Source organism: Mirounga angustirostris, unplaced genomic scaffold, assembly GCF_029215605.1.
Source record: "Mirounga angustirostris isolate CCGP_5_RB_7025 unplaced genomic scaffold, mMirAng1.0.hap1 SCAF_6, whole genome shotgun sequence".
NCBI lineage: Eukaryota > Metazoa > Chordata > Mammalia > Carnivora > Phocidae > Mirounga > Mirounga angustirostris.
Window position 1 is genome coordinate 38,962,345 of NW_026991714.1, and position 144,179 is coordinate 39,106,523.

Here is a 144,179-nt window from a genome sequence, read left to right on the forward strand (position 1 = left end):
GGTTCATCTCAGAGATGGAACAAAGAACCCTTTTCACTCTGGAGAGCTCCTGATTTATGTGGTCCAGGCAAAGATGGAAGAAATCCACCAGAGGCATGGGCAGCCACAGTGACTAGAATGAGACTTCCCCCTCTGAAGGTTTCACTTTGAATCTCCTCCCTAAGGCCAGTCCTGGAGAGAGAATTTGGACACAGCAAAGCACTGGCTTCAAAGTCACAGCAACTTTCCACATGCCTGGGAGGAGATGGAGAATGTCATCTTCCTTTTTTCTGAAACTCCCATCGTCACTTTGTACAGGTCGCAAGACCACAGAGCAAAGAGGCCTGGTCCCGGAGTCAGGAGACCGGGGTTGTCATCCTGCCCCTGTCAGTGACGAGCTAGGGAACAATCTCCCTTTTCTTTGGCCACATCCTTTTCCAAAGAGAAAAAAATCAGGATCCTGACACCTACGTGAGCTACTTCACAGGGCGAACGTGGGGGCTAGATGAAAAACTTCTTTGAAAAGGAAAAGTGCCACTGAACTGTAAGACATTAATATTCAAGCCCCCAAGGGAAATTGTCTGAATTACCCAATTTGGTTATGAATGTCGTCCCCCCAGTTCACTCAAGTTTTCTCTGTTGTCCTGCTTTGAACGTCTGATAAGTCGCCACCAGTGATTGCTTTGCAGATACAGACTTGCAAGACTCGCTTGCAGGTGCCACTGAATGCCCTCCGACTCTCACAGGTGCGCTCCCCCCTCTCTCCAGGCCTCCAGAAGCTAGAAATGCTCCTGCTCGGCACAGTGCTCGCCCATCCCACTACACAGACCCGGAGGTACCCAAGAACATTTGACCCCTGTTGCATTCATGTGACACCTTTGTTCAGTGCTACATTCACTTGAGAGGGGAAAAAAATACCTCAACCAGGAAATAAATCTTTTACAGCTATTTCATCCTCCCCTCACGTGGCGCTGGAATATCACTTTAAAGAACATTCTTGTGGCCTTTCCAGTTCTTTTCCTTTAGGTCTGCAAACAGGAGTAACCAACGCGTCCAAGGGGAAACTACTCCCCAGCAGAGCAGTTCTTCAAAGGGGACTTCTTCGGGCAGGAAAAGGGAATGTCTGATACCATAGCTGAATAAACAGACTCATCAAGCCCAGTGCCAGATTGGAAAACCAGGCCCTCTGAGCATGCAGCCCGCCAGCCGTGCACCTCAGACGCGCTCAGGCTCGGGCTTTCTCATCCCTGTCCTTCTCAGTCCTTCTGGCTCTCTCTTCTTTTTCCCTCTTCCATTCGGTCATCTTCTTCAACAAATGCCATAATATTCTTGGGTTTCTAAGTATTGTTTGTATTATTATTCATTGACCGATCTAATGGGCTCTGCAGGTTCCAAAGCCCATTTTTGAATCACAAACCTTTCCAGCATCTCTACTCCTGTAGCTCACATTACCTCAGTGTACCTCTATTCCCACAGTCACCAACGCGCCTCAGAAAGTAGCTCCTCTTAAAGACAGAGCAGACAATTCACACGCAATGTTGTAAGCCCCGGATGGATGGCTGACAAAATCCTAGAGCTTGATGGACCCTCCGAAGGTCATTATTTTCAGGGGGGCGGGGGGAAAACCGACAGATTTACAGACTCAGAAAGAGAATTGTCTACTCTGGGCTTTGAAAGAGTCCAGAAACTACCAACCCATTTACAACTCAGCTCAGTGTCTCAGTCTACAGAAGTACTTCCAAATGTCTAAGCTAAATTTATACCATAATTAGTTTTTCCATGTGAATAGCTGGTCATGAGTGAAATTCCAAACCATAGGTCATACAGGGCTTAGGTTTAGAAATTGGAATTTGTCTTTTCCATACTGGAAAATTATGGGGTTTTTCTTTTTAAACAATAATAGCCATAAACTTATGGTTATTCAGATAATCTGGACACTAACTAGTTTTAACTACCTGTATATTCATACATACTCACGTGGACAGAGACAATTCTGGGTGAATTTCATGCAACACATTATCAAATCAATTAGGACTTCTTCAGCCATCCAAAAATTAGGCAGTCTCTCACACTGATTGGTTTGTTCTTCATGTTTAAACTCTTCCTTAAACATTTCCTTGAGATAGTAATTCTTGGATGATAAACATACTTGGGGAAAGTTTATAAAATTGTCCAGTCCCTAAGCTTAAAATCAGAGGTCAACTCTTTAATTTACTTAGGTTCTATCCATAACTGGCTTCTGGCTCATTCCTTATCACAACTTGTGACTGTCCCATATAAAATGCCTCTCTAATTGGCTTTATAAACTTCAGGTTTGCACAAAAGCAACAACAAAAAAGAGTCAAAATAAAGAGAAATGGCTCAGTCAATACCTGGTCAATAAGGACCTCTGAGACCCAAAGCATTATTCTTTTTTTTTTCCCTGATAGTAAGCTCCTAACCTCAACCATTCAGTTACTTCCCACTGTCCCATCAACATTTATGCATTGGAAGTTATCTTCTAAAGGACTAGCTGAGCCCCACACTATATGTTTGACCAGTCTGAATACTTGTAATTACTTTGGAGTCATCACAAAACAATCCAATGGTCCTTGATGTCATTACTCACCACCAACAGAAAAGTCCAGAGTAGCCATGAATTGGCAAACTTATTTTAGTATTTGCCAAGAGCTATGTGGTGTCTACTTGAGGAGAAGGAGAAAAAAATTCTAATTACTCTGATGCTATCTGAGAAGCAACACCTGGGTATTCAGAAATAATCTCATCCACAGATATTTCATATGCTTTTTGCATAGACACCACATTCAACGTCCTATCAAACTAAGAGCAATAAAAGTCAGTGACTATTTTTAACCAGTAGGAGTCTAAAATGCACCTTCTGTCCATTTGACACACAGATTATGTTCTCGGTTGCGCAATCATTGGCGCAAACATCCCCTTAGACAGGCTGAAGGGACAAGGTGGGAGACATTCATTTCAGTTACCTTTGCCCGGGCTTTATTTGTTCTGCAGATAATAAACTTTGGACTTCTTTACCCAACCAGTCATCTTGCACAAATAGTAAACTCTCTCAAAACTTTCTGTTCCCATGAGACCCTTGAGAAAACAAAATAGGGGAAAAAAAAAAAAAAAGCATGATGAAAATCTACTTTCTTTGGTCAACATCCTAAAATTGAGCAATTTCTTGACATCTTAAAAGGGACTGTCTGGCGTCAGGTTGAGAGTTAGTAAACTCCCTATTGATCAAATAACTGAAATCAGTAATAAGTGCAGTCAGGATTCTGAGGTTGCAAACTTGTTCTGTAACTATTTCCTGTTCTTCCATGCAGCATCATGAAAGCCTTACCCACATTTACCCTGTGTAAGGAGTACTTGCTAAACTTCTAGATCACACAGTTCTAGCAGCAAAAATATTTGAGGTATATACAATCTGTGTGTTTTCCCTTATAAATTACATGTGTATTACTGTACATCAAAAATACATACACCCTGGGGCACCTGGCAGGCTCAGCTGATAGGACATGCAACTCTCGATCTTAGGGTCATGAGTTCAAGCTCCACGTTGGGCCTTGAGCTTACTTAAAGATATATGTATATCTCCAAAAAAAATCTTTACCTAAGATGAAATTTTAAAATAAAATAAACAGAAGATTTAATATCTTCTTTCTGCACCTCAAAAGATCATTTGGGATTCTCCATGAGGTATCAATATTCTACTTCTGAACACACTGCTTTAAGAATGCAGTGACCTACCACTGTCCCAAATTCAATCACCACCTTGCCCTTATCAAAACCTGTTCTTAAAAAAAGGATCTGCCATCAGTCATTACCATCTTATGGGAATGAGGACCCATCATTATATTAATGCTTCCAGCAGGATTTGCATTTTAAGCATATGCTTAATTAGGAGAAGAAAGCTTTATTTCATGTTAATGTAATATCAGGAATGTCAAAATAATTTATGATATTTGAAGTATAGAAAACATTTCCTGGTGGCCCCCAAATCAAACAAGTTGGGATGCCCCTTACCTAGCAGATAGGCCGTGGCAGCACCAGACTTTATATATAAAAAGGGTTTAGGGACCACAAATTAGTTAGAAAAGGCAAGAGTGAGGATGACACATGCTAGGAGATTTTTCCTGAGGCCAAGCCCAAGTTTCTACTTAAATTGTATGTCATTTAGGGAGTCAGAGCAGGGAGCTAGCTAGACATTATAGAGGAAGAGTATAAGTCCTCCAAGTCATGCTCATGGCCCCCTCAGGACCAATTTAAAAAAACCTTGATAAACTCCCACTTAAGCTGACATGGAACGTCAAAGGCTTGGTAGCCTCACGTTGAAGAGGAAAAAAAATCCCTTTGCCACAAACAATCAATCACGGGTACTGACGTAGCTGAAGTACTTATGTTTACATGAATTCATGAAAAGAATTTTCCCAGAGAAAAGATGAGCAATCGTTTAGGTTATGTTCATCTTTGTGAATATGTAGTTGGAGTGCTTTAAAAATCAGAGTAATCCATTAGACATGTGTATTGATCCAATTCATCAGGTAATTACAAAATAGGCTGCTTGATTTTAACAAAAGGAAAGTGGAGCATGGAGCATGTGGATTAGCATGCCGGGAGATGTCTCTTGTGTGTGTATGGAGACACACACAACACATATGTGTGTGCATACAGACGTATGTATTTGCGTGGATAGGGAAGCTCCTGCCATTCAGTTTAACAACTGATAAAAAGGTGGGCAAATCAGGAGCCCGTGAAAAGTTATGAAGTGGTATATCTATCAGCAGCCACAAACAGCAACATAACCCAAAACACTTCAAATAAGTATGCACTGGCCAAATGAAGAGAAGGGTATAATTAAAATTTATTATGAATTTCCAGAGAAGGAGGGACAGGCATTTCATAGAGATAAATAAATTGGCATGAGAAATGGAAAGAAGTTTAACTTAGCAAATGATACCCAGGGGACACAAGATTCACCAGTGTGAGAAAAGTATCCATACTCATGAAGTATGAATTACAAAGTTAAAGTTAATGGAGGAGTCTTGTCATATGACAACTAAGCCAAAATTCAGTTTTGCTCGAAACACCTATGTAATTAAGGCAAAGTATGTGTTATTTTTATTGTTGCTGTTTTACTTAAAATATCCCCTATAATGTCTTTCATGCTACGTGAGAAAACATAGATGCACAGACATAAGAAAGCACAATATGATACCAGCTTCATGGCAGGGAACTTGACAAGCGCGTGCAGGAATTCTGCCTGCTCTGGGACCTATTCAGGCTTTGACCTTTGTTTCTGAAATGTCAAGGGATCTCTTGTGTCATCACGAGCCCCCTCCCCCAGCCCCTCGGAGCTGTTACCACGAAATGGACGTGAACTATGCCAAAAACGATAAGACCTGAGGATTGCTGAACACCACCAATTCTTCTGTCAACATTCCTGTCCTGAAATCTCCTTTTACTTAACAAACCTAGATCACCTTCCTTTAATGACATGAGAGAGAAGAAAACTGAGGCAAATAGTCACTTATCTCTCTCCAAAAGGTAATTTTCAAGAGGGAAATGGAAAGATACCACGTGGCTAGTTCCTCCTGCGTTTTCTGGGTTCCACATGTTGCATTGTAATTGTCCCAAGTCGCTCCGCCTGTTCATGATCAAACTGCCAAAAGGAATGGAAGCTCACCGGGAGCAAAATCTGGCTTTTCAGTGTCTTCTATATTCCCTATCACAAGTTTAAAAAGTTAGTTTCAGCCTCCATGCACAGCAGAAACTCAACGTGTTAAGCAACAGACGATATCTTAGTTTTGCTCAGATGTTTCAAAGAATGCATGAATCGATCAGCTCATCAAAGGGATCACCAAGCTCTGGATCAGATAATCACAAATTTCATTCACTTTGATTATTGAGGAAGTCAAAATGACAGACCCCAAATTATCCTACTACTGCTTACCAGTTTAATAGCCACCTACACTGGGTATTGAGATTTACCGCTCAGCAGTGGATTGTGGAAACTGTCAAGTCAAACTAAAGTTAAGATGGATTTTAATCTCCACAGGGCAGAGACTGTGTCTGTTTAGTCCAACACATTTCCCCAGTACCTATCACAGTGCCTGCCACATGGTAGGTACTTCCGGTAGCTTGTCATTAAGATGACCACCATCATTTCTTTTCTTCCTCAAATGCACAAACCATTCCCCTCCTGTGAGATGGACTCTATTTCTCCAACTCCTGGAATCTGGGTTGGCTGGTGACTGCTTTGACAAACAAAACACAGAAGAAGTGACCTGCATGACTTCTAAGGCTAGGTCTTAAGAGGCTTTGCCACTTGTATGTGGGTTTTAGAGCACTTGTGCTGGAGGAAGCTGGTCACAAGGTAAGAAGACTGATTACCAACAGACCAGCAGGCTCTGAGGAAGCCCAAGGTAACTATGTGGAGAGAAAAAGATTCCTGACTAGCCCCATGTCAGACCTATGAATCAGGAAACCTTTAGCTGGCTCCAGCATCAACTACCATTAGACTGCAACCATATGAGGGACACCAAGTAAGAACTGTGCAGCAGAACCCATTGACCTTAAGAACCAAGAGTGATAATAATAAATCGTTGCATTAAGTCACTAGGTTTTGGAGTAGATTATTACACAGCAACAGATGACTGGAATAGTGTTCAATGCTTATTGAATAATTTATAAAAGCAGCCACTTAGAATAAAGGGTTCCCAAATGAACCCAATGAAATCCATTAAATAAATTATTAAGGTGATGTCAACAATGGTAAAGACTATCAGAAAATTGGACAACTCTGTGGATAATTAAGGCCAAGAGGAAATCTGCTACAGAGTAGAGAAAGTAATTTTTTTCTGAGAGTGGAATTTTCCAGATTCACTAACCATCTTGACTGCATTCATTAGATGATTGCTCAATGCTCTACTTCCCTTTACACAAAATAAACTCATGATTGTGTTCCATCCATGAGTCTAGGTGCAAAGTAGGAGAAAATATATTTACCAAGAAGGAACATGGATAACCAAGGGAAATAGATTTTGTGGAGCCTGGTTTTTCTATGAAGACTCTAACTCTTCTCTCTATTCTTTTAATTTTGTAAAATAGACTTTGGTCTAGGTACACTGTGTAAAACAACTAAATATAGCCAGAGATCAGGGTGGGTGGGAATGGAAAAGAGAGGCTAAATACTGGGCACTAGCAGCTGATACATCATCACATCCCCCATAATTGTGTTATTATGCACACAATACTGCAGCTGGATATGGTTACCACTTTATAATGATAAAAAGATTAATTAGTGACATGATCCATATCTTTCATTTCTTTGATGGTTGTAAATAAGTCTGAGTCATTCTACTATTATTTTTACCATAGGCACAATAGTCTTACCCTTTTTTGATGAGGAAAATAAATATCAAGAGGATGTCTTTAATCTTCTACAGGGTTTTAACTTTGTGCCTTTCTAGATGAGACCACACCAGGGTCTGGCCCTCCCTTTCCTGCGTGTCCCTTTCTTATTGCTGAACAGGTCCTTTCTAACACCCAAGTCTACCCGCCCCTCATCACTTACACAATACTCCCCACCCTGCCCTAATGTGAACTCATAAACCCCACATTCCCAAAGATAGCCCAGCTCTGCCAAAGCACAAAAGCCATGTTCAGAGCCAAATGAATAAAATATAGAAATACTTTGACTAACTCTACACAACCAACTTGATAATGTGTATATATATATATATATATATACACACACACACACACATACACACACACACACGTTTGTTTTAAACTGCATTAAGATATGCATTATTGGCAGTCTCTATGGATTCAATAACCCGGATCATTATCAAATTCTCCTCTTTTTGGCTGTGTGGACAATCCAGAGCTCAAGCTTAAGGTCACTTATTGAGCAAACAGCTCTATACATGGTCACTCTGAGCAGACTGGGAAGGAAAATTGCTTAAGCTGGGGAAGAAACTAGGGCAGCCATTAGAGAGAATCATCAGATTCCATGAACAGGACCCTTGAAATCTAACTTAAATACATGGGGACAGCTTTCTTATTTGCTATATTGATTCCTTTGTCATTCCATCCAAATCAATTCACAACAGTTTTTTGTCTGGTATAGTCTGGCATTGGGGAATAAAGAATTGATTAAGATCTGCCCTCAAGAATCAAGAGAAACTGGGGTATGGAAGGATGACCACTTGGATTTCCTCTGGGAAGGACAAGGAGCATTTGTACCTGACATTTTTTTGTTGAAACTCAATAAGCACCATCTTTGTCCTTCTAAGCTCCTCTCTGTCCCATAAGGGCCGAAAACCTGACAACTATATTCCCAGGCTCCTTTGGCAGTAGGGTTCTTCATCCTACTTGCCACTGAGAGACGCTCTTGCAATCATTAGAAGGTGAATGGAAAAAAGCCCTTTTTCTCTATCAGTAGCTACAAGCAGGTGTGTGGACACTGGCAGAAAGCAGACATGGGGCTACATGTCATCCTCCTAGGCCTCACCCCCATTGGTGCTGTAGGCAGCTGAGACCATCGGTGGCAACCTGACGTCCTGCTGATGCTTTCACTTCAGATCTCCTGAAAGTTAGCAACAACATCCTTGACCTTCATTCCTGGCTCCCAGTGATTCTGGTTTTGTATTCCTCCACCTCCTTATACTGAATTCCTCCCTGATGAAATACTTTGAGTACAGTCAGAATGTGATAGGTATGTTTCAGTAATAAACACCCCCAAACCCTGATAGTATAACAAAACACAGGTCATTTCTTGTTCCGGTTGTAAGCGGAGTAGTTTCTATCTTGTAACTATATCATCTGGAACACACACCCTTCAAGAGCCAGTGGAAGTGGATGAGAAAGAAACAGGAAACATACAAGCACTCTTAGCTCCCTGGACAAAGGTGGCACAGTGCTTTTGTTTATGCTCCGTTACAAAGAATTGGTCCTATGGCCTCAATTAAATTGCAAGGGAGAGGACATTATGATCTTCCCAAGGGCCCAGGGAAGAGAAATCATTTGGTGAACACATTCCACTGCACTTGCCACAAGAGGCTTCTATTTTTCTGACTAAACTCGCCTGTAATAGTTTGTACCAGATACGGTGTCCCGTAACAAAACCCTAAAATGTGTGGCATTGACTCTGTGGTCAAGTTGTTAGAAGCAGATATGTTAGTCTGCATGGCTGGAGATCCATATCATGCAGTGGAAAAATACTTGGCAAAACTGCTGCTTTTAGTAACTTGAAAGTCAGACCACATGACTCTTGAGCTTGTAGGTGAAAAATAGCATGTGTTGGTTGTTATTGGCTGCTTTGGACAACATAATAGAAGAATAAGAGGATATCAGGAAATAATGAACTGTTTTTTTGTGGTTTCTTTTTTTTAGCAAAGGTAAAAAGAAAAAGTAACTGCTTCTAGAGCTCCCTTCTGGTATCAATTTCTAGATTAGTCAAGGTAAGTAATGTTTGCTGGTAAAACAAACAATCCCCAAAAGCTCAGGAGCTAAACATACAAACATTTATTTCTCACTCACAGAAAACCTAACGTGGATATTCCTGGTTGGGCAGCTGATCTGGGCTGCTCTTCTCCAAGCAGTGATTCAGGAATCCACATTCTTTCCACGTAATGGCTCTACGTCTTCTATATGGATGACATCAAGGCATTATCTAACCAGAAGATGGGCAGACAGAGAGAGAATAGAGAAGCTACCTGCAGTCTTAACTGAGCCCCAAAGTGACACACATTTCTTAACTTCAGCTCATATTCCGCTGATAGGAACCAGTCCCATGGTCCCGTATCACTTCAAGAGAGACTGGGAAATGTCATCTCCTGCTGAACATTTGCATTCCAGAAACAACTCCATAGGGCAGAAGGGGAGGATGCATCTTCATTGGCCAGCTAGCCACCTCTGTCAGCGCACTGTGAAGTTCCTTTCTGTTTTTGCTGTTGTATCCTTTCTTTCCCCCACCTTCATAATACAGCTCTGTGCTCTCTCCAACTCCTCTTCCCTTTCCCTTTTGACAAGTACTTTCTCTCTTTTGTCTTTTGTTTGCTCTTCCTTTCCCCTCTTACTTTACTGTTAAAGATAATGAATCTGTAGCATTCTACTCTCTGAGAAATTTCTAAGCATGAGGCAAGAGAAAGAGATGGGACTGTCATCTGGTCTGAATTGAGAAAGGATGTCATTGCTGGGCCTTTTCTCCCGACTCAAGTCCCAACTTATTCCCACTGTGGGAAGTGACAGGGAGGCAGAAAGGGGCGGTCAGAAAGATCTAACAGCAAACAGAATTATCTGCGAGGTTGGTGATGCTTTTCCTACTTCTTTGTTCCATGTTCCTTGGGGTTTTTTTTTTTCAGGGTCCGTGCTAGCTTTGGGGCAAAAGTTTCAGGTGCTCATTTTTTTCTCTTTATTCAGTTATTAATAGAGACTACTCTTCATTGCTGGGTGAAAACGACGAACGTGATCCACACAGTTTTCAACTGTTCGATAACATGATTAGAGAGGGGCTTCTTTCACTCACGGATGCAGCTTTTATCCATTTTTGGTTTGAAGAAAAAAATAAGCGTTTTTGAAAATGTGAAATTTAAATATTTATGATGTACAAATGCCAGATTCCTCCATGAGAGGTGACCAGCCCTGGTCACTCGTGCTCCCTCACAGCCTACCTGACTCTACACTTGACTTTGGGGGTACTTAGGACAGAAAACTAAGGCCGAAGTTCCTTAGTGCTTTGGAATCATCTCCAATGTAATGAGTGGGGATTGGCCTGCTGAGAAATTTGAGTTTTCTAACGTTAATTGGAATCCATGTTGAGCAAGACCTGACTCTCTCAATTCTGTGTTTGGCAGAGTCCCTGTAAAGCCATAGCCTCACAGCATCTTTCTATTTCTGTGTGTGCTCTCTTTTCTGGTGAGGAAGCTGACATGAAGCTAAAGCCCTGGAGCCCTGACAAGCTCCTTGAGGCACTTCTGAGTCTAAGAGCGCTATATTTGGGGGAGCAACAATAATAACAATACCAGCATGCTTTACATCCTTGCCAGATATTGTGCAAGCACTCTGACATTTAATCTTCTCAAAAATGTTACAGAGCAGGTAAGATTATTATCATCCCTATTTTATAGATGAAGAAACTGAGGGTTGGAGAAATGAAGTCACTCTTGAGGAGCTAAAGCTATTGATTGTTACTTCAGGAACTTCAACTTGATTCTGTTTGACTGCAAAGCCGACAGCTGAGCCACTCTATTACCAGTCTATTTCCACATAAAGAACCCAAAGAGTTGGCATAATGACATTGGGAGGAGAGCAGGTCTATCCTCAGAAAATAAGGGGAAAAAATGCAAATTTCCACAGAAATGAATCATAACAATAATAACTACCAACATTTCTTGAACACTTCCTGGATGCCAAGCACTGTTGTAAATCCTTTACGTGGATTAACTAACTCATGGAATCTTCACACAATCCTAAGAGAGGAGTATTACTTATTCCTATCATCCTAATTTTATTTTATTACTATTCTCTTTTTTTTGGCTGGAACTTAAGTACAGAGGAATTAAGTTTCAGGATCACACAACCAGCAATTAGCAAGATGTAGAGGACTTGAATTAAGAGCGTCACAAACCTATTTGTCTACCATGGAGATAAGAATGGGCAAACTGGAAAGATAGCTTTGGAAAGTTTTTCAGCATAGCTCACCTTCTGTGACTCGTTCACACAGTCTGAATCATCCCTTAGGCAACATGGATCCGAAGCTCTGGTGCAACCTCTTTCCTCCATCCGAATGTAGGAAGTTTGGGATGATGGCTGTGTGTCCTCAGAGCATCCCTCATCCCTCCCTCCCCAGACCAGGAGGGTTCCAGTGCCAAGGAGCTCTTCTGTCCTATTGAAAGCAAAGAATGGTTGCCTCTGAAATAAGTACAAAGAGCAAGCAAATTTAGTCAGTTTATGCAAAACACAAAATGGCATCTGCCATCTGGAAAAATACACCAAAGCCGTGAGCCGTCAAGCTCCTTTCAAGACTTTGGCATGTAAAATCAACAATTTTTTTTTTTTTTTTTTTTACGTCTGAAAGGTCCACGTGAATTTCCAGTTTCATTTAATATAAGTCTCTCTTCCCCATTCCTGCCACTGGCCGGCCGCTCTCCCAGCACACACACTCCCCCCAGTTAACATATACATACATATGTACATATTTTCCCCCTTCTCAGAGGTACAGAGATGATTGGGAGTGTGGCCTTGACAACAGAGGGCTTTCAAAGAGAAGATTTTTAAAAGATCATTCATAACTACCTTCATCTTTTACATGTAAAGTGATTTAAACAAATACACTTGCTTCGGTATTGCATACATCTATATATCTGGAAGCTAGTTCTTCATTCCAGAAGCCCCCAAACTGTGGGCTGATGCTGCTGCTGTCTTTACGATCACAAACTCAGGCTATTGCTTCCACCTGCACTCCCTCCAAGGCCTTCCAGCCGGCTAAGAACAAGGAGGGCTACGCTCAGGCTTTGCCTTGGTTTCAGGCAGGGCGAGCAACGCATCCAGGCAGGAATGCATCCATCACGCAGGCGTGGATAGAAGATGCTGGCGGCGCTTACATAAGAGTTATGGCTAAATGGGCAGGAGCTGAGACCTGGAAAATCACCGGTGAGGTGCAAGGGGGAAGCTGATCACACCACATGGACGGAGAAGGGACGGAATCATGGCTGAAGATGAAGTTAAATATGGGCTTGGATTCAAGGAGGCTGGAGCATGGTCAGAAACAGCGAGTAAGACAAGATCACGGACCAGCGCCTATGTACCAGTAACTAGATGCAGGAGGTGATTGCCATGGGCCAGCTATGTCACGCGCATGAGATCATCGTCACAATAGCTCTCGGAGGGAAGTACTTTACATATGAGAAAACTGGGATCCTGAGAGGTTAGGTCACACTGCTGGTGGCAGCATCTACATTTAAAGCTGGGTGGTCCGGTTTCAGAGTCCATCCTACAACCACCATGTTTTACCTAAAGCCTAGCCTATATGTACAGCCTGAACAGAAAAGATACATATCATGGGACTATGAATTTTCTCCTGGTAGTCAAATAACAGGCAACTTTTACTTAACGTATTGCTTTGTATTTCCCTATTCTTTACTTTAAGATCAAAATATTTCAAAGATTCCTGGGAAAAGAAGCTAAAACGTGCTTCATGTGAAGGAAAGAATCTAAAATTTGGTTAATGAAGAAAACTTGTGTTTTCAGGAACAGAGGAGCTTATGAGGCCGGAAGCTGGCATGAGGGTCTGAGTGGCAGCCAGAACTGGTCCCAGTGCTGTTCAGATCAGATTTCATTGCTGTCTGTGACTGGGACACACCTCTTATCAGCAACCATTCAGCTCTTCCCAGGCCAATGCCGTTCCAAGGCTGAGGATGATTCCCAAGGTTGGACCTTTGAGAGTAGGAGAGGGCTGGTGGGGTGGGGTGGGGTGGCAGGGATGATGAGCTGGGAGCAGTTCGCCTCACTAGTGCTGAGCTGATCAGAGCATCAGATCCTGCACTTCTTTCCTTAGCACCATCTGATCATGTGTGTTTGATCCCTGGCTGCCTCATTCAGTCATCCCCACCTCCACTCAAAGGGCCTGGTGACAGGTTAGTTTTCAATTGCAACAAAATTAGGGAGACACGGTGAAGTTTCCTAAAAGTTGGTGTGTTATGCATAACCTGCTTTAACAGAAAGAGGCATAGCTGGGGGTCTGCCAGACCTCAATTAAAACCCTAGCTCGGCTATTTATCAGCTGTGTGACCATGGACAATGTATTTAACCACTTCAGTCCTCAGTTTCCTCATCTGTAAAATGCAAGATGCTAGTTAGAAGGATTAGATTGGCTCAGTACATAATAAAAATAATAATAATTATTTATTATTATACTATACTATTAATAATAATATTACTATCTATTCCTAGTAGTATATACTATTAATAATGTTAATTATTATTATTAATTATATTATTATACTATACTATTGTATTATTACTATTGTCAGCGACAGTGATAATATCAGATTCCATCACGGTAGAAGACCTATTCCTGCCACTTCTGGGAAGTTGCCAAGTTGCTACAGAAATGATGTGACAACGGACTCCAATATATTATTGAAATGACATTCTCCAGCTCCAGGGGCTGAGGAGCTTGTTGCTGCCACAGAACCCCCTTTAGGCCAGTCTTTTGAGTGTCACTTACACCAGTTTGGAAGTAATCTGCTTGCTCGCCCTTCCAGCAAAGGATGTCATGATCAGCTAATGGAAAGTGACAAGAAGGGATATAATGAATGAGAGGGAGCTAAAGTTTGGGATAAAAAAAAAAAGAGCCTTGTTCTTTTGGGGAATGCACAATGCTAAGCATACCATGTTAAATCGTGCGTGTCAAATAATGGACTAATTAAGAATCTTCATCCAGTTTTTTTCACATCTCATTTCTGTTGTCCTTTCGTAGACGTATTTTCAAATTAGCTCTTAGCTCTTTAAATAAGTACCAAGGGGAACGAAAAAGAAAAAAAAAAAAAAAACAGAACAAAACTTGCCCATCAGAGAAGCAAAAGATCAACGTAAAAGGAAATGCACCAGGAATGGAGATGAGAGCTTTGCAGGATATGTTGGGAAGTTTTATAATCATAGCAGCAACTTCTTGAATAATGGAATTTAATAACATATAATAAACTATGATCTAGGAGAACTCTGATTCAATCCCACTAGTTGTTTGAACCAGTGAAATGGAGGCAAAGTTTATCATGCCAACATGCTGCGAGTACCACTGAACACCGCAGGGGACAGACAACTGTTCCCAGCTGCCTACCTCCTCACACCCAGAGGGCACATGGTCGCTGCCCTCCAAACACCAGGCTAAATCCCCAACTTTCAATGGCAATCCTAGTTCTAGGACTTTAAAGTCACAGAAATGTAATTTTTGCAATCAATAAACTATTGTATTAAGCTGAGAACAGAGGGGTAACTAGATACAAAGCCTCCAATTAGGTTATAAAAAAATAATAACCAATATGCTTTCACACTAATGCCAAAAAGTACAAAAACCTATAATAAATCTAATTGAGCACATGATCACAAGCACTGTTTTTCTACCTACATAGTTCTGCTATATTAAGGTATACACCAAATAGAGAAACACATTTTTTTTCATTGTTATTGAAAAGGGTGCACTTTTTTTTTTAATTTGGATCATTTTACCAATGTCAAAAAATGGGAAGGTATAATGAAGAAAAATGATTTTCTCTGTCATTACTCAGTGATTATGTTTAAGCATTTAAAACGAAGGAAGGAATTGCAGCAATTATCTGGATAATTCAGATCTCCCCTAAAAGATTAGAGGTCTCTAATAAAAACATATTGTTTTTGTCTGAATTATTCAGATAATAGCCTTAGTTTTCATTTTATGAGTGTGGACCAGGCTATTGATGAAAGATCTTTTGAAATAATTTAAAAGAGTTGGTTTTTTTTTTTTTAGGTTTTTCTGACAATTCAGAATATGGTTTCTTTGTACCTAAACTTCAATGTACCTCAAAAATACAATCTAAAATTCTATAGAACATTTTGCAAAGCAGCTATTTAAATTACTAAATTTAAAAAACCACCACAACAACAAATGTGAAACATAGGTATTCCCTTCCCTTTCCCAAAGAGGTCCATGAAATCTTGGTGACTCTTGGGGGCAAAAGGGGGAGTGAAATACCTCTGTAAACTGATAGTCTAAAAACAGGAAAATTAGTCTTGTGCCACGGCTGTGAGCAGCTAATAAAGAAAACATCGTTAGAAGAGATTAAGGTTCAAATCAAGGTCAGAAAAGAGACTGGTTGAGGAAAACTGCCATGTCCCATTGCGTAGCAGTTTAAGTGAGACAGTTTCCCCTGAATCAGTCTTAGGTTGAAAAATTACACTGTTGGGGTTAATAAAGAGGCTGGGCATTTGTTTGGACTGAGACTTCAATTAAAATGTTATTTGGGGCAGCCAGAGCTAATGTCTTGCTTAGAGGTAAACTGAACTGCCTTTTAAGAGGTTGGAAAAAAAAAAAAAAAAGAAGAAGAAGCAGAAGAAGAAAAAAAGACCACCTAATCTGTCAAAGACCCTGAATAACTGGCAGGAAGAATTGTGTTTGCTGGACCTGTGCCCAACTCAGCAGTGAGCATTCTTAAGGGTTTTGTGACATCATCTGGGGCAGCTGAGGTTTTCGGAGTTTGTGATTGTTGTGCTGGGTGAGGAATCTACTGTTCAGCTGAGCCTTCTTTGAGACAAAGAAAAAAATCTGGGTGGTGTAATATGCCAAGGTTTGGGCTTGGTTTTTTGTTTTTATTTTTTGTTTTTAATGCCACAAAAGAGGTGGGACCAAGAATTCCGGGTCTTAGTCTCATGATTCTAGCCCAGAAACAAAAATTGATGAATACAGTTAATTGAATTTCTCAGTCCATACCAATTTGCCCACAGTTAAACAAAACCACCAAAGTTTGCTTTCATTTCACTTCTTTAGGGTAAATGAAAATCCACCCTGAATAAGCTCCTTCTCCTCTACATTCACTCCTATATTCCACAGAGATTCATTAAACATGTTTACTCTGGCCAGCATCAGGCATACCTTGGTCAACAAAGCAGACACGTTTTCCAGCCTTTATGAGGCTTATAGCTTGAGGGAAGGGAGAGCAGTCAATACGGAGAAAGATAAGTAAATATATAATTACAAACTGGCCATATTAAAGGAAACAGTGTGAAGTTGGAAATATAGTCCGTTTCTTTCCAATTTCTCTCTCTATTTTTTTTTTTTTAACCCAAACCCCTGAGCAGCAACTATGGGAAGACCTCTGATTAGTGCACGGAGTGGTTGGGGGAGCTGGTTAATGGCAGATATAAATTGTGTGGTTTTCTGTTGGGGAGTCTGGGATCTGGTTGTGGAGATAAACAGTGTGATACACAGAGAGAAAGGGGTGGGACAGACAAAACAGCGGGGATTAGAGCCAAAATGAACTTAGAGGATGGACTTTGATTGGTTTTTTTTTCTGTCCAAAGAGTGGTGCGAACAAAGCAATGGACTCCATAAAAGTGCAGAACCAGAGAGGGCCCCTGGGGCAGGGAAAGACACAGTTGATGGGAGAAGTGGGGCCAGGTGACCGCACAATAGAAAAGGTGTGCTAGGGTCCACAGAAGATAATGGGAACCATTCCGATTGTGCATTTCCTTCCTGCTGTGCAAAAAATTTTTTTTAACCGAGACTAGAGAACGGACCCAATTTGTCTGACTCTCAATTCACATGGAGCCCCAAGGTCCAGTTCTCTCCAAACTGAAGAAGAAAATTGTGAGAGCATAAATTCCCCTCTTCCCCCATCCCACCCAGATTAAAACAAAAATAAAGCTAATAGAATATGTTTGGTCTTCAGAATATTCTTTTAGACAAGGTTGGTTGAAAGAAAAGTGGCAGACCGTGCCTTAAGCCTGAGCCCTACAGCGGCATCGTGCAAAATGGGACGATAACGCTTTGAAAGGAAAATGCCAAAAATGAGATCATTTCAATGGGAACAAGGGAACCAGCAAGCTGAGAAGTAACACAACATCATGAGTGCCACGTCTGTCCAAGTTGTGGCAAAATCTGCCAAGCCCAGATTGACTTCATTAGTCACTTAGACACACAGAGATCACAGAAAAAAAAAATTGTCCTCCTCCTCACTGAGACATAGTTGATCATTGGCATAAATAGCAACTGATTAGAATATCAATTCTTCAAAGCCTAAATATTTCATTCACCAACCAGTTGCTATTTTGTCCGTGGCAATTAAGAAAGAAAATGTGCAATGCTGCCACACAAAAGGTGTGATTATAGTTCAGCCTTACCAGGGTGTTAGGTTTGACGTGGATTCCTACCTAATGCGGGGGGAGCATGCAGACTACATTGTCCCAGATACGGCCAGGGAAATTGGGGAGAAGGAAGCATAGCTATATTAGCCTTATTCAACCCTTCACTCCTCCGGGTCTACTTGAACCAACATGATTTTCATTCAGCAAATTATTTGTCAGGTACTTTCTAGTCGCCAGGCATTGTGTTGGGCTTTGGCAATTCTGCACTGAACAAGACAACCACAAACTTGCCTTCTTATTCTTCCCAACTTACCTTCAGCCCTCTCTGTCCCCTTACCTAGCTTAACCATTTTCCAGAGTCTTTCTCACGGCCTAACGTTATATCCCATCTATAGTCGCTTCTTGCTCACTGCCTCCCTTACGCGCCCCCGGGGCAGAGACTCTGCCTTCCTGTGCGGCATTCCCAACATCTAGGCCACATCAAAGGCTCAGAGAACATTCGTTGGATGAATAAAGCTTACGTTCCAATCATTTATTTCAATTATGGTGAGCAGAATAAAAGAAAACTCCAGGCGATACGAGCCTGTATCATTCGAGTGTCTAACTTAGGAAATGAGGGAGGCCCTTCCTGAGCAAATGACTTTGAAGCGGGCCCCTAAAGCGGGGAGTCCGTCTGGAGGAGGGGCTGCGGAGACCTTATGCGCACGCACATGGGGGGCAGCATGTATAAGGGCACGGGAGCACTGAATAGCAGGAGTAAGGCCAGGGAGGCGGAGACGTGGGGAGGATGGGCAGTTCCAGGAGATGAGGCAGGAGCCCAGGACAGGAGCCAGATTATGCAAAGTCTTGTCAGGCGCATTCAGGATTTTGGACTTTATCCTAAGAGCAATGGGAAGAGTTTTAGGCAGTGACATGATCACAATTCCCAATTCATGAATCTCTTTAATAAGCACAAAAGCAAGCATTTGAATCTGAGAACTCTGAAACTGACTGGGCATTCAGAAACGACTGGAACATTTCAGCATGTGGAGAAGAGGGAAGCATGAAGACCTAGTCGTGTTTATTGGGTGTATACCAGAGGCGCCACATAACAGGCCACAGCGAACAGATGGGAGTCTTGGTTTTGGTTTTTTGGTTTGTTGCTGTTTTTAAGAGACTGTAATCTAGCCACAGAAAGGCAATGAGCACCTGCGGAAAACTTGAAGGAAACTGAGAGATCACACACGGACAAGTCTGCCTGGCTCTTGCCTGTGTTGAGGCCACCACGGCCACATCGGGCCCTTCCTGGTCTGGCAGGACAAACGTTGGCTCCTCTTCCTCCGCCAGGCCTCCCCTGGCGCTCTGAACCCCATGTCCGGCTTGCCAAGCACAGAAGCAGTGTGTCTCCTCCAGGAGGTGCACGGGCTGCCTGTCATCCCATCCCTCACTCCACCGTCATGGTGTCTCCTGACACACTGGTGGTGTCTCACGCAGGACCCGGCACCAGGAAGTGGCACCTGCTTGGTGCCCAATAAGTATTTGTTGGACTCCTATTAGAGTGTGCTGCGATGTCACTTTCTTACACCTCTGCAGCAAACATTTATGGAGCACAGTGTTGAGGCCTTTTCATGCATTCTCATTTAATCTCCGCAACAATCTCATAAGGCAAGTATTGCTATGCCCAGTTGGCAGACAGGAAACCGAGGCTCAGAGAGGTACAGTGACTTGCTTAAGATTTCTCTCACGATGCAACAGGGACACGTGCTTCTGTTCCTCTCTTAAGCCCATGGTCTGATTAATTAACTAGGCGTATGCTCACCTTCTCCCTGAAGACTTCCTTGATACTCCCAGCTTCCCTGAAGCTAAGTCTCAGGACTCCTACAGTATTTTGTGTCAACATGTATTCATAACTATCCGACCTAATGTCTTCCTAACCACCCTGTGACTGCCTCAGATGGGTCTTATTTATCGTTATCATCCATGCTGAGCACGGTGTCTGGCACATGATATGGCAGTAAATTAATATTTGTTCAAGAATAAATGGATGGATGAATAAACCCAAAGGCGATCTAACATAAATTCTCAATTCGCCCTTTAAGAAGCTCATTAAGAAGATACATTATACACAAATCCTAACAGATGAATTGAAGAATGAGCATTCATGTTAACAAAAATTCAACACCACCTATCCTCTTCCCTGCTTTCACCCACTACAATGTTCCTTTCCATACTGGTTTCTCTGGTAAACTGAAATTCTGGTTTATTTTCAAAATCAGAGATACCAATATTGTACCATGACATAAAGAGAGAAAAGGGAATCATGAAGACATTTATATGACTACACATGAGACATGGGTCCACGCACAAGCTGAGAGGACATGTAGTTGAGGAGCAAGCAAAAAAGGGAATTATTCACTGCCACCTGATATCCCCTCAGAAGTATCGAAAAAGCTGTATTTCATTTAAAAAGGAAGGAAGATGAGAGATATGGCTTTTTAAACTTGGAATATACCCCGTAGAAGTACTTCACATACAAAAGCTGAAATATTCCAAACCAACCACAACTCAGAAGTTGGAATCTCCCCGACGAGATTACTATACTAGAAACAACATGTTTATTGGCTCATAAAAGACATGTCACCTAACAATTCATAATAGGGGGTCTGAGGGAAATAACTCACCCATTGTGAAGTCAATGTTCAAATCAATATCCTCTGGGGAGAAAAATATTGCTCATTGATGGACATTGATTTTTCTTTTCCTTAAGAAATTCTCGAGGGGTAAACAACATTTTTTTTCATAGTGAATGTAACTAAACATGCCAATGTCAAAGTCTACATCTCCCTATCCTCATTAATATGATACTCAAAAATTATTAGTGTAATTATAAATGCCTTTCCACCTGTTGAAAAATAGACTCCAGTTTCATTCTTTAAAATCTCATTTTAATATTCAAGTAACATGACCACACAGGCAACTTGATGTATGTCCTCTGCTTTACTTAATAGCACTCTTATAGGCGAGATAATACTTTTCCATATTTTAAAACAATCAAAAGTTAACATAAAACCCAAGAAAACTGAGTCCTAGATTTGTTTACCTACAAATTTAATGACTAGTTTTGAAAAAAAAATTCTGTTTTTCTTCTTATCTTTCCCATTCCCACTGTACCCCCAAATGATCATAGCAACATTGACTCTAGTCATTTACCAACCGCCTTCATGCGAGCAAGAAGTTTTAATGGGCAAACAGAAAAAGAAGGCTGGGTCTAACTGGTTTTATATTTAACATGTTGCTTCAAGCTGGTGAATCTCATAGACTTATTTATAAGGCTGTAGTTGGATTACATTTTTTAATTCATAGATTGCCTTCTTAGACCAAATACGTGACCAAAAGAAAGCTTGCCTTCTACCCTTTTGAAACTCAAAAGTTGCATAAGAAAGGACAGATGGATGGTTTGGAGAAAAAAGAAATGTCATTCAAATAATGTTTGTTGAAAAGGGTGTCACAGATCATTGGCAGAATTTCCACTCATTGGCAACTCCCCCAAACAGCCAAGGATTAATTGAGCACCCAGACTACTGAGCTCTATTAGGAGAGGAGAATGATGTGTTGGTGATCACAGAGGCTGAGCTGTGGAACCAACAGAAGTGTAAATGGATGAGCCATCTTGGACATGCAGGAATAACACCGCTGATACCTTAATAGCCAAACATTCAATTTTTGTTATTTTTCTCCTGGGGTGGAGATGGATTCATATCAAACCACATTCTTTTTTTTTTTTTAAAGATTTTATTTATTTATTTGCGAGAGAGAGAATGAGAGACAGAGAGCATGAGAGGGAGGAGGGTCAGAGGGAGAAGCAGACCCCCCCGCTGAGCAGGTAGCCTGATGCGGGACTCGATCCTGGGACTCCAGGATCATGACCTGAGCCGAAAGCAGTCGCTTAACCAACTGAGCCACCCAGGCGCCCCCAAACCACATTCTTATACCCCATTTCCCCCGTGTCTAAAAGAACATATTTCTCAAATGGTTTGAATAGACAAAATTAGGGGAAAAGTTCATGGACTGGCATCCAGTCATGACCTACAGCTTGACCTTAGGAAAAATCCAAACCACACTTAATATGCTGATTTTTCTCATCCAATAGTGTAACTACAAGCATATCGTAACACACTAGATGCTATACAGAACAAAGCAAAGCAAAAACAAAAAAATGACATTAAAAACCATTTAAGACCTAACCCCTCTTCCTAAAAAAATTTGCTTCTGTTGGAAGTAAAAAGAACTTGATCTACCAGAAAGATCAAAATCAGTATTTATTAGTCTTTTAATCTTCTACTTATTTAAAACTCGAAAATTATTTTCGTGCTTTGGTAGGGCTATGTGGTTGCTTATCACAAATGGAAGAGATGTTGACATTGAGAAAGTAAGAATAGGAATATCTACAGACACTGGGAATAAACTTCAAAAATGAGCAAACTACTATGATGAGCAAAGCAGGAAAGAAAAGCTATGGTCCTCTAGGAAAACTGAGGTAGTAAGGAGCAGAACACATCTGGGATTTGATTCAAACTGATCTGAAACCAGAATAGATCTCCAAACTGTTTTATACACAACACAGACACACACGCTGAGATTTCTAAAAGTGAAATCTGCAGAAATTATCCAAAAGAGTGAGCCTAAGAAAAGATTTCTCTGGCAGGTCCAGACACAACTCTACCCGTCTTATGGTGATCCAAGAGTGGGGTCTATCAAAAGGTTCCGCCTAACCCTCCCACTAAAGCAGGGTTCTGAAGGTGTCAGCAGGATTTGGTTGACTGGACCATTAATGGAGCTTCGGTTAATTATTGACTGATTAAGGATTTACCTTATCTTTCCATCAGGAGCTGGCTCAAGACTTAACGGTAAGCAATTTAGAGCCAGCGCGAACTTACCCACGTGTTTTTGTGTGTTTGTTGTTTTCTGTTTTCTTTTCTTTTTTTTTTTTTTAATTCTCCTTTGGGTCACTTTAGCTTGTTTTTCCCTATAAATCACACTCGGGTCAGAATGGCCAGTCCTTACTGTGCTTGGGCGTCTTCGAAAGGACTGGAAACGAGAGGGCCTGGTTTTAAGTCCGGGGACAAAGGCCCTGAGAACTGCTGCCTTTTGCAAGACTTCGCTTGCAGGTTTCTCCATGAAGCCCCTGGGAGAAAAGCAAGGCCTTTTTGTCTCTAAAAGTGCTGGTGATGCTCTGCTCCTGGATGAGGATCAGCCCCCCCACCCTGCAAGGCAGCCTGTCCTCTCTGCTGAAGGCCTCTTGGCAAAGCCAGGGAATCAGCACAGGCGGCTCAGGCCCAGCTGCCCCAGATAAGAGGTGGCCCGTGTTAACATACAGGCTTCCTCTGCACCTCAGCGGGGCCTTCCTTTTCCAAACAGTCTCCCTTTAATGTTGGCGAATGTTGTTTTTCCATTGACTCAACATCTCGCCTCTGGTGGTAAGCCAGTGGGGAAAGTTGGAGCGGGGCGGGGGGGGGGGGGGGGCGGTGGAGGAGGAAGGTGGGAGAGAAAGCCATGCCAAAGCAAGAGAGAGAGAGGGACGGTCAGCCACATTTCCAAACACGCTAGACACCTGCTTTGGAGAGACTGTGACCGAGCCTAAAATTCTTGCTTCCTCTTGATTGAGATCAGCCTTTTGACACCCCCTACCTATGACACTGCCCCCTCCCCCCCAGCAAGAGTTACTTCAATATGAAAACCCATGTGAGGGATTCACAACTTTTCTCTAGGAATCCTACAGTCTCATCTGTTGGATTCCATCTCTCAAATAAGAGCATTACTGGGTGCGTTGAAGAGGGAAAAGAAATTCTAAGAAAGAGATGAAAGAGAAGATGGAAAGCGAGCAGGTGAGGGGAAGAAAGTTAGAAAACAGCAGAGAAAGGGAAAGTGAGAAAAAAAAAGTCAGAAGCCTGGAAATGAAAGGCAAACGGGAGAGGATATGAGGTTAAAACAAGAAAGAAATAAAGGTGAAAGGGAAGACGGGAAGGACGGTTGAAAAATAAAATCTGAAATGAGAGTGTTTCCCCAGAAGCTTGGGTTTTCCAGCCACAGGATGGACCGACCCGGGTTGGGGATGGAGAGCAGTCCCCTCCGGGGCTTCTCTGGGCCACTCGAGGTCAAAGTGCATCTTCAAAACCAAATCTTGATTAGAGCCAGCTAAATGTTTTGACTTGAAGGAGACACGAAGGATTAAAAAGCAAAATAGAGCAGCATGGGTAAGAAAGAAACAGGAAAAGAAAGAAAATTAAAAAAAAAAAGAACCCTCACGGGAGACACAAAGGGAATGATAGAAAACACTTCTGAATCAGCTAGTCATCTACTAACAAGCTGCAAAGATTTCCAATGACAAGTTGTCACATTAGTTTAGTGAAACTGAAGCAGTACTTATCCCCTTTCCTGTGCTTAATCTCTCCCTGCGTGCCACAAAAACATGCTACCACGTTTAATAGGATTAGTTTCGTTCACTTTCTCCCCCCACCCCTTTTATTTTTTACAATTCTATTTTCAGCAATACAGGGATCCTTGAATTCATGGACTTCCTGCAGTGCACAGCAAAACCTGGCATGCATGGTTTTTACCCTTTTAAAGACTCTATTTGAATCTGAAGAATGTAATTTGACTATTTTGTACCTTTTCTCCCCCAATGAATTACTTGCTCCTCATGGAAATCTCCATAGCTTAGAGGGTGGGGGAGGGGTGTTGGTGGTAAAAGGGTCGAGAGAGAATCAGGGCTAGGAAAAAGCCAACAAAGCCCAGTCTTGCAGAGGTTATATGCCCTAGGAGAAACTCTTCTAGCTCTGACCGCAGGCAAACATGGGTGCCAATTTAGACTGCAAATTACTGGCTTTGTGGCCCTGAGCAAGTGGTGAAACCTTCCCCAGCCTCAGTCTATTCATCCATACAGTGGGGATAATTCTTATCAGGGCTATTGAGAGAACTACACTTAATATATTTTATTTCTTCCCTTTTAAGTTTCACTTTTTCTCCTACTATATTATGTTCCTGAAATCAGTGTGTCTTACAATCCATTGGACATTTAAGGATATCACGTTTTGTTTTTCTCTCAAAGGCCATTGATAGTGTGTCTTATCATCCATGGGATTTTAGAATTAAAAAATGGCAGCACTGGGTGTAAAGCATCTGGCACGGTTATAACATTGGAAGTGCTCAATAAATGCTGAATTATCTATCATTGCTTATTACTACATCTATTTGCCTCCTTCTGAATTCTCACTGAAAGACCACTGGGATATTGAGAGGAGGAGGTGTGGACACTTTTGCCCCTCATCCAGATTCTTCTAGGCTTGTGCTTCTAATTGAAGTCTCACAAACCCAACTAACTCAAACACATAACTATCCACCCGTGTTGACTAAGACCCCAAATCCTCTAGTCCACTCTGTTCCCTCAATAGGGTCACCAACTGCCATTCTTAGCCATGTGTCACGAGCATTTGTTATCTGTTGAATGGTGTTGTTCCATTTTCCTGGAGTCCACTTTGGGCTATGTACCCCCTCCTGCCCTCTGCCTGCTCCCCCCCCCCCAGGCACTACCACCAGCTTAGCATGGAGGTGATGAAGGGGTGAGGGTGCTTTATCTGTGAGGGAAAAGGAGAAGGCCCAGGGGAACCAGGGCGAGGGGAGCAACACTGGGCCTCGAGTAGGGATGGAGGCAAAGGAGGGGAAGTCCTGGGGGGCCAAGGGCTGTGCCTGCAGAGGGACAGGCACAGCAGGGAGCAGGGTGCCTCCATTGTGCACCTGCCAGCCCCCACACTCCCAGGGGGAGACCCCGGGGTGCCTCACAGCAGGCTCTCAGGCCTTCCTGTCAAGCCTGGAGAAGCGCGGGAGCCCGAGGCTTCCTAAATCTCAGCGGGCTAGTGAGGGCCTGAGGAAGCCGAGTCCCTGTACACTTCATCCTGGCTTGAGCAAAGGTCATACATATGTAACCTCCAGAACTTTTCTATTGCCTCCCCTTCGGCCCTCCAGACACTTCCATGCACCACTCAGCTCCCAGTGAGCTGCCTCGCCGGGAACTGGTGCTCCTTGCCTCCTTCCAGTCGCAGGCACCCCCCCCCCACTGCACTCACCCCCTAACTCTGCTCCCTCGAACCCCAGGACCTCTCCAACTTGTGCTCTGCAAGGCATACACCTACACTCTCTCCTTACCCCCACCCACTCCCCTCCCACACTCACCGACAGACACTCTCCCCTACCCATCCCTGGCCCCTTCAAACTCTGCCCTCCATCCTGCCTCTGCCCCCTGCCCCCCCCCCCATCTCCCCACCAGGATCTCAAGTATAGGCCAAAGTGTTCCTCCTACCCTGGGAGTGAGAAGTCAGTGTCACCTGTCTCCCTGAAGCTTGGCCCCAAATGTGTGTTTCTCTGTGGTTGTCTTGAGAGTCTTTGTTTTGTCCCCGAGAGTCCTAGCCACTTCCCCCAGGTCCAGAGAGCAGGAATCTTCCACACTTGCCCAAAGATATTCACAAACCCTAGGAAGATAGGCATCTAGGGGTGATGCTTGAGCTCTCTGTCATTCAGGGAGTGCCTCCTCCTCCCAACCCCTGGGTTCATTCACTAGGGACTGGGCCCACAGATGCCCCAAGCTGTCCATCTGTCCCTTATCCCGGCCCAGGAAACACCCTGATTACTCATCTCAAGCTTTTGGAAGGTACCAGCAAATACCTTTTTGGGGATGTATAATTAACTACTCCAGGCCATCTCCAGTTCTAAAACTGTCAACCTTCTTGACGTTTCTCTGTTCATTCAGCCCATTCCCTTTCTCTGGCTTTCTTCCCCTCACACTACTGCAGAATCACAGTTGGGGATGAACCTTCCTGCCTATCTTTCTTTGCCTTCCCGCAGCTCTCTTTGCCTGGGCCCCCTTTTAATGATTTTGGGGTGTGCTTGTGGTCATTGGTTTGAAAAGAATCTCAGGAAGAGTTGTAGTTTACTTTACAGAGATTTGGGGGAGTTGTTCATTCAGACATGTAAAAACATACCATAGATGATATACATTTGTCTTAGTTTTACCTAGGATTGTTGACCTTTTTTTCTTTCTTGTTGTTCTCTTCTTGAATAGAACTTTGTGTCCCGTGGTTTCATTGGTCTGATGGGCAGCTTCTGTAGGAAAGGTCTGCCATCCAAAAGCATGGAAGGTGAGAGGACCAAAAAAAGAAAGAAAGGAAAAAAGCAGACTTCAGATCAGTAAATGATTCCTGTCTGCCAGGATGGACAGGTCTAGGTCCAAGAGCATAGAGCCTAGCTTCCAAACATGCACTAATTCTACTGTTTATTCCCTAAAAGGTGAACGGTGTGCATATAAAGGGCCCAAAGGTTCACTGAACACCAATCATGTGCTGAACCATTTTACTCTCTACAACTCTGTAAGTTGGATATTATCCCCACTTAACAGATGAAAAGAACTGAGTCTCAGATAGATTAAGTAACACACCTAAGGTCACAGAGTCAGTAACTGAGCAGTAATTGGAAACACAGCATGACCCCCAGATGCCCAGGTCCTCCCACTGATTGCCTAGCTGGGATGGGCCCAGAAATCTTTGTTTTTGAAAAGCTCCCTTGGTGATTCTTGATTACTTGCCACTCTTGGAAACCACTGCTCCACATCAAACCATCCCGCTATCCCTGTCACCAGCCTTGCCTCTGAGCAGCCTTCTCCACGTTGGATAAAACCTTTAAAACATATTTAAATAGCAATTTCGAAAAACTCTGCAGCATATGGATTTTCCTTTTGATCTCAAAATGATGACAAACAGACACTTAGATACTTCATAAAAGAAATATCACCAGAAAAATTATAGAAACCTGGCTTTCAACTTTGTCTTGCTCTAATTTAAACAAAATGCAACTTTCCAGAGTTACTCTCTCTCTCCCCCCAAATAAATCCAAACTGGGAGCTTCCTTCTCTTTTCCTCGGTGCCCGGCCTACACCTATTTATCTCTAGCCCGCTCCTGAATAAAAGCCTAATAAGATGGACAGGAAGGATAACTTAAGTCTTATCACTCCAAATCACCAAAACCCACCAAAAATCGAGCGCCTCCTGGGAATTCACACCCTGGAGTCGAAAGACCAAAGAAAGGAGAAGCTGGAGGAACGGCCAAATGTCCTTAGACTAGTTGACAAAAGAAAGGGGGTGGACAGGAGGGGAGGTTTCCACCCCTTCGAACGCCCCCGCCCCTCCTTGGGTCCTCCCGGAGGCCCCCCTGGCCCAGGTGGAGCGCGTCCCCGGGTGCGGGCGCGCCGCCGCCGGAACGGCCCCCGCAGCAACAGGCGGACGGCGGGCGGCTGCGGGCGGCGGGCGGCGGGCGGGGAGGGGGGTTGGGCCGCGGGGCCGCTCGGGCCGGGCGGCTCGGATGGCCCCTGGCCCGCGCAGCGTGGGGAGCAGGTGGCTGCCCTCTGCGCCCGGCGTGCGCCCAGCGCGAGCCAGCCGAGCAGGGCTCCGGCCCCGGCGGCGGCCCCGGAGGAGGCGAGGGCCGCGGGGCCCCGGCGGGGGGACCGGGACCCCCCGGGGGCCCGCGCGGGCTGGAGGGGCGTGCCCTGTGCTCGGAGCGCCGGACCCCGCCGCAGCATCTCGCGCTCGCGGGCTCCGGGCCGAGAGGCCGCGACACCTATCGCGGGGCTGCGGCGAGAAAGGAAGGGCCGGGAGGGAGGAGGAGACCGGGAGGAAGCCGCCGGCCAGGCAGCCCCGCTCCCGCCGGGTGCCAGGAGAGGCGACTGCCAGCCTTCCCTCCCAACCCGAAACTTTTGCAACCCACGCAGGCGTATTCCTCACGGGTTTCGGCGGCCGGAGTCGCCCTCGGGGAGAGGCTCGGCAAACACACGCGTCCCCCGACACGCGGGCGGAGGTACACAAGGCACACCGGGAGGGACCGGGCCGCGGGGGAGGTGGCTGGGGCCGCGAAGGCAGCAGGCGGCCGCCCAGCCTAAAGGGACTCCCCGCGTGCGAGAAGCAGTGCTTGAAACCCTGCAGAAGCTCGGGAGTGTAACGGTGCCCCGAGGCTTTGCGTAACTTTGCCCACTGCGCCCCCGCGTGCAGAGGCGTCCCCTCGCACTCACACCCTCACCCCACCCCGCTCCCCCTCTGCTGCGGCCCCGAGCCTGCCTTTGTATTTCAGGAACTGGGAAAGACCTGCTAATCTGAGCCAAAGAAGGAGGGATGTAAATTGCGAACATTCCACTCCCTGGTACCCCCCCAGATCCCGAGGGAGAGCGTCGGGTTCTCCCCGAAAGCGTTCCCTCCGCTTCCCTCTGCCCATGGGTCTCCAGCTTCTTTACTGCTGTGGACTGAAGAAGGTAAAGCACAATCCGATCGATGCGAAGATTTTTCTGAAAGCACGACCTCTCCAAATCCTAGCCCCCGAAGAGCCGGGCGGGGTTGGAGAAAGGCACGTTATTTCGGGGCGGGGGGGCAACAGCACCCCTCGGGGGGCGCGCGCGCGGCCTGGCGGACGCCTTGCCGGCCTCAGCGCGGCCGGGCGGAGTGGCTGGATTATGTAAGTAACAGCCCTCCATGTGCTCACCACCATCTGTTAATATCTTGATATTGGAAAGTTCGGTGCCTGAGGCAAAGCCAGGGTTGGCTGCGCAGAGCTCCCAGCCTACTCTTTTCTACTCGGGGCAGGGAATGTACCTCCCTTCGATTGTTTTCGCCCACTTCCCTAAAATCAAGTTAGTAGTGTGCCCCTTCCCTCGCTGACAACCAACCCCACAGGTGTGTTTTTGTGGACGAAGGGTGATTTTCTTGGAGGTCACTTTATTGTAATGAATCCTTTCGATGAATTTGTATTTTTATGACAGTTCTAGTTTCCTTTAGGCATTGCGGTGGACCCTTATTTGGGATGGAAGCTTTATTACTTAAAAAAAAAAAAAATTACTTTTTCCGCCGGCACTCGGGGCCCAAATTCTTGTAAGGGTTATATTTCAACTTCTTTGGAGCGCTTGGCCTCTGTTTACTTTGAAAGCTGTTGGTTAAACAAACATCACTCGGGAGGCTTCGAAGCAGTGGCGTTCCCAGGAGAGAAACGCCGCAGCTGCTCCTTGCTACTGATCTTGTGGCATTTCACTTTTCCCCCCATTCAGAACAGACCCAGGTTGGGCCTGGCGTCACACTGGGCACAGGGGATAGGGGGGTGGGGGATGAGAGAGAATGGCGGTCAGTCTGCCTCTAGACAGCCGGAAGCAGGCCGGCCTGCACCCTGGAGTTGGTTTTTCTCTCTTTCTCTTCCTCTCTTCAGGGTGGAGGTGGTGGTGGAGAGTGGATGGTTTTGTGAGTGTTTGTGTGTCCAGGCAGGGATCTTCAGTATCTTTCTCCCGAAATCCACGCCCACGTTGGCCTCTCTGCTGGATCTGGTTAAAATTCCCAGAATCGGTTTGTTTAGGATCTGACGATGGTTCTTTGTAAGGTTTTAAATTTCTTATATGTAATCTTCCCTCCTACCTTCATCTAAGGGCTTTAAGAAAGAACGGTAGAGGAGGGCCGAAATACACCGAGGAAATGTCAAGGCAAAGTGTGTTTAACCCAGAACCAGATGCATAAGTGATAACTGCAAAGAGTTTGACTAAGAACTCACAGCAGATCCCCCTTCCCATAAATAAGTAAATGCAGTCTGCATGGATGAGGTTTGTTGGAAGACCGGTCAGAACTTGTGTTAACTTTTAAGTTATTGGGGTTGTGTTGCCAATGGGCGGAGGAAAGGGTTGACCCTAGGCTTGGCCGCTGGTTTCAGAGATGGAGCCAGTATCTAGGCGACTTCTCGGCTCCGACCTGACTGATCGCTTCTCCCCTATCAGAAAACAAACCGGGAGTCGCCGGAGATAGGGGGCTCGGGCCTCACGCCTTGCTCTAGGACGGCCCAAGACCTGGGAGAGCGCCGCAGCTTGGGCAAGAGAGGTTGCCAGGAGCCCGGCCTCTACGTCGCCCCGACAGTAAGGGACAGGACAGGGCTCCGCGTACGTAGCTCACGGAGCTGGGCTACGGACCGAGCTCGCTTGCCCAGCGTCGCGCGCGCTCCTATTTCAACCAGCCGCTCTTGCGCCCTAATGCGGGCTGCGAACTGCCGCGGCAGAGCGTGGCGAGCCGCGAGCCTCCGCTGCGTTGGCGGGGGGGTGGGGGAGCTTCCTTGTCTGCCAAGCGGGTTACCCCGACTTCCATTCAGGCCTGCCTTCCCCCGGGAGTGACAGAGGGCTTACTGGGGTTCGCAGGGAACTTTTCCTGCGGCCAGTTCCCGGGCGTAGTGTGCAAAACGTGCATCCGAGCGCTAGGTGCAATTGACATAACTTGTGGGCTAAAGTTCAAGCCATTTCCTTCCAGATTCTGAATCTTTTCTCTCTCGGCTCCCTTTCTTCCCCTTTCTCCCCCTCCTCCTTCCCTGCCCTCCTTCCTTTTAAATGTCAAACTGAGCAGATGGTTTTAAGGTGTGGAGGGCATATATCCTTTACTCCCACCAGTTTATTTGTGGGCTGGCGCTAACATATGTACAAACTGGGATACTTAAAGAAAATAATAGGACGGAAAAGAAGAAAGGAAGTAGCCTTGATCCATTCACAGAACCCACATTTCCGCGCTCCATACACCCGCTTACCTCGAAAGGACTCAACCAATAGAAGCATTATTCCATCCTGCATCTAATGGTCATGTTGATAGATTATTTCTGTTCCCAGCCTAAATTGTTACATCCCGATTATAACACTTGATACAATAGCCTATCATTGGAAGTGTGAGCGGTGTGTTTGTGTGCTCTGTGTGGTTTCTGTAACGGTGTGGAGGGAGTGTCTGGGGGCAGCGGAAAGGGAGGAATGAAGGCTGGGGATGCTCAAGCAAGTCTCTTTTCTTATCCCTGACACCCACCCTGGCCAGCTTGATTTTTTCTTCTTCTTTTCAGTGTTTGAATCCCGTGCCAAAAGTTTCCTACAGGGATGTTATCATCTCTATTCTTATTCAAAGAAAAGACTTCTTAACAGTTTGATGAATTTGAGGCTGAAATTGTAAATGTCCTAGGGAAAGGTGTATGTTGTGTGTGTTTGTGTGTGTGTGTGTTGCAGAAGATGGTGGTAGTTGTTGGCCAATGTACTTGTAACACACCTCATAAACATTCTGTTGTCCCAACCAATGTCATTCAACCTTTGATCTGCCTGAATTCAAGGAGCATACAAAAATACTTGTCCCCATCCTACCTAAAAACTGAGTGTCTAATCGACTAGGTATGAATGTTTCTGCCTCGCAGCCCTTGTAAGTCTTGGCTTTTATAGGATCTTTAGGTCATAAACGCGGTTGCTTTATTAAAAGCCGTTTACCGTGCCCCGTGAAAGACACGTTCTGGCTGCGGCTAGAAATGCCCTTTAGCATTTGTAACTTGCAAACCCCCAAGGAGCTCTTTAAGAGCCACATTAGCTAAAGAAATCTTGCTGGTTATTTTTCATCCAAGAAATGGCAAACCAAAGTGAATCTTCTATAGCTTTATGTTGAAACCCGAAATTTAAGCGTTTGAAATTTCTTGCCTAATAAACTTTAAAGTTTGTTACCCAGGCGTCAAAATTGTGTACTCCTATATGAAACCTCTCTCTGGTCATTCTGGGGTGGGTGAGTTAGTGAGGGGTAATTGCGAGGTAACGTTTGTAACATTTCCCCATCCCCCCCCCCAAAGGCTGCTCTACCTACAATCCAAATAACCAAGGGCAAATACTCTTCTTCCTAATAATTTTGGCGGAAGATTAACTGGAACTCCGCCAATACTGGTCTGCTACCAGATGCAGCGGAGCCTAAGTGAAACCTCTGGCACCCATTATTTTAATCCCAAACCTACCTGTATTTTATTGCCCACCTCCGCTCTAAAAGGAAGCAAGGGTGACATGTATTCTTGATACTATCTATGATCATTTAAAAGGTGGAACGATTTGAGCTACCCCCTCCCTCCTCCTATACCACCCCACCCCCTAGAACCCCACTTTTTCTCCAGTATACTTTTCCGTGCCTTCCTCCACCCAAGTCCGCTCCACGCTCGTCCACTCGGGGAACTGGATCAGCTGTATCTGGGAAAGGAAGGGGGGGGGAAGGACCTGCGTCCTGGACGAGCTAGTGTGAGCCGAGCGCCGCTCGCGCCGTCGCCCGCTTTGCACAGTGCCCGCAGATGGCTCGCTCCGGCCCCGGCGCGGCGATCCCGTCGCCCCGAAGCGGTGGCAGGGCGGGGGCGGGGGTGGGGGCCGGGGATGGAGGCGGGGGAGGGGGAGCGCGGGGCCCCTCTCCCCTCCTCTCTTCCCAGCCCCTCACCCCCACCCCTTTTATATTTTTTTTTCTCCCAAGTTCTCTTGCCTCGCTATCCCCCCTTGAATCCGAAGGCGCCTCGCGATTGGGTGCTGGGGCCGGGTACGTCAGTCAGACTGTGACGTGCAGTCTTCCTGTTTCCTTCAGCTGTGTCTTAAAGTAAATCTTGTTGTGGAGCGGAGCCCTCAGCTGAGGGAGCGCTCTGAAATAATACACCATTGCAGCCGGGGAAGCGCAGCGGCGCAAAAGAGCTCTCGCCGGGCCGCCCGCTCCCTCTCCGCTCGGCTCCTCTCCGCCGCTCCTCTCTTCTTGGCTCCTTTCTCTCCTCTCTTCTCTCCGCTCCTCCTTGCTCTCCTCTGCCTCCTCTTCTTCCCTCTCCTCTCCTCTCCTCTCCTCTCCTCTCCTCTCCTTTCCTCTCCTCTCCTCTCCTCTCCTCTCCCCTCCCACCCTTCCCTCTGTCCCCTCTCCCTCGCCCGCTCGCCCCGCTCGCTCGCTCGCTCGCTCGCGCACACTCACCGGCCCCGGTCCAATTATCACATTCATCACCCGCAAGCCACCGCCGCGTGGGTGCGCGCGCGTGTTCTCCTCTCCCTGCCGGCAAAACCACGCTCGGTCCCACTGCCCTCTGCACCCGCGTAAGTATCCTCGCCCCCTCGCCAGTCCCCTCCCCTTTTCCAGAATCACTTGTCCTGGCTTGTTCTTGAATGAGAAGAAAAGAGACGAGACTCCCATTACTCATACCCGTGTAAACATTTTTTTTTTTTCCAGGAGAAAATGGTGTTATTTAAATGAATCATAATAAAATAGCCTCTAAACAGTTTCTAAGCAGGAGCCTCCGTGGAACTCAGCGCTCCGCTCCTCCCAGTTCCTAAGAGTAAGTGATCCGTTTGGTTTTTATTTCTTTCTCTTTCCTGCTGGTGGCTGGGGTGGTGGTGGCGATGGGGGGGGGGCGGTGCTGATACTGCTGGACTTGTCGCTGATCTTGTCACCTTTTGTGTACTGTTTCTGGGCTGTGAGGAGGCGTTTGCTTCCTTTCCTTCTTTCTCCTACCCTCTCTTCTCGGGAGAGAGGACCGCGAGGGGGACCGGGTCGCTTTTTTGTTCGCCTGGATCCCCTCTTTCCGCCAAGCCTCATCCTTCCCGTCTTCCCCGGTTAAAACTCCTGTGCTAGTCCCCTCGTCCTTTCTCTTTGTCTTGTTTATTATAGCTGCCTTTCTTCCAGGCTCTTCCAATTTGCTTGTCATTTGCATACCTTTCACTTCTCCTTTTTAACCCGGGCAGAGGGCTGGGGAGTAGGGAGGAGGGCAGAGGGAGGAGGAGGGCGCTCTGTTACTTTCCTCGCAAAACGCTGTCGACGGCGAAATGTTGAAATCGGGGTTGAAGCGGTGGAGAGATGGTCCCGGGAAACCAGCGCGGCGCCCCTCTCCCGAGCTCCGAGGACCCAGGGCTAGGTCAAGTTGAGTTGGGTAAGGAGGCGGCGGGAGCCTCAGGAGGTGGGTGGTGGAGGGATGGGGCCCGAGCGCCGCAGGGGGACCGAGTGGTCGCGCGGCGGGGTGGCGGTAGGGGATGTTCTTGGGCTGCGGATCTGCGAGGCGAAGACTCTCACGGTCCTCGCTGGCAGTCCTGCGCTGTCGGGGCTGCTCGGATCTGCTCTTGCCTGGGTGGTACCTGCAGTTCTGCCCCAGTTCGGAGGACTGGGGAGGGACGAGAACAGAGGTGAGGGTAATTGTCACTGGGAAGAATGGTGAGGAGGGCGGGAAGAGCTGCTATCTTGGCCGAACAGACTAGGAGGGGGCGAGGAGGGGGGCGTTGGCGGGGAGACATCACCCGAAGTCCAGTTTAGCAAGTTGTTGGTTCTTCTGGCGGGCTAGCCACTTACCCTGCTAAAACTGAACGTTGGTGGAAAGTGTGGATTGGAGTTGGGGGGGGGGGCGTGGAATGGCGGGAGGGAGGTAAAGGGGGAGTAGCTTTCGAGAGAGACTCACACGTCTCCCGCCACTTCTCAGCTTTTTTCGGGAAGTTGAGAGCCCTCCAGGCTGGCAGAGAAAGAGGAGGAGGAGGAGGAGGGGTTGGGTGATAGTCTTAAATAGCCCAAGGAGGCAGGTTGGAGTGTGAAACTGCTGTTCTTGGCAATCCAGAACCCTACTCCGCCTGGGGGAAGGCTGGGAACTCACCTGCTTGTTTTTATTTTTCCAAGAAGGTCTGTGTTGTCTCCTTGAGCTTATAAAAACAGTGCAAGCACAGGGTGGCCTTCTCTCAAAGTCAAGGCTATAAGTGTCTTGTTCTCTCTCCCTCCCTCTCTCTCTCTCCCTCTGCCCCCCTTCCCCCTCCCCCTCCCTCCCACCCTCCTTCCCTCCCACCTATAACCTCCCTTACAAAAAAATAATTTCCTTTCCTCAACTAGGTAGGCAGAGATCTATTAGTAGAGTGCTGTGCATGGGCAGGGCCTGACAGGTGTGTTGTGTCAAGAAAGACAGGTGCAAATTTCCTCTGTGTCTGTGTGTGTCTGTACAGTTCCAGACCACAATGCGTGCTCCAGGCTTGCAGAGGTTTATGAATTTATGGGTGCCCTGGTTAATAGGATTGTCCGAGCTAATGGGACCTGGGCTGTTGTTATGTTTTGAGCCCTGCCATGTGAGTTCTTTGCTTGGGGGGGTGGGGGGCGAGTTGGTCTGTGTTTGTTTATTTTTCTTAAGGATGTTGGCAGGCTGCTGCTGAGGCTGTGTCTCAGACTTCTGTCTGCCAGGAGGCTGAAAGTACCCCCACTTCAGGCAGCAGGTGGAGGGAGATTGACTTTCCCTTTGCTTCCCTTTCTAGTTTATGCCTATCTCCCAGGTCTGTGGTGCCCCGAAGGGGGGTGGGTGAGAGCTGTCTTTTGTGTGCGTGTGTGTTTTGGGCAGCCATGGGTGGTATTTGTAACCACCAGGAATACCAAAGTCATTTGAAAGTGTTACTGTTGTTAAAGCTTATCTTTCTAGCGTGCTTTCTCCCTGCCCAGAAAGAATAGGTATGTGCATAAACTCTTTCAAGTCATATGTTAAGTACTCTCATAAAGTAGAATGAGCCTGTCATTGTACCAGACATGTGCCAGATGTCCTAGTTATTACTTTGATGGAGAAGGAAAATCTCAAGTACGTGAGAGGTAACTGCGCTTTTCTATTTGAAGCAAGATTCGGGCAGTCGGCTCTGTGAAGAGTTTCTTGCAAGAACTTCAGAGCATTTTCAGAATAAAATGGGCTGTGTGTGGTGAGGATGGAAAAGAGGAGCATTGGGGTTAACCTGTCCATATGCTACAACATGGACTTGTCTATATAATGGTAAAATAGGGGAAGGTAAGGACTGTGGCTTGATGTAGAGGGAAGATACTGAGAATTCAGTGTAAGCATTATAGCTGGATTATTCAAACTTGACCCTTTAAGTTTTTCTTTAAGCAGGCTACTTCTTGTGTTACATAGAAATAGGATAGATGGGGAATGGTTTTGTTGGTTGGTTTTGCTGTTTGGGTGATGATCATTGTTTCATGAAAATGAGAAAGTATGTGTATTTACTCTTTAGTCTTAACACATCAAAGTCCCTCCCCCAATACTTTCCTTGGATGCTTTGGAAGTTCTTTCATGTCATCTATGGATATGTCCATTTGCTTTATTTTTAATAGGGGTTATCTGCGCTTGGAACTTACTGATATTCTTATGTGTCCATTATGCAGAATTCTGTTTAGTTAATCACCACCTTGTGGGGACAAAAGTCATGCATACATAACATGCATCTTTGTTCTCACTTTATTCATTTCCTAGCGTGGTTCCTCTATAAGTAGCACTTGCAATCTTAAAACCTAAGCTAGCTGCCAGGGTTGCTCTTTATTTGTTCAAAGTGCAAATAGGCCTTTTTTTCAATGAATTTCTTATATCATTTCAGGGATTGTCTTGCATTTTCATCTGGTAATATAAGGAATTTTTAGGTTTAGGATTAACGAAGAAATTATAAAATGTTACTGGTTTTATAATATGAAGATGGATTGTGCGTGACATGTTATTATTGTTGGATTCTAATTAAGTACACGTATAAGCCGGAAAGGACATATACGTAAGGAATTTCTCCAACCTTGTTGCCTAGTGTACTCTATAAAGTTTCAAAGGACATTTAGAGTATTTCAGTGTTCTACAAAAAGACAAAAAGCGTAATTGTTTTTTCTTGAGATCATTTATTTACTAATTTGGTGAATTATTGCTTTTTAAATAAGTGCAAATGAATATTTTTGGCATGTCTCAGAAAATATTCTGTGCTCATTTTGCAGGTGAAAAATGTATGGAATTTTTGATAGGATGGAGGGATTTTCAGTGAAATGATTGTGATTTGAGAACTCTACTATAGGAATAGGAATATTATAATAAGATTATTATATTAGGAATATTATAGGAACTCTAATATAGGACAGGAAATTTTGAAGCCTGATGTAAGATTTGACAATACAATCTTAGTTAACTGAAGTATTAACTTGTGTCAAGTGGGTTCTTCACACTAAACATAAAATGCGTTCTTAACCTTACAATAAGCAGAAACATCTCTGAAGGAAAAGTTGCTAATTAGCAGAAATGAACTCTTGAATACAGTGAAGAGGGCAGCTTAGTGATTTGGTGGGGTTGAGGGGGAGAATACCTCAATCAAATCATCTGATTTTTTTCCCTCCTAAATTACTGATTTTCAGATGGATTTAAAATGTTCTTTGTTAGTGATATTCCACTTGAAATTTCATAACCAGGTTGACCCAAGTAGATTAGTGGCCCATTCAGAGGTTGTTTTCTGTAAGAAGTAAAGTGTAGGCTTGAGCAATTTCTTCAAATAATTTTACCAACAAAGACAGATAATCTAAGTAATCCAAACAGGAAACCATGCCAACCTTACACTCCCCCTGTCTCATAAAAGATTTGTCTGAACTATTTGGATAATTACCATAATGAACACTTCTTTGTCCAGAATCTGCACTCCAGATAGATACGGTAAAAGTTGTGCTCCCCTCCCCCAAATAACTTCTTTATTAAAGTAGAGCACTTAACCACTTTCTACTCCACACACTGCAGTGTTCCTTTGAAATTCTTCACTGGAAATTCTTTTCTAACATGAAGCCACCAGGTTCCTTAGGATTCTCCATGTTCTATTATTTGACATTCTTCAGATAATTCAGATTTTAATGAATCTTTTGAAGTTGTTAAAATCTGACTTGGTTATACCTGGATGTGTGTTCTTATCTTTTTCTGGGAAGAATCTGCTATGTCAAGATATTCAGTGTATAGGAATTATTAAAGCATTTGTGTAGTAAGATACCAAATGTATGGCAAAATATTTAACAATAAAAATATTCTATATGGGTTTTCATACCAATTAAAGAGGAGTTTACAGGAATAGAACATGTGTATCCAAACAATAATCCATTTGGGTTCAAATTCTCTATCAGTACTCTTTTTCTGCAGACTTGCTGATATTCATGTTCACAAGTGCTGATCAAAAGGTTTCATATTGCCTGGTTAAACTCAAAATTAATGTTAAGATTAAAATATAATAAGAGTCAATAAAGTTGTAGTTGAAACATTGTGGCTTAGTACAGATGTTGAGAAATAAAGGAATTTCTAAAAATCTTAATGGACAGGATGATATCAGTGATAAAGTCAGTGCATAGCATTCTCTAAATTCTGAATTGGGAAATCCATGGAAGCACCTTTAAAAGTGTTTTTAAGTGATTTAATTTCTATTAGAGTCATTTAACAATGCATTTTCTTATGTGGTAAGTATGTTCACATGTAGATCTTGTTTATGAATCAAGATGCTGATGAAGTATTATGTCCACCAGTTAGAATTACTTAATCTCCTCTCTTGCCTTCATGGGTTATGGTCCCAGTGTCTACTACTGCTATACCTTTAGTTCTAAGTTTTAGGTCTTAGCTATATAGAGAGATGTATTTATTTGTGCCTATTACTATAATGCCTTGTCTTAGTGGAATATATAATTTTTCCTATTTGTGCTGTCCTATTTGTTATGTCTCAGCTGGACATTTTACAAGACCTGAAAGTATTTAAATTCTTTTAGCCCAAAACAGAAAGCAAATCATTATCTAATATAAAAATGATGGCTGGTTAAGAGCGGATTGCAAAAATCAGTTTAGTGTGGTGAATTTGAAGGAAGTTACAGGATATTTTGTTCTTGAAAGACCCAGCAAGCATGTTTAATTAACACTTACTGTCCACTGAAGATGAGAGTATCATGTTTTTCCACCTAGGAAGAGCACAGCCCTCTTCTTGGCTTGGGCATGAGGCAGGGATGCAGCTGTTGATACCTAGGCTAGCTGAGAGGAAATGCAGTTGATGCAGAGGTAAATGGCAGTTGGGAAAGGAAGGATGCCTGGGGATGACCTTGTGCTCATCTCTTACACCAGCCTGTCATTTCTGAGCCTCTGCTGCAGAGATGCTCTTCCCCCAGCAAGGATGGGTAGGAGGAAAATCCAGATTGGGTGTTAAGATGAACAGAGGAAGAAAAAGACTGCAGAAAGTTTGTTCAACATTTTGATTGGAGACTCATGTGCTTTTCAGGTAATATTAAAGGGAAAAGGATTTGCACACAAAAAGAAAAGAGGTAAAATTTTTAAATAATGGCAATGGACTTTATTTTTGGAAAGCTGATAGACACACAAAAAAGTCCTCCTTGCAAAGACCTACCCCCAATGTGCAAGTCTTTCTGGGCTTTGAAATAATTCATCCCTTTTCTTGTTTGTCTCGGTCTTTTTCTTTTTCTCACCTGATTGCTACACCCGATTTATCAGATCTAATGTGCCAGTGAAATATTTGTCATTGCATTTTTGTATTCCTGAACGCAGTTTTATTATTGATGTGTGAGGGTTCAAAATCATTCCGAAACCGATTTTGAACCGGTATTGAAGTTCTTAAGATCTGTTTCCATTCTGACTTCAGGAAATTTTATCCTGGGGCATACAAAAAGTATTTTATTTTTAAGCATACGAAAAATATAAAGAAGCATCATATTGCTTGCATGATACTCTAAAACAGGCTTTTAAAAAAAATGTTGTGTCTTCATATAGAGACCAGGAACAAGGAGTGCAGGATGAAATCTTTGTTGCTTAAAAAAAAAAAAATTAAAAACCCACACATTGTCATCTAAGCATTGAGCATTTTCTTGATTTTTACAGGTTATTTCATGCTGAAATTATGCCTATTTGCATGGATAGTCATTCTTTAAAACTAGCCACAGATGCAGTCCTAGGGAGCACGTAGATGTTTTTACAGGTGAACCGAAAGAGATGGGAGCTGTTCCAAACACTCTGCACGCTGCCTTTGGCAATAGACCCTGTTATTGTGAAGATGTGCTCTGTTAAGCAAACGTGAAGTTTAATATTAGATAAACCCTGTGTGAATAAAATATTTTCATTTTCTTCATAAAATGTTAATTGCAAGCAAAAAGATACGACATCTTATATTTACACAAAATTTGGGGTTAGCCTCAGTAGGTAGTAAGTCACAAAATATGTCAAGTGCCTTTTATAAAATGCAAGGAAGGATATTCTCTTTTTATATTGTGTCCTCAAGAAACAAGGGAAGTTCATATGCAGAGAAGATGTTTCTCTTTCCTCGTATATTTTGCTTGATGCCGTTTTCTCCTTTATTTATCTTTTTTTCTTTAATTTGGCATAAGAAATACGATTCACAAATGGTGTATGTTAAAGTTTCCTTAGGCATTTGAAGTATTATTTTGGCAGATTGGAACAGAAGAAAACTGATACTGAAGATGTATTTACCCTTGCCTAACTCAATTTATTGTTCCATATATTGATTTCTAAAATGTGACAATTCCTTCTTTTGCAGCGGGTCCAACTTTGCAATAATTTAAGTGATCAAAAGGACATCATGAAAATGTATCAATATTCTCACACTTGTGTTAAAATATAGCAACAGATACCATTTTCGAATGTGATTTTACTAATAAAAATGCATATCTATGCTAAATAAGCAGACTTGTAAAATGAGTATTTGTGCATTTATTTCAATGTTAAATTGACCATTTATATTGGAAAGATGCTGATGGGAGTGTTCTCCTTCCCATTTCACATACGACAAAAATATTTTAAAATTCAGTAATAAAGGGGGCGTGTTAAGTATTTGCATTTATTTTCAAGTCTTTTTCCTTTAATAGCATTAAAACCACAATAATTTTAATTCAGAAATGGAATTTTTTGTCCAAATTTCACACAGCCTCAAAATTGAACCTTATTTCTTAAGTATAGGCCACTTTCATCTTCTTTTGTAATATGAATCTCGATGCCCCAAATTTAATCAATTGGTTCAGAGGCTGTGTTCTTATAATCTACTGTTTCTTCTGAAGATAAACAGTATCATTTTAGGCATTTGTGAAAGAGAATCATATTACTGGTGCTTAAGCAGTTTTTGCTTTTTTTTTTTTTTAATCTTAATCCATCTTAAACCAGTGGAGCAGAAATATTTAAAAATGTTTCATTTCAAGCAGAGTGCATAATAAATTGCAATAATTGTAATGTGCCATAAATCCCAGAGCCTATGCATTTTGCATTTGATTCAGGATTGAGGTCAGGAAATTTGGAGAAATTTAAAGAAAATGATTCATCAGTCCTTTTGTTCTGTTGGCCAGGGTCCCGGGATTCTTGAGCTGTGCCCAGCTGACGAGCTTTTGAAGATGGCACAATAACTGTCCAGTGATGCCTGACCATGACAGCACAGCCCTCTTAAGCCGGCAAACCAAGAGGAGAAGAGTTGACATTGGAGTGAAAAGGACGGTAGGGACAGCATCTGCATTTTTCGCTAAGGCGAGAGCAACGTTTTTTAGTGCCATGAATCCCCAAGGTTCTGAGCAGGATGTTGAGTATTCAGTGGTGCAGCACGCAGATGGGGAAAAGTCAAACGTACTCCGCAAGCTGCTGAAGAGGGCGAACTCGTACGAAGATGCCATGATGCCTTTTCCAGGAGCAACCATAATTTCCCAGCTGTTGAAAAATAACATGAACAAAAATGGTGGCACGGAGCCCAGTTTCCAAGCCAGCGGTCTCTCTAGTGCAGGCTCCGAAGTACATCAGGAGGATACATGCAGCAACTCTTCAAGAGACAGCCCCCCAGAGTGTCTTTCCCCTTTTGGCAGGCCTACTATGAGCCAGTTTGATATGGATCGCTTATGTGATGAGCACCTGAGAGCGAAGCGCGCCCGGGTTGAGAATATCATTCGGGGTATGAGCCATTCCCCCAGTGTGGCGTTAAGGGGCAATGAAAATGAAAGAGAGATGGCCCCGCAGTCTGTGAGTCCCCGAGAAAGTTACAGGGAAAACAAACGCAAGCAGAAGCTGCCCCAGCAGCAGCAACAGAGTTTCCAGCAGCTGGTTTCCGCCCGCAAAGAACAGAAGCGAGAGGAGCGCCGACAGCTGAAGCAGCAGCTGGAGGACATGCAGAAACAGCTGCGCCAGCTGCAGGAGAAGTTCTACCAAATCTACGACAGCACCGATTCCGAAAATGATGAAGATGGGAACCTGTCTGAAGACAGCATGCGCTCGGAGATCCTGGACGCCAGGGCCCAGGACTCCGTGGGGCGGTCAGATAACGAGATGTGCGAGCTAGACCCGGGACAGTTCATTGACCGAGCCCGAGCCCTGATCAGGGAGCAGGAGCTGGTGGAAAACAAGCCCAAACGAGAAGGCAGCAACAAAGAAAGAGATCACGGGCCGAACTCCTTACAACCAGAAGGCAAACATTTGGCCGAGACCCTGAAGCAGGAACTGAACACGGCCATGTCGCAAGTTGTGGACACTGTGGTCAAAGTCTTTTCGGCCAAACCCTCCCGCCAGGTTCCTCAGGTCTTCCCGCCTCTCCAGATCCCCCAGGCCAGATTCGCCGTCAACGGGGAGAACCACAATTTCCACACCGCCAACCAGCGCCTGCAGTGCTTTGGCGACGTCATCATTCCGAACCCCCTGGACACCTTTGGCAACGTGCAGATGCCCAGTTCCACAGACCAGACAGAAGCATTGCCCCTGGTGGTCCGCAAAAACTCCTCCGACCAGGCCGCCTCCGGCCCCCCCGCCGGCGGCCACCACCAGCCCCTGCACCAGTCGCCTCTCTCCGCCACCGCGGGCTTCACCACGTCCACCTTCCGCCATCCCTTTCCCCTTCCCCTGATGGCCTACCCATTTCAGAGTCCCTTAGGTGCTCCCTCCGGCTCCTTCTCGGGAAAAGACAGAGCCTCTCCTGAATCCTTAGACTTAACTAGGGAGACCACGAGTCTGAGGACCAAGATGTCATCCCACCACCTGAGCCACCATCCTTGTTCACCAGCACACCCACCCAGCACCGCAGAAGGGCTCTCCCTGTCGCTCATCAAGTCCGAGTGTGGCGATCTTCAAGACATGTCCGAAATCTCACCTTACTCGGGAAGTGCAATATCCTTTTCTTTTCCCCTCGAGGAAAACAAAACAAAACAAAACAAAAAAGGCTTCCCCAAAGGTCAGGTTTCCACAATATATAGAAGGACGTAGATTAGTATCTTCTTAGGAATGCAATCTTTCCCATTATTCAGAGTAATAGGCTTTTATCAGCACACGTGCTGCGCTCCTGATTGCACAAAAGCTTCACAGGAAACCCACACCTTTGCAACTTTCACAAGTTGTTAATTGCCTCAGAGAGCTGGTATTTAATATGTGCTTTTCCAGCAGTGCTTTTTCTGCTATTCTTCCTGTATTCTCTCTCTCTCTTTTTTCTTTTAGGAGTAGAGTCAGAGATGGACCCCCCCCCCAAAAAAAATCTCATTGCAATAATGAATTCGATCAGATTGTTTTTAAGGTGTTAAGTTTTATAATGGAGTCAGGAGAAAAGTCAGTTTTGAGATTCCCTAAGATTCCATAAGAAGAATTCTCCCTTTAAACCATCTGCAAGGCTCCTGGGCCGCGTTAAGAAGACCTGATTAAATCTTAGGAAGAGCACTTGACTGGTGGGAGGCTTCAGGGGGAGAAAAATGGACATGGGGGCAGGGCGGGGGAGTCAGATTCTCTCTTTGATCTTTAAGTGAGACGTGGTTTGTCCTTGGTGGTGTTTCTTTAAGGAAATATACAGGTACTGATGTATTCAGACGGTATTGGTCTCTCTCTCTCTCTCTCTCTCTCTCTCTCTCTCGTTCACCCAAGGTCTGTTCCTTGGGTCTGGTGCAGCTGCCTCTATGCATGATTAACCTCTGTTCAGCCATACACAGAAATCTTTTGTCCTAACATACACAAAGCAAATTATTTTGGAAAGCGAGAGAGCACAATTAAATATAAAACTCAGCTGTATTCGACTTAAAAATGGCTCCTTTTATGACTCTTTTATATTTTGAACCTGACTTTTAAGTGGAGTTGCCAGTTATATTTTTTATTAGACCTATCCTGAACTCCAGCTATTTTTCACTGACTTTTTTTTTTCCTCTGTAGTTTGGTCCTTTCAGTCAATTTTTAAAAAATCTTGTGATTGTTGGTGTTTTGGGGTAGTCGAATAGTAGCATTGGGGGGCAGGTAGAGGCGTGTTTCTTTTAGAATCAATTGCCAGATGGACATAAAATTTAGCAATTAAGTTGGCTGTTGCTAAATTGAGGATTTTGAGCAATTGTCCTGATGACTAGAGATTGGCATTTTAGTATCTAAGCCCACTCCAGAGGCTGCCATGTAAGTGCAAAGTCCCAGCTATGGTGGAAATGCATTTTTCTATGTAGGGAAGGCTGTTCTTCTAACCAGCTCTCAGGACAGTAATGAAGATTTCTGATAAGGTGGGCCACAAGTATGAGACCCACTTGGGGCACTTAAACACAGTCTCTTTCCACAGTGAGGAAGAAGAGAATAATGTCATGAGAGGAAGGAAGATTTAGATATATAAACAGAAATTGAGTCTTGGTTTGGTTGCTGATTTAACTTCTACCTTTCAAAGACCTAGAACGTAATCTACCAGCAACGAATTGAAACTTCGCCAATCACCATGCCTTGCACATTATAAACAGGCAATAAACATTGGTCAAAATGATTGCCATATAGTGTTGCTGATGAGAAAGGCCAAGCAAGAAGATGCAGTGCCTGGAATGGTTTTCTATCCTTGGGAGGAAGAGCATCTTCTGAGGTTCACACAAGCCTGAGGTCCAGGGCTAGACCCTATTGCTAGACCCTATCTTACTTCATTTTGAAGGCAGTAGTCATGACGGTGGGGTGTTTCTCTCCCTTCTTCTCTCTCTCTTTCTCACAAACACACACACACTCAGAGGAAAGGGACATACCTATGGTGAGGAATATTTGAAACCAGGTTTCAAAGTCCCAGAAGTGCACCACTAAACTCTTGAACCAGTTTATGGGTTTTTTGGGTTTTTTTTATTAGACTTTTCATTGTAACCAGATCATTATGCCTGTGCCTTTTTTTTTTTTTTTTTTTAAGTTGGGTCTTCTAGGAAAAAAATCTTTTAGATTGCTTTAAGTGTTGGCTACATTCATTGTCTCACGCTCTCTAAATCCCCTGAGGAATTTAGAGGATTTGAATTGAAAGAAGTTCCTTTTATTTCTATACATATCAAAGGCTTTAAGGAGAATATAGTTTCTTCTTCAGTTGAATAACTGCCCTCTCCTACCAATATAAGAGTCTGTTGAACAGGGATGGCTTGGAAACACCTGTGTTCATATGAAATGTTGCTTACACCTGGAGTAGTTTCTTTCATGGAGCTAAATAATTTTGGCCTCTTGTTGCAGTTAATGGTTACATTTTCCACCTTTTGGCCTTCTATCCTCTGTTTCTTTCCCCTCGATCATGCTGTACTTTTTACCATTTAACCCACTGATAGATTCTTTCTCAGGAAGAAGATAGGCAAGCAACCCTTTCTATAATCCCCACGATTCTGAAGCCAATGAGGATCTGAGTGTTTTGGGGGAGACTGGGTCCACTGGTCTCCTGTCTCCATCCTTGTGTGGCAATGAGTTCTTCCCTTGATTTACCCAATGGCATGTAGGCAAAATTCTCAAAGCTTTTCGTTTAAAGAATTCTCTGGGAATCCTAGAGAGTGGTGTCTACTTCAGTTTTAGGTATATAAGGCCATCTTAGAACCTGTAGCACAGTTATTCCTAGAAAAAAATTCAATAGACATGAGTAGAAATGGGATGAAATGATACCTCTATGATTGTCATTATTATGTTTTTATTTGTAGTCATGGCTTTTCAAATAGTAATGAATAATTTAATTCTTAAGGAATGATTCTTCCCACTTCAAAGGGCATCATCTGCCTCTTTGAACAAAGTAGCCAAGATAAGAACTATTAAGAACACCAGCTTATCAGCTAAATCCATTCTAAGTTCAGCACATGAAGCATATGTAATCTATATAAACGTGATACCTCATTATCCTTTCTAATCGAAAGGAAGTAGTGAATGTGGGCCTGAACTCAGTGTCAGTGCACCTGCTCCAGGAGCTCACGTCTTGGATATTAAAAAAAAAAAAAGTGTTCGGTACTTTGCAAATGAATCTATTTAATCAAATATTAAGTTTTATTCAAATTGCAAAAGAAAGAGCCAGCCAGTTGTTTTTCTTCATGATGTTCCTTGTCATTCATCCTCTTTGCATCTCAAGAAAAATAGCCTTGTGTAGGCCTCAGACATTTGCATGCACCCAGCTGAAGCTCCAGAGTAGTCTTATGAGCTGTTAAGATGTGCAGGTGAAGAAACTGAGCCTGTTTCCTGTGACAGCCAGCGTCCCCAACTTGACTGTTGGGGAAAATGTTTAAAACACTTCAAATTTAGGAAAGGAAAATTGTTTGGTAATTTGAAACTAAAATCCAACTGGAAAACATGGATTAAAAATGAATTTCTAATATGTGAAATAATCCATGGACATTTTTAGAAGTCTTGTGGGGCCATAGTCATTCTATTAGCTGTATTAGCTACGGGGAAAACATTTATATGAAAGACTGAGAGACTCTGGGTTCCTACCCCCCAAAAAATTATTCAGTAAATTCTTTTTTTTTTTTAATTTCCATAAGTGACACGTCTTAGGCGTTCAGCTTCTTAATGGAGTAACAGCTCGCTCGTTCTATCACTTTGATTAAATGAGACAGTCTAGATCCTCTCTCCCCATTTGAGGGAGAAATCCTCTTGGAAACAGCAAATCAGAGCATAAGGAGACAGCTAAAAATTCTTTGGGTTTCAAAGCATTTTAGAAAATATAAGTAGCCCCAATCCAATTTGGTTGGAAGTGCAGCTGGTAAAATCTCTAGCCACAAGTCGGAGTTCAATTGGGAAAAAAAAAAAGAAGAAGAATTCACTTCCTCCAGCCCTCACAATGTGTTGTTCTTGCATTTGCCTTTTTGCTGGCCCTGCTCCTCGCCTGCCACTGCTGTGTAGGTAAGGTTATGTTGTGCTTGGTAAACAGACGACACTCAGAGTCTCAGGTTGTTTGAATCGCCCCTTCAGGTTCAGCTGCAGTATCCTACTTCTCTGATCTTTTCTATTCCTGAGCAGATGTCTTTCATTAATTTATGGATTTATCATCTTTTCTTTTTTTCTCTTTTCTTTTTTTTTACACCTGGCAGCTGTCTCAAGTTTCAGTAGTTATTGTCTATTTTGCATTACACATAGAATTGAATGTCATCTGTCTTCACAAAGCTATGGCTAAGAGAATTGAGGCAAAGCCACATGAGCTGCCGGGACAGATCTTGTTTGCGTTCCATCCCCCTCACCCCACCCCCCCTTACCTCCTTAATATTTATTTGTGCTCATTTTCTTTCCTGGCCTTGAATGGAGCTTAGCTCGTGTTCAGTACAGCTGTATGTTTACTGAATCTATTCCATCATGAGTCATTGTGCGTGTGTAAGTATCCTGGAAACAGCTAGTGCTTTCTTGGAAGAACAGTTGCTTTTCAGCACAAGCACTTAAAAGGGAAATTAACCAATTGGTCAGTTCAGATTTATTTTGAGGAGGAAAAAAAAGGATTATCTAACTGTTGGCTTTTAAATGTTTCATTAGCTATTTTTAATAGTTTATTAGAAACATATATTTTATGGGAATTTTATCTTAATTACACGATGAGCAAGAGATAAAGATTTATTCTCTGTTCCATTTCAACGGATCAATTCTAAGTATTACCAACAGGAAACATTTTAAAGCAAAACGGACTTGAGACACTCGAATCAGAATAATTTTTTTCATGAAATAAAAAGCCTCTAAATCCTGATCAAAATAAGAGGGATAGTTTGCTGTTGTTGTTTTTTTAAATAAAAAGAGCTAAAACATCGAAGCATAATGTAAGCGTCCTGAAAACATCAGGAAGTTTTGGTAGCTCTATCACGGAGAACCACAGCAAAACAGGGTGTTTTGTAGGAGACCACATTTTTAACCCTTTGGTACTTTTCCCCTGCTAATAATTCAGTGTGCAAGGTTGTTTTTTCATCTGGCCGTCTGAAGAAAAGACTAGAACCCAGATCTGAGAATGTCTGCTGAAGTTTGGACTTGCCTAAAAACTCTTATCACAAGACAAGACGAGACAGCTTGCCACTATTATTTCACTTACCCATTTGGACAGATGGTCCTGAAGTGTGCTGGGCTCCTTTAGTCTTCTACCGGTCTAATGGAGGTTACTGGAGGGCCTTTCAGCTCTTTCCTTGGCACAAGAAGTATGTCAGTCATAAATTATCGTCTTTGTGATCATTAAGGATCTGAAACAAAAACACAAGTTCAGTTAAGCTGCTTTGGCTTACAGACAGAAAATCGAAATTTCTTCCTTCAGTCGGTATTGTCCGTGGCGGGGTGGGGGGGAAGCACAAGATTTAACTTTTCCATTTACAAACCAAGGTGATCTTTGAAACATTGCATGATGTTAAAGGGAAGGCTAATTGAGCCAATCCTCAGCAGAATATTTGGTTAAACACCCTGCTATAAGTAGTCAAGAGCTTATCAGTATGAATTTGATTGTGCTTCTGTACTAACTTCCTGCTTTCTCTCTCTTCCTAAGACTGGTCATGCTGTTCTTGATGGAGGCCATTTAGAAACCTTGACTTTTCCTAAACACGTGCATTTTTTTTTTTTACCTTTTTTTCACCAGGTGTGGCATTTTTGTTGCCTAGCAAAGCGTGCGTGCGTGCGTGCACACACAAGTGCAGATTTTCTTTTCTTTTCTTCCTTATTTTTCCCATACTCTCTTTTGAGAGAAAATCCTTAGAGAAGCTTCTAGGAAGGACCCTTAATTGACCTTGTGGGGGACCACATTGATTTTCTCCACGTGCATCTTCATTTCTGATAAATTATAAAGCCATTAATTTGCTGAGGAAATGGCAGGGCCAGGCTGCGGCGCAGATGTGACCAGAGCCATCCCAGCTCTGAGTCTGCTGAGGAGTGCCAAGAATCTGGGGGAGAATCAGGAAGCCTGGATTGTTATGGTTAGCCTCACATTCTCTTGGGAACTGTTTTAGTTGCTGCTGTTTACAGATCTAAAAGGTAATGATGTTTCCAGATAAATAGGCCTTCTTATTTTGGGTAAGTGGCCATTTATTGATCTGCTAACCCACATTTATTGATTTGTTAGCCCCAACCACTGTGCCACTCTCAAAGGAGTTAACTATAAATCCAGGAGAGGCAAATTGTATTTGGTTTTGGATCGTTGCTTTAACAAAAGCGACACCCCCTCCCTGCGCTCTCTGTGCCAAAACTACCCCTCCCAAGTTTTAGCTATTATTCAAAAGGAAACAATTAAAAGGATATAATAATAAAATAGGAAGAAAGTGAGTCAAGATGCTCCATTAGTTTAGCACTAAAAGGTAAAATATGAAGCTTGCCTGACAGTGTTCAAAATAATGCATTTTGTATTTTCACGCACATTAGGATAATAATTTGATGTAAGCTGCAGAGTGTGGAGAGAAGAACAAACAGAACTGTAATTGCAAAGAAGAAAAAAACTCTCACGATAAGAGTTGTACAATACATGTTGGGTGCATTTGTCTCCTTAGCAACAAGTGAACGTATAGGTAGCATAAGGACCTCGAACAGGGGGAATGTTTTGCCATCCTCCCCACAGAGCCGCCCAGAATCTGCAGCCACATTGTGCATCCTCACCATTATACTTGGCAGTTTCTGACAAGCCATGGTCACTTTGAGCAAGGGGCAGCAACGTAGTGATGGATTCCGTGGCCGGTGCCATTTACCTTCTAGAATTTCCCCGGCTGCTTGATGGGCCTCCAGGTTCTTTCGGGGAGTGGGTGGTGGGTGCGTGTGTTTAAGACATTGTTTTCCTTAACCAAATGCCTCCTACATGCAGGAAGGATTGTCACCCAATCACTTGAAAAAAGCAAAGCTCATGTTCTTTTATACTCGTTACCCCAGCTCAAATATGCTGAAGACCTACTTCTCCGATGTGAAGGTAAGGACATTTTTCATCAGTCGCTTTTCAGTTTCTGTGCATGTGGTCGTGATTCGAACTCTTGGAAGTTGGTGGAGATGAGTGTGAAATCAATCCGTGAATACACCTGTGTTATAACTGATGCAATGCACTTGTGTTTTTGTTGGAAGCCGTGCCAAGCAAAGATACCCCTTAAGACCAGGAGACTGGTATCAAGTCACATGGGTTTCCAGTGTGATCAGGGAAACTTAGCCTCTGGCTTTATATGTCTTAGTAACTTCTTGGAAGAAATTTCAGCCGGTCCTGGATGGGTGTGCTTTAGAGAATTTTTTTTTTCCCTCCCCTCAGCAACAGTAAACTGTTTCTGTTTTTGTTTCTGTTGGTTTCCCCATATTTGTGCTTATGAAAGCAAACTCTAGCACCTCTTTTTCCCCCCTCTGTCGAAAGGAGCGTACATTGAAATTCTCTATGCAGTAGCTGCTTAAAAACAAAAGTGATGATTGTCTCTTATTTACAACTTAATTTGTTGTTGATGTAGAGTACACTGAGCATAAGGAGAATGAATAAAGTGACAGATTCAGGACACATTATTCAAATGAGGATATGAAAGCTGTCGGCCTACAGCTGCAGCCTCCCTCATTCTACAGAATATGGGGACCTCCTGGTTCTGTGTGCGTGTGGATGTGTGTGTGCACGTCTATGTCTGTGTGTGGGTTTTAAGTAATTGTTTGCAACAACTTGATGTTGTGTTAATCATCTGCAACTTTTTAAAACATAGATTGGGTTTTGATGATGATAATCACATGCATGGTATCATTATCCAAGGAACTTGATAAACATTACATTAGCTGAGATTAGTTTATTAGGGTTGGGTGCTTTTCCCCCCACCCTCCACTGCCCACCCCCATATGTACAAGTTCTTATTCCTGCCACTGAGAACTCAGGAGCTGCCAAAACAGGCTTTGCTTCTGCCCCGCTCCCTCCACGCAGAGTGTTTTGTGCCCCATGGCCCAGGGGCTGTGTTGGCCCCCTTTTGCAGGCCAACTCATTTTCGTTTCCTTCACTGATGTTTTATTTGGCCTTATAAGAAAAGTTCTGTTTTCCCTCCTGTTTGCTTTTGAATTGTGTATCAACTTCAGCCTTTTATCTTCCTCCTTCCCTGGCTGAGCTCCTTAAGTGGAAGGCATGTTTTCTCCCCGCTCAGGGCCAACAGACTGGGCAGGATGGGAAGGCCCAGAGAGGCAGTAACTTGAGAGGTTGGTTGAGGATCATTAAAGTATAGAAAAGGCTGAGTGACACAGTAGGCCAGGAAGAGGGTTTGGACTTCTTGGGGGACCATCCAAAACAGACACCAGGGAGGGAATTTGTCAACTGGTTGAAGACTGGATAGCTTCTGGAGCCTAATGGAACCTGGCAGAGTTCTTTTGGGGGTGAGGAGTGGTCCTCTCAACACCCTAGTTCCAGGAAGAAGGGAGGACATGGAGGAGAGGGAGAAAGTGTTACCGTGTACGTGTGTATGTGTGTGTGTGTGTGTATCTAGGTGCCCATTTTACTTCCTCCACTCCTCTTAGTGCAATGATCTGCACTGTTGTGATATAATAAAGACGATACCTTATATTATTTAGATAGTGCTTTTCATCAGAAGGAGGCCATAGAGCTTTACAAACTGCATCCATAGGGATCTCTCACCTACCACTGAAATGCAGCCACACGGAGGGTGGGAAGCAGGAGCCATGCCGAGCCCGCAACACCATCCAAAAGTAGCTGTAAATGTTAGACACATTCGTGGGCTGGGGGAGAAGGGCACGGGTAGGGGAGATTGTTAATCTGTAATCTTTATAAACACTGGGCAGTGGAAACTGACAAGAAATTGTTCCTCTCCCTTTAGAATACATCTAGTAATTCAGCTTTGCAAATAATCACTATGTAAACAACAATTAAATACCGGGACGAATATTTTATTTTAAAAAAGCACTAATATTCAGATTATAGATTCTATCCATACTCTATCCATACTGGGAGAGAAGGCTGTTAAAGTATACGTGAGTCTGGTTAATTCCCAATTATCCACTCTAATGGAGGGGAAACAGTAGGGCATATAATGCATAGCAGAAAATCACCAAAGGTCATTTCTCTTTTATTTTTGGAATGAATTATACATTTTTAACTTTGCTAATTATGTTTTTTCTTTGGCTACTAATAAATGAATTTGTATTCCCTGAGCTTATGCTGGTGAAATTGGAAAGGCATGCATAGAAAAGGGAAGGATAGTCCAGGCACGGTGTTCCAGAAACTTTGTAGGAAACAAGAGCAGAGCATGCTTGGACTTTTTAATAGTAAGGAAAATCCAGAATTTGAATGCTGATGATGCATATGCTCATACACATGTATATTTATATGTATGTTACAAATGTATATATATATATACATATATACATATATACAGTGGGTATATATATATACACACACACATACTTATTTCTAGATATAGATATATAAATGTGGATACTCATTTGCAAGATGGAAATAACTAGATGTTTCTCTGCATATGAATATGCTACCCCAAATTTTATTTCAGTGTAGATTCGAGAAAACCACTACAGAATTAAGAGATCCTTAGAAATTAGGGGAAGGACCTTAGGAGTTTATAAGAAGTGACAGCCTGCATCACCTGTCTTGAGAAAGACATGTTCATGTGTCTGTGGACCAAGTAAGACTTGTCGCAGTAACACAAGCCTATACTTGACTGTGGCTGCATTCATCCAATCGGCCCCAGAAGGTGAGCCCAGGCAGGTGATACACCCTGCCTTGCATTTTTCCTTAGGGAGGGATAGAGCGCTTCCCTCTCCACAAGTGACTTCCATTTGGGCAGGAGGTGAATGCTTTTAAATTACTCTGGAAAGAAAGAGGTGGGGGGAAACCTCACAGGATTCAGATGCTGGCTTGGTGAGAGCTGTCCAGCGATGATCTATACGAAGGATGAAACCAGGGCTGACTTGGTTTCATTCCTAGAGTAAGAATCTAAACAAAGTCCCATGTTCTCACAGAGTCCAACTCCATCCCCTCACCACGACATTTAGCCAGACAAAATCCTTTGAGAAGAGCAAGGGGGCAAATGGGCAAGACATGCCAAGGATCAATGGGGCCCCACCATCTTCCTGTGCACTACTGGGTGCTGATTTTAATGTATCAACTAATAACTCTTAGACCACTAACTACAACAGATTCAGTGTCATTTTAGCTTTGAAGAACAGACGCTCACAGCTTTTCAAGCCGGCAGTGTTAAATGATGTATCTCATTCCCTCCACCCCTTGAGTCAACTGCTGCCTAGCCAGATTAAGGTGTCAGATTGATTTGTTTTATACATCTTTTGACCATGCTCATTGAATATTTAGGAAGTTTCTTCAGCCCATATTGAGGCTGAGATGTCCCGTGGGAAGCATTAATCAAAGTCACAGAGACTCACACACTGTGGAAACACAGCCTCTTTATTGTAGCGATTAGTTTTTGCAGTAACACATTAACACACTACAGAGCTTTCCTTTATAGAACAATTGATCCTTTTCTTGTAAGCCACTACAGAACGGGGGGAAATTAACTCTTTAAAGTTTAACGCTTTTTCTCCCCCAGTGTGAATATCTGGAAAAGAGGGGGGGCCTGCCTCTGCTTTTCGCCAGCAACTAAAAACAACAAATTTCAGTGCACTTCTGGTGGAGGGAAACCCAGTTCTCCAAGCTGTTGTGCTGGTCATTTCGCTTGTCTTATGTCGGGGGAGTCTGTTGTTTTTGCCCATTCTTTCTCTCTGGTATTTCCATTCTGTAACAATAAGCTTTAAATCTCCCTTTATGTCCCATTCCTAAATAATGGCAAGTGCACTTACTTTTTTGTCCTCCCCCATTAGGTCATTCATGACCATTCTAGAAAAAAAAAATACCCTTCTATTTTTTTCCTCTACAGTACTCTTGTCCATAGGAGACAATGTCTTGTAACAATGCAGAAGCCTAATCTCCATGTCAAAGCAATTTTCATTCCCCAGTGCACAGCCTGCTATCATTTTGTAATGTTTTGTTTCTTATTCTAAAAGAATTAAAAAGGAACAGTAAGCCGTCACGGGGGCCTGTAGTCCTTATCTCAGTGTCTGGAAATTTGGACAGTGTATTTTACTGCTGAGATAAAATGGAAAGAACTCCAAGTTCAGCAAATCGTAATGGGTTTAAGTTCTATTGAAATCGGCAACCAGAAGATCAGATAACGGGGGTCCTTCAGTTGTCTTTTTAATCGGGTTCCCCGCAAGGCTGAATAGAGACAGAGCAGACACACAGAGTGAAAATATAATTCTTGGATAGGTTAAGTACATGTTTGAACTCTTGCAAGCAGAAGCGATTTGCTGATGACTTAATCATTTTCTGGTCAATTATCTGTAAGGGCCCTTGCAACTCCATGGCAATTATGATGCAAGTTGGCCTTTTGGGAGAAACACCAGTCTCCCTGCTTCTGTTTCCTTGTTCCGTCCATTCTCTGCCATAAATTTTCATTCATTTATTATCTTTGCTAGTATAGAAACAACTTTCTGTGTAGTAATTACAGCCCCAATACACACTTTAGCTGTCATCTTGTTGGGAGTCTGGATGTTCTCATGACCAGTGTTTGATAAGTGGTCTTTGTTGATTTTTGATGAATGTACATCTTTTTCTGGGGGCCCAGGGAAGGGAATACCTGTGATGACAAAAGGCAGGGGGTTGTCTGTCAGCCCGCCTGATATAAAGCTATGGATTTATTGGTTTTGACTTGGCAAGTTGAGATGCATCTGTCCTTTACCGCAAACAGAGGACTGTCAATAAGAATGGTATCATTTGCAGTGAATCCAGGAAGACATCTTCATTTAAAAGGTCATCAGGAAACCTTGGTAAACAAAGTTTTAAAGCCTAATCATGTTACGGTAACTTGGCATTTAAAAAAAAAAATGTAATAAAGTTTCTGTCTAGGCCGTCTGTGTACTCTGTCTTAACCACACCTTCCAAACAGCATCGACTCCAACAGAAAGGGGCGTGGGTCTTACCCAATGCTGGCTGTAGGAAGTGTACGAAGAGGTACGGCAGCCTGGCCAGACAGATGTGAGTACCGTGTGCAAACAGAAAGTGGAGTCACAGCTGGATGGCCATGGGGATCACCCATTACCAAAAAATAAGCAAATGCCAGATTCCTCCCCTTCTGTGTGAAAGCTGTTTTCCAGCATTGCACGAGGCCGCCATGTGATGACACAAATTCTCATTAAAAAAAAAAAAAAAGGAAATCATGCTAGTAGTGAAGTCGCGTGGCTCACCCTCTCTGGTGCAGGTTTCGCCTGCTATCCAAAAGTAGAAGGGTTCCCGTGAAACCTGTCATAAGCCGAAATGGCAGAAAGCAAAGAAGCAATTACCGTCAATTTATATGGAAAAAGTGTTGAGCATTCCCAGACCTGAAAAAATAACCTCTCTTAGACTTTTCTGATACCCTAGGACACATCTCGATAACAGATGCACAAAATAAATCAAGATAAAGCACAGATGCTCACAAACACAGTGCAAAGCCATGGCGGCATGATGCTGAGATGCTGAGCCTGGTTCCTGGGGAAGGAGCTTGGTTGGGCCACTGTTGCTGCTCGGGGAGCATGCTCCCTCCCTAATGGCTCGCTGCAAAGCAAATGCTGAACACTATTTTCCCTTGTCGCTTTGTTTCTGAAAAGCAAATATCCTCTTGGGATCTCTTTCAGTTAGTGAAACCAGGTACCAATGTAGGTCTTTCCATAAAAGCAAAATGGTGGAACGTGAACTTTTGAAAAGCAGGGGAAACTGTACTTGAAAGTAACAACTCTTCCCAGCACTCTGTGGCTTGAATGCATTTCCATAAAGAAGTATACAAATGCCGTTTTTTCCATTGAAAGATGAAGAACGGTGTTTAGAATGAGATATTCAGCTTCTTAAGGAAAATCCGATTTAGAATGTGAGTTTTCCATTTGAAATGTGGAGGGTTGGGAAGTGATTTCCATTGCTGATAGGTTTTATAATCTCTTATAAATGTATTACTGCTTTTACCCCTCTTGCCACCATTTTGGTGGAATCAAAAACATACTCTGTCCAAGTAAGGAGGAGAGAAGAACTTTAAAAAGACTTCAAATGCTTAAAGAATAAATGAAGAAAATGGCCATGTTCTTATCCTTTCCAACATTTAAATTTGACAGTTCAACAGATGCATTACCTCTCAGCTCATCAAGTGGTTTAGCAATTTCCGTGAGTTTTACTACATTCAGATGGAGAAGTACGCACGTCAAGCCATCAACGATGGAGTCACCAGTACCGAAGAGCTGTCTATAACCAGAGACTGTGAGCTGTACAGGGCTCTGAACATGCACTACAATAAAGCAAATGACTTTGAGGTAGGAACTCATCTTTATTGTTTGGTCCTCTCCCTTTTCTTTTTTAAAAAAAAAATTTATTTTCTTTACCAATGTCCCCAAATCTGTTTTAGTCTTGTTATCTCACACGAGCATCCCGCGCAATAGGGTAAGAGGTAGAGCCGCAAGGAGGAGCCCCCGCTCTATGGGAAGAGTCACGGGGCACTGACCCACTCCTACGTCCTTTCCCATTCCCCAGCTCTGCTGCTTGCCTGAAGACCCATGGGCCACAGAAAAGGGAACTGGAGAATTCAGAGAAAATTGCAGCAAGGAACCCACACACAGTGACTCCCTTTCCAGAGAAGAGGTCCCCACTCTAACAGGCCTTTTTGCTACTTAGGTTCTGGCATGTTGATTGAGCTGACATAGGCTATGTGCAATGATCGCTGCAAAAGTTGCTTTCTAAAAAAGTCTAGAAAGGTGGATGGGGGAGTGATGCCGTGGTTTCTACTTTAATCAGCATTTATTTCCTTTATGGAAGAAATGGTATGAGAATTTACTAAGTACATATTGTAAGAGAGCCATCAACATATTTTTATGGTTTTGTTTCTGTTTTTGTTCTTTTGCGGGGAGAGCCTAGGATGTTTATCTCGCATATGTGTAGCTTCACAAGCATGCCGCGATTTGTTCATACACCCTCACACACACCCTCACACACACACATGTATATCTACAACATGCATATTCTAGATACACACAAAGCAGTATAGACGATTCCCAGAAAGCAATAGCTACAGAACAATGAAAGATGCGTGGCTATGAGTAAGGCGTTTCTTCACTGGCTAATGCTGTGCCTCAGCAAACATTTTTCATTGCAACGTGATGACTGTATAAGACAACACTAGCGAATCTCCCAGTCCTCACAAAGGCATTTTGCTGAGCCCTGCTGGATGAGGCAACAATAGTTAGAGGTGAGAATGTGGCAGGGTTCTGCAGGCTGAACCCCTGGTGGTGAGTGTAGACAGGTGGTGGGTAGCTTGACCACATTAGTCCTTTTCTTGTGTTATCTTGAGGATAGGAATGTTCTTTTCCCCCCATCTGCTCCTACAGGGGACCTTATGTTAATACTCATGCTTTCCTCATGTAGATAGGCACCCAGAAACACCCAGGAAGTTGGCAACTTCAAAGGAAGAGAAGGACATCTTGGTCTATACTTCTCAATGAAAGGGACCTGCCCATTCCTTTGGGGGCCATTCTTCCACTTTTTTTGGCAGCGCAGATCAGTGATCAGATTTCCGAAGGTGGAAACTTAGCCATGGGGAGGTCATGGTTTTCCCTTGAAAGTTTGAACGGTTCTACTGCAAGCCAATTTCTCTTTGTTATCCAAGACGAATATGTGTTTCTTGCCAAAGGTGTTATGAGCCAAGTTTCTCTTTGGCTGTTTGAACACATTAAAAGTGGGGATCCTTCTTGTTTTGCTTCACCATTGTAAAGTCTCTGTGTTTAAAGTCTGTTGTAAGACAGCACTGGTTTACCGTCCTGACAGAACTCTCTAGCAGAATTTCCCCTAGAGCTGGAGAATAGGATTATGGCTAGCCATTTTAAAGAAATCTTATGAAGACTTTCATTTCTTTTTCTCCCCCTTTCTGATAAGTCTGTTGCTCTAAACTTTACCCGGAGAGAATTCAACTGTGTACTAGTGAACTCTTTAGAGCTGATAACGGCAAATATTTGTTTGGCGGCGTGCGTCAAGCTTCCTAAAAGAATTGCCCAAGATTCACTCGATGAGTTCTGTATTTCTGGCTGTGTAATATTCTCGAGAGAACAAATCCTTACGGTGCACATTAGGAGTTTTAGGGTTCTTAAACCTTACCTGGTTGGAATTTAATCCCCTGCTCACAGCACAAGGGCCAAAATGACACAAGCAGGGATGGCTGGCACCAAGAGGTACCCAACAAGCTGCTCCATTTAGCATCATCTAAATCCTCCTTTAATATGATTAACATCTGATATTTCTCTCTTTGTGAATCATATCCACTTCCAGCCAGGACACCTCTCCTTTATCTGCAGTGTCTATTTTAAGACTGCTTCAGTGCAAGGAGTATGGGGCCTGGGGAGCAGTTTTGTCACTTCTCATGTGACTTCAGACAAGTTATTGGTCTATTCTGGGTCTTTTCCTTCTTCAGTAAAAAACCTAGGATCCTTCCAGAAATGTGGTAAGACATAAAGCAGGAACATGGATTCTGGGCTGTTCCCTCCACTCACACATATGCACATACGCATACACACATGCCCTCCACCCCAGACAGTCACTAAATAGCTTTTCATTTCGCCTCCCAGTTGGGCGCAGAAGCTTCAGATAAGATGATCCCTTCTTTTCTGTGCCTTTGTGCATGGAGGTCAGTGCTTAAGTGAGATGCTTAAAAAGCCACTGGTCTTATCCGTGTAGCTTGACCACTGCGGGCCGTGGCCCACGAGCCACAAGTAGACCCGGCACCTCGAGCTGAATATCTCAGCTGATACTGTGTGTCCTGCTTGACTTTTGTATTTAGGCTTCTCCTCTTAAGATCAAGTAAAGTGAATCTGTAGTCTGATAGGAGCAAGTGAAGAGGATGGCCAAGTAGAGAACTGTACACCTTGGGGCTTGGGGGGTTTTTTTCTAATTTTTAAACAGGGATGAAGCATGGTAGAGAGGTTTTGAAGTTATGGCTACATGTTGCCCAAAGATCCAGTCAGTTTAAAGGACTATATATTCACCCAGTTGAGTATTAGCTGGTCAAATAATAAAACAGCTTATTGATGGCATTTTTAAATTTCTCAATCAGTTGTTTGCAACAGTAACAAAATAGCTAACGTTTATTGGCTGTCCTATACAGTCCTGGGCACTCTTCTAAGTGTTTTACCCGTATTAACTTATTTAGTGTGAGCAATAATAATGCTGTGGGTGTTAATAGAAGAAAAAGTCTAGTCTGCCTAAAGCTTTCTACTATTTTTTAAGTAATTCTAAACTGGTGGGAACAGGTAGAACCAGGGAAAGAGAGAATGAAGCTAACGCTTTCCTTCCTTCCTTCTTTCTCTTCTGCTGCTTGTCTTTTTTTCAGCTTTCTGCTCTGTCTCTGCCTCTGTCATAAGCTTCCTGGTGGCACCTCTGTCACTGCTTAGCCCCACCCCCCTCCAGCCCCTGCTGCTCATGGCTCTCAAGGCCAGAGTGGTTGCTGACCCCTGGCCTACAGGAAAATAAAGCAGATGGGGAAGGTTTATCACTAGCGAGGAGGGAGTGGCTTGAATCTCTCTCCTCCTCTGGACCCCGCGTTTCCTGGCCTTTATGAGTCAGGACCTTCTAAGTGACAGGAGGGCTTGTTCTGCCTTTTGTATCAGTTTACACAATGGCCCAGATTCTTGGCACAGCACTCAGACTTAGTGTGGTGAGAGCTTGAGAAGACCCAGGGGAAGGGGGAGAAGACCCAGGCGGGGGAGGGGCCCGCACGCCACCGTCAATCTGTGCTGGAGGAAAAAAAGTTGGCCACCTCACACGGGGTGGGGCATCTGGCTTCTGAAGGTGAGTGTGCGAAGGTGTGCAGGAGAGGGGTGTTTAATTACAGGCTGCATCTTTCACTCCTACTTCTCACGTTTAATGAGATTGGCAACAATAAATTTGTCTTTCCAGGTGTTATGGTATATATTTCCATGCTTCATTCTCACTTCCCTTTGAAGAGGTTCCAGCATTTTTTTATGGGGAGGGGAAGAAGGGTTGGGATCCCTTCCCAGTTTTTAAATCATACTGATACTTCTGACTTTAGGGGCAGAGGAGTTGAGTTGGATTTTATTACTTTTTTGTTTCGCTCACAACTGTGACAGGAAGGAAGGTAATGATGGCTGTCAGTTTCCAAGGCTGCCCTGCGCGCTCCCTGTCCTTCTCCAGTACCAAGAGAGGAGGTGGCTTTTGCCCCTCGGTGCTCAGCCAGCATCCCTCCCAGGCCTACGAGTGGTAGCCATTTATCAGCAGGCAGGGTCCCCGTGCCCTGTAAGAGTGCCCAGCCCCCACTGCCCTCCCTCAAGAGCCAGGTGTGGGGAGGGGAGGCTGAGAAAGAAACAGAATGGGGAACTTGACTCATCGATTAGCGGACTCGTACAGACCATCTCCTAAGGCACTGACATCCCACCGAGCAGATGCTCCATCACAGAGCCTGTGGCTCAACTCTTTTCCAGGCGTCACATGACCCACAAGAAGGGGAGTTCTGCAGACCCACTTCTGCACTGTTGAAAGGGAAAATCAAAATGCAGCACCCCTCGCCCCCCACCCCCACCGCAGACACTGAAATACACGTGCTGAACACATTCTCTCCAGCCCACCTGCCCCCCGCCCAACCCTCCCGCTTCCCACACAACCCACGTTGAAGAAGATTTAATGTATTTGGAAATCTTTCATTCACATTGTCACCGCTTTAAAGAAAAATGAGGACAGGTGGATTTAGGAAGCGCTTCCCTCCTCTCCAAATAGATACTTAAATATGAGTGATCATTTGGGAAACTGGCACATGAGTGAAACCCTTTTACTGCGGTTGCAGTCTTTGGGCCTCCGAGCTGCTGAGCCATTTGAGTGATCACATGACACACACCCTTGGTGGGCGGCGAGGAGGGAAAGAGACTCTTAGCATTTCTTCCCCTGCCAGTCCCCCCACTGACAAGCCAAATTGATCTTTTAAGAGACTAAATGAATGTTCTCTAAATATATGTACACACATGGCTGTCTGGGAACCTATTCCTGGGCAGAATGATGTCCTGAAGTATGAGGGAGAGAAGTGTAAAGAGGCCGGCTTCGAGGTGGGCTGGAAGGGGTGGGGGCTGGGGGGGGTGGGGATGGGGGGCAGAGGCAGGACTGTGCATGCACGGAGCCTCATTTTTGCCCCACCGGCCTTTAGGGATTCAAGGTGTTGATCAGTATAATGAAGCGGGCCCATTGATTTACCATCTATTTGGTAATGTCCTTGCATTTTTAGCTCCCTGTGTCTTTTTTGTCATTGGGTTACATTCAAGCACAGTAAGATCAGCTTTAAAACCTCCTTACTCAACAGCTTTATTAGTTATAGCATTCCATGACCTTTCTCAACATTCTTAAAGAAAAAGATACAGTGTAACGTCGCTTTACTTTGCTTATTGTCCTTTGTTGGGGTGAACAAAGCATTTTCTACAGTGGCTATAGCACATAATTATACAGCTTTCAATGGCAGTGTCTTGGCACATATCAAAGTTCAGAGAAGCCTTTAGAAAAAAAAAAATGTTTTGTGGCAGCCTAGGGAGGGTCTCATCTTTCCTTCAGAAAATAGTTCAAGGCTCTTCTGTCAAGCTTCCCTACTTAGAGCTTTTTCTCCTCCTGCTTCATAAAGTTTAAAGCGGATTCAGTGGAGTTCTATGATCTATTTCCTTTGAAAGATTGTTCCTCAGCACAGAGAGGCCCTTTGACTTCAAGAGTTCACAGATTCATGTCTTTAGGTATCATATGTCTGACCTTATCAGTTACTCCATTTAATGTCGGAGAAAAAGTCTCGACTCTTTGTGTTAGTCTGTTTTGCCTCTATGAAATGATTTGGTGAAAAGACCATCCTTTTTAACACACCACTGAGAGGCCGTTTCTGCTGCAACCTACCCTGTGGCTTTTCTCTCTTTAAAAAAAAAAAAAAAAATTGTCCTTGTGTTTTGTGTATGGATGAGTTCACAGTGAGAATAGAATTATACAAGGGCAGACGCACACACAAAAAAAATCTTTTGCTTTCCTCCCTCCCTGCCCCCCCCCCATGATCTATTGGCTCTCTTGGTGGCTGTACCCCAACAGGAGAAGCCATTTAGCAAACACAGAGGTGGCAGCCATGATGCTGGGATGGCAGTGGGTTTTCCCTTGCTACGACCTACCCCTAAGGCCTTCATAATTAATTGTCCTTCAGAGATGAGGGAAGTTCAGAGACAGTGTGTGGAGTGATGTCCATTGTCTGACATTCAGTTCTCCTTGCCTCTGCTCTTTTTCTTCGTCCCACAAAGGGTTATCAATAGGAGAAAGGGAGCAAGTTCTCTGCAGAGAGCCGCTGGTGGTGGTTGGAGCTTTCGGGGGGATGTTAGCATTGTGTTCGGCCCATCCTGGCTCAAATGTCTGGAGAAGTTCTGACAGCCTTTTGAAAACGAGCCTGTTTATTTCGTCTAGATGAAACAAACTCATTTAGCCACCTAAAGCTTGTTCAAAAGTTGGCGATCCCTTTTCACGTGGCCGATAATATTTTAAATCAAATTTCCTTGGCCTCCTAACCACTCCCGGATTTGATTTCACTGTAATCGTTTGGTTCCTTTTCAGCCGCAGGGCAGAAAATTTAGTGCTCGTTCACTCATTTCTCTTAAGTGTCTCAGTATAAATTTGCAAGAGTAAGTCTTTTTTTGCAAACGCTCTTTTTGGTGAGGCATAGGACTTTGGTTCTTGAAAGTAGATCATTCTCGTTTAAAAATATTGTGTCACCTTCAGTGATTGCCTTAAGCCAATCTTCAGGGCTATTTGGTAACATGACACAAAACCATGCAATCTGTGTGTCCCCCAACCCCTGCTTTTGGCTGAGACACAAACTGAAAGATGCAATGTGGAGACAGCTATTTGAGAAGTAAAGAAGGAGGGCCATTAATGATTATTATACTTCTGTTCCTGTTAAATAGGGTGAAGCCAAGAAAAACAAATATAATTGTTCTTCCAAAGAGCGGTTGAACGGGCACATTAGAAAGGTTTAAGATCCCTGTCGGGTGCACAGTGACGTCGAGGCTGAAGGGAACCATATCTCAAGGAAATCTCTGGGTCTCTCAGAGCAGCTGCTCCCGGATGAAGGGACCCATCACGATGGCCAGAAGTGATTCTGTCCCTGTAGCCTCCTTGAACAACTTTCACCACAGACCTTTTTTGGTCTTTAAAGAGAACCTGTGTATGGGAGTTGACACAACTAATATAGTCATACCAAAAAGGGGGGTCATGAAAAATTAAAGTTCTTCTTATGAATCTTTCATCAGAAGCAATGAAAAGGGGCACGAGTGTAGTCTCAGTCCTTTGTGCTGCAAGCTCTTCTTCCGGGCTCTGGGCTGTTGTTCTTGCAGCTCCTCAAACAGACTTTCACTTTCAAACTGACAGAAGTCACTTAGAAGCCAGCTGGCTGTACTAACACACCCACCTTAGCGGGTGGGAGCCGCGGCAGGTGCCGAGCCCTCCGACACACCTGGTTTCAGATGGGCGGGGGCCGCTTCCTCCCGCCTGCCTGCTACCCGTGCCCTCGCGCCAAGGGGGGGTGCCATGCGTGACCCCCGGCCCCCCGCAGGTGCCCCCAGATTTTTCTTGTCTTCCCTTTACAGCCGGAAACACGGACGTCCGTGATCATATTGATACCTCAGGTGGGATGGCCAGGGCCCGGTTCGAGAAAAGTCTGAGCACAGAACTTGGCAGAAGACAGAGGGAGTTTGTCTCAAAGCTCCCTTCTTCCATTTCCGCCTTGCTTCTCTTTATTCAGCCTTTTTTTTTTTTTTCCCCTGCCAGTCTGAAGCTCTCGTAAGCTTTTCAGATTGCTGCTGCCTCCTCCTCGGGAGGAACTTGGGTCGGATGAGATACCTCCACCGGCGGTGGGGACAAGCCTCCCCCCGCCCCGGGATCGAAGATCCAGCTAGAGACAGCTAGGCTAGGTAGTTCTGCCAGCCTGCCAGGCCTCGGGGCAGCCGCCGCCGTGGGCCGTGGCGAGTCCTCCCTGTGTGTGTGTTACAGCACCCCCCCTCCCCTGTCACCTTGTGTACAGTCTGGTCTGTGACACTGATGGTGATTATGTCATTATTTTGCTCTGGGGGCCCTGGCACATCTGCAGAGCCCAAGCACATCTTCTTTGTTGCGCTGGCAAACATCCCACACCACAAATGCTTCATTAGCCCTGCTGCTGGCCTCCTTGCCAGACGCGAGTGCCCAAGCCCAGGCTTCTTTCTGCTCCGTTCTTTTGTGTCGCTGATGATCGTGTATTCATCTTCCCGGTTCTTCCCCATTTTCCTTGACTTCTGAACTCCAGATGTCCCAGTTTTCTTGCCCAAATCACTCTGAGGTCTACAATGAGAAGCAGGGTGACTCTATGCCTTAACCCATCCCCACCCCTTGCCACCTTCCTACTTCTCCGTTCCCCAGATGGAGAGTGACTTTGAACAGCTCCCCATCACGAGGGCTAACATTTTCAAACCTGCGGTTTGCACAGATACCAGGGGACTGCTCCCAGTGTATGACGGTAGATCGGGCTGGGATGAGGAGTTATTAGATACTGCTTATTGGACGGATGCCTTTCTCCTCCATGCCACTTCTTTCCTCTCCTTGGCTCGTTTATTTGCTTTCTACACATTGCCACATTTTACCAATTTTCAGAAAGCAGTCTCAAATGTGAGTGCAGAAAAGATTCTTCATGCTTCGCTGTGCATGTTATGGTCATCTGAAGGTTCTTTTTCTATGAATGGAATCTTCATCTCCACTCTACCCCCTACCAAAGTCCCCTGCCTCCTTCTGCGGCCCTAACCTCCCCAGCCCCCAACAATGACCTATTATTAGATATTTAAAGTGATTAGCACTTGGCTCTTTGGGAAAGGAGCTGAAACGTTTCCCTTAAGTTTTATTCTGTGTATTTCACAGAACCACAGCTTTTGTTAAGGTGTGCTGGTTTCTCCATTAACTGCAGTAAATTTTAGAGTTTAGTATCTTGGGCTGTGATGGGTGCTCCATAATTGGGATGTTTAATTTCCCCTTAAATTTGAACTAATTGGTCTGTGTTACCATACTATGAGTAGCTTCCCCAGTGGAGAGTTTAACCAGTTTTTTATCTCCCAACCACTGCAACATAAGATGTTTGAAATGTCTCTATCTTTGAGTAAAACAGAGATTTTTCGTTTTAAGGATTAAGTTCATATTTTTATGGGAATCAACGGTCAGATCTAGGACAGAGACACCGGTAAGGAATAAAGAAAACTCCCGGCGAGGAATGAGTTGTCGTACGGTACCAGGCCCGAACACTCTCTAGTCCCTGAGCCCCATTCCGAATCTTAGGAACGATCTGGCTGGGAGAGTGAAGGGAGAGGTGGTCAGATCGGTTGGCTACCCAGCCCTCCGGCCGGGAGAGACTGGTACCTGTCATTGATGGAATCATTTTCGAAAGACTCAGGATGTCCCCAGAACATTCCCAACCTTTTGTCATTAGCTCATTATGGTTTTATCACCCATGGGTTTATTTAAACCTTTTTTTAAACCTAACTGCATTCTCAGAGTATACCACTCCTCAAGATAATAATTCTCTAAATTTATTACCTGCTGTGAAAATTGCATCTTCTTTTTATGGCTCTTAAAGTGATTTCCCTGGAACTCCAAAGGGATCTCCCTTGTTATAATATCCTGGGATTTGTGAACAGGACTGTGACCATATTCTCCATTTCCTTTCTGATTTTATAGACTTTGATCATTCCTCCCTCTTAATCTTCATCTCTCCAGATTAAGGGGCTCTAATCCTTTTTAAAAGTCTAATCTCATACAGTAAGTGGGCTGCCCCTGATCATTTTCGCTGCCCTTCTGTAATGCGTTTCTGGCATGACTGTGTCTTCCCAAGGGATAGTTGCACTTACCAGACCACGGGACAGAATTCCAGCCATGGGCAGCCACACTATAGTTTGGTGGTTGTTCCTCTCTCACACACACCCAATGCGATTTGTTTTGCTTGTCCCAGAAGTTTATCCTCAGAAGTTGGATTTCTTGAGTAACATCTCAGTAGCACTTTTTGGTTAAGATGATCCCCTGAGACCAATTTATGAGCCTCTTGGCAAGTATTCTGGCAAATCTGAATGTGTCTCCAGGACATATCCAGCCAAATAAAAAAAATGGGCAGATCCACCATGCTGTCTGGATGTTTTCAGTGTTTTTGTAGATAAAGTATCAGGGCATTTGATATCATGAAGACATGGCCTTAGTCTTGGGCTTGAGTCTTTAAAATGCTAAAACTAGGGCAAGAAAGCTCTGGCCTCTAAATTATTCTCAGGCAGGAAACAAAATGTTCGCTTTCAAGTAGGTGTTATTTTATATGAAAGCATCACCTTGAAATCTTAAGAAGGAAATCCTTTGGGGAGTCTTTGCAATGTCAGTGGTCCTAAACTAATAATAGTGCAGAACCTAAGAGCATGGATTCTGGAACTGGTCCCTGGGGTCAGATCCCAGCTCTTGAAACCTTGGCAAGTGTCTTACCCTCCCTGTGCTTCAGTTTCCTCGTCTATAAAATGGGGAAAATAATAGCAAGTACCTCACAGAGTTGTCTTGAGAATTAAATGATTATACATGACTGTATTATCACAGAGTAAGTGCTGTATAAGCATCTGCTTTTATTAATTCATAGAGCCAAGTAAAAGTTACCTTGCTGCTGTTATCAGTAGCTCAACGATTGCACCATTTCCTGCTGACCCTAAATAGGCAAACAAACAAATGAGCAAACAGGGAGTTCTCATCAGAATTGGGACAAAGAGTCAGTGCAAAACTGGTTTTAAAAAGAGAAAGTGATTCCTCCTGCCCCAGGTGTGGCTGTAAAAGTGACACCAGCCTGGACCAGCTCCAGGATTCTGGAGTCAGGGGTTCCAGATGAGGAGGGCAGCAATGAGGAGAGGGGGTCTGGCGGAGGCAACACCAGATTAGAGGGTCTGCTTCTGGCCACACCTACCTTGTTGAGCTCTACTTTGCTCACCCGTCAAGTGATAAGATGAAACACAGAGCTTTGTTCTATCTCTGAAATTCTGTGATTCTAGAAGACATTCTGCATTCTTGAAATAAATCCTGGGCACGACACAAAGCTGTAAGCAGTGACTGTGGAGCCCCTAGGAATCCAGATGGTGTCCATGTGGGGCAGCTTCCACCCTTGTGGCTCTGCTGTGGCTTAATTATCTCATGAAAATCTCTAGGGTACCCATTTTCGTTCTCCCAAGGCTCTCTTTGCAGATCTAAATCTCAATAGGGCCCTTGGAGATGTGGCAACTCCCATGCTGGGATTACAGAGACTGATATTTTAAATTCATAAACATTTATTGATTGAATTGGCAAGAGTCATTATACTTGCTGCTCACTTTATGGGTTGGGTTGGCTAGGGCAGCCAAACAACGAGGACATTTGTCCTGAAGCCCTCATGCGAGTGGGTTTTCTAGGAGATGGAACAGAACTGAACAAACTAAGAGAGAGGCTATATACCTGTTCCCACACGTATCCCAGTATGCCATACCTCCACCTGGACCATCGGCATTTGCGCTATGCATGAACCTCTGTATATAATACAACATCTGCCCTCGTTCAGGACAGAAAGAGTTGTTTCGGATAACTACCTTCACTATTAGGCTGGGTTGGCAGTTTTTGCAAAAGCCACACCACCTTTTCTTCCAAGATGGTGGTAATCTCGATCGTGAAAGTCTTTCCCAGTGGGATTTTGTGTGTGTTCATGAGTTTGTGGTTGGTAGGTATCAAGTCCTCACACAAGTCATTAGGATATGTATTTTTCATCTTTTTATGGTCATGGTCCCCAACTTCTGTTTTTTGGGGGGAAGGGGCTACCAAAGCATTTTAAAGTAAAATCTTGTTCTAAAAGTGATTTTTAGTAAAAGGTAGTATGTCGACTGAGAACAAGTGTGGGGGTTGAGTGGCGCTAAAGGCAGAGAAACAACCAGAAGCAGAAGTGGGTAAAGAAGATGAAAGGCCCTGGTTTCAAGGCCACTGTGTTTCCTTTAATATAGAGACAATTGTCAAAGATTTATCATTTTCAGTGGCCTGACAGTATACAAGATAATCTGTATATCGCTTCCCGTAATTGCTTTTCTGCAGGGCCCATGCAAGGGCCAATCCCTGACAGCATCCTAAGACTCCCTGCCGCAAACATTACCTCAAGTCCCGTTAGGTGTTGACATGGGTCTAGAGGGCTCCCAAAGGCCCCTGGGGCCATTCGAGAATCTGTTTCTCCCCTTTTCCAAACCATTTACCTTTCTTAAAAAAGGAACTTCAGAGCCATTCCCAAGCTCTTAGTTTGCTTTGAAATACAGCTCATCGTTCCTTTTGCAAAGGGTAATTGTGGAGGAGAGACCAATAGCATACTCTAGAAACACAAAACAGAATTTCTCTGACAGAACAAAGATTTTTCTAGTCAAAACCAAAAGATGGGACTGAGGCCTTTAATCCCAGTCCTTTCTCAGAGCAGCCCCAATATTATTTGGGATGCATACTCTGTTGTCAGCAGACTGGCAGTCTCTCCCAAGATCTGGTGTTCTCGGAAGCACTCTTTTGATTATCACCCGTACCTCACAGTGCCTTCTCTGGTGCTCGCCATGGGTGATGCTATTCTCATCGTCCTGCCTGAACCCCACTTCCTAACAGTTTCTCCCTGGGCTCCTCACTCACAGGCTCTATCAGCATGAACACAGGGCATGCAGACTAGTTTCCAGGTTAGCCTAGGCAAAGCTTAATTACGAAGATAACCCTGCTGCAGAAAACAATCACGTAATGCATTCTCGAACGAAACAGGAGTAACTGTGGATTATCTGTGCCCTAGCTTCCTTTCGTGCAATATTGGAGAGTTTATGTCTTGTTGTTTTTGGATAATCTCCCATCCAAGAATGGCACCAAGCTCGGCCCTATTTATTTTACCACCTCACCCAGTAATTGTAGCAAAAGTTAAACTTTAAGCACTATTAGCCTGTCTTGAACTCAGATACCAATGGCACATAATTCGTGGGGCTGCCTTGAAGGGAAGTGAGTGAACACTGCAGCGTGACCAGGACGCTGCTCGTTTTTCCATCCAAATATCGAACTGATTCATTTGATGTGTTGTGAAGGAGGTACGGATTCCTCCATCTCATACGTTTGAATGCTTCCTGGCAGGAACGTTCCTAATGAAAAGCTCCTCATCAAGGCAGAGGACTGAAGTCTTCCTGGGCCTTGATGATCTCTGGGTGTGGTTTCACTCTATTCCCACAGACGTGGGCAACCTTCCGTGCATCTGAGGAATGGCGTGACATTGCAGGTTGAAGTTGGGTGAATCAATCCCAGCTACCCTGCAAGAACAAGCAGTGTGCTGACCCAGTGAGGCACACAGGATTAGTGAAGAATGAAAGCGCATTTGGGAACGTTGTTAGCCCTCAAGTTTGGCTAAAAGCAGAAGTTGGCAAACTATGGCATTTGGGCCAGATCTGGCCCTCAGCCTGTTTTTTATGACTCTGAGCTCAGAATGGTTTTTATATTTTTAATAAGTTGTAAACAAGAAGAAGAATGTGCAACAGAGACAGAATGTGGCCCACAAAGTCTATGTATTTACTATCTAGCCCTTTACAGAAAAAGTTTGCCAACCCCTGGCTCAGATTGTTTCGCTCTTTTGGAGAACATGGACTCTCTCCAAGGCCTGAGGTTCTAAAACTCCATGATTCTTTGATGAAATAGTCCTGGTCCAGGTCTTACCTGAATAGCCTACCAGATGCATAATTCCAGCAGGAGCTTCCAGTTATGTTTAAGATCTAAGAGTATTTTCAACGCATCCTGGGGGCAAAGAGATAAGGAAAGTATTAGATTTTCGTTTTTAATACTTTTTCCCTGATTTTCTTCTTGTTGAATTTTATTTGTTCATTTGTTTTGTCTGTTTAAACTTGGAGTCGCTCTTTGAAACGTGTGCAGAGTTCGGGAGGGAAGGAACATTTACTCCATCACCACAAATAACGTGACAGTCATTGTGTTTCCTGACACATATACCCCCAAGACTCCCAAACATGAGCAAATAAACTAGCCATTTTAATCATATTTGGTGAACCAAATTTCAGCGCCACAAAATAATTCTGACAGTGTCATAGAGTGTATTATAATGACATTTGCCATTCTGTTCCCGGCAAGCTAGTTAAGTACCTCCTTTTCTGGGGCTATGGGAAAGATGGTTTTATTTCTCTTGGTATCTCTACACAGAGTTACCAATGGAATGTTTATACAGTTTAAAAAGCATACACACATTATTAGCAGGTCAAGTAGATGTTAAGACATTCCTTTTTATTCCTGAAAGTCACAATTAGTCAAAATGCACCATCCAAGCACCTTTCTTTCTTTCTTTCTTTTTTTAAGGTTTTATTTATTTATTGGACAGAGAGAGAGAGTTAGCGAAAGCAGGAACAGAAGCAAGGGGAGTGGGAGAGGGAGAAGCAGGTTTCCGCCGAGCAGGGAGCCCAATACGGGGCTCGATCTCAGGACCCTGGGATCGTGACCTGAGCCGAAGGCAGACGCTTAACGACTGAGCCACCCAGGTGCCCCCAAGCACATTGCTTGATCATCACTTGATGTTTTTATCAACACATACATTATCAACATCTTAGAGGTGTAGAAATTTTATTGTGCATTCTGTATTTTCTAAATAGCCTCTTTTAAGAGAGAAAGACTCAGTTTAGGTGAGGAAACAAAGCAAGCACTCAGGGAGTGCCTCAGCCCTTCCTCCAGGCTGCTGTCAGAGAAGCCCACGGGAGGGGTGATGGCCTGCTGCATCCCGAGCCCCTCACTGCCCATGCTACGGACCAAAGTCCACCTCCCCCGATGCTTTTTCTTGGAGCTTCACTCTCTGTTCAAGGTAGATCCTTAGCCTTCCTCCTTGCACTTTCCACGTGACTTTTCATTCTTTTACTACGCTTCCTCCAATGGGGCCATGTCCACCATGTCCTCTCTGGTGGTTCCTCTACCGGCATTTCTACGGACTGGTACGGCCCCGGAGGATGCCAGGCGGGTTCCCTTGGAAGTTTTCCTGCCACAAGCTCAATGTATGTCCCTGCCACAGCAACAGACGGGGAGACATGCTTTCCTTTTGCCACTTTTTCTAATTATCCCTGCAGCTCATTCAGTCTGGCTGGGAGCAACCCGGGGGCCGTTGTGTGGGTCTCCCTCCCACTCTGTCCCCACCCCCGCCCCTGGCACATTAACATGACATTGCGTGGTGTGCACAGAACGGGAGCAGCTTCCACCAGCTGAAACCTCTGATCCCAAACCCACCAGAGAGTTTGGCTTTTGGATTTTGGCAAGAAGGCCTGTTGCCCATCAGGTCAGCATGAATAAAGATTTCTTTCTTCCTTTCTTTTTTAAAGTCAAGCACCAACTGACACTGCCCCCCCCCCCCCCCACCAAGCTCCCTTTCTCAAGACAATTTAACCCCTTCTCCCAAGTACATTTTTTTTCCTGAATGCATGGGATTTTGTTTTATTCTTTTCCTGTGAGACAACCAAGAAATCTACTATATGTAGAATCTGAAAGCCAAATCAATTCTAAGCCATCTTATCATTTTTAAAGTATGTTTATCCAGCTTTGCAGTAGGAACAAGCAGACTGTTTGAAGGCCACATACTTTTCAAACCTTGGTTGCAACACGTTTGCCCCGTTTTGAAACTGTCTTTATCTAGCCGAGAAAACGAAAATCTATTTGACAAAGTGGCACTCTGGCCAGTTTATCTTGCAATATGGCTTTAGCTCACTGAGTCTATTGATTTCCTTAAATTAATGTTTACAGAATGCTACTGAATTTTGCTCAACAGAACATTGTTCTTTTGAAGGTTTGTAAAAAAAAAAAAATGATACAGACTGTTATCGCCATGTGTTCCTTTGCCTAGAGGAAACATGGGGGGTTTTTTTTTTGTTTTTGTTTTATTGTGTTTTTTGTTTTGTTTTGTTTTGGTTTGGTTTGGGAGGTTTTGGGGGGGGGTGTGTTTTTTTGTTTGCTTGTTTTGTTTTTAAGGACAGCCTTGAACTATAGCCACTTCCTATAAGCATTTACTCTCCACGTATCTAAGTAGCAAAACATGTTACTAGGGCATTGAGCCTGCTCTTAGGCCTAAAACTGCATGCTGATCCAGCCCTGTACGGTCCCCAAAAGCTGAATGCCACTTGGAGCATCAGAGTGAAAGAGTCTTTAGTCCAGTTGCTGCCACAGAATCTTCCTCTGCCTCCCTTGGTACAACCTGGCAGGCGCTGGCAAGTGGCTTTGCAACCAGTGCTCCCCAGATAACGCCAGGCCTTCCAGACGTAGGTGTGAGCATCCTAATAAAATTTAAATGCCATGTAGCCATTTGGTGGGAACTCTAAATGTAATACCTCGTTCTCTGACCGTGGCACTCAGCGACTAATATACAAAACCTAATCTCTAGTGACGATTTTAAAACTGGACTTCCCAGGGAAGCCCCCGTGGCCCTTTAGGCCTGACAGGGATTCAGATGACAATCACGAAGTGATTGAAGTAAAACTTGGGAAATACAAAGCAACTTTCTCAACTTGTTGACTCAGCCAATAAAATTGCTCAAGCAAACATACTCCAAGCATCTCTCAAAATACTGCCGTGTACACATTTACCTATCACAGTGAAACACTTCCCAGCAACTGGACTCTTCTTTAAAGGCTCAAAGCATCGCCGTGCATTCGGGGGGATGTTTTAGGCTTCCCAAAGCCCACCGCTGTCCGCTTTCGCACCGGATTCTTCTTCCCGCAGCGACGGGTTGGCGGGACGCAGTCCCACCAGGCACTTCGCGCAGCATCCTGCGCCAGGTCTTCCTTCGGGCCGGTTAGTCCCCGGGCCAGCGCGTAGGGTAACCGCGTGCCTGGCTGCAGGGGAGACCCTTCGTAACAGCATCTTGTAACCATACTTGATAGCTCCAGGTTTCCTCCTCTGCCTCTGACAGGCAAATTCAGTGGGAATGGGACAGTGGAGGGGAGCCGCCATAGCGCATCTGTCCTTGCCTGTTCGTCTGATAATCTCTTTGAGGAGTTCCTAAAGCATCTGAGTTTATCCATTTAAGTCCACTGCGTCTGCAGTGTAAGTCCCCAGCTTGTGCCACTGCTGTCGGGAGCTCTGTCTCTCCTTGATCAATATTTACTTAACAAACAGCAGGGATGGGAGAGTTTGTTTAGAGGAATCGTGTGCGCACCAGGGTGAGCGAATGCTCGGGAAAGCACTTCAACTTTGTCTCCTTCCCTAGGACCTTTGTGTGCATGTGTGCGCGTGCGGAGGCCCTTTCTCTTTTTAGCTTCTCCGAAGACACTTAGAAGTCATCTAGAAAATGCCTCGCAATATGTGATTAGTGCACTGTTTACACTCTAAGAGAACTCATGATGTAAAATCAGTTTCGAAAGTCCCAAGTTCGATTTTCCTTTTATGCTCCTACACAGGTTAAACATTTTGGAAAGACTCTTGGGATGAACAAGATGCACAAGCATCTTCCTTTGACCCCTCTCAATAAGTGGGAGGGAAGAAGATGCAGATGGAAACAATGAAAGCAGTTTGGACAAGGCAACTCTATTTCTGATGGCATTAGATTTTTTTTTTTTTTTTTTTTTTTTCCTGAAAGCCCAAGGAGAAAAGTAGCTCTCCAGATTTTCAAAGCTGCTTACCTAGTTTTTGGAATTAGATGTGACTAACGCTAATAATAAATACGAATACCACGCCGTTCAAGTTTAGAGAGCACTATTCTTTCAACTTCACCGAAATAATTGCTTGAAGGCTCAAGTCAGTGTCTCCAATACAGTTGACTTGGAGGCATCTGGGTCTAGTTTGAGGGGTTTTGTTTCTGTGTGGGTAGAGGCTGGGGGAGGCTGGGGGAGTTATTTATTTATTTGATTTTGTGAATTGGAGTTGTAAAGCCATCTGAAATATTCATGCAGAATTGTCTGAGAAGCCCGTTTCTGTTTTATTTACTGCACAGTAGAACAGCCACAGTGGATTAGTTCTACAATACCCGTAACAAAAGCCCAACAGCTGATGCATGTGATGTTAGGAGGTGACAAAACAGTTAAAGTATGCTGCTGGCTACAGGCAAGCAGTCAGCAGATGCAGACAAAAGGGTTTGTGACAAGAATAACTCTCTCTCCAAGGCGAGCAGTGAAGAGTATCCAAAATACCAGTACCCTTTTCTCCTTGACATTGTCTTCTTACAGTCAGCATTTTATTGCCCTTTTATAGTATTAAAAAAAAAAAAGTGGAGAAGGAAGAAGAAACAAAACCCACACACAAACTAATTCACCAAAATACTAGCCGCGATGTTACTTTTCCATCCGTTAAATACTCCTGCCCATACCCAGGTTCCCTTTTACATTTCTCCTTCAAAGTCAGTTTGAAAAAAAAAAATAGTTTAAAAGATGAACTGAATAGATGATCTCCCTTGATAAGACTGTAATCTATTGATAACCTCGATAAGCCATTTGAGCCTTTGGTTATTGGGGAGGGGCTGGGGCAAGAGAGCATTATGCCTGGTTTGTTTTCTCTCCATTTCAGCAAAGATCATTTCACTGATAAAATTAGGCCAGTGGACAAAATTTTTAAGGGGGATTGAGGATGGAGAGGTATCCATGGGAAACTGTGCAAGGGGCCAGCCAGGTTTAGGTCTCCTGCAAAAGGCCAAGGGATGAGCTTGTGGATATTTCAGAGGTGTGAAAAATCAGCTTCTCTGTCTCCAGAAAATAGGAGAGGCTGTCTTCTTTTTAACCTTTGTAATTCCCCTTCTATTCTCTGTGACATTCATTCAGCTGCCAAGAGCGTTTGGCAAGGTTTGGGCCAGCGAGCACACTTCCAGTGACCACTAACCTTGGTATGTCCTGACACTTATGATGAGTGTCTGCAGGACACAGAAGGCAGGCAGCCTGCTACGTCAGGCTTTTATTATGTACTGCAGAGGCTAGGGACAGTCAATTTAATAAAACAAATCATCCTTGAAGGTAAAGCAACTGGGAAGAGGAGGAGGAAGACAGGGGAAAAATGTGTCTTTGCCACTCATTCTGAGGGGAAAAAAAAAAGAACAGCAAAACAGCCCCCCACCCAACACACTGTGCGTGTGCGTGTGTGCACGTGTATTCGTGTGTGCGTGCACACTCGCACAACCCAGCCACAGCTGGAGCAGACTGGAAAACATCCTCCCGATTTCCCCATTTCATCAAAGCCCATAAGGCCCTTGCTTGCTCTGAGGAGACTCAAGTAGGAACGATTGTGATGAAATTGGTAGATGCTGATAGCCAGCCCCCTTCAAATTCATGAGTGCATTCAAGTACCTCGTCGCAATTATATTCTCCTCCAAATATCAAGGCAAGGGGAGGCAAGACCATTTGGGGTGAGGTTCCTATATTGGGATGCCTTTTTATCAAGCAAAGTTTCCATTCTCCTCTCCTGAAGAACACTCAGCACAGCAGCTCCCACAATAGCTTCAGAGTTCCAGCCAGAGACTTTGGAAGCCTTTTGTTTTTTCCCTGTGGCATGTCCAAAGGCATGGCCTTCCCTCCCCCCCTCCCAGCAGCCTGCATTGTCTTGCATTCCAGGGACTTGATTGACTGTTGCCACCTGATGCTGAGGAGATACTCTGGGGTTCATTCTGCAGATTGTTGGGTTCTATTAAAAGAAACCTAGATAAGGGATTACTTGTCACTAAGGGATTTTCTGCAGATGTTTATTAGTGATTGGAAATCCATTAGGTGTGAAGAGGTACAGAAAAATATGGGCAACATCATTCTTGTAAACCCAAATTCTAAGACAGCCCCCCCAAAAACAGAAAGGACCCCCTTTTACTCTGTTAAATGCAGTTGGGAAAAGTTTTAAAGTGGAAAGGGGTAAGGGTCTCTTTTCTCATCGGTGATCTTTCTACCTGTGGATGGAATTCTTTGGCACTCTCTCAAAAGATCAGTTGCTACTCATCAGTTTACCGCTCTGGGGCCACCAAAAAAGATTAATGGCTCAAGCATTAGAGGATCTCATGATCAATTGCTTTAAACCAGCCCAGTCTGTTGTATGAGTTTTGCCTCAAAGTAAGCCCTAAATTAGCAAACCATTTCATTTGTTCAAAAAGAATTTATCCCTTCTCAAACATAAACCAATATCCTAAGTTTCCTCCTGGGAATCCTTTGTACCATTCACATTCATTTTGAAGTTACTAGCTCTTCTGTGGTTTTTCTCAGTCACAGATCCACAGCTTGTCAAGGTTTTGATGCCCCATATAAATAGAAATTACTGAAAATGCATTAAAAGAGAGAGAGCATGGTTTCATGATAAGACACCTGGACATGTTATTTCACATGAGTCTCTTGTTCTCATAATTTATTCATCTTCTAGAGTCTCATAGTTTCTTCATCTATAAAATGACTTTTGAGGTCTGTTCCAACTCTTTAAATGCTATCTTTTTTTAGCATTATTTATTTATTTATTTATTTATTTATTTATTTATTTATTTTAAGTATCGAGGGAGAAGGTAAGTGTGACTCCAGAGCAGTATGGAGTAAAGCAGAAGGCAAGTTCTCATCATGAAAGCCTATGCAAAAAAAACTTTGTTAAGCATTGTGGGGGATACACAGAATAGAAACTGAGGCTCTTTATCTAAAGACATCTTGGGGCAAATTCATTACAACTAGATAGAAGTAGGTGAAAAATTAAACAACACAAAACACAAATACAAAAGATGGTGAAGGATAGCCCAAGATTACCGCCAAAAGAAATGAACGTTTAAAACGAGGTAAAACCCACTAAAAACCATTAACAAGAATGGCAGATAATAATAGGGTGGGAGCTACACACACACCCAAGAGAAGTTACTTTGATTTGCCCTCAGGCACACCCTAGAACTAGCCTTCCTCCCGCCTCTATTGCAGATGCTGTTCTAGATGCATCTCTCCTCTGATGATCTCAACCAATATGATCTCAGCCCCCTTGGCCCCTGGTACTCCAGACCTCCCGTGGGGCCCTTGGTGTGGAGGAGCTCCCAGTCCTCTCTGACTTCCTCTGGAGCAGCCACCATACCCTGTGTCCCGCACAGCTCTCTGCCATGCCCTGCTGCGTGCCCTGCTGCGTCCCTAAGTGTTCAAGAAACATAGATCTTTGTCATGCCTCTGTTGCCAATGGCCGGGAAAACCACACTTCTTGAAATGTTTATTTCAATAAATGCCTATGATTATGTTTCTGTAGCATTTGGCTGACAGCTCCCAAACCAAGTAGTTAGAGCCCATAGTTGTACCGCCTCGCTGTTCTCCAGCCAGATTCCCTCTCTCAGTAATGCCCATCTGATAAAACGTGAAGGGTTATCTTTGAGGGAAGAAGGGAGAGAACTCAAAAAAGGCTGCTTAATGACTTTTTATTTGGTGTGAGGTGAGTGAGAGAGCTAATCTCTCCTCCGGGCTCCTCCTATCGCACAAATACTCACGTATCTGCAGGAATTTTAGGGAGAAATCACCAATGTTCCTTAGAAAATCCAGATGAATTCTCATCAGGGAATGGCCTTTGGGGTGTATGGGTTTGCACATCCATGGGGGACAAGGGGTGTTTGGATGATTTTGGAGAGCTATGCCCTGAGAGACTGGCTGGGGTGTATGTCTTTGGAAGGGGTTCCTCAAAATTTTCTCTTTTTCTAGACTCTGATAGGCCCCAGATGGGGTCCTTTCTTTATCTGGGGAATTACTAATTTTCTTTACAAAAGACAAGCGACTTACCATTTGAAGGAGTGAACCTCTTTGTCCAATTTTAAATGTATAAAACAGGGATGCCTGGTGATCATTTTAGTTTTCCTTAATAGTTACTGTCATTATAAAATGGTCCATTGCACAAATTGAGAAAGAGTGGGAGAAAGAGATCAAATCTATTCGACATGACAATACCTCCCTTTTACTTGGTAAAGTGGCATATGTGAACTGAGATGAAAATCTTTCACCTCTTCTGTATGTGTAGACAGATCTATCTACACATACAACTACAGTGCATTTACTTCCTCATATGTCTGCACTTACGATAAAAATAAAACATTACTAATGCAGAAGTACCCCACTAAAAGAAATCTACTGAGGGTCCATGTGTACTTGGAAAATTAAGAGTTTGTGGAATGGCTCTGCAAATCCTTTATCTTGGTGTGCGGAACAGAAGCCATGCTTCACCTTGAGTAACTGACAAAGAATACTAAGTAAGTACATCAACAGCGACCCCTTTCCCTGGACAAGACGTTGGACTGTTAAGTAAACAATTAAGAACACACGCATGTATTAACTGTTGTGGAAGGAAAGGATAAACAATTAGGGGTTCTAAAAAGAATATTTGGAGGGGCGCCTGGGTGGCTTAGTTGGTTTAGCGTCTGACTCTTGATTTCAGCTCAGGTAGTGATCTCAGGGGCGTGAGATCAAGCCCTGTGTCAGGCTCTGCGCTCAGCATGGAGTCTGCATGTCCCTCTCCAACTGCTGCTCCTTCCCATCCCCCACCCCCACTCATGCTGTGCTCTCCCTCTGTCTTTCTCTCTCAGTCTCTCTAAAATAAATAAAGAAAGAAAATCTTTTAAAACATAAAAATAATTAAAAAATAAAAAGAATATTTGGAGGTTATTTGTCTTAGAATGTAAGGACTTGGAAAAAGTCCCTTGATCTCTCTGAGCCTCAGTTTTCTCCACAGTAGAAAGGGGACAATGACACCTTATAGAGATGTTGGGAGAATTGAATGGCATGATTCACAGTCTGTACATAACAGAGCGCCTGACACATAATAAGCACTCCAGAAATGTTAGTTTTCGTTATTGCTATCAGCTGCATGAATCACTCTCATGGAGCAATTCTAATCTCAGAGTAAAATAATTTCCAATGTAGAATTTTAGGACTCAGTACAGATTTTGTATTTTGGGACTCAGTGTTAATGTCATTATCTTATCCCCGTCTGTATGTAGAGCACTTTATGGTGCGTACTACTCTCATATACAATTTAGCATTTGGGTCAACAATCCTCTGCTGCTATGAGCAGGAAACAGACCTTAGGTTTTCTTCATTTATAGGGGGTTTCATTGATTTCAAAAGCCAATGATCTCTTATTCTACTTTTGAGAACACTTTGTTTTCACAGTGGAAATCAAAAGGAAATAGGATTCAAATTCTGAAAGATCAGCTGGAGACTTGCACCTGGAATACACCTGTTTAATGAAGTGGGGAATCCCAATAGTGTGTCCCCTTTTCTCACCCGAATATTCAGAAGGGAATCCTGGTTTTTCAGTATGTCTGCATGCATCCCTTGCACAAGTCCCTTTCTAAAACTTCACAAAGCTGTCCACCCCACATTACAATGCTACTATATATAACGACTTCACAGAAGAGAATAGAGGCCGGCCATTTTTAGCAAATTCAGGTGCCACGTAAGCCCCTTTCTGAAAGAGAGAACTTAGCTCAATTTCCTTTGAAGAACCGGAGACTTGAAACTGAAAACTTTATTAATGCCATTGCCTCCTTGTATCAGCAGGTTCCAGAGAGATTCCTGGAAGTTGCGCAGATCACATTACGAGAGTTTTTCAATGCCATTATCGCAGGCAAAGATGTTGATCCTTCCTGGAAGAAGGCCATATACAAGGTCATCTGCAAGCTGGATAGTGAAGTCCCTGAGATTTTCAAATCCCCGAACTGCCTACAAGAGCTGCTTCATGAGTAGAAATTTCAACAACTCTTTTCGAATGTATGAATAGTAGCAGTCCCCTTTGGATGTCCAAGTTGTACGTGTCTAGATTTTGATTTCCTATGGATGTGTATGGGAGGCATGGATATGTTTTGAAATCAGCTGGTAGCTCCTCCTCATCATCTTTCGCTCCTTTTCTCTTGTTTTCCATTGCAAGGGGATGGTTATTTTCCTTCGGTCTTTAGTTTACTTTTGCCCGAGGCCCTTAACATTTGGAGACTTTAAAATAGGGTTAATTTTCAGGGAAAAAGAATGTTGACGTGTGGAAAATCTCTATTCGCAAGGAAAGGCATTTTAAAGATGCTTCTGCTTGATCGATGGTTTATCACAAATGGCAGTTGGCAGAGGGAGACCCGGGACACGGCGCCGTTCCACAGACGGTGACGTGTCTCTTGTTTTTACTGCTAAGAAGGCCAGAAAACTCAATGAAACCACTACGTAATCTTAAATATTTTGTTTGGTTTGAACTCCGTTAAGTTGCTTTGTGTTCCGTGTTTAAAAATAATGCCAGTGGCAGATGGACAGCTCACTTTTAAAAGTTACCCCAAAAGGCCAAATTCCAGAAAGAAAAATAGTCACTGTCAAGCCTCTCCGTAAGAGAAACGGCAAGTAGCCCAAACAAGTGTACCCGTTTCTTACGGAGGCAAAGCAATTCTACACAAAACTGACTCTTTCGAGATGAGGCTGGAAAATTCGTACCCGCTCTTCAAATTACCTCTCTAGATTTTACAATCAGTTCTTCGTAATAAGTGAGTATAGATCATTTTTCGTAGAGAAAAACCCCTTTCACATCATTTTCTATTATCTCACTTTGGGTATTAAAAGGCACATACGTTTCAAATGTACTCTTTGCTCAACTCTGTTTATATGCTTCAACGAGTTATTATGTCTGTTTAATATTTAACACTTTTTTTTTCAAAAAAAAAAAAAACCCACTATTTTCTGAATACCTTTCTCTAGTAAGGAATAAAGGACATCCCAAGTTGACCATAAAATTCCTGCCTACATTAGACGCTTGTTGACAGCAGTTAGCTGACTTGATCTTCACCTCCGAAGAGGAGCAGTGTAAGGATGCCCTCTTTTCGTATACGATCCCACACTACCCTGATGGATATTCGAAGTGGTGACAGTCTAATTAAGTGTTTCTTCATTTTAGGTACAGCATTTTAAAGCAACTGATAAAGTCTCTTCGAATTCAGAAGCTAGTACTGACCAAAACGTGTAAACAATGTACAGGCAGCATAGAAGAGGTTGGGGTTAACCCAAAAGACACAGTTCCAGCACACATAAGAAAGCTGGCTGCTATTTTATGCTTTCTTCAATGGTTCTCCTCTTCTTCCTTATTTTCTCTTTTTCCAGTTTTTCCAAAGCGTACAGTGTCCCATACTTGCTTTTAAAAACTCATATGGCATTCACGCTTGTTTTCTCAGATGGGTTTTGTGCGCAGATGCAGTAAGAATTCCTTGTTCATCCTAATAGGCTTTTCCAGACCCCCCTCCCTCCCCTTAGGTCATTTGATCTACACTTAAAATGACACAGGAACAAACCTGGTATTTAGATTATACCAAACACAAATACCATTTTCCCTTAATTTTCATAAAAGTTACATTTGACTCTGGAGAATGCAGATTGACCCATGTGACTAACTAGCTGACCCAATCGCTGTAATTTACCATCATTTATAAATTCTGCTGATGGACAGGAATGTATGGAGGCAATTATTGTCAGCACAAAGCCTTAAAACCTGCTGACTTTAAATTAAATGGCACAGTCCTATGATGCCCTGCATCATTCAGGAGGCTAACGGGCTCTTGCAGTGTGGACAGAGTGCAGCGACGCAGGCTGGAACACCACCAGCTTCTCTCTGCACCCCCAACCAAATGCATCATCCAGCTTGTGCTCCTCTATGTAGCACACACAGGGCCAGCAGATCCAGTTTGTTCTTGTTCCGGCTTGCTTGCGGAAAAAAAAAAAAGTTCGGATAATCATTACATTGGAAAAAATGCAAACCAAAAAAAAAAAAAAAAAATCCAATCAGCACAAAGTAGGGAAGCAATCTCAACTTGTGGTCACACTCTTTTGCCTTGCTTCACGTCAAAGAGTAGGAATTCATTGTTCACGTCATTATACCACTGGGTCTTTGCTGTTCCATGTAATTCATATCAACATCGTGTTGCCATTTGCAAGGTAGAAGGCAAAACCGTAGTGCGTTCACCTATGTAGACAGACTGCTAGTATCTTCTGATCTGGGGCAAATTCAGTAATGATTCCAGGCTCATTTGGATCTTTAGTATTATTTTCCCCTGCCTTTCTAATTTAAGTAGACAAATTCAGCAAAAGTGTGTGTTCACAACCAATGTTGATGTGCTTATCTATGATAATATCTGCTCAAGGTTCACTGAGGCATAGAAATGATTTCAGAGTAGAAATTGCATGAGGATAAACTCACCTCTTTGTTCGATCACTTTTGCTTTTAGGTGGTTTTTCCTCTTTTACGATCACAAAATCTTGTGCCTCCCAGTGCATTGGAAAGTGACAAAAGCCTGTCTCTCAAAACTCCTACTTAAAAATTCTAGGTTTGGTTGGGTTTTGTTTTGTTTTGTTTTTTAATCACCATCTTTCAAATCTCAGCTCAACTCTCACCAAGTGAAAATTGGCTACTTGGGAGAAAGTTAACTTTCTATGAAGGTGGGAGGGACAGTTTACATAGGAAAAAAGAAGTCTAAAGTGCATGTTGAAATACCACATTACCACTTATTTTCTGCTAACCCTAAATTATTTTTGCATATACACTTGAGGTGATAGTCTGTGCCTAGACCTAAAATGCACCAGCGGGGGGATTTTTAAAAATCCTTCAAAATACCAGTTTTTTCCCACAAGTACAATTGTTCTTGTGCCTTCTGTGGCTTTCGATTTCATCTTTTTGACTTTATTTCCAATTACTACAGCTGCAATAAACACTAGATTTTTTTTCTGGCTGTTTGACATAACGTTGATAGCTATGCATATTTTGTGTCTTTTTAAAACAAAGCGGGAGAATACGTTTTTGAAGAAGAGAATTTTTAGAACAGTTTGATACCGCAAATTATTTTTTCTTCAATTGTTTGAGCAGCATTCGAGTTTTGAAAATTCTTGTAGAAGCCAATTTTTTGTAACGGTGGTGCAAATCTTGTGTTTTCTTAGCCTAATGAAAAGTAGTATAGAAGCAATATTTCATACCATGTGCTGTATATGTGTGTGCAGGTGTGTGAAACATGAAGACACATACACACATATACACGCATGTAAAAATACACATATATATATGCGTGTGAAGTGGAAAGCTTACCTTTTCCTATCTAGATTTAAGGACCTATTTTAGACATTTGTTATGTTTTGTGAAAAGAATGTTCTATTTGCAACGACAAAACATTTAATTCTTACTGTATCTCTGGCTGTTTAATGAGGACGTTTCACATTAAATGGTAAAACAACGTGGAAGATGGTAGAATGTAGTAATTATTTAAGGAAGTGTTCACCCACATATTCCTGAAGTTTGCTTTGTGCCTCCGAGTATTATTTAATTCAAGTGTTTTATGTTTGCAGAATCTTTGTTGCTGTGCTAGGGATGTGGGTGAATATCATTTTTAAAAATGTTAAAAACAACAAAAAAAAGGCAAAACAAAAACACTAAAGCAAGAGGGGAACTTTTATAAAGCAATGTAAATATTTAACCTCATGGCTGTTGTTACGTAAGACATGAGATTTTAATAAATAACTACATTCTCACAACATCTGTTGAATTTATTAGGAACACTATAGTGACTGTGTAGACAGTTGAAAGCATTCTTGAAAATCCTGCTCTCTACTTTTAAAAGATAACAGTCTCTTTCATCAGATGTCAAGGGCAAGGGTAATGCAGTTTCTGTAAATTTATGAAATTTTTTTTCTATGTACATGAAAACACTTCGTAAGTAACCACACACGTGCGCACGCACACACACACACACACACAAACGCATACAGGTTAATACTAAGTCATAAAGCTGAAGATTTGGGGGCTTTAAAAATAGGATGTCCCCCAGAAGCAATCATAAATTTATCAAAGAAAAAGTGGTTTACAGACTCCCTGAAAGCACTGTACATGTGAGGATAGAGCAGAATCTCTTTGCCATGTATATTATAGAATATTCATTGGTGTGAATAGTACAAATGTTTTCTTCTGGTACAAACTCTGTGTTTGCAAATTACAAGAAGCATTGTTTTCAAAAAGCTCCCCTTAAAAGAATGTAACTGGTTTATATGAGTAAGCGGTTACTGCATTGCACTTAAATGTTCTGTTGAAGGAAATGCAGTTTTGTTTTCTGTAGATCTGTTGGTTGTAAACCATCTATAAAACTAAAGCTAAAATGTTCATATTCAGAGCTGGGATCAAAACTGGTATTTAACCTTTGCATCTTCTTATAATTATCCTTCTAAGAATACAACAGGATCTGGAAGCGTCTGGACTTTGAGTCTTTCAACTGAGCCCTCTCTCAAATCTGACACCCTCTAAAATGCACAAACATGAGAAGAAAAGAAAAACAGACTGGCCCGTTTTTGTGAAAATGTATTCATTCTGTGTTTTAAAAATACTCTAATCCTCCACATCGGGGGGAAAGCATTTTCAAACTGTATATTACCACTTCAAGATTAGAATTAGAAAAACATATATTTGGGGTTGGTCTCAGTGCTACCTACAAGAATCAAAGGTCATGGCTTCTCCCGATGTTGTCCCAGCCACTTCTCATATGTATATAGTATATACCGTGACAAAAACACTGCCTTTATATTATTTAGCAATATGTTGTAAATAGCATTATTAAGCTCTTTTTTTGTAATAAAGACCCTTTGATTTGAATATAGTACAATAACTGAACTGATAAAGTCAATTTTTGATTTTTTTTTTTTAGCTAGAGGCAATTTCAATTGTGGATTTTTGTTGTTGTCTATTGTTCTGAAGACTTTGCATAATTTATTGGTTTAATTTATCCTAATTTATTTGATGAAGGTGTACAATTTTGTATTACCAAGGATGTACTGTAATATTAATTGATATGATAAAAAAAATGAGACTCCCTGTCCATATTAAAAAGAAAATAAAAAGGTGCAGTAGACAATTGATTTTAAAGTAAAAGTACAAAAATTTAGTTTGGCAGCTACTAAATTTTAAAACAGAAAAAAGTTGTTGGGGGGCGGGTGGGTAGGGGGTTTTACTTTGTGTGTTTTAAGCTTTTGTATACTCTCCAAACTTTTACCTTTTGCTTTGTACCACTTAAAGGATACAGTAGTCCAATTGCCTTGTGTGCCTTCCATCTTCTCTTAAACTGAATGTATGTGCAGTATATATGCAAGCTTGTGCAAAATAAAATATACATTACAAGCTCAGTGCCGTTCGGTTTTTTTTAAGCACATGACATTTAACTTTTGGCCCTGTGTCCCATTTTAGGACAACGGGCTACTTGTGACTAATATCCACTCTGGAGCTTTGCTTTCATTAAAATGCTTAATTACACAAGTCTAACATCAATGCATGCAGCTCCTAGAAATGATCTTTTTACTTCAGACTGTTGTAGTAATTGGCTACATTTCTCTTTGAAAACTCCTCTCACAGATTTAACTTTATCTAGCCCTCAAAATTTAAAAATGACAAAAGCTTTGGCTCAAAATAATGTTGTGAGCTAAATTTAATTCAACAATGGCAAACGTCTAACGGTTCTAAGAGCAAGGAGAGATGTTCCCAAAAGTCAAAGAATGGCAAATATATCACTTGAAATATGGGGAGGGAGAGCTCATATTGTTTCTACTCTGGTTGGACTCAGAACTAAGTACTAATGTAAATTTTCCAAAACCTTTCTAGAATGTTCCTTCAAACGTGACTGGCAGCATGTTTCATACAAGAACACTGGTCCTATGGCTTTTGAAAATTTCCTTTATCTCTTTCACTTTGGTTTAAAATCCTGTCTCCTTTATCCTTGAATGAGGAGCAGGAAGAATTAGCAAAAATCCCTTACCTACTTGAAATTGACTCTATTATCCATCATTCACAGCCGCACCTCCCTTTCTGGCTTCCACATTACTGTAGACTGAGTCTTCTTAATCTCAGATTTCTTTGGCTTTCACCTAAATGATGAAATTGTGTTTTGACCCTGTTCACACAAAGGTGCTTAGAATCAATGCAATATCAAAACTATTAAATAATAACAGTATTTTTTCACTTAAAGTTATTTTTCTATCAATGGCACAGATTTATATTCCAGTCTTCCTACCTTAACTTGGCAAAAGAGCATGCTACATCTCTCTACACAAAAATTTATTCCCTGATTGGAGAAAAAAGAAGACACCCCCCCCCCCTTTCATCTGCTCTTGGAAGATAGAAGGCATTTGAAGTAATATAATGACTCTTTGATCTTCTTGTATTTATTTAAAACTGATGTGCTTTAGGGCGCCTGGGTGGCTCAGTTGGTTAAGCGACTGCCTTCGGCTCAGGTCATGATCCTGGAGTCCCAGGATCGAGTCCCACATTGGGCTCCCTGCTCAGCAGGGAGCCTGCTTCACCCTCTGACCCTCCCCCCTCTCATGTGCTCTCTGTCTCTGTCATTCTCTCTGTCTCAAATAAATAAATAAAATCTTTAAAAATAAATAAATAAATAAATAAATAAATAAATAAATAAATAAATAAATAAATAAATAAATAAAACTGATGTGCTTTAAACTAGATTGGATAATCCAGGTAGCAACTAAATCACTAAGAAGTTACAGCAGGTGGTAACGGTTTTTGATAGGCTTATTAAAAATGTAACACCAAATCATTCCTTTTGTGACTCTAAATTATCCAGTGCCATTGGTCTAGAACAATATGTACTGATCCCTGATCACAGACCATGGTCCACAGATGTCTCCATGTCTGCCAGTACTCATGTTCTCCTTGAAAGTATAAGCTCTACAGACTAATAATAAAGACAATGCTGGCTTTATTCACTGTTATTGCCATCTAGCATCATAAACAATTTACAAGTTTTTCTTAAAGACTAACAGCTAAAAAGCACCCCATTTCCACAATTTACTACCTGCTAAGGTGCTAAGGTAAGGAATAGATGCTCCTGAATGAAAGTCACAGGAAAACATCAAATATTTGCCATGTATTGCCAAGTCCTGGAATCTATGAATACTCCTGTATTTTAAAAGGTATAAAATACAAGGGAAGTCTATATAAAGGAAAGAGCTAATACAGTTTTTAAAAAAAAAAAAAACTGGCTGGTATGACATGGAAAAAAAATTGTGAAAGATCACTGAAGGGGAAATAAGTGTGCTACACCCCCCTGGTCAATAATATAACCCTTTAGAGGTTATATTTAGAGGGAGGGTCAAGACACTGGTGACAAAACTTGAAGGGTAACTTCTTTCACTAAAGGGAAAATAATCAAGAGAGCACTGCTTTGGGTGTCAGAAGACCTTCCTTTAACCAGTTCATTTCTAAAAATCTTCACTACCCAGGGAAACCTAGACAAGACACAGAGCCCCTGAGTGCCCAGAAGAATCCAAAGAAGGCGAACGGATCCTTGGGATCATGTAGCCACCCTGTTGACTTTCTCTGACAGATTACTATGTGGAAAAAAAAGATTTATTAAAATACTTTTGTTTCTCATAAGAAAGGCAATTTAAGATGCAGGACAAGGCAAGGGCAAAATTCTGAAGTTGGCCAAGTGTGACTTTGGATCCTTTTCTCTCTGCTCACGATCCATTGTCCCTTCAGTGTCTCTGCCCCTTGCCAAGCACTTGGCGCTCCTGTGCTGCCCCAGCCTCCCTCTGTCCACAGGGATGATCCATCCCGTAAAGTTAACCAGCTACCATGGTGTTTGGTGTGTTTGTCTTCCAGGGGTGTGTGCATAAAAAGTTACATGCAGCACAGGAATACATTTTACATTTTCATATGAGGTCCAAGGTCCCCTGAATGTGAGTGATGAGGGGCTGGACACCTCCCCCAGGAAACATAATGCCAGGTCTTTTGGGTGGTATCACTCATGGCTACACCTGGCCTGAACACAGTACTGTCTGTCAAAGCATTTCTGCCTCTCGGGCTTTTTCCCTCCCTCTCCAGGACTTGTTTCCTGCCCACAGTCATAGAGTCCTTCCAAATGTCTCCAAAAACCATTCATAAGGACTCACAGAAGGAAGGACCCTTCTCCTTTGGATCTTGGAGATTTTCCTGGTAGAGGAAACTGATTAGCACTCATGAAATTTTAGAGAGAATCAAATTCAGTGGGTTTTATGCCTCAGATCTCTAAGGTAATATATTATTTCAGGGGCCACCAGATTGAGACCTCTTTGAACCAAAGGAGCTTCATCTTTATAATAAGATAAACTAAAATGTTCATTGCAAAAAAAAAAAAAAAAAGGAGTCCTCTGCTTGAAATAACAATGATCTTGTCGGGTGCGAAGGAGCAGATCTCTAAGTATGAATATGATAGTAAATAGCAAGTAAGTTCAGCCAAACCTTCATTTAAAGAAAGCAGTTTTCTGCTAAATAACAACACAACACTCATTGGGTAGAGTAAGGGATCTTTAAGGATGAATGTAAAAATTAAATAACAGCTTCTGTGAGTTCTGACAAACCTTCAAAAAAGAAAGAGAGATCATTCTTACAACATAGAAAGAGCACAGAACCTGGGACGTGGGTTTGTGCTGAATCACTATTCATTTCCTTTCTTCTCCCACAGTTGATGGCTTTTGTCCGCTCGCCATGTTGTTTTAAGTTGTGATGGAAGAATTATGCCCAGATCCATTGCAATTTCCCAGGACATTCAAATTTTGAATTCAGGAACTGAAAGCTTCTCTCCCACACTTACCATTTCCCCCTGGGCCCTTGCCCTTAGCCTCAGGCCTAGAGCTGCTCTGGCCACACCTCCTGCCAGCCATGCTTGGGTAGGCCCCAGAATAGGAGTGAAGCAGTTTAGAAAGATTAAGGTGCCACAACAGCCTGAAACAGAATCACTCAGCCTGCCTCTACCCTGGCAAAGGGGAGGGTATTATTTGCAAAGCCCCCTGCTGAGTAGTCCAGGTGCTAGCTAGACAGGCTCAGGAGATAGTTTGGCAGCCACCCTGGAAAAAATGCCTGTGTCTCTGCAAATAAATCTGCCAGTGGAGAAAGCACTGGGTTTTCCCCATTGCTTGTGCAAATAAGTACTCTGTGCTTTGCTGGTATTGGAAATTCCTTGGTGTGAGTAGCTCTAGACCATCAAAATTGGGGCTATGGATTTCTTGTCATTGTTGTTACCCTTGACCTGTGGGGAAATTATTCAAAAAATCAATGGTCCTATTTCCAATTATTCACAAGTGGAAAATCTTCGGTAACCAGAGGAAATGTTCTCCCTAAATCCCAGCTCAGCAACTGATAGTGAGGTGGAGCAAGAGTCTTGAAGTCTGGCACAGAGGAGGGTAAATGATCATGCACCCAAGGCTGATATGGGTGTGTGCAACTAAAAAACTCACGAATAATTATACATTACCAGTTGAGTATTATATATGTCTTTTCTCCATTTGATAGTCAAGAATTTGTGGTATCAACACTATGGTTAGATATGTGAGAAATCTCGGTGAAGTGGGTGCATTTCTAAGCAAAAGTAAGGTATCAAATTTTATTCTATAAGTAAAAAAAAAAAAAAAAATTAAAAGAACAAAGGCCATAGAAGAAATTGTAAAACTTGTGCAAAAAACAAAACTTAAACAAAGTCTCTCCTCCTCCAAAGGCACCTGGCCTTTGTAGTTTTATGGGTGAAATATATCAAATATTCAAAAAGAGATCATGTTGGATAGGCAGTTGTTCATCCTATTTGTTTTATGAAGCCCACATCTAGTACCAAAAATGCAAAAATCCCAAATAAAAATATAAGTAAATTTAGTTGAGCAGTATAGTAAAAAAGAAAAACACCATACTGCAAACAAGCAGGGTTCATTATTTGTAATAAACTGGGATGCATGAAGATCTGGATTTACTTCTTGGTGAAAAGCAGGAAAAAGTTTCTTGATGTTTTATTTTTCCTTCCTCCTAATGACAATGGAAACAAATATTTCTTGTTGGCGTGGTCAGCTAACCCAACCACTATGTGCTAGTGTGTCCTAATTTTTTCTCTAACAAGGGCCAAGTAGCTTTGCTGCATCAGCCATTTTAGTTCACCAGGTTGCCTAATTCAGAGGTCGTATCTCATTTTGACATGTCTTTTTGAAATTCCAAGTCTTTGGGAAAAGCCAGATTCATATAGAAGAGCTCTAAGGATTTCTCTCACTAATTTCAAAAAGAAGGAGAAAAAGGAGAAAAGAAATCCAGAAAAGTAATGCTAATTAAAAATATGCCATTCAATCTACATAAAAGGAATCCCGACATTTTCATTTTCCAGCATATCAATTTAAAATAAAAACCTATTTGTTTATATTCTAAGAGGAAATAGTAAGATACCAGGCTCTAAACAAGTGAGTTGGGCAGCCCAGACCCCAGGCAATTTGGTGAAGCTTATGAGAGCTACCATGGCACTGGAGAGGAACTTGGCATTATCCATAATTTTTAAAAATGGGCGTGCCTTTGTCTCACCAACCCCACATCTAATAATCAACTTTTTAGAATATTTGTATACATGAGCAAACAGGAATTACAAAGGCACATATTTGGTTACATTAAAATGTGTGATTTTTTTTTTCTTTTTTTTACAACTCAAGTTAAACTCTTATACCAAGCTCCTGTTTTGTGTGATGAGAGAAACCATCTCAGACTTCAGACATGCTCAACCATCTCAGACTAGGTTTTATCCCTTTCTGCACCTTTGCCTTAGGATGGGCATCTAAGTTCCTGGGCTAGCGAGGAGGCTTCTGGTTCTCCGCTGAAGTCCTCTCTAGTCTTTGAGAGTAAGTTAAGCTGGCTCCTCATTTGTTATTGCTCTGTTATTCTTTGTGGATTAAGCTTTTTGCCTTGATTCCTTTGGTGTTTTACTTTTGAAACTAAAGAGTCTTTTCCTTTAGCATTTGATTCCGAGTTGTTATCAAGGTGCCATGCTTTGCTAAAATGGTCATCACTGCATTGGGCTTCTGACATGCAGAATTCACACCACTTTCCTCCGAGGCATTCTCAGGCCCTCGCTGGCTCATTCTTTGCCATCATATGTCCAGTGGTCTGGACACAGGAACACATGACTCTTTTCTCAAGCCACTCTGAGGCTGGTACTCATAATGTCTGTACCAGACCATAGCCACACCATGTTGGCCCAGGACATTTCTACATGCCTTCTAGAGTCAAGGTGTCAGGTAGTATATAGATACAAATTCCTTCTTCTAAACCTCAGACATTCTTGGCTGTTCTGTCCCATTTACCCAAGCCTCAGGCTCAGCCCACCCACCAGGGGCAGGGTGCCTTTGTAAGGACGGGGTCTGACTAAGTCTCTTGGCCATTTTGTCCCTCAGTCCAAGAAAACTTGCAGCCAGTGAGAGTAAGTTAAGTTGGCTCCTCATTTGTTATTGCTCTGTTATTCTTTGTGGATTAAGCTTTTTGCCTTGATTCCTTTGGTGTTTTACTTTTAAAACTAAAGAGTCTTTTCTTTTAGCATTTAAACATACATCATTTCACCTTACCCTGTCAAAATTAGTTTTCAGGAAAATTTCAGGATTTATTCCAAGTCATCCCCTCCCCTACATCCAATATGTAATGAAATAGCAATAATTGTGTGTGTGTGTGTGTGTGTGTGTGTGTGTGTGGTGTGCTGATATCCCCATGACTGGTTTATTTTATAACTGGAAGTTTGTCGTCTTTGACCCCCTTGACCTCCTTCACCCATTTCTCCCATCCTCCACCCCCCACCTCTGATGACCACCAATCTGTTCTCTGTATCTGTAAGCTTGGTTTGTTTGTTTGTTTTTTAGATTCCATGCATAAATGAGGCCATACAGTACTTGTCTTTCTCTATTTGACTTATTTCATTCACTTAGCATAATACCCTCAAGGTCCATCCACGTTGTCACAAATGGCAAGATTTCCTTTTTTTTTTTTTTTAAGATTTTATTTATTTATTTGACAGAGAGAGATATAGCGAGAGAGGGAACACAAGCAGGGGGAGTGGGAGAGGGAGAAGAAGGCTTCCCACAGAGCATGGAGGCTGATGCAGGGCTCGATCCCAGGACCCTGGGATCATGACCTGAGCCGAAGGCAGACGCTTAATGAGTGAGCCACCCAGGCGCCCCAATATTTCCTTCTTTTTTATGGCTGAATATTTCAAATATATATATATATATATCACATTTTCTTTAGCCATTCATCCATAGATGGACACTTAGGTTATTTCCCTATCTTGGCTACTGTAAATAATGCTGCAAAGAACATAAAACAGTCTTTCTTATCACCAAAAGAAAAAAAACCCTGACTCTGGCAAATTAAAAACCTTGACTTTCAAGACTATTATCTCAATACTAAATGTTAAGACCCTATTTAGAAATTCTAAAGTCAAAACCTTGATTCTTAATTCTCTGCATTTGCTCCATGGATCCCTTCTAGAAGCTGCTTGCCCTGGACTGAACAAGGAAGAGTCACAGATGGAAAGACTTCAGTTACTGTATCTAAATTTTATGTGGCATGTTCAGGGATATTCACGGCAGGATTATAAGTAACAAGGGAAAATTGTAGGCAAACTGAACATCCATCACTAGGTGAATTGTTAAAATATGTTAAAATAAAATACCTTTTAACTTGGGTACAAATGACCTCAAGAAGAAGTTTCCCTGTTATATTACCAGAGCCATGCAAAAAAAAAAAAAAAATCTGTGCTTTTTTAAAAGTTTTATTTGCGCTTTTTAGTCATCAGATTTGTGTTTTAATTCCATGGCCTATGGAATGTTATGTATCCCATCAAAGTTTGAGATTGAGCTATAGCTATGTAGTGAAATGGAAAGTTATCCATAGTATGTTGTTAATCTTTTGAAGTAAATATAGCAATATATTTATATAGCATGACTCCACTTTCATTTTTTTTTAAGTTGATACACCTTTATCTAGATCTCTATGCCTGTGCGCACAGACATACTAGCCGTGAGAACACACACCTTCATAGTAAATGCTATCGTTAAGGAGGCAAAAGGCATTTAGGTGAGAGAGGAGTTTTCACATTTACTTTATACATTTCCGAATAAATGTGGACGTGTGATTTTTTTTTTTTTCCAGCAAACAAGCAAGCACAACTTTGGTATGTAAGAGGCATGTGTATTAAGATACAAAAGCACAGGGGCGCATGGGTGGCTCAGTTGAAGTGACTGCCTTCTGCTCAGGTCATGATCCCAGGGTCCTGGGATCGAGCCCCGCATCCGGCTCCCTGCTCGGCGGGGAGCCTGCTTCTCCCTCTCCCACTCCCCCTGCTTGTGTTCCCTCTCTCTCTGTCTCTATGTCAAATAAATAAAAATCTTCAAAAAAAAAAAAAAAATAGAACATATTAAAAGATACTAAAGCACAGAGGGAAAGCGCCCCCTTCCCCGCACAGAGGAAACGCGGGCCTGCCCTGCATCGGTGGGCCCCTGGGTCTGGTTTGTGTTCTTGGGGGGGCGGGGCAGCTGCACCGTCCAGCTCAACCCAGCCGTCAGTGACTCCTGAAGAAGGTGGAGGGAGAGCCAGACACACCGACACCTGAGGCCGAGGCCATGACTTCGGGTTTTAATTTTTTTTAATCTTTACTTTATACAATAAAGGCCTTTTATAAAAATAACACCTACCTCTCAAACTAAGGAGTAAATGAGCTGTGCTATGCAAAGTGCGGTATAGGGTGTGCTCAAGAAATGGTAGGAGGGAGAGGCAGTGGGGCCGGAAGAATTATCGTTGACCATGAGGTGTGGGAGACCTGGCTGCCCCCATAGGGCGGTCACTGACGTTTTTAATGCCACCTTTGGTGCTTGATTCTTTTTTCTTTTCTCTTGCCAGTCTGATGGCCCAAATCAACTCTCTTGGGTCATCTGGTAAGGGAAGCAAGCTGGGTACACAAACAGAAGTGAGCTCGGTACATTTTCCTCCACTGAGTATGCTCCAAGCAGGATGTTGGGGCTCATGCGATAGGTGGGGGGGGCATCAAATGTGCAGAAGGGATATGCTGTGTTTTCCTTGGGTCAGTGTGACAATGGGTTCGTAGTGCCCTACCACAGGTAAGGAAGAAGTGGGGAAAGAGGCAGGGGAACTTTATTTAGGGAGACCAGCGTTCAGGGTGGGTGAGCAGAAAAAAAAATTAACTTGTGAAACAGATGACATAAAGCCCATGCTGGAAGTCTGGGTAGAGGGCAGAATGGGGGTACAGAGGGGCATGGAGAAGAAGGCGCACTCAGGGACGGAAACTGGCGCTGGGCGTATTGGGATTTACCGCTCCCACTTCTGGGAACCGAAGCCTTGCGCAGAGCATGTCCGGTGGCAAAGGTGGGAGGCAGAGGAAATCCAGGCCACGGGCACTCCCACCTGCCCTGACCTCTCACCCTGAAGCCTCAGGAAAGGGAAAATCAATGAGCTCCCGAAGTGCCGGAGCCTCAGGTCTGGGGCTGGAATTTGACCCATGCAGAGTGTTTACTGATCTAGAGGCGGATAGGTGCAAATGAGCTCATCTTTATCTTGAGAGGAAATTAGGGAGACCAGACCCAGACAAAGCCACATTTTATTCAATGAAAACTTAGCGCCACCTCCTCCCCCCGCCCCCAACAACACACGCACTGTGATAGTAAACATCTGCCTGAGTAACCTAGTCTCTGAAGGTCAACAAATAGGGAATTATGAGCTGACAGAAAACCAAAAAAGTCATTCCCGAATATCTTACATTTACCCCTCTTGCTGATCTGTATACTCTTTTTTTCTCCCCTGCAGTCTGCAAATATTGACTAAGTTCAAGGGCAGTGGTATATGGTCTAACTTCAGAGTTAGCATGAGGTGAAATACTTAAGATGGTGCAATCCTGCCCTCATGAAGAACATATTAGATCCCAAGGTTGGTTATGGGCAGTTCTTGTCCCCTGACCCAGTTGATATTTGTTTTATCAAGTCAGGGACTATTTTTGTCATCATTGTTAATCTCCCTCTTGCCAGATCTGTTTTGGCCGAGGGCATGCACTTGAGGTATGTTAGAAGAATGGAGTGCAGTATTGTGGGAAAGAATTATCACTAATTCTGTCTGCCTACAGCTTCCTCAGCCCTGTTCATCTGATCTTAACAGACTAAGCAAAATTGTGGATGGAAACTCCTACAAGTCTGTGACCTGGTTCCAAGAAGCCGATTTTGTAGCTGAAAGAACAACATAGCCACATTCCCATGATGACTACAGGTCTTCATTCTGTTGGAAAGAATTTTGACTTGCCCATCAGGAGAGCTTTGCAGATCACCCTCCCAGTAAAGAAACCCAGGGCTAAGTGGATAGGCTCAACTCAGTTAGACTCCTCTTTGGCCTCAGTATTACACAAGTCTTGTCTCAGGGATTCCTGGAGACCTGGCCTAAGATGCTAGGTAGTTCTAGCTGGAGCTCAGAATGAACTGACACTTGTGACCCATGGGTTTTGGAACTCAAGAAACCCTGGTTCAGATCTTAATTTTTCTAAGCCTCAGTTTCTTCCTGTGTGAAAATAATCATAACAATGCTCTCCTTGCAAGATTGGCATGAGGATTAGATGCAGTATTGTATCTGAAAGCATTTAACACAGTGCCTGTTACTTAAAATGGGATTAATATGTTTTAGTCTCCTTCCTTCCGCTCAGCTCCTCCAGCTGCTGGTGTATCCCCTTTCTCTGCTGCGTGCATCTGACACAGTGGAATCAGGCTGGTGATACTTGAGGGGATACCATGGTAGTAAGAGTGAAGAGAGATAAGAGAAAGTTCAACATTGTTCAGAACAGCAATATTCACTTTTAAATGATCTGAGTATAGACTGAGTGGGCTCCACTGACATTTGAAAGACTAGAAATACATAACCCTGGAGTTGTGTGACTGCTTCCTAGACCTGGACACAGCCAACAACATATCTATATGTGGAGACCTTTGCTTGGGGAGTTAAAAAAAAAAAAATCTAAATACCATAGAGGCCATCGTAATCCTCCTTTGATATTAATGATGTGACTCAGTTGCCCAGTGCACCGATAAATCTCCTGGGATGATACTCTCTTAGACTCAGAGCAGCTTCAGCCACTCTATTCTAACTAGCATAGCATATAGTGAAATGCTGCACACTAGCTTCTGTTTGAAAGTATCAGATCTAAATATTCTGGTAGATTGGGTAACCCTTAGCCACTTCCTCTCTTAGAATCGTAGGAATGGCTGGAATCCAGCAAGCCATATCCTCTTGTTGGGCATCCTGAGTTATCCTTGATGTCTCAAAACAAACTCGCTTCCTAACCTTTAGATAAAATGGCTACTTGCAAAGTAAAGAGTCAAATCTGTATTTTGTATAAGTCAGTATTCAGAGTTTCTGATGGCAATTATTACTTCCATGTACAATATAGCCAATTCTCCAATGTATCCAACCTGGTCAGAGGGATGATTAATATGAACAACTGAGCATTGAAAATGTATTTATGTTTGATTTTGGAGGGATAACATGTCAACTTTGAGAGAAGCTCACATGGTAACTCCTGAAACTGACTTTTGTTTGTCCACACCTGGTACTTCCCAATGGCACCAGAGCTAGACTGGAGGAAGGACGGGAAAAGCCCGTAGAGAACACTCTATAAATATCTGGAGAATTCATGTACATTTAAATTTACATTTTTTATATGTTAGCAATAAACAATGAGAGCATACAATGGAAATAAAATAACAACCACACCTATAAAATATAAGGAGTAAAGCTGTAAAACTATACTCTAAAGACATAAAGAAGACCTAAAAGAATTGAGTCAGGCAATAATGATAACAATAATAACGATAATAATAGTAACTAATATTTATTATGTTCTTATAATGTGCTAGGAATTATCTAGAAGATTTCTTTAATCTCAGAAATCTTATGAGATATTAATGCAATCGATTATCCTCATTTTTAAAAAAAAAGGAAAGTAGGGCACATAAAGGGAAGGTATAACTTTTTGCACAAGAAGACCCAAAATGATAAGCAGCTATTTTGCCTAATTTGCTCAATAACTTTATTCTGTAAATTAATGCAATCAATTTACTCTATAAATTAATGCAATCCCAATTAAATTTAAAGGACTGTTTATGGAACATAACAATTTTTATTTACTTAAAGAATTTTTAAGTTCACCTAGAAGAGAAAATGCTACAAAGAAAGCCAAGGAAGTATTGAAGACAAAAAAGAGAATTCGTTTTTAAAACTGTTAACAATTACATCGAAGTTCAGTAAGGTTGTTGGATACACTCAAGGACTTTCAACAAAGCCCAGCACATAGAGGACAAGCAATCAATATTTGGAGAACCAATATATATTTCTGTCAATTTTTTTTCTATGATTTGCCCCAGTGGATAGAAAAACAAAATATGAAGTCACGGTAATTAGGATTGAGAAACATAGTTCAAGAAAGCAGATGAGAAAACCCAGAAACAGATACAGGTAAATATAGGAATTTTATCTATAATAAAGATAACTTCCAAATCAGGATAAAAAGATATTCCACAGCAAAAGACATTCAGAGCTATTCAAAGAGCATTGGGTTGATTTGCTAATGATAGGGAAGAAAGTTAGATCCCCACCCGACAACATATGCAAAAATAAACTATTGATGGACAAAACGTTGAAAATATATATTCACACACATGTACACACACTCATATATACAACACTCACAAACATTCTGGAAAACTAATTCTACCATCTTGCGGTTTGGAAGATACTTTAAACAACTCAGAACACGCTTGAAGCCATACAAAAATAAAATTAAAGGTATGCCTATATATAAAGTTACATCTCAGCAACAAAAGTGGAAAAATTTAGAGAAAATAAAAAGAAAATACATATTAGATACATTTAGACTAATGAGCCTTACTGTACAAAATACACCAATAAGCCATAAAAAAACTACCATTCAATAGTAAAATGGCCAAAGGACATGAATAGTCAAGATACCAAAGAAGAAATAAATGTGGCTAATGAATATGTGAAAATGTGCCTGACTGGCAAGAGAAGTGCAAATTAAAACATAATGCCATTTTTTTTGCCAATTAGATTAGAAAAATAGAAACTATTGATGTTATTCAGTTTTGACAAGGGTATGGGGAAAGAGGCACTCTGAGACATTACTGCAAGATTGTAAGTAGATATTTTTTTAGGGATGCCTGGGTGGCTCAGTCGATGAAACATCCCCCTCTTGACTTTGGCTCGGCTCGTGATCTAGGGTCCCAGGATTAAGCCCCGTGTCAGTCTCCTCACTCAGCAGGGAGTCTGCCTGAGGATTCTCTCTCTCTCCCTCTGCCCCTTCCCCTTCTTGTGCATACGCACATGCAGGTGCGTGCTCTCTCTCTCCTTAAATAAATAAATAAATCTTTAAAATAAATAAATAGATACTTTTAAGAGGACAAATTGACAGTAACTGTGAAAATTTAATATGATCTGGTAATTCTACCTCTAGGAAATGAATATATTCACAAAATACACAAAAATATATAAGAAATTTTATTTAAAACACTGTTCTCAAATGCAACAATTATAATCTATCAGTAGATGAATGATTAAATAAATTATTTGATATCCTTATCTGGAATACTATAGAATAATTTTTAAAATGAGATAGATCTTTATATAACAACACAGAAAGAGCTCCAGGACAAATTACTAACTAGAAAAGTCTAGGAGCAGAATAATATATTACTATATTTTGTTGATTCTAAAAATCATTTTTTCCTACATATCAACATTTCTGAAATTGTGGTGCATCATACAATCAATAGCTCCTAATACTTATAATATGTAGCATTTTTTTTCTTCTTAGTAAAACATAAAATGATGGCATGACTTACAATTGATGCCTCTTAGATTTTATGAAATATAGTAAATCACATAATCACATTTATATTTAAAATTATATTTATTTATACCTCTAACAGAATGAGTAATTGAGAACTTAATTGGTGCCATTTTTTGAGAGCGAGAAAGAGTGTATGTTGTGGGGGGAAGGGGCAGAGAGAGAGGAAGAGAGATTCTTAAGCACACTCCACACTCAGTGGGGCCCAACCCGGGGCTCGATCTCCCAACCGTGAGATCATTACCTGAGCCAAAATCAAGAGTTCTCTCAGCCTAAGAGGCTGAGCCACCCAGGCACCCCAGCCTATGGCTTGGTTCTAAGTGGTCTGGAGCAATTTGTACCAGAGATAGACAAACAGATGATAGATTAGATAGATAGATAGATGATAGATAGATAGATAGATAGATAGATAGATAGATAGATAGATAGATAGATAGACAGATATAGATAGGTAGACAGGTAGAAAATAGATACTTGGGGGATTGGAGAGGAGACATGAAGGGCATCTTTTCTTTTTTTACTGTGTAAACTTTTTTATTCTTGAAATTTTACAAGCTTTATTGCTTTTATAATTTTAAAACAATTTTATAAAAAATTTTACTGTAAAAGAAATGATATGAGGGCAGATCAGCAGCTCCATCTTAATGTATATGTTTGCTTATTTAACACGTTTGTATCGAACTCATGTTCTGTGGCCAGCACTCAGCTGCATCCAGAGAGAAACGGACATGACCACTTAGGTTCGAGGAGCTCGTGGTCTCCAGACAGCAAATGCACCAAAAGGGGAGCGCTTCGGTTGCACGTGCCCCCTCGTGTGTAGGTAGACTTGCAAGCTTCCTGCTGGTTGTTGCCCAGAGTGATCTGGCAGCAAATGTGGCTTCCCCAGATCAGAACTCGAAGCGGTGCCCCTCAGAGACCCATAGTTTTGCCGGAACTCTGTGCAGTGGCCCCAGCCTGGCCCGTGATAAACTGCTGTCTGGGAATTAGCCACGCGGCTTCTCAAACAGCTGCTGAGAGTTGTCTGAGAAGAGTCATTTCACTCTGGGGGCAGAAAGCCTCTGTGGTCACAGCCACCCTAAGCTTCAGGGCATTCTTCTCTTTCATTCCTTCAACAAACATTTGTTCTAGGCTTCGTGAAAACAGTGATGAGTAAGACATAGTTTTTACCCTGGTGGAGGCTATACTCTAGTGGGGGAGACAGTTATTCACAAAAACAAAGGAACCACAGAGACTACAAAGTTCTTTCTTGGTGCAGAAGCTTAGTAATGTGAAGGCAAGGGTCATAGAGACACGAGTGTCCCCAGGGCTGGGGCGGGAGCAGGCAGGCTTCCCTGAGGAGGCAATTTGACACTAACATCGAAAGGGTAAGTATCCTGTGACCGAAGAGGAGGGGAAATAGTTCTAGGTCCAGGGTTTGGCAACTCTAAAGGACCCCTGTGTTTGGAGTAAATGGAGAGCATTTGAAAGACAACGGTCCCTCTAAAGCCAGGAAGCCAAAGGGGGGATGTTTCCAGGAGAGGATGGTGTGATGAGGAGAATGTTCTATTGCTCTGGAGGAGAAAATACACTAAGTTCTTTTCTTTGCTTCACCAGCCAGATAAAAGTGACCTATATTTAAGGAGAGAAGGAAAGAGATCCCCATGTGACTCATCTGCTTTATCCCAAATTATGACATCTTTCCCAAAAAATGTCTTTTCCTAAGTGAATGGAGTCATTCATCCACGAGAGGGTTCTCATCCTGAGAACCCACGAGTCATTCTGTCTTTCTTCTCTCGATTCCCACATCTGATCAACCATTATTTGGCTGTCAATTCATGTTCCTTGTATCACTCAAACCCATTCACTCCTGTCCAGCCACAGTACCCTAATTCAGGCCCTGTCAACTCTCATCCCAGGTTCTACAATGGCAAGAAGTGAACAATATTGTGATTGGCCTTCCTACCTTCGGTCTTTCTACCCCAACGTTAATTCATTCTCCTGCACGGTATCAAGTGATTTTTCTAAAGCATTAATCTGTCCCTCTATTCGAATCTAGAGTTTTGCCACTGCTCCAGAATAAAGTCCAAAGTCTTTAACTTTGGTTTGTAATCGCCCTTATGATCTGTCCCCCTGGCAACTACTCTACCATTCTCCACCCAGCTATAACGAACTATTTCTTTTGCGCTGGTTCCTTTTCTTCCAATCTCATGGCCATTCTTCATACAACTGCTCTAAGTAAGTCATTAATCTTTCTGGATCACAGTTCTGGTATTTCCCAGATTAAGACTAATCTGCAGTTCCCTTTCACTTTAGTATTGTATCTAATCCCCTTAGCCTGGTCACCAAGACCCCTACCTGTTCCTTCTGCCATTTTTCCTAATACTTTCTCCCTAATTCTTGCCCCTCACATCCCTACAGTATTGAATTGCTCCTGGTTCCCAAGACATACCCTGTTATTTCATGCCTCAGTACATTTCCATAGATGTTTCCTCTGCCTGAATGCTTTTCTTATTTGCTGCCTGAACTCTTTGTTACGCCCTAAAACACTATTTCAGAGTATGAAAACCTAGAATATAATATTAATCCAAACTAGCAATCATGAGTAAACACTCCAATATGCACTGACTCAAAAGCCTATTTTCCATGTACTCTTTCTGAAAAATTTACCTGAGATGTATTCCAACAGAATGAAGGTGAAAAACCAAAGAAAAAAAAAAGGAGATGGGGAATGAAGAAAAAGTAAAACCAGGAATCATACAGGGGACTGACTGACAACTGCGCAGCTGACTTAGACTAAGGTTCATTCTCAATGGAACAGGAACCCGATAGTTCCAAGAAAGATATCTTTAGGAGAATCATAAAAGATTCTATACAACGGGCAGAATGAGTATGAAACCGGAAAATACGTGTAGAAGTATGATGAAATGATGTGTTTTGGGGTGCCTTGGTGGCTCGGGTCATGATCCCAGCATCCCCAGATCGAGCCCCGCATTGGGCTCCCTGCTCAGCGAGGAGTCTGCTTCTCCCTCTGCCCCTTCCCCTCCTCATGCTCTCTCTCTCTCACTCTCTCTCTCAAATAAATAAATAAAATCTTAATTAAAAAAAGAGATGGGGACGGGCTGGGTGGCTCAGTCGTTAAGCGTCTGCCTTCGGCTCAGGTCAAGATCCCAGGGTCCTGGGATCGAGTCCCGCATCGGGCTCCTTGCTCAGTGAGGAGCTTGCTTCTCCCTCTCCCTTTGCTGCTCCCTCTGCTTGTGCGCGCGCGCTCTCTCTCTGACAAATAAATAAAAATCTTAAAAAAAGAAAAAAGAGATGATGTGTTTCTTCTCATAACAATAAGAAAGGAGAATCAAAAATAAATATTCTCTATCATATGCCCATTACCTAGATTTTCCACAACAAAAGAAAACCTGAGAGCTGCCTCTACAAACACTAATTATTCCCTGTTAAAAACCAGGACCAAGGAGAGGAATATTGTAAATAGTCATAATAAATATTTTTCTTGAAACAATAGGAATAATTTTTGCCACACCATAAACAAGAACAAAATGCACGGAAGGAAATATGTTTCTGAAAGCTGCGGGAATATGCAAACTGAAAGAAAGTCCTAAATTTCTCTGGATTAGGGGACTCCAACCCATCAGTGTTACATTTTGCTTTGGAGACCCATGACGTACAATTGCCCTCATCCACCTGTGGGTTCCCTCAAGCACCATGAAGAATGACAACCACTATTCTAACCTCTCAGGGTTCTTTAGTCTTCAGCGATGGCTCTACTCTTTTCAAGTTCTGCGTGGTTGGCAATATTTGGGCAGCTCCTAAGATTCCCTTCCCTAGGGTACATGTCTTATGCAGTCCCCTCACTCTGAGTGTGGGCAGATCCCCATGAATGTGATGAGCTATCCCTCCCATAATTAGGTGATACTATATGGCAAGGATGAAGGTATTTTGCAGACATAATTAAGGTCCCTAAGAAGTTGATCAAAAGTGACATTATCCTAAGTGTTCCTAGACTAATTAGGTGAGATCTTAAAGATTCTCCTGCTGGCCTTGAAATGCCATGTTGTGAACGGTCTATGGAGGGGACCACATGGCAAGGATCCGATGGCAGCCTCTGAGAACTAAAAATTGTTCCTAGTCACCAGCCAACAAGAAAATAGGACCTTTATAACTACATCCCCAAAGACCTCAATTCTGCCATCAACTGGAGAGCTTGGAGGAGACCCTCAAGCCTTACATAAGATCACAAGCCCTCACCTTGACCTCAGCCTGTTGAGATACTGAGCACAGGACCCAACTAAACTCTACCAAGACTCTTGCTGAACAGAAACCTGAGATAATAAATTTGTGCTGCTAAATTTTTTTTCAACGAAAAGGATTTATTCAATGTGTAACTAAATGTGATTTATTATGTTTCACTTTATAAGGCATTATAAATAAATCAGATCCCAAATCATAAAACAATTCCAATACAAAACATATAAATAAGTAGACGTACATTTCATTAAGGCTGCCAGATGCACTTGACTCTGCTGAAGTCTCAGACAATAAGAAACATCCAAAAGCTCCAACAGGATTTCTCTGACCTCCTCTTTCTTTACTATAGTAAGTACTGATGGTTTTGTCTGAGCAGCTACATTTTCAGAGTGGCTTCCAAAGACCATGAACCAATGTGGAGGATCATTGTGCTGGCTGTCTCTGCTACACAGTCTCCAAGTCTTTAATGGTTTTTGATTTCAAGTGGATGAAGCTGTTTCAATCTGGCTGTTATTGGCTTGGAGTTTGCCTGGGGTACTCTGACTTCCTCCCTGGCTTCCAGAAGTCTTCCTATTTCACCATCTTGCTGCCGTCATCATCATCATCATCATCATCATCAGTGTTTTCTTAACTTCTTTGATTTGTTCAACAAACTTGAATAAGTGTCTTCTACGTGCTAGCTCTTGGCTAAGTGCTGGTAGGTAGGAGGCTCAAGGAATCCAAAAGTTAAATCCAAATATATCTGACTCCAAAGGCCTCCTGCTGCCTGCACTATGCCCTGTTATCCCACACTGCACCACTGAATTTGTGGTAGTTTGTTACCCAGCCTTAGAAAATGAATACATACTACCATGTCAATGGCAGCGTCCAGTAGGGGATTGTGGGCACTAGATACAGTTGCCCTTTGAAGAACCCTGGAGCCTACAGCTCCTGGAAACTTGACCCTGGAGGCAGCAAGGGTAACTCTTATATGGAAGCCCTGTCTGAGACACGTGAGGGGTGCTATGTGTCTCTGAGGAGGGCTTGATGTCCAGGCACTTGGACAGGAGATGGGCTAGGTTTCCTGAGCACTTTGCAGAACTGAGAGTGGAGCGGGGTGGGGAAATCCAAGCATGTAGCAGGATCTTGATATGTTACCAAACCCAGAAGGTAATGGATTGGATCGAGCCTGGGAAAGAAAGAAAGAAACCACAATGAAAGAAAATTGCCCTCATACTTCATGGACATGAACTCTAGAGAAGATGGACCTGGGTTCAAATCCCTCCTCCCATTTCTTATTCTGTGCTCTCTAGCAAGTTACTTGAACCTCAGTTTCTTCATCTCTAAAATAATCCTTAAAGTACCTCCATCACCACGTTGTAAGAATTAAGACAATATGTATAAATGCCCTTGTACAAAGCCAAGTGCACAACAGACACTCCACGAGTGGCAGTTATTACTATATGATAATAAATGATCACAATATGTATCAGTTTGCTATGACTCTGTAACAAATTGCCACACGTTTAGTGGCTTAAAGCAATACATAGTCATTATTTCATTGTGTCTAAGGGCAGGAGTTTGGGATTGGGCTCTCTGGGTGCTGTCACTTCAATAGGAAAATTTACCCCAAAGCAGGACACAACAATCAGGTCCATTTGGGAACATGAAGCTATTTACATCTCTTTTCCTCCAAGATAGTCCTAGCCAATGTGATGGTAATACTTCCTCGGGAGATTCTGGTCCTCAGTGTAGGAGTGATGGTGGTTGCAGGAGTGGGGAGCAAAGACATGATTAGTCCTCATCAAGAAGAGCTGTCAGAGAAAGGACCAGGAACAGGGAATAGAGTCTGAGTGACGGCCAGGCACCTCTTCCACCCCTCAGCTCTTTATTAGAGCTGCATGTCTTGCTATTTAATGGAACTCTCTAAATGAAGAGCACCGATCCATCCGCAGACAGATAGATATCATTCCTGCTCACCAAATTCACTGTTATTTGTATTTCTCATGGGTTAACGTAACCTCTTCCGGAGCTGGTTTCCCCACCCATGTGAACATTCATGAGTGGTCTAGGTACCTTCTAAGGACTTGCATACCTTCACTTTAAGGTTCTTCCTCCAGGGTCCGGGAAGTGTAGAATACTGAGAGAGAGGATCCATCGGCCTGGTTCCAAGCACCAGTGTCTCCTGAGTTATCACAACTATGGCACTCACCACAGTGTTAAGCACAAAGGAGGCCTCATAAATCCTGACTGGCTGACTGATTAATCAACTCATCTCCCAATGTGTAGTGCACATTGCCTGGACCAAGAGCACTGACTTGCCAGCACTCTGTACTTGACGTTCACATAGTCATCCTTGGAGCGCACATCAACCTTGGGAGACTCTTAGGACAGGAACTCTTGCCTATTCCTCTCTCACAGACAAGTTCAGAAATCTGACTGGGGATAAGATTTGAGTGTAAACCTAGGACGTCTGACTCTCGTCCAGCCTTGCCTTCTTGCCCACTCTGTTTTCTTTTATGAATCCGTGGTCCCTGACTTCCGTTTTCCTTCTCACTCACGGCGATCTCTTCATGTCTCACAGTTCAGTAAATTGATACTCAAACTACAGGTGTCTTCTGAGTGCGGCAGAGATTCTGCATGGGAGGTGATCAGAGAAGTTTGCTTTTCCATCCCTCCTCTGCAGTCAGGGCCAGCTTCACAGGCATGAGTCCTGTGCAGAAACACGGAGTCCCCCACTTAGGAGACTGCTCTGCTGCCACTCTCTTGAAATTCTTAATAATTTTTAAACAAACGACCACACGTTTTCATTTTGGACTGAGCCCCACAAATTATATCACCAGTTCTGTCTGCAATAAACATACAGTGGGCTTTAATATACATTTGCAAATTGGAGAGAGACTATAAATCCCTTTTCTTATTGGCTAATCAAACCCTGGACATTTATTATAAGTTAGTGTCCTATCAGCTTTACCCTCAATAAAACCAGGTTGATTTTTCTGACCAGCAAACCAATAAAGTCGACAAAAAAAGAGGAAGGTTTTTTGTAGGAGGCCACCGAAAACTCCTGTCTCCTCATCCAGCTGCATCCTGAGCCCACCTTAGAACCGCACACCTTCCCTCCCGCAGCTCCCTCGAAATCTCCTCCACTACATCTTGGCACACTGGTTCTCTCCCTCGTCTCCTATGGCTCATCTGTGTTTGTTAAATATTATTTGGCACATAGTAAGCTCTTCAAAACAAGAGACTTGGATTGCAGGGGACCGGCGGTGGGCTTTCGAGTCGAGTCCTGCAGGAAAGAGGCTCTCCTGGCCCCTCCCCCACCCACATCCACCCTGTAGCCCAGGCCAGGCCATGGCTGTGTTGATAAAGAAAAATGACAGAGCCAGAAAAAGCTCTGGAGACAAGGCCTGATCACTTAACTTAGACCTGAAATCTTGCGTTCTGAAGGAGGCCAGAAAGGAGGCCCTTTTCTAAGCATGTCTGCTTCTTGGCACCACATCCAGAACCTTCACCAGGAATCTCTATCGCGGCCATGATCTCGAAGTCACTGATCCTCAAAGTTTCTAGTCTCAAAAGGGAAAATAACCATCTGGAGGGCATACCTCTGCTGCTGGCTTCATCGCATTTACTTCTGATACCACAGCATTTTTCTAGGACTGACACGGAAAAAGGACAGTGCGTTTCTGATTGGCGTCTCCCAAAGTACAGGGTGATTCCTTTTCTTTTTCTTTTTTTTTTAAAGATTTTATTTATTTATTTGAGAGAGAGCGAATAAGCAGGGGGGAGGGGCAGAGGGAGAGAGAGAGAGAAGTAGACTCCCCACTGAGCAGGGAGCCCAATGCAGGGCTTGATCCCAGAACCCCAGGACCATGACCTGAGCTGAACGCAGACACTCAGCCGACTGAGCCACCAGGCGCCCCGATTTCTTTTTTCAATGTAAGATACCCACACTCTCCCATCCTCATCCTCAACAATGACAGGCACGTGCATGTAAACAGCACTTTGTTTTTCAAGGCACTTTATAACCCGGCATCCCATCGGATCTTCTCGGCACCTCTGAGAGGTGAGGGGGTAAATGTCACCTCCATTTTACAGATGAGACAGCTGAGTCTCGTGCGTGTGCTGTACCAGCAGCGACCTTAGCACGTACGTGGCAGCACATTTGAAGTCATCATCCTGGCTGCTCTTTCAAGAGTGAGTTCTCATTGCAAAGCAAGGACGATGAGAACTTTATCCTCTTAGACTACGAGAACATTAGCAGTCGCTTCCTCTTTCCCCCTTCCTCTGGGCCTGGGACTGCCTCTGATGGGGCCAGGCACCCGCGGATCTACCGGTCGTTGTGAAAGGCGTTGGTGAGGTAAAACAACTCACTGAAGGGAGCGAGGCGTCTTTGAGGCTGGAGTAAAAGAGGCTGGGAAGGGAGGCAGGGCATGGAAGAGCAGAGAGAGGCCCTGACTGAAAAGAAAAGGGGGGAAATTATCCCAATTCTAGCACTGCTGGAAAATGGGAAAGTTATTGCTGCACAAAGACCCTCTCGAACCGCTTGCCTTCCAAAATTTCTACTGCACTCTCTGCAGTTACTTGTGTATGGCAGAAGCAGCATCTTTGTATTATATGAACAGTCTGCTTCATAATCAAATACCATCTGTCGCTACATCTGAACTTGTTTTCAACATCTGTGCGTTCTGGTCTTAACAAAGCTTTAAAAACTAATTCAGAAACTTTCACAGATCACTGACTAAATATGTACATTGACCATCTTTCCACATCGGTTTGCAATGTTTCTTCTATAGGTGCCTCCCTCTGCCCGGGGAAGAGTGAAGACATATACACTTGGAGGCTTTATTAAGCTTATTTCCTAATGGCCTTGGGTAGCCAAGTGCAAGAGAGGGACACTTGCTTATGCACCGAGAGGACCCATCATATTCTTTCTTGGTGCCAATATGGTCCCTTTCTGCCAATGAGAAACCTGTAAGTTGATCAGCTACCATACCCCAATTACTCAAAATGACACTACAGATAAAACGGCAACCAAGGGGAGAATCAACTGTATGGCTTATACGCAGCTAAAGTGTGTTTGAACAAATGGTGAAGTAAAACCATGAGAGCTCTCGGGAGGATAAGGACGCTGTTACTTTGCACATGCTTCAGAAATGTGAAGTACATCTTTACAGAACTTTTTGCCAACCCCCTGGCAGATGTTGACCAGTTTTGCTTATGTATACATCAGTTGCAGAACACTAAAACAGAGATTGGAAATTTTAATTTAGTCAAGGCAGTTGGGCTAAAATGATGGCTTTTGTTGAAACCATTAAACAGAGCTGCCTAATGAAGTACAGGACAGGGCTGGCAAACCAGGCCGGATCGGGGGCTGCGCTTCCAAGCAGGAGAGAGGAAGGCAGGGGCGGTGAGGCGTCAGGGCGCAGGCGGCACGGCGTCACCCGGCCGAGAGAAAGGGCTCGCGGTGATGGCGGCAGAGCGGAAGGAGGGCGAGGCGCCTCCACGAGCAGAGGAGCCTCGGTCCACAGCACCGGCGGGCTCTCGGTGGCGCTCGCTCGTGGGCGCGCGTGGGCGCGCGTGGGCGCGCACGCCTGCGCATTGGGGCAAGCGCAGGTTTTATGTTGGAGATGATCTCTTTTACGTTGCAGCTGCCTTTTTGCAAGGGGCCTGGAGGGAAGTGTGGTGTAGTGAGCAGGTGCATGGCCCCTTGAAGGTGGTTTGGGCGAGTGTGGATCACAGACAAGGGAGGGTAGTGGCAAGTTGTAAGGCCGGGGAGCTCGTGGGAGGGGTGGGAGGCTGCGGGGTTAATGAGTCTGGTGATTGATTCTGCTGCTTCAGTGCACTTGCCCTTCCCACGGCTGCTTGACGGCAAGTAGCCATTTGGTGTGCCCGGGCTATTCTTCCTTTCCCACTCAGGGTCAGCGGAGGCAAAGCAAAGATAACCTCAGGATTGATAGAAACCCACTTTAGTGCGATGGGGCTGACTGATAATTGTTTAGTGGAAGACTGGACGTTGACTTCTTGCACGGGCATTGAATATATTAATGAGCGCTAGACTTCGTGTATATTTTTAAATTGTTCTATTTTAGTGGGAATTTTTACCATGTGACCATTTAATCAAAGAGTCGGCATGAATGTTTAAGAAAGGTACAAACAATACTCTATCTTAGTGAGAGTGACTATCATTATTCAGGTGTAATGGCTTGCAGCATGTAAATAAGCAAAACCGTATTCAGTACACATCTGTTATTGGCCAGGTATTATAGGAAATAGAGATTCTGTTCTTGTTCATCTTGTAGGGAATAGCATGAAACAGCAGTTGATTTTCATCAAACAATTTTTATTTTGAAAACCACCAAGGAATTAGTGAATACTTGTTTGAAATGATTATCTGAGATTAAGTGGATGTTGGTGTATTATTTTCAAGCTGACTCAGATGTATAGACATGGCCTAGATACAAAACAAACACACACACACACACACACACACACACTATTTGGGATGTGTATATGTATATTGCATTGTTTGGTTTTTGTCAGGGGCAGAACCAGATTCCTAATTCTTCAAGTGAACCCAGCGAAAGCCCAGGATTAAACCCTAAAAGTTCTGTGTTCCAGAACATAAGTCCCAACCTTTCAGATATGAGGACCCTTCTGTTCCCCCCACCATTCTGTAACATTAATTCTTTACACAGATGATGCTTAATGGACACGGGGAATTGCTGACCCACAGTTGGCAACCACTGCTCCCGGATTATGAGACTTCTAACACCCACTTTTAGCTCCAATTAACTGCAGATCTTCCATAATTACAGAGACATATTAACCCCACCCAGTGAAATATGCAAAAGTCAATTGTATTGGGTTAAGAAATGTTCATGTTCCATTCAGGTAAATATTGAAAATAAATTTGGATTTTTAAAAAAATGTATTGGGGCGCCTGGGTGGCTCAGTCGTTAAGCGTCTGTCTGCATTCGGCTCAGGTCATGATCCCAGGGTCCTGGGATCGAGCCCCGCATCGGGCTCCCTGCTCCACGGGAAGCCTGCTACTCCCTCTCCCACTCCCCCTGCTTATGTTCCTTCTCTTGCTGTGTCTCTCTCTGTCAAATAAATAAATAAAATCTTAAGAAAATAATAAAAATAAATAAAAAATAAATGTATTTACTGACGGTCCAGGGGAAACAACCAAGAGAGTTCTGGATGGGACAGGAAAACCAGAGTAGAATTAAATATTTCCTAAAATATTTATAGTCTAGCTCTCAAAAATGGATTCTTTCCCCCTTGTAGGTGACTGTGATTTGTCTATAATACTTTGTATACCTGCTTCTGTTGAATATCCAGATTAACCTCGAAGTGAACACATTTCCAGGAGGTAGAGAGGGAAGAATAAAAGAGGAGCATTCCAGTTAGATGCTGCATCATCGCTCTATCTACTAAAGAAAGAACAGCAGATGCAATTTTGAAAGCCAAATTATTTGGAGGGGAGTGAGAAGAAAAAGCAGGACTCAGCTGACATTGATGATCGCCCTGATGTACAGTTTCCAGTTCATTTCTTTTTCCTAGGATGTAGTGTCAGTAAATGCCACTGCTCTTCAAGGTTTGCCAGTATTTCTGTGAGAAATCTCCATCCTTTCTGCTGGGGGTTTGCTATAACTTGGCAATGTGTAAGCACACTGGGCTGAAGCGTGGTATACACATTGTCAGTCCAGATGCAGTTTTCTGTTGCAGTTACCAAAAATGAAATCAAAGAAGCTGCTTGGGATTTTCGTTTACGGGGGCATTTGTGAAAGAAGACTATGTGTACTGCTGTTTTCTTATTGCACCCTTCTACTCCTTGACTTTGTTCCTCGTTATTTCAAGTTATTTTCATCCTAGAAAAACTGATGTTTAAACACCCCCCCCAAAAAATCGAGGTAGGCTTCATTACAGAATACATCTTTGTTATGGGACAAATGTGGTTTCCATACAGTTGTGACTGGTAGAAGTTGAAGGCGGGACATGTACCCTCTTCCCAGGTGTAAGATCTTTGGTTTTCCTTCAGCCACTGTAGATCCCTCCTGATCACTGTGCTGTTTTCCCCCAAGTTTCTTGGGGTTCTCCAAGTGCCCTCCATTTTAGTATGCATTGGCCAGTAGGTGGGCAGGGACAACATCTATGCACACCACTGTGTCTCCGGCAACGCCACCCACCCTGGCCACATCAATGGACAGCCACATCAATGGACAGCCACAGCAACAGCTCTTGACGGAATAGTCACATGGCTTCAACAATTAGTTCAACGGATTTTTCAATTGAATTAGCCAAAGCAGCCGACTCCTATGACTTTGTAGACTTGAAGATACATTATTTCGATAGTGCCGCATAAATATGTATTGGATGGAATAGGAAGGAAGGGGTCACTAGAGCCATCCACACCTTAGCTCTCGGGTTAGGAAAAAGAGAGCTTTTCATTGACTTCAACGAAGTAGACCATGTCATGGAAATGGAGTGGTTCTTTAATGATAAAGCTCCAGCTGTATTGCTAAGTCAGTTTTTCTCAAACCAAGGCGGAGAAACTCCAGGAAGATGGAGAGAAAGTGCCTTCGGAGGGAGCCTGGAACATAGGCAGCATACAGAGAATATTGGCTGGATGAACAAAGGGCCCCAAGAAATGGACTGTGAAATTAAGCAGAGCTCACTAACACCATGGCTCCTCCCAAGACGAAAGCTGTAATTTTCACAGATGTGTTGTCTGTAAGGGTCTCAACATTTAGGTACTTATGAGAAAGGATCAGGTTCCTGCTTGAATCCCTAGAAACTCTTACTGGTCTGGCCCCATGGGGCCTCTTCCGTCAGGAGTTTGTCTCATTCTTCGTTGTCTCATCATCTTCTCCTTTCTCCATTCTATTCTTCAAAAAAAGGAAAAGAAAATAGAACTGAAGAAAGAAAAGAGAGAGAGAGAGAGGGAGGGAAGGAGGGAGAGAGGGAAGAAAGGGAGAGAGAGAAGAAAGGAAAGAAGGAAAAGAAAGAAAATCGGCAACTCTTGTACATACTCAGAGACTTCCATTTTATTTCTGACCTCGAAGATGGTTTCCCCAATCACCTTGTTCTGTGAGCTGAAAGGCATTTGAGGAGTCACAGAAAGGGAAAAACCTTGGCATTGCTGACAGGACACACTGCAGCATCTGGGGTGCTCCTCGGAGACCTGTGGCCAGGCTAACCTGGCCTCACTTTGCTGAGCTTGCAAAACCTAGAGGATGAGATCACATTTGGCCATGACTATAAATAGACATCAGTGACAACTAAAACCAAAAGGGAGCTTTGTCTTTGATTCACAGGCTGACATCTCTGAACAAAGAAACTGGGCATCCATCATTATCGAGAAATCTCAAGAAAAGCAAAACACCCTGGAAAGTAATTTTTGTGTCTTCCCTTTTTTGCTTCCCTTGAAGTTCTTTGATCTTCAAAAGTTATCCCTTGGGTTCCAGTATCAAGATGAGAGAGGATTCTGAAGAATTCCCTATTGCGTGGGATTCCCTAAGAGAAAGTATCTAGCAATTTCCTTATACCTCCAAGCTGCAGAGTGGCTTTCTCACAGGAGCAGCTTTATATAATGCATGATCTATTCACAGTGAGACCCAACATGGTAGTCTATTTCCCCACGAATGCCCTCGGAGTTACTTACAGCATCCATGGCTCATGATCTTCCAAGAGCCCACCGTTAGCTAAGAACTTAGCAGGACTGAACCAGAGTAAAATAGCCTCCCTGGCTTCCAACACAGCCTGTAAGAATGAGGATCCAACCATCTGCAGTACCTGTTCATAGACAACTAAGCAGAGTTTTTTGTCTTCCAAATCACAAAGAGAATGCACATGGAGAGCCAAGGTTCTTCCATTTTATGGAATGGCAGGACCGGCTGCCTGGGAGTCATCCTTCCATTTCCCCAGAAGCACAAGCTGCTGTCGCTGCTGCTCTCTGAGACACTGCACCCCCTTCACCTGAACAGCAGTGTCAGCCTGCAATGGCCAGAAAACAGGAGCCCGAGCCCCGAGTTCTAACAGTATCTGAGCGAAGTCTGTTCAATCAGAAAATGCAAGTATAACTCTACAAAACTGCCATCTGGACTAGGGAACCATGTCATCTTTCAGACTATGCATAGCATCAGTGTTTTTCTTTGCACAAATTTAGCACTCTGCCCCCTCCCCCCTGCTGCCTCGCCCCCCTTCCCTCCCCACCTCCCCCTTCACCCTCTCCACAGCTCTGTCACTTGAGAAGCCCTGTCTTCACTTTTCTTTGTATTTAATTTTTCATATCATTTGCAGGACATATCACATATTTGTTGTGATTTATTCAATACCCATCCCTCCTCTGACTTTGGAGAAGGCTATCACCTTCCCCTCCTGCTTTGGGAGAATCTGCCAAGTCCACAGTTTGTGATTTTTGTCACAATCCATGTGCTTAAACAGTCAGGGGAGACGGTCTCAAGATTCCAAGGGCCCCCAAAGCTGCCTCCCACCCATTGTCTGTGCACTCAGGGTTAGTTCTAAGGAGGAGGCAGGGCAAGCCCGAGCTGAGGACCATGCGATGTGACCCCTTTGGGAATGAGAAACTTACTGATGCCTTCTTATTTATTTCCTAGGAATGAATGCAAATCCTAGGATTTACTAAAATGTGTATAACTATATTTAAAATTGTCCCTAACATGCTGGGGACATTTAAGGATTAGAAAATGAAGTTTCTCTGCCATCTGCACTTAGCCATGATGGGTCTTTTAGTAGTATGTATTGGCTCCATCTCCAAAATGACAGAGTATCCATGTTCAGAGTGAGAGAGAATGAAAGAGAGAGAGAGAGAGAGATGAAAAAACCCCAGACTACTGGCATAGATCAGTTGTTTATTAAGATCTTTTTTCAGTAAGAGGCCTCAAGAAACCAAAAGGGAAAAGAAAACCATCATCTGGATATAAGCAAAATTTTATGAGCATCAGCCATGTGCAGAATCCTACTGGGGAAACCAAAAAAATAAGGCTCAATCTATTTCTTACCAAAGACCTAAATCTTTGGGGAAGATGTACAAGTTAACATAGCAATAAGGGACCAAGACAAGATGTTTGTTTATTACAGGCATCACCTTCCCCCTTGCTCATTATTACACAGGCCCATGTTTTGGCCCTCTTACTGGAAGGTAAACCGCTGGAAGGCAAAATTCATGCATCCCCTCAATAGGGACCAACAGGAAGTAGATTCCCAATGAATTAAGTGAATGAATGTCACCCGGACTGGACAGTCTCATCAGGCAGGCCAGGCAACTCTTTGTGATCTAGGGAAGAAAGGCCCTGGGGAGAGCGCTCAGGAGTTCCATCCACTACTGGTCCTGCTCTTTCAGGGCATCCCCACCTCGGCTGGCAACTAGGTAATGATTGACATCCCACCACCGTGGCCACACGGCCACACACATACAAGAGTATTTTTTGCCAAGGTGACACCGTGATAGGCAAACTTGAGGCTTTTGCGTACTCCTAACACAGGTTCGCAATCCATTTTAAGCCCTTGACCTACATGAATCCCAGCTCTCCTGCTACTGTTCCCCAGTTTGGCTTCTCTGCAGCTTGTATTCCTCAGCCATGCTCCCTTCTGCCAAGTCATTAGGAGGAGAATCTCAGCATCTTGAGATTTCCTTCTGCCCTTACTGCTTAGAGTCACACCACTTCATTTCTCCAAACAACCTTGTCAATCCACATAGGGTAGAGAAAGATCCACCCCACTACTGAGCCCATGGTCTTGGGCAGGCCACTTAACCAATAAATGCCTCCATTTTCTCTACTCTAAAATGAGGGAAATACTGGCTTCCATTCCTAACTCCACCATTGGAGTCTGTGAGGCTCAAGGAAGACAAAATTATATAAACAGGTAGCAAGACTGCAGAATGTTTTCCAGATGCAAGGTGTGACTCTTACCCTGGGCTGCCCAAGGACTTATTTTGTGAAATTGAGACTATCCCTTGACATTCATAGGTCTTTGTTTTGCTCACCTATCAAGGCAGAAATGTGCTTTGAGATCTTGAGCAAAAGATACTGTCCTACTACAAATTACCATGATCTAATTAGGCCTCCCTCCATAAATCTGTCATTTCAAAGCCATTCAGGCCTGCTCAGCCCAGCCCTTGATTTAAACTGCTCCAGGAGTCTAGCCGAAGATATGTCCAGGACAGAATCCAACACAATATTCCAGTCTCCTCCCACTGCTCCCTCGAGGATGGGCTGTTCACCAATTTTGGCCACATAACAGTTATGTAGAAGAGAGATTCATTATAGTTTGGGCATAGATCTTAACCAGTGCCTATGCAACCTCGTGACAACATTATTTAGCATTCAGATTGGATGTGAGCTCTTATTGGGAAAAGAATACTACTAAAGATTAAGATTGCTGGGCCCTTGAAGCAGAGAGAGAGGAAAGATGCATTTTTGCTCTATTGAATTGACAGGTGTATGCGGCACCCCTTAAGTATGATGAATACTTTGCCGCGACACATGAGACAGAGCTATGGTTTTTTTAAAAAATGCTAGTGTTGGCCAAATCAAATAATGTTCATTCCTGGTTGTTCTAGCGAAAGAAGATTTTTTTTTTTTTTAAGTTTAGAAAATCCAAAGCAGTGGGTAATCCAAAATTCATTTATACTGAGCCTTCAAATGTGTGTTTATGCTTCCTTTTTTTTTTTTTTAAAGATTTTATTTATTTATTTGAGAGAGAGAATGAGACGGGGAGGGTCAGAGGGAGAAGCAGACTCCCCGCCGAGCAGGGAGCCCGATGCGGGACTCGATCCCGGGACTCCAGGATCATGACCTGAGCCGAAGGCAGTCGCTTAACCAACTGAGCCACCCAGGCGCCCTTGATGACGGGTGTCTCTGAGGTTCTGGGAATCCAAACTGAGCAAGGTAGCAGCCCCCCTGGGTCCTCCCTCAGGAAAATCTGGGAAGCAGAGAAACTTCTCCATCTTTCCTCTTCTCATGTCCTTCCCCAGACTGCCATTTCTGCTTTCCCAGCCTTGCCCCACCATCCCCAAACAACACACCCCACACTTCCACCTTCCTGTCCTTCTGCGCCTCTTTCCAGGCTGTTCGGGTTTCAAAGAAATGCACTGTGTGCAAAGCAAACAGAAAGCGGTGGAATATCAACAAAGCATTATTACACAGCTAATGGGCTTAGACTCTCTGGAGGAGCCCATTCTGGGCTGGGAGAACCCAACTGGGCGCACACAGAATTACCAAGATGTGCCTCCCGTAGCTTTCCTGTGCACGTCGGAACTGGGAAAGCCCTAGAATCATCTCCTACCAGATGAAGGTGGCGCGTGATTGCCGCCGAGGGGGAGGTCGAAGGTGTGGTGTGAACGTCGTCGGGGGAGACAATCAGGTAATAACGTCAGGGACGGGGAGAGGCATGAGCACTCTGTGCAGCGGTGAAGGGGCAGGGGAAGCGAGAAAACACCAGAGGGCACCCCCCCCGCGACCCCCACGGGCCCCACCGGGCTTTGCCCCCACCCAGGAGGCGCTTGCGCCGGGCAGAGCCCTTGGTCGCGGTCAGCAAAGGCCCACCGAAGATCCCGTGTCTGTCTGGGGCTGAGGGATGAGGCGATTAGGGAGGAGGAGGGCGAGGAGAAATGAAGCAGAAGGATCAGAGGCAGGAAGACGGAGAGGAATTAACCAATAAAGGACCGTTTGGGCGTCCCCTTTCACGTGGGCTCGGATTAATGGGGGAGGCGAGCGCCCACACACACGGAGAGCACAGGACCCGGCTTTTCAAGCGGAGCCTCGTAGAAGGAGCGGCGCAGGCAGCGCGAGCAGGGGCTTGAAACCGCGCTAAGGAAAGGGGTCGGCTGAATGTTTTCAAAATAAAAAAGGCTGAGAAGAGAACAGTGAACGGAGTGGCAGCGGAGGTCACCCGGCACGTTCAAGTGTGTTATTGTTGCTATCAAAAAGATGCTTGGAAAGGAACAGGAAGAAGGAAAAAAACGCTTTTAAGTTTGAGTTCCTTTTTTTCTTTCCTCAAAACGAGGCATTTGAGAGATCGCGCCGGGGATTATTTTTGTCTATTTTGGGAGACGATGCTGGTGTCACTGGACTCCAACCAGCCGGGGAGTCGAGAGGCAAGCAGCCGAGTCCGAGCCTGAATTTCTGAGGCCACGTGAGCGTGGGAGCCACGCACCACTGCAGCGGGGACGCGAGCAAGGACAGCGCAGCCCGTGAGCCCCGGGCCCACCGACCAAGGTGCCCGGCGACCAAGATGCCGGCCGACCAAGGTGCCCACCGGGCGGCCAGTTGTGGGCCTGTTCCCCTCCGCTCTCGTCAGTCCCCAGAGGGAAAAGCATTCAGGGGAGGGGAGGGGGGGAACCTTCCTGAAGGACCGCTCAGGACTCAATGCCAACCTGAGACAGCTGCTGATGTGGAACAACAACATCAAGGGCCTACTGTCCCTTCCTGCCCCTCCTCCTCCTCCCCCACCACAGAAAGAACTGTGAAAAGACCAAGAGTTGGTGGGCGGCCAACAAGAACTAAAGAACTTGCAGCTGGTAAAACCACCTGTGCCTTGTCAAATTCCAGCCAAAACAATCCCTTCCCCCGAGTCTCCCATTAAGGAGAAGGGGAGAAAATCTGATAATAAGATGAGAATCAAGGGGGTGGAAAGTGACTGGGGTGGCTCCAGACCAAGCACTCAGCCAGTTGGGGAAGAGAAGATAGGGAAACTGTGCCAATGGAGGTAAAAAATTCAGCACTATGTTCTTGAGAGACAAAGAGCACCAACCGTATGCAACCCAGCCAGGCAAGCCACCCTCAGAATTCAGCTTTCCGATGGGGCAGTGCTTTGCGGCACCCAAGGCAGATGTCTGGACCAACGTGGCAGATGGCATAAGGAGGGTTCGTGAGTTCAAATGCTGGGTGTCCACAGGAACATTCCGGAAAGGGCTCCCATGCCCTTTCTAATGGCAAAATCAAAAGATGACTAGAGGTTAAGCACTCCCCAACTGCACTGCCTGCCTGTCATGCGTGTTCTACCTGGAAGGTTTTGGTTCAGAAGTCCAAGGTCCCATGGTCAGGCTTCATAAAAGTGTGTGAGCAACAGTGATAAAGAAGACATTCAAAGATCCCAGAAAAGTAGCACACCTTCGAGTGAGACGTGTTCTTAGATTCCAGTTCTACTGTCATTTCCTCTTCTCCATGTTTCTTTCTTCCACTCACCAGAAATGAAGCTGCCATAAGTTATCATTCCTCTAGCGGCGGTCTTTAAAAGTAACCACACGTTCATTGGAAGCGCGAATAAATGCTGGTTCTAAAATTAGAAAGTTCTCCTCATCCTTTGAAGATTAGCTGAATCTCTAACTAATGTTATCATTGGCCAGGTAATGTTGGCATGTACTAGAATTGAATTTTTGCTGGCATCCCCAGCTGAAATCCATATCATAGTTGATAGCCATTAAAGATGAGTAGGTCATTCCCTGTGTTAAAACTTCATTTTCAAAGTATGTATTCATTTCACTGATGGTTGCCACCCTGTCTGGCTTTTTCTTTAGAGCGTCCAGGAGAATGCTATGACCAGAAGGATGGTCAAAATAAATAAGCTCATGGTCAGTGTCCACTGTAAACACCAAAAGCAATATCCTGTCATTTGTCATAGGAAGGATTGGTGCAATTGGTAAAGATGGAGAAAGAGGGTTTCTTTTTTTCTGGTATTAAAATGTTCCATTTTATACACAAAAGTAAGTCTTCATTGTGACAGATTTTGTTGTTTGTTAAGTATATATTTATTAATATACATTTATGAAAAGCACAATGCTTGTAATGGTAACAATGCTCTGGCAGTATTCTGGCCCAAAGTGTGTAACTTAAATCTAATTATGAGCTAACATCAAACAAATCCAGATTAAGGGATTTTCTACAAAATAACTGGCCTGTACTCTTTTAAAAATGTCAAAATCAAGAAAGACACAGAAAAACTGAGGACTCGTTCCAGATTAAATGAGACTCAAAAGCCATGACCACTAAATGAAATGCACGATCCTGGACTGGATTCTGCACCAACAATAAAAGGATAGCTATAAGGGATTCCTGAGAAATTTGGTAAAATTTGAATATTGAGTCTGGAACAGTATAGTTTCAATGTTTATTTTCCTGATTAATTTTAATATTTTAGCAGGGTAAAGAAAGGTCTTTAATCCTAAAAAATAAAGACTGAGATACTAAGAGATAAAGGGACACTGTATTTCCAACTTACTCTCAAATAGTTCATAAAGAAAAGATAATATGCATACCTACATGAATATATACACAGAGAGAAACAATGACAAAACAATGGGGGCAAAATGGAAACAATTGGTTAATCTGGGTGAACATGTATATAAGAGGTCCTTGTATGATTCTTGCAACTCCTCATTAAGTGTGGAATAATATTAACAAAAGCAAAACCTCCTCCAATCCTCTGCCTCAGAGATAACTATTTACATATTTACAGTTACAATGCATATTCTCTGTGGTAAGCAGATTCTAAAATGGTTCCAAATGTCCCCAGCCTCCTGGTATTTAAGCCCTTGTGTGATCCTCTTCCCCTTGTGTGTGGGCTGAAGCTAGTGACTTGTTTCTAACAGATAGCACACTGCAAAAGTGATGGATGTCAGTTCTGAAATTAGGTTAGAAAGGACGGTGAGTCCCATCTTGCTACACTCTGACTTCTCACTTGCTCACTCTAAGGGAAGCCCACTGCCATGTTTCAAGTTGCCTTATAGAGAAGTTCACATAGCAAGGAACTGAGGGTGGCCTCCAGCCAACAGCCATTGAGGAACTGATGCCCTCAGCATAACAGCAGAGAAGGAACAAAATCCTGCCAACAACCACATATATAAGCTTGGAAGCTGATCCTTCCCCGATCGAGCCTTGAGATAACTGCAGCCCTAACCAACACCTTGAGGGGAGTCTTTCGAGAGACCCTAAGCCAGAAGACCCAGTCAAGCTGTGCCAAGAATCCTGACTCACAGAAACTGTGAGATAATCAATATTTGCCTGTTTTGAGATATGGAGTTTTGGGGAAATTTATTATAAAGAAGTAAATAATACGTTTTCCAACTTCCCTCTCTTCTTTTCATATATTTTTTTTCTTTTCTTGGGGGGAAGGCAGTTAACAGTAGCATGAATAGCCATCCATGTAATAATATAAAACATTATTTCATTATTTTTAATAGCCAGGGTTGTTAAATATTGTTCAAACTGTGAGCACCTGGCAGAGGGGGAAAATAGAAGCTAAAATCTAGCCCATGCTTCACTCATCAAATTGTGCTTCCTGGCATTTGGCTTTGTTCACCCAGAAAACGGGCTATCTTTTTCTGACTTACACAAAGGTGCCTTCTGGGCTAGTGGCAGCCCTGTTAACAGCTGTGTGATATTCCATGGTAGGGATCTACTATAATTTGCATAACCAACTTCATCTTGCTGGCCATTTACATTGCTTCCTGTGCTGTTATTACAAAACAATGCGATAATTAGCTCCAGTGACCATGCTTGTATATAGATTTTTGTATTCTTGTACAAACATTACTGTATGAAAGATTCTAAAATAGGATCCCTTGACCATAGATTATGTCCTTCTTTAATTTTGATAGATCCTGACAAATTAACTTTACTAAAGGTTTTTACCTGTTTATACTCCTAACAAAATAAAGAAGTTGCTTATTTCCTTATCCCCTCACCAACACTGGATAAGATCAATCTTTTAAATATTTGCTCATCTGATAAGTAAAAAATTTTATCTCAGTTTTATAGATCATTTGTAGAAAATCAAATATTTCTAACTTTCTGTTCTCTGAGTCAGAACAATTTCATAGTAATACTGAGTCAGTCTTTTCCCTCAAATATGCAGGCACTGTTGAATAAATCTGTTAGAGACCAGAGAATCAGACCCTACGCAACCAATATCCATTCACTCAATCCTATCGCTTATGTGATATGTGAATACGAGGGAGGAACATAACACCAAGTGAGTATACAGTTTCAGCAAAGTTCTTCCAGCATTTGACTTTCTGAACACAAGTCTCAGTAAAAACTTTGTTGACTCTTCACCAGATTTGCTTGCTTAGCCACCATCAGTCCCTTTGTAAATAAGATCACTTTCATTCAACTATTTTGATGTAGGTTGTATGAGTAGAACCAAATGCTAATGAGAAAACCAAGATTTAAGACTCATGGAATTGTAAGACTTGCTCTTCTACTAGGTATGTGTGTGTATCAGTCCAAGTCCTCTGAGAAGCACACACTAAGACAGGATTAGCTGTGCAAGAATTTTATTAGGAGCAAGGTCTGGGATAGAAAATGGTGAGGGAACCAGGAAAAGCTGGATGAGCTGCCAGGCAGTCATGCAAGACTGACCCCAAGGGAAGGAGAGAAGGCTGGGAATTGGGTCGAAACATCCTAGAATGCCATGCAGTCTAAGGAAAGTTCAACAAGACCTCGGAGAGTCCTGGAGCCAAAGTCATCCATCAGAGGAGTCCAGCGTCTCCCAGGGTTGAAACTGCCTTAGTATTCATGCCACACTCATTCACTGGCTGGAAAAAGCCCATGGGAAGCCAGACTTTGGTGTAAATGCTGCCATAGATTTCACAGCGCAATAGCTAGAGGCCATGGTCAATTGTACTCCCTAGGGTTGGAGGCCTACTAGGCTCATTGTCAAGGTCACCACCACACGTTATCAATGAGCTCATCTTCAGACAGAGCTTCAGTAATTAAAGAAAACAGAAAATAGGGAGGGAATTTGTGCTACATTTTTGGTTTCTTGCTTCCATAAGTTCTATGCAACTGCTTACCTTATTTTCAAATAAAGAAGGAAAGCATTTCTATCTGGTTAATGATTGCATAACTTTCCTAAGTCCCACAGGTAAAAGATGAAGACTTATAAAACAGAGAAATAGCTGGAATTCTGTGTGCAAGCAACAAAGAAATGGACAGCAACTGGGGGCTATGGAAGAGCAAAGAAGAAAAATGAGGGAAAGTTGGAGGAAATCTAGACATCTCAGAGGCAGGTAGCCAGGAAGAAATTCCCAGCAAAAGGCTGGCTGAAAGATATTGAAGAATAAGAATGTCCAGTCATCAGAATAAGGGATATTTTAATGCAAAGCACCAGCATCAGATATACAAGTTACCAATTACCCACTCAGTTTTTAAGTGCTAGGTTTTGGGAAGAGGGGGTTAAATACTAGTGCTTCTCTAAAATATATGTCTTAGATGTTGAGTTCTTTTTGCTTATTCTCCAGGGGGGCATTTGGTTATGTTGAACTCTAAGGAACAATCCAAATTTTTTGCTTAAATTCAAATTTATCTTTATCAAATATGCTTTTAAAGGCTCATAAGCCAGAACTTGGATATATCTCATGCTGTGCAAATACTGTCATAATTGTTCAATCTGCGTATGTGTTTGTACTAGTCAAATCTTTGCCTTACCTTTTAGACTGTAAACTCTTTAGGAATATCTTTAAGAATATAGGGGCACCTGGCCAGCTCAGTCGGGGGAGCACGTGACTCTTGATCTTCGGGTTGTAAGTTCGAGCCCCACGGCAGATGTAGAGATTACTTAAATAAAATCTTTTTTAAAAAAGGATATAAATATTTTCTGTTGCTGCTGCATTTGTCACAACAAGATTGTTATTTGATTATGACCATGATGTTTGAATTCTGGAAGTCTATATACAAAAGTAAAATACTTTATACACATATTAATACAAATTTGGTAGGCTCCTCCTTATCTATTTCTTCCATTGTATTTTTGCTGCATTTGACACTGTTGATCAATCACTTACTGGATGACGCTTCTTCTTGGCCTCCCATTACATTAACTTCTTGGCTCTCCTCCTAGCTCCCTGCTTCCTCTTCTCCCCAGCTATCTTTGGCTTTCTATCACCTCTTAATTTTGAATAGCACACATCAATCTCTCTGAGATCTCTTCCATTTCATGGCTTCCATTATCACCTCTAACCTAATGATCCTACTCTATATCCCCAAATCTTACTTAACTCTGATCCTGTAGTTCCAACATCCTCCAGGATATTGAAAATATTCTGCCATCATTGCTAATTCAATATGGTCCAAAGCATTCTTTTGCTATCACTTATCAATACCACTACCATTGTCTTCTGCTCCTACAAAGGAAACGGTGGTGATATCTTTGAATTATTCTTTTGTATTCTTCTACCCCCATGTAACTGCTTTACCAAAGTGCATTTCTCTTTTCTTTGCAAAACAATATATCAACTACCTGTCTGATCCCAAGCCCTTGGCTTGATGAGGTTGTGTGGTCCTTTGAGCTTGGCTCATATCCCCTTTCTGCATTTAAAAGAGACCTCAGTGTTTCTCCCAAAGTTTTCAGGGTTTTCTGGGGATCTTATACCTTAGCTAGTCATTCTGGTCCATATTTGCCACTTCTGATGAATTTTCAATCTTCCTCATAGGTCACCTTTGTAGCTAGTCACCCTATGGGCCCCAGAATGGGACAGGATCCCTTTGTTTTATTTTACCACAAACATATCTCACCCAACAAAGCCCTATAGAGAAAACTTTACTGAAGATTTCAATAGTAATGACAAAGGGCCCATGTGATTGCACTCAGAGCAGATAATAAAACTAAATATTCAACTTCCCTGTTTGTAAGGTATACCTTTGTGTAGCCAGGGAATATTCACTAACCATCCCTTCTGCTAAGGTTCCAGCCCTCATCATGTCTCCAAGTTCCATCTCCTCTCTCTTAATCTCTTGTCTTCTCTGCTGGCTCAGTCTCAACCCCCAAGTTCCTACTTATTTCTTATGCAGGTAAAGTGGGACCAACTTTTGGAGACTCTGGCAATAGTTTATCTATCACTTTGTCTCATAAGATTGAGAGCTTTCTACAATTGGGTTTCACATCTGAGTCATTTTTGTAATCCCTCTAGAGTCTGGCCTGATGACTGCCATGTAGTAGGTTCTTGATAAATGCCTAATGAATTCAACTGAAACTGGGTTCATTTTCTTTGGAAATGGGAATTTTTTTCACTGTGTAACTTACCTTTCCATGCAAATGACTATACTGTGAAATTCATTTCAACAGGTAGGTCACTTGAGAAGGTTAAAAAATATATGATACTGAATAATCTGTTGGATTGATTTTTTGACATTAAAATAACCACTTCCTTGAGGCTCTTTAGTAGAAAGTTTTGATTTCTTAATTCAGTAAAGGATGTCATCTGCTTCTAAAGGCCTCTGCAAGGAGCTTTGTGGGATCCAAGGCTAAATCACACATGGTTCTAACTCAGGATGCCTGCAATCTATAGGGGTGACAAGGATATGGATTCATATCATCAAGAGGTAAATGTACAGTGGGCAGAGGGTTGAATTCTCTCAATTGGTGTTGGAAAGGTGTGACTCAGACCTCCAGGGGGATGTGGGTTGTTGGGGCATGGTAGTTGTAGTGATGACTGTCCCTTCCATTTGAGCATTGTGTTGACATTGACGTATTGTCATCAGAGGGCTTATACCAACTTCATGCTTTCACTTTATTTTTATATTTTCTCTTGAAAAGCTTGCAATTTTTTTTTTTTAAGATTTTATTTTTAAGTAATCTCTACATCCAACATGGGGCTTGAACCCACAACTCTGAGATCTCATGCTCCACAGACTGAACCAGCCAGGTGCCCCGAAAAGCTTTTGATTTTAAATATCTTTACGGAGAAAACAGAATCTTGACTTAGATTTCACATTGCCATGGCTTTTCTGAAAATTATTTCTTTTTCTGTCAGCACAAGTGATGCTCTACTTATGGCCACTGAGAGGATCAGCAGTGGCTCTGGAATATAGTCAGGTGCACCATGGACCCTCACAGGCCACTAGCCTTATGACCTCAACTAATCTAACCTAACCACTTCCAAGTGAGAAGGGGATGTTTAATGGACCCCACTCAATCACTGACATTGCCTCTGTTGGCAGTTGCCATCACTTGCCAAGTGACGGTGTACCTATAATTGGATACCTCTAGTGAAAAAGACCTCACTTCCTCTTTAGGTTGCCCATTCTAACATCAGACCTCTCTCTTAGAAATGGCTTCATTATATTGTATGAAAATCTGTCTCCCAGCCTCTTCAGCCATTGGTCCCAGTTCTGTCCAACTGGGGTCATCTAGAAAAAAACTAATCACTCTTAGTGATTAGTGACTGTGACTAGTACTGTACTTGAAGATAATGAAGAAGATCCCCTACTCAGTCTTCTCTTCTCCAGACTAAAAATCTCCTGTGCTTTTAACAACACTTTGTTGGACTGGGTTTTGAGTTGTTTTTCTAGCTTTCACACCTTCTTTGGAAAATATATACTTCACTTATATTTTTTAAAGTATAGCATCTGGACAACACATTTCATGTGTGTTCTAAGTACTATTGAACAGACAATTACCTACATAATTTTAAACATAAGCTTTTATAATGCCTCTTAAAAGCATAGTTCTTTTGGGATTTGGGTGGGGGAGGGCATCATTCACATTATTTTTTATATTGAGGTTTATGCTAGTTAAAATCTTTCTTTTTCACATATGCTGTGACTAAGACATATGTACTTGCCATATAGTAAGAGTTTGATAAATATTAGCTATCATTATTAGCAGTTATCCTTTTTTTGTGACAGTAAATTTGATAAATATGTTCTCTACAAGTTTATCTCAACATTGATTTAAACTTTAAAAAATAAAACAGAGTATGGTTGAATATAGATTTCACAGTATACTTCTATAACCTTCTCTCCTGACTGATATCAATCCTATACTTAAACTCCTTTGGGCATGGATATTCATTAGTTACTAATCTACCCTATTATCTTTAGGGATCCAAACTTTCCCATTTCCCTCAACTCTGGATATGATGAGGTCCCAGGGAATGCAAATATCACTTCCTGATTTGCCTCTCCCTACCTCTACTGATGCCCCTGGTCCAGCAGAACTGTCCCCTCCACTCTTCTGCCTCCCACTTCCACCTTGCCCTCCAAGTACAGTTCTTCTGTCCCCCCTGGAGTCTCATATTTGCTAATGTGTATATGTCCTTTCAGCTACTTTGAGTCACCCATCAGCACCATTGCCAATTCTGCTGGATACCATTATTTTTGGTGAACACAGCTCCCATCACCACTGCGTGTAACACCAGCTTCCTCTGCCAGGAACCACTGCCATTTTCCTATGGCATGATGGTCTCCCATAAAGCACTGTTCTGGCTTTTCCAACTCCTGTCTACACCACTATTGCTACACTGGAATCTTTAATTTGCCTAAATGAACGGTGGCTTATGGTAGACCAACTTTCTCATGCTTTCTCAAACTTTTTGCTTGTTTGTTTATTTGTTTATATAATCTCTACACCCAACATGGGGCTCAAACTCATGACCCTGAGACCATGAGTGTCATGCTCTTCTGACTGAGCCAGCCAGGCACCCTCTGTTGAAAGGGCACAATGCAGTGCTGCTTGGGTCCCTGATACATTAATACATGTGGGGTTGATTTTTATTTTCAATTTTTTTTTCATTTTACAGGTGTAATCTCTCTCTCTAGGGCCCAGACATGAGCTCCTGTAGCTGGACCAGGAAGCAAGTCAGATTTGCTCTTCCCCTCCCTATGTTTTCTTGTCGTTCTCATACCTGGTTCCTTCTTCCCTTTGAATGAATTCTCTCTCAAAGACTACCTTAGTCTACTTCTCGCATCAGTCAGACAGCACAAGCTTACCCTTAACCTGTGATCCCCACTACACACACACACACACACACACACACACAACTACCATCTATGGATTCCTTTCTTTGTGTGTGTCACCATAAAAAAAAATGTTAGCGATGTTACCTTGTTTCAATTCTCACAATTCTTAAGTAGAGGCAAATATTATAATCTTTATTGTATAGATGAGGACACTAAAATTTCAAGAGCTTATATAACTTGCTTAAGGTTACATAGTAAGATATTGACAGAACTGTGACTCAGTCTGTCCTTTAAACTGTCACATTATTCTCCCTCCCTCCACTCAGGCCTTCTTTCTCCATCTCATGCCCAAGTACCAAATAATGAGGCCCTTTACCCACTACCTTTGCTTTGTCTTCAAATATATCAGAAATCAAAGGACTTCTTCCTACCACTTTGGATGCTACCATCTTGATACTGGCCACCAAGGTCTCTCCAACTGCAATGGACTCACACTGGTCTCCCTCTTTCCTCAAAAGACTTCTTTAAGATGTACATCAGTTAATTTCACTCCTCTGCTCCAGCCAGCTGATGATTTTCCTTAGCTTGCTGGAAAACGTAAAGTTGATAGACTCCCCTTTGAGTTCTTGCCTCAACACTGAGGCATTTTTCCTGTCTGATGACATCTGTGCCCCTGCCTTCACTGGCCCTGCTGCAGATACTGTTCCCCTAGGATTCTCAAGGGCCATTTGCCTCCCTTCTTCTCTGAGTACTCTTTGCCTTGCTATCACCAAGCCTTGCTCCCTCTGCTCCAAGCCTGGCTCAAATGACCTTCTTGTGGAATCTTCCTGACCACCCACCTCCCCATTTTGGACCTGCTTCCCACACTTGTGTCCATGTGACATGCTGTGTGTCTCATTTCATAATGAGTCTCCCTGTCTCCCATCATTCAGACCATGAGTACCTCAACCAGGGCCTGACATGGACAGACTCTGGGGAAATATATTTCCCAAGAAGTAAACTCAAGAAGAGGGGTAAACAATAAATCAAAGCTCAGGGGAAAAAATCTATTTTTTAAATTCATCGATTAATCTAGCTTCCCTGCCAAAAACAGGCATGGGATTATTCCAGTATGACTTGCTCTTTGTGAATGCATCCTGGCTTTTGGTGGATATGACTTTTATTTGTAGGAACTTCCCTAAGATAATCTATTATAGCACCATGTTGTTAAACTCACTAGTTTAGTTTCCCTAATCCACATTTCCTTTTCAAGTTAGGACAAAACTTGTTCAAATGTGGTACCTGTTACCTCTTATCCTCTCCAGTTCCTCAAAGATCCCAGATAGTGCTACAGTGAGCAAATTTACAAATTCTTTCACAACCTGGAATCTAATTTTTCTTGGTCATAAATCCTTTCTCTATTCATATACCATAAGAGAATCTGTAATTACTACTTTCCAGTTACTGAAACCAAATACTGTTGGTTACCTATACTACATGTAGGTGAGGAAGGACAGGAACCAGACACAGCGGTACTCCATCTCAGGGGGCCCACAGATCAGTGCAAGAGACAGACATATAAAAACACAACAGTAATCAGTGTGACCAAGATGGAAATAAAATCAATGGGCACAAAAGAGGGCCCCAAGAAGACTCAAGAGTTAATTCTAGCCTGAGAAGTTAAAGGAAGTTAGTTATGGCTAACGTTTACTATGCTAGGTCTAAAAGAATGAGTAGAAACATGCCAGGTAAAAATTTAAATGGAGAAAAGACAGAAGGAACAGTAATTATTGAAGTTATTAGTGTAAATCACTTTCTTTAGATACCACAGGCAATAAATTCTTCTGAAGTTATTAGTGTAAATCACTTTCTTTAGATACCACAGGCAATAGATTCTTCTGATCGTCATGGGTTCTCTTCCTACCTTCACATTTATTCCAAACTATTTAGCCTAACCATCAAGACCTCCAGTAGTTTCATTTACTGATTCATTCAAGAAATAGTTACTGAATGCCCACTATGAGCTGGGCACTGTTCTAGACACTAAAAATGCAGTAGGAAACAAAATAGAAAACCTGAATCTCAAACTCACTCTCAACCTGTGCCTCCATGGAATTTACCTATACTAAAGGGAGGCAGGTAATGAACAAATAAGTAAAATATCTAGAAGACAAGATATGTGCTGTGGAGAAAAGGGATGATGGGTCGAGAAATGCCTAGCAAGGGTGGAGGGGTGATCAAGGACGCCCTTTCTGACAAGAAGACATATGAACGAAGACCCACAGGACATAAAGGTGTCTGGGGGAGAACACTAGAGGCAAAGGGAGAAGTGAGAACAAAGGTTCTGAGGCAGGAGTGTTAGGATGTGTCTAAAGAAAAGTTGGAGGCCGGGGTGCCTGTGTGGCTCAGTCAGTTAAGCATCTGCCTTCAGCTCAGGTCATGGTCCCAGGGTCCTGGGATTGAGTCCCACATCAGGCTCACTGCTCAGTGGGGAGTCTGCTTCTCTCTCTCCCCTGCCCCTCACCCTGTTTGTGCTCTCTCTCTCTCTCTCTCAAACAAATAAATAAATAAAATCTTCAAAAAAGAAAAAGGAAAAAAAAGAAAAGTTGGAGGCCAGTTGAGCTGGAGCAAAGTGGGCGAGAGAGCAAAGAGTAGGAAATGAGGTGAGAGATATGAGGCATAGTAAGGACTTGGTTTTATTCTGAGTGAGGCAGGAACTATTACAGGGTTTTGAGCAGAGGAGTGATGTGACCCAGTATGTTTTCATAGCATCAGTCTGGCTGCAGAGCTGTAAATGGACCAAGAAGGAAATAAAGGCAGAAAGAGGAAGAATGGATTGGAGGTTATTGGACTTCCCCAGGCAAGAGATGATGGAGATTGGACCAAGGTGGTGGCATAATGGTGGTATAAAGTCATGCATTTGGGATATAATTTGAAGGTAGAGCTGGACATGGACATATTTGCTTGTGACCTCAATACGGAAGATGAGAGGAGAGGGTGGGGAGAGAAAGAGAGCAAGAAGGCAGTCACAGGGGACTCCAGGGTTTTTGGCCTAAGCAATAAACTTGGAGTTATCATTTACTAAGACGGGAAGGCTGTTGGAGAAATGAAGCCCGAGATGTCTATTAGATATCCAAGTGGAGATGTTAAGTAGTCCATTGTCTATAGAAGCCCCAGGGCGAGTTCTGACCTAGAGAAATAACCATGGGAATGTAAGAGTTGGCTTGGGCTGCCATGACATAAAACCACAGACTGAGTGGCTAAAACAATAGAAATGTATTTTCCAACAGTTCTGGAGCCTGGAAATCCAAGATCAAGGTGTCAGCAGGTTTGGTTTCTCCTGAGGCCTCTCTCCTTGCCTCCTTGCTATGTCCTCATGTGGTCTTTCTCTATGCATGCACATCCCTGGTGTCTCTTTATGTGTCAGAATTCCCTCTTCTTATCAGGACAACAGTCACAATGGACTAGGGCCCATCTTGATGGCCTCGTTTAACCTTAATTACCTCTTTAAGACCCTTTCACCAAATATAGTCATATTCTGAGGTACTGGGGGTCAGGATTTTAACATATGAATTTTGGAGGACACAATATAGCCCACGATAGGGAGTCATCAGCTTATTGAAAGAGAGTAGATGAGATCATTAAGGCAGTGAACATAGAGTAAAGGAGACAAGATGTCTGAAGGTGGAGCTGTGGTGTTCTTCATTGTTTAGAGATCAGGGAAATGAACAGGAACCAGCAAAGGAGAATCAGAAGGAGTAGCCAGCAAACTGGAAGAAATCTAGAAACATATGGTATCTTAAAAGCCTAGTGAAGGAGATACTCAAGAAGGAGGAAGTCATCTCAAATAAATAAATAAAATCTTTAAAATTGGGGAGGGGAGCGCCTGGGTGGCTCAGTCAGTTAAGCATCTGCCTTTGGCTCAAGTCATGATCTCAGGGTCCTGGGACTGAGCCCGCATTGGGCTCCCTGCTCGGTGAGGAGTCTGCTTCTCCCTCTCCCTCTGCCCCTACTCCCCGCTCCTGCACACACGAGTGCACTCCCTCTCTCTCTCTCAAAGAAGTAAATAAAATATTTTTTAAAAAAAGAAGGAGGAAGTCATCTACATTATTAAATCTTTCTTAGAGACAAAGGAGGTGAGAACTGAGAAGTCATCATTGGATTTGGAAACATGGACATCATCAGTGGCCTCGATGAGAACAGTTTTGGTGGTTTTAGGGAGGGGCAGAGAAGCACAGACTGGAGTAGAGTGAGGACTGAAGAGAAATTGCAGCACTGAATGTCACCAATTCTTTTGAGTTTGGCTATAAAGAACAACAGCGAAACAGAGCTAAAGCTAAAGGGTGACAAGAGGACAAGGCAGGGATTTTTTTTAAGATGGGAGAAACAGCAGTGGTTGTATGCTGAGTGGATTGATGCATCATAAAAGAAGAAAGGGATGATACAGAAGAATTGCCAGAGTGATGTCCTTGAATAGCAAGACTCAAGGATGCTTGGAGTATCAAGTAGCAAAAGTGAAGGGGTTTTCCTTACGTAGGAAGCTGAATGTTGAAGGTAGAGCACATAGTACAAAGGCAGGGAGGTGGGTGGATGTGGTTGTAAAGGTTCTGGAATTTCCCTTCTGAGCATGGATGGGAGGGAAGATACTGAACTCCTAGGAAAGAGGAGAGGGGGCGAGGTCGTTGGAAAGGTGAGAAGCAGAGTGAATGGACTAGGGAGTTATAATAGAATTGGCAGCTGACGCTGAAACCCAAGGTGAAGATGGTCATCCTGAATTTAAATCGAGACCACTCATCATAGTTGTGTGTTTTCCTCCAGCCATGGTCAGCTAAGAATGTGCGGGTGCCTTGTGGGTTGAGAGTTCAGTGTACCAGTGCTGGCATTTTGCCAGATGAGTCCAATGAGGAGAAGAGTTAGAATGTTACATAAGGATTTGCTCTAATGATGGGCCTTAGAATCTCAACTGGGGAAGAAGAGAAACAAGGACATGAGTCAAGTAAGCAATGATAAAATGGTGGTAGGGTCAAGGGGGATCCACCCTGGTAGGGTGACTGGAATTGTTGGAGTCAGGGTACTAAAGAGAGAGAGCTGGAAAGATAGAAAGGGTTGGTCAGAAAGTTCTTTTCTCAACTCTATACTAAATGGCAATTCTATTCCAGAAGAGGGGCTACGATTTGTACTTTAAAAAAAGTTCACACAATAGACATCTCTTGAGAGAGAACCATTACTGTGTCACCAATGTGATGATTATTTTCAGGAGACAGCATGAGAAGAGTGGAGCTGTTCTAACAGAGGAGCCAGCTCATCTGGGTTCAAGTTTAGACTTTGCCTCTCAAGTCTCAGTTTGTGGGCTCATTTCTTAACCATTGTGAGTTTCAGTTGGCTCATCTGTAAAATGAGGAAAATAATAACTGCCCTGCAATTATTGCGAAGATCAAATGCAATAAGGTATGTGAAAGTGCTTTGTAAACTAAAAGGCCAATTAACAATAACCTGAAATAGCCGCAAGATCATGAATCACCCAGCAAATGGAGAAACACGAGCCTCCAAGGACTTTGGAGGGGGACCTTTGCACCCCTTCCAACCTCTATGACTAAGCCAAGTGGTGTGCTTATTGGACCCCCAGGCTCTTTCAGCAGTTTTCTCAGTTACAACCCCTGTTTTTGTGCTCCAAGCTCTGCATCTTATCAGAGAGGAACAGAGTGGGGAGAAAAGGAAGGGAGGAAATCGGAGTTTGGAAGAGAGTGGGATGCAATAGCATTCCCTGAGTGTATTCACCAGGCATTTTGCAGAAACCTCATTTAGTCCCCCCCATCGCCCGACTATTTGGTATTATCTTCTCTATAATTCCGTATTACAGATGAGGAAACAGACTAGAAAGTTTAAGTTACTGGACCCAAACTATATAATCAGGAGGTGGTAGAAGAGGAAACCAACCCATTCTCTTTCTGAAACCAAAGCCCAGAGTCTTTCTGATGAACCCTGGAGTTTACAGATAACTGAAACCACTCTTTTCCACCCAAGAAAAATTATCCTTTGGGAGAGTTTTCTGAAGTTCTCATTTGCTCTGTGATGCTTAAGCTTCTAGAATAAGAGGAAGATGAAATCAAAGAAGAGAATCATTTTAGAATACTAAAATTAGTAAAATCCTTGGGGCAAGGAGTTATTCACACCAAAGTGAAAACAACTTAGATTTGGGAAGTGGGTTGTCTTAAAAGTCTCTCTTAGTTTTTCATTTGCTCAGAACTTATCCATTAAGAGGTCCATGACAACACAATAAAGGGACAAATAGAACTGAACTAGTATTCCAGACTCATGAGAGCATCTCAGTGTTGAACAGTTACTGGTCTGGATATCTCTTCCTGAGTAACCATCCACCCCAAAACATGGCTTGAAATAACAATTTGGTACTCTCTCTTGTGGTTCTGAGAGTTGATTGGGTTCTGGGGGTGGTTCTTGCTTAGGATTTCTCCCTGCACTTAACAGGCAGGTGTTGGCTGGGCTGCATCCATCTGAAGGTTCAGTGGGTCTAGACATCCAAAATGGCTCCCCCTCCTGTCTGGCGCTTAACGCTGACTGACGACTGTGTGTCGCGTTAGCACTGTCAAGCAAAAAGTACACACATGGTCTTTTCATGTGGCTTGGGCTTCTCACTTCTCACAGTCTCTGGGTTCCAAGAGGGAGTGTCCCAAGAGTCAACGTTCCAAGAAGTAGGAGAAAAAAAGTTGCCAGGCCATTTAAGAGCTATGCCTAGAACTGGCATGGCATCACTTCTACTGGATTCTATTGGTCAAAAGCAATCACAGATCCCATTTAGATTCAAGACAGTAGAGAAGTAAACTACACATTTCGATGAGAAAGAGACAAAGTCACGTTGCAGAAGAGAGTAGGGATGGGAGACACTGTGGCACACATCTCTGGGAAATATAACCAGCCACAGTCACTAGTCCAGTGAGATATCCAAAGTTACACTGGCTTCCACACCAGTCAAACTTCTGGCCTTGGAGTTTGATGTAGCGCCGTCCAGACTCTCTGCCCACATCTCATACCATTGCATGCTATGCTGCAACTATATTATTTTCCCTCCTTTCTTTATTCCTACTCAGAGTTTTGGTACTTCTCCTGCACCAAATGCTCCTTCTCTCAGTTCTTCCCATTGAAGCCTCTCCCTCATTATAGAAGTCTCAGCTCAAAGATCACGTCTTCTGGGACACCTTCCCTGACTAATACATGACTGTGTTTATACCCTCCATAGCCTGTATGTGTTTGCTTTCCTGTCCACCAGCTGTCTTACCAGTACAACACAAGCTCCAAGACAGCCATGAGCTGGTCTCTGTTGTCCAGCGCTGTTGCCCAGGGCTGACGCGGGTGTCCACTGCATGGGGGTCATTCAGCCAATTTTTGTTAAATGAATGAATGATCAAATGAATATCCCTGTCAACTGACAGTCAAAGGCTGCTTAGATTCCTGTTATGACAGAAAATTCAACACTATTTCTTTGGGAAGCTATTTTACCTTTGGGCACATGTTACACAATTCCTGCATGATGTTACAAATTTACCTAACTAGTTAAAATGTCTATTATTTATCTACCAAGACTAATTCAGGGTTTTCAAATTGTACCTCCAAGAGCCATAGCTCTGTGGCTCCAACCTCCAGCAAAAGGCCAAGAGGAGACATGGGGGAAAAGGAAAGGGACCCCATCATCATTTTAATCATAGCAACAATCCTTTTCTTTGTTTTAACTATTGGACTTCCATAGGAGGCTTAATTTGAAAAACAACTGCATTGCCAAAAATATGACTAGATGGTCTCTGTCTTCCTGATGATATTTCTCAGTGTGGTCTTCTAACCCCCGCATCAGAATCAGTACCTTGGAAGCCTGTGAAAAATGCAGATTCTCTGGCCCTTACTGAATTAAAATTTTTGGCCATGGGACCAGGGAATCTGTATTTTAACAGGCACCTCAGGGGCTTCTTAGTTACCCAAAAGTTTGAGAATCACTGCTTTATGATGTGAGAACAATCCGATAAAATACAGAAATAAGCTGCCAAAGTAGAACTCTTTTTCCTTTGGGATGATCTGTTAACAAAAATTGATGTCTTTTCTCAATATATACAGAATTTTTTGGAGGAGTAGGCATGGCTAGTTGACTTCAAGATATCTAGGATGTGGACTTTTATATCTTTGTTGGAGACCCTGAATGCTCCCTCAAATATCTCTCTCTGGCCCAGTGATTGAAGCTAGAGCATATATATGTGTGTATACACACACACACACACACACACACATAATTACCAGTGGTCAGTGTCACAGCCAACCTACCACCTCACTCAACTGAGTCCTGCCAATTAAGTACTTCTTGAGTGGTATAATAACAGGGCCTTTAAAATTCCAAGCATAAAACAGCTAATAAAAGTATCTTGTTTAACAAAGTAATAATAAAAAAAAAAAAAGCAGAGACAAAAAAAGCTGCAAAGTTTTCTTTGTGATCATTGTTTAACACTGTATGTAATTAAATATTAATGAAAGTATGCTACTTTCATTTTGTGAGCAATTTAATTCAATTAAAAATAAATGGGTCTCCTTGGCTCAGTGGGCATACTGATATACGGAACAGCACTGCCCTTAACTTGGTTTCCACTGTGTTTAAATCCAGCACTGAACAGAGCTACTGAAATTCAACCCCACGCTCACACAATTAACTCATTAAGAACCAAGAGCTAACCTCAGGCAGTCAACTGAGTAGAGCACTCTGCAGCATTCACTGGGTGCAATGCATTAATACTGTTCACTTAAAAAATATTTTAATCAAGCATTTGCTATGTGGGATGAAAAGACACTTAAGATATTTCCTAGATGTCAAAACCTAGTTATCTCAGGGGGTGGGATAGGCATTGACCAGAAAGGGGCAGGAGAAATCTGGAAACACTATGTCTGTATCTTGATCCGGGTGTTGGTTAACAGCCATACACACACACACATGCACACACACACACATTAAATATGTTTGTATATACTTACATATATATGAGTACAGCTCAGTGTTTGTGTGTGTGTGTATATATATATGTATATACATTTAAAGTTAGTGCAATTTATGCACTTGACTGCAAATAGAGTCGAGTCTGCCCTTGAAAAATGGGGGGGGTTAGGAGTGCTGATACCCCTGCAGTGGAAAATCTGGGTATTAAGTTTTGACTCCCCAGAGACTTAACTACTAATAGCCTACTGTTGGCCTTACGGATAACATAAACAGTCAATTAACACATATTTGTGTATGTTAAACGTATTATATGCACTGTATTTTTACAATATTATGAGATTGAGGAAAAGTGTTATTAAAAAATAAGGAAGAGAAACTACATTTACAGTGCTGTACTGTATTTACTTAAAAGAAAATCCGCATATAAGTGGACCCGTGTAGTCCAAACTGTGTTGTTCGAGGGTCACGTTATATTTCATACATAATGGGGGGGAAAGAGACACTTCTTCTGCCCACAGGGACCTCACAGACTGATAGTATTAGGCACATGAGAAGCCACAAAGGCATCAGGAAGCTCGCGGCTTACCATGTGGCTGGGAAGACACAGACAAATTCTTAAAGGTACTAATTTTGTAGTAAGAACTTAACACACGTCTTAAAGCGTCCTTAGGAAGAAACCGACAAAGCAGCAGTAAAATTTGACAGTCCGCGCTGAGGGGGGTGCGCAGGACAGGTGCACCCCGGGTGCGGGACAGGAAAGAGGGGGCACTGGGGCGAAGACAGTTGTGTGGAGCAGAAGCGAGGACTCGGGGGCCAGCAGGCCCAGGGTCAAACGACCCCGGTCGGGTCTGCCCGAGGCGGGAGGGGGCTGGGCGCGGCGGGGCGGCGGGTGAGAGCGGATTCCGGGGCCCTCGGGGCGCCCGGGTTCCAGGCGGTGCCGGGGACTCTGGCAGGCGGGCTTCTGGGCCCCCGGCGAAGGCGCCCGCAGGCCAGGAGGTAATAGATCCGCGATAGCCGGAGCTGCTCTTTCATTCCCCCACGAGGGCCCGAGGGCCGTTGTTTGGGAATGAACTTCAGGATTCCAGAGGCCACGTCTAATAATAACAATGTTATCAACGCTGCGAGGCTGAGCCGGGCGAGTGTGAGTGTGTGTGTGTGTGTGTGCGTGTGTCTGTGGCTCCCCAGGGGCCGGCGTCCAGCCCTGAAAGGAGAGCCGGCCCTCGTGAATGGGGAGGAAAATGCCAATCTCTTGACAAAAAGTTTGCTGCTAAAAACGAATCCCCGCCAACATTTTACAACCTGGACGCATTGTTAATGTGCTGCTTTATCTGGCAGGAATAGGAAGCCGTGTTTGAAAACAATGTATTCTTTTTAGGTGCAAGGTCAGCGTCTGTTGGACCTCGGGATGACCACCAGCTCCCCGCCGCCTGGGAGAAGGCTCCAAAGGCCAGCCAAGGCGCTTCCCGGGCGGGGCGCAGTGCCCTGAGCCCGAGACGGTATCCCCGCCATCCTGTGGGGAGCCCTCATGCACACCGGCCCCACGGAGGCCTGCGAGGGGCAGCGTGCGCCCACCCGAGGGGTGGCGGTGCAGACAGAGGACACCTCATGACACGTGACCCTGAGGACCCTGGTCTGCGGCGTGTGTGTGGAAGGAGGGGGGCCCTGTGCACCCCAGCACCTTGCTCCGCAGGGCACAGGGGAAGCTGCTCTCAGCCGTAGCCAGGGAGGCCCAGAGCTGCCCCAGCCTCCTCCTGGAGCCTCCCCAGAGCCAGAGCATGTTGGGAGTAGAGAGAATTCAGAAGTGCCTTTTCCACAACTTGTTCTCAGTGGGAAAGAAAATCCCGGCGCTTGCCAGCCAGCCCTGAGTGAGCGTGCAGGCTCCCCTGCAGAGTAGCTGGGTGAGCCTTGTGGCAAGAGACTTCCTCTCAAAAAAATCTTCACTTTGCTCACATGCAAAAGGGGAATGATACTAATACCTACCACATAGGGCCGCTGCATGGATTAAATAGGATAATGGACGTGAAGCACTTAGCACAGGCCTGGCATATGGCCAACACCCAATAAAGGGCATTGCACTTGCTGTTTCTTCTACCTGGAACACTGTCCTTTAGGAAGACCTGTCGCCTTACCTCCCACAGGTCCCTTCTCTAGTTTATTTTTCTCCACAGTGCTTACCACTATCTAATATAGCATATCTCTTACAGTTGTATCTTTTTTATTGTCTATGTCTGCCAAACAAGAGGGATGCTCCCTGAGAATAGAGATGTGTGTGCTTTGTGTGCTGCTGAATCCCCAGAACCTAGAATAATGCATAGCACACAACAGTTGCTCAATAAACATTCAATAAAGGATAGATGATGATGAAGACCAGGATTGGAGTGTAAAAAGCCCCAGGTGAATCCCTTGATTTCATATTTCACAAGGTCGGCACTCCTACCAGATCGTAAGCAACATGGGTGAAGAAACTGTATCTTGTGTAAGTGGATTCTCCATAGCTAAGGTTGATAGATATGCAAGTAAAAATACAGGACGTTCAGTTGCATTTAAATACATCTCCAATGTTGCATGAGGCATACTTAGACTAAAACAGTATTCGCAGTTTATCTAAACTTAAAATTTATCTAGGTGTCCTGTACTTTATCGGGCAAACTTATCCATCCCTGATTCAGAGTAGGCACAAAATAAGTAGTTGCTGCATAAATGGATAATATGCTCAAAATCCAGAGAAATCCGTGTAAACCTAAATAAAATAGGAAGGTCAGGCCCAAGAGTGCGCTGCTCATGTTTAACTACTGACTCTTCAAGGAAAAAAAAAAATTCTCGATTTACAACATGTGACAATTTCCATGGTGTAAATAATCCTACCATGGCTGATTTCAAGCTACCAAGGAGACATGATTAGAATGCAGAGTTCGAAAGAGATGAGCCCGATCAGCTTTGGCAAAGCAGCATTGGCCAACTTCAGCATGGACTCCTCAAAGTCATAGGACAGAAGAAAGAGGCAACAGTTACCAACCAAGTGCAATGAAGAAGACATGACTCACCTCCACTTGCCCAGAGCAAGGCTCTGCTGGCCACGTCCTCACACACATTCCATGAGGTAGAAATTATTAGCCCCAATATTTTTAAAAACAAATGGGGAAAATAGGGCAGAGAGAAAATTCTGTTTAAAAATTGTCTAGTCACACAGCTCATAAGCCCACCCAAAACCTACTCTCTCTGCCCCAAACTGGTCTGCCTCAGCCGTCACTGGACATGGAAGCCCAGGGGCTTCAGAGGTCAGAGATCAGCAGGTCAACCAGGGCATTCCTCAGGAGAGGAAACGGAGGCAAGCAATAAAAGGGTTAGCAAACTCCCCGCAGGGCTGGGGATAGGACCTGTACCTCCCGACCCTCACGGGGGGGGGGGGGGGGGGTGCACGTGTGTTGTAGAGAAATTCACAGAGCGTGTTCTTCTAATGTGAGGAATCTAAGAAATAAGCACGGGCACCCTCAAAGGAATCAGCACAGTGTAAGTATGCATCAGCTGGGTGTTGTTGTTTTTTTTAATGTGTTGCCAGTCTGGACTAGGATTTCTGCTTTCTTGATCTCACCCATGTGATTTCAAAACTTAGACCAGAACAGAGAAAACCTGTTACAAAGCGGTGGCCCACGCAGGGGTTGGGGGCTTTGTCTTTACCCAAGATGAGCAGTCTTGACTCCTGGCTTGAAGTGAGAACCCACAAAGTTCTACAAAAGCCCCTGTATATGTCTCTCTTTTCTTCTCCCGCTGGGAGTTCCACAGAAGACAGCCATGGATGGAACCCAGGCTCTGTCGGTCACTGTGTGTGGCCACAGGCAAGTCCCTGTCCCGCTCTCTCCCAGCTATACAACAAAGGTATCATTTCTGGGGCCTCTCCCAGCAATAACAGCTATGATAGTCTCTCCTAACCCCCACCTTTTCCCTCCCCGCATCTTCTCCCTCTCTTCTCCCTTCCTCATTATCTTCCTGTTTTTCCCAGTTTTTCCAAAACTTCTTTCCCGTCCCTCGCCCCACCCTCTCTGGCTCTCCCCTGCCCTCCGTACCGCAGCCTCGCTTGTCTGTCTCTCCTTCTCGCGCCCTCTACCCTCTACCCTCCAGACTGCTGGAGCTAACACTGGCCCTTAATTAGACAGAAACTCTGCTAATAAAACAAAGAAAGAAAATAGGAAGTGAGGAGCAGGCAGCGCCTCGGTGGAGAGGCAGATCTCCAGAGTAGGCAGGCCCCCAGCGGTACTCTGCTATTCATAATATTAACTGTGCCCTTCTCTTTTATCTGGAGAGCACCTCGCCAGCTACACAAACAAAAGATTATGCAGATTATCAGAAGCATAAAGAAAAAAAATCATCTTAACTAAACATCCCAAAACGTACGCCCCTGAATGGGAAAACCTGGGCATCCCAAGGCCACGAGCGCCCTCCAGAACGAGAACGGCGCTCGCCTTTGCCTGTCCCCCTCCTGGTGACCAGCACAGCGCCCCGAGAGGTGTCCCAGCCTGCTGTAAACTCTGGAAGCAAATGAGAGCCCTCAAGGCTCATTAGACCTATTTATACAGTTCTTCATTGGGAAAAATTAAATCTTCCAAACACAGATAAATACACCCCTGTGACAAATGAACTAGCTAGTCACGTTTAAAACCCAGCTCCAGCACTGACAAATGTACTAGTTGAACCCCCCAGGCAAGATAAACATAATTCTTTACCTTGAATTCCCTTTAGTTGGGAGAGAAGGAACACAAGGGCTACCACAAGTGTGTAGGGATGGAGGTGGGTGTGGGGCAGCACTGTAAGTTAGGAAGAGCTCAGGAAGGTCACCTTCTCAGCCAGGTAGCCAAACCACAAGGCCTCTCCCTGCCTAGCTCTGCTCAGGCCTTCTGCTAACCTTGAGGGTTTCTCAGCCCAACTGCCCTGGCCACCAGCTGTCTTCTACCTACACGCAACATCCTTGGAGATTCCAACGGCGCACGGTGACACGGGGTGCCCTCAACATGGCTCACGGCCTGCCCCTCTGTATTTCTCAACAGGCCCTATCTTTTCCAGGAAACACTCCTTTTCTGGGAAAGGTTGGCAGAGAATGATCCTGGCAGGAAATGGCCATCTGAGGACCTCTGAGAAGAGATAATGATAAGATAGAAGAGAAGAAAGAGAAGGCCCTGGCTCGCTCTTGGGAATCCCCGTTCCTGGAGCGGTAGCGTCATGTTCTAGAGCTGGTGGCCACTGGCCACAGGTGGCTGTTGAGCACTTGAAAGGTAGCTGGCCTGAACTGATTACATGTTGAAATGATATTTTGGATATGTTGGGTTGAGTAAAATATATGATGGAAATGAATGTCATCTGCCGTTTTTGTTTTTGTTTTTTTTTCCTTTTAAAATGTGACTACTAGCAGCCTGAAAACTGCACAGGACATATTCTATTTCTATGGCACAGCACACCTCTGGAGAAGCTTTAGCTTCGACACATTGAAATCTCGGTTTCCTCAAGAGCCCATTTTCAGACTTTGCCTCATTATGAAACCTTTTCATGCTTGAACCAAAGTGGAATTGATTTGTTTTTTCTTTTTTCCCAGCATAGGGCCCTAAAGTTAAACTCATCCTAAGCCATGAAAACAGAAAGCTAGATCCAGAAGTTCCTCTCTTCAGCCCCTGTACCTTCAGGCTTCAAAACTCCCTGCCTTTCCTGTCATTTCTTCCTATTGCATCCTCCCACTCTTGCCCTGAGAAGGCAGGCTCTACGCTCTGCCCTACGTGTGTTAGGCTTTGCTTTAGAAATAGCAGAATACGAATGCTGATAAGCACCTAGGGAGACCATCAGACCCATTCAAATTGGTCCACTTGACCCAGCCCCAGCGAAACAAACTGCATTGGTCAATTCTTTTTTAAAAGGCAATAATGCTCATTTGTTTTCCTGTAGTAAATAATACTTATTCATTGTAGAAAAAATGGGAAAAGAGAAGCCAAAAGAAGAAAATGAAAATCACCCACAATCTCAAACCTCAGCCTGGCCATTGTTGATGTTTTAGGGTGCATCCTGCCAAAATTGCATTTTGTACAACAAAAGTAATAATTATAACATCTATTGCGTGCTTACTAGACCGATGCAGTGAGCTAGACATTTTAAACATATTTTTCTTCATCATTGTCCTAAAGTAGATTCTATTATTATCCCCATATTATGGTTGAGAAAACTGAGACTTAGCAAGGTTAAATGTCTTGTCCAAAGACAAACCGCTAGTAAGTGGCCGAACCACTTAACCATAGGTCCAAATGGCCTCTGGACAGGAAACACTCAGACTCATGCCTCTGGCTGAAAGTTTTCCAAAGAGAAAGACACTATCACCTCCTTCATCGACTTGTTCTCTTAAAGGCATCCAGCTTCACCTAACCCTCCTAGATTCACAGTTCCTGCCGCCATCTATTCAGACCATTGTAACAGAATACCCTAGACGAGGTGGATTATAAGTAACAGGACTTATTTCTTACAGGTCCAGAGGCTGGGAAGTCCTAGATCGGGACGTCTGTATCTGGTGAGGTCTGGCTTCCTGGTTCATGGCCACCTTCTCCCTGTGTCCTCACATGGCCAGAAGGGATGAGGAAGAGCTCTGCGGTCCCTTTAATAATGGACTAACCCCATCATAAGAGCTCTGTCCTCATGACCTAATCATCTCCCAAAGGCTCCATATCCAAATACCATCACATGGTTGGCTTCAACATACAAATTTTGGAAGGACACAAATATGCAGTCTGAAACAGTGCCATTCATTACGCATGTCCTAATCTACCAGAAACTGCTTCTCATGTATGTATTCATCCATTCAACAAATATTTGTTGGACACTTACTTTGTCCCAGGTGATATTCAAGGCAATTGGAATATAGCAGTGAACACAATCAACAAAGTTCCTTTGCTCTTATGGAGCTTATGTTTCAGTTTTGGGAAAGAGACAATAAATAGACAAGCAAATATATATTATGTCAGATAATAAGTGTGACAAACCACTAAGAAGAGAAAATTGAGTGGGTTGAGGGGACACAAAAGGGTAGGAAGGAGAGTGGCGCTAAGAATCCCATGGGGGGTTGCATTATTATTTGCAGTTATTCACACCTTACTTAGAAACTCGGTCAAGACAGATTGCTCTTTTTTTTCCAGGCTGGGCAGGGAAGACCTCCCAGGGAAGGTAACATTTGAGCAGGGACCTTGAAAGAAGCGAGGAAAGGAGTCATTAAGTTATCTGGAAGAAGAGCTTTCCAGAGCCAAATGTGCAGCAAAAGCAGAGGGTCTGAAATGGGAGCATGGCTGGTGCCTCTGAGGAAAGTCAAGGGACCAGTGTGGCCAGGGGGAAGCTAGTGACAGTGGTAGGAGATTAAGTTAGACAGGTGTGTGGAGTGAGGACAGATCACGTAGGGCCTTTAGGGCCACTGTAAAACTCTGGCTTTTCCCCTGAGTGGGATGGAAAGCCATGGAAGGTTTTTAGCAGAGGAGATGTGACTTACCTGTTCAAAGGATCACTCCAGCTACTATCTTAAGAATATATTTGGGGGGCAAGTGTTGAAGCAGACTGACCTCTTGAGAGCTATCCAGTAATCTAAAGAGGAAATGAGGGCGCCTGGGTGGCTCAGTTGGTTAAGCGACTGCCTTCGGCTCAGGTCATGATCCTGGAGTCCCGGGATCGAGTCCCACATCGGGCTCCCTGCTCTGCGGGGAGCCTGCTTCTCCCTCTCCCCCTCCCCCTGCTTGTGTTCGCTCTCTCGCTGTGTCTCTCTCTGTCAAATAAATAAATAAAATCTTTAAAAAAAAAAAAAAAGAGGAAATGATGCTGGCTAGGATCAAGATAGGAAAGGGAGTCTGATTCTAGATCTATTTTGCAGGTAGAACCAACAGGATTTGCTGATGGGTCGGATGTGGGTGA

The 144,179-nt window shown here is 43.3% G+C and overlaps 1 protein-coding gene and 1 long non-coding RNA gene across 3 annotated transcripts; one reads left to right on the plus strand and one right to left on the minus strand.

Moving 5' to 3' along the window:
* Nucleotides 1–2,925: 2,925 nt before the first annotated feature.
* On the minus strand, nucleotides 2,926–33,746 carry LOC129045877 (uncharacterized). Its single transcript, XR_008506277.2, has 4 exons — nucleotides 33,639–33,746; nucleotides 26,875–26,977; nucleotides 11,692–11,875; nucleotides 2,926–3,075 (listed from the first exon to the last, which is right to left on the minus strand). It is a non-coding gene; the product is annotated as an uncharacterized LOC129045877 (long non-coding RNA).
* On the plus strand, nucleotides 33,138–85,797 carry PROX1 (prospero homeobox 1). 2 transcript variants are annotated; one of them, XM_045877219.3, is made up of 6 exons: nucleotides 33,138–33,757; nucleotides 33,891–33,996; nucleotides 41,790–43,581; nucleotides 50,438–50,545; nucleotides 56,746–56,940; nucleotides 80,182–85,797. In XM_045877219.3, exons 3-6 carry the CDS (start codon nucleotides 41,857–41,859, stop codon nucleotides 80,365–80,367), a joined length of 2,214 nt encoding a protein of 737 aa, XP_045733175.1. In that variant the 5' UTR covers nucleotides 33,138–33,757; nucleotides 33,891–33,996; nucleotides 41,790–41,856; the 3' UTR covers nucleotides 80,368–85,797. The 2 variants fall into 2 exon arrangements, with proteins under 2 accessions (XP_045733175.1, XP_045733176.1); XM_045877220.3 differs by lacking the exons at nucleotides 33,138–33,757; nucleotides 33,891–33,996 and adding an exon at nucleotides 34,028–34,587 and having other exon boundaries at nucleotides 80,182–83,864.
* The last annotated feature ends 58,382 nt before the right edge of the window (nucleotides 85,798–144,179 follow it).

What these genes read in the sequence shown, in the direction of transcription:
- PROX1 (XM_045877219.3), top strand. Translation starts at nt 41,857, where the DNA reads ATGCCTGACCATGACAGCACAGCCCTCTTAAGCCGGCAAACCAAGAGG. An exon ending in CCTACTTCTCCGATGTGAAG is followed by an intron (nt 50,546 to 56,745) that starts GTAAGGACATTT and finishes TAAATTTGACAG; the next exon opens with TTCAACAGATGCATTACCTC. An exon ending in ATAAAGCAAATGACTTTGAG is followed by an intron (nt 56,941 to 80,181) that starts GTAGGAACTCAT and finishes TTGTATCAGCAG; the next exon opens with GTTCCAGAGAGATTCCTGGA.